We start from the raw sequence: 142343 nt of genomic DNA, 5'->3' as shown, positions 1-142343 counted from the left end.
TTATATATGCATGTATAATTAAAATATTGATTGGATTATTGATAGTAATGTGATATTATGTGGTTATTAGCCGAATAACTCAAAAGCATAAGGTAGAAAGATCAAATTTTACCATGTGTTCCTTATGATATAAAATCATTAAAATTTGGATACAAATAACTGGCAAGGCGGTTAAACTAGTTAATTTATTTGATCAAGCTTAAGAACTTAAAGGAGGGGAATCAAGCAAGGGCAAAGCGAGGAGCATCGAGTAGCCGATTTGGAACCGTTTTATCCAACACAAGGTAAGTCCATAAGCATTTCTAAGGTTGATTAATTTATACATAAATGACTCTAGCGTATCATGAGAGAATTTCTTTTGTTAGGTATTCTTTTAGAGTGATATACATATTTATAATTGTGGCCGTATATGCCAATTGAATTAAGTAAATTGACTTATTATAATGGGTCAACATTGGCACTAAGTGTGCGAATTTGAATGGCACTATGTATGCGGAATTGAATGGCACTATGTGTGCTGATTTGGATGTCAATACATGAGTGAATCTTCAAGGCATTATGTGTGCAGTGTAGCATGGCACTATGTGTGTGAATTTGTTTAGCACTATGTGTGCGAAATCGGTTGATGATATAAGAAGTATAGGGAAATAATAAAGTGCTAGAGCTATTACCTGAAATATCAAAGCTGAGACATGAAACGTATATGCATGGATACATCTAGTTCATCATTGTTTCATACTTTAAAAAAAAAAAGATTTAAACCATTTGGTTGTTTGATAGTCAATCAGATAGCAATATTTGGCTTGTGGTTGGATCGATAATCTAGTTAATTGTAGCATAGATCGGTATGGCTGAAATAGTTGATCTTACATTATTTCTCTTATGATCTCATGTTAATGGTCTGTATTATATTGCTTATGACTTACTGAGTTGAATACTCATTTGGTGTGTTTGCTTGTCTCCTATTTAGATTTCCTTGACCCATTTTGCGTGCTTGGAATCATCGTCGAAGTCATCACACCAGCTTGCAACATTTTGGTACCCTCTTCTTAGTTGATCTAAATGAACATTTCAGCATGTATAGGCTAATATGTATTTTGTTTGAACTTTGATATGTATACTTCCAGCCATGTGAATATGGCTTAAATACTAAGTTTGAATTTGGTTATGTTTAATCATGGTATAAATCATCTTGGTTATAATGTGTAATGCTATTAATGAATTATATATATATCTATACATATGTTTGAGTGTTGAAAATGCTAAGAAATATTGATTATGTGTTTTTGGGGTAGTTCGATTATGACACATTTATATAGGTGATTAATTGAAATTTGGCTATTGTATATGATCTTAGTATTTAAATTGAGATAGCGTAATGGGTCGTCTGGTTATGTCTGAACATAACATAAAATCGTATGATATGGTTGTTATATGATGTAAACTTATGTAATGGTTTTGATTGAACTTGATAATGATTAATTATGTGTTCTGGCTATGTATGAATAAGGATCGTATATGGTAGTATAATGAATTATGCATTATTAAAGATGAACTTAACGGAATGAAGATGATAGAAGAAGATGCATGAAAATTTTACGAATAAGTATTTGGTTCGGTAATATCTCGTAACCCATTCCAGCGATGGAAACGGGTTAGGGGTATTACAGCTTTGGTTGTTGGCAAAGATATGGCAACAGGGAGTTTTTCCAGAACATTTGCTGACATAGATTTGGATGATGGTAACCAAGATTCAGTGTCTATAGATTACGAAAATGAAGAGACTGAAGAGGTAAGAATAAAAGTATCTTCATCTGGTACATGCAAACGTAAAAGAAAAAATGTTCAAGAAAAAAATTGTGGGTGAACAACTTGGCAAAATTGCTAATGCTTCGGAACAATTTACTATGGATAAGACACCACATCTTTACGAAAAAATGATGTCAGTAGAGGTAGAAGGATTTGATGATGACTTCTTGTGTTCTGTGTTTGATTATCTAGTGAGTCATGAATCCGAGGGCAAAGCTTTTTTAGTTAAAAGTAAGAAACATAGAAAAATTTGGCTTCAAAAATTTTCTCAAGGTTGAAGATATTGATACTTTTAATGTAGTGTAATATTATAGTTATACACTTGGACAATGTTGTTGTTATCATGTGGTGTACTACTAATTATGCATTTGGATAATATTATTAATTTCTACTATTAATTGTGGTTTGGAAGCTAATTTATAATTATTCAATCCTTTTTTTTATTTTTTTATAACACAATTACAAATAATTTATTTGACTTTGGTTGTTTTCAACTTATAACTGTTAATATTCTAGTTTAATAATTGAGTATTATTATATATTTAATTTGATTTATTTATTTATAAATAAATCATTGCAATATATGTAAAAATAATTTAAAATATAAATTTATTAATATATATAATAAACTCAACTAAACATTGAAAAGATAATAAATTCTTAAATATATATTTGTTTAATTTAAAACAGCTTTTCTGGAAAATATTTTCAGGAAATCTGCCAAACAACAGAAAACATTTTACACAGATTTATCCAAAAACTAGAAAAATAAATCATTTCCAGAAAAGTAAATCATTTTCCAGAAATCATTTTCCGAAAAATATTTTACTGGTAAACAAACGGAGCCTAAATGGTAAGTTAATTTCCTTGTTATACGAAATTACTAAGTTTAAATGCTTACTCTGTGTTATTTTCTATATTTCACAGTAATTCGGAAGCTAGTCGGAGTAACTTTACATTATCCATCAGCCTTTTCGGTACGATTAGTAAATTTTGGTTATAATGGCATGTATGAGTTAACTTGGCCATTGATGGCATATAAATGTTTTGATGGAACTAGCCATTTGAATAGTTTGTGATGGATAAATTTTAATGTGCATGTAAGTGGTCTTATCATGTTTGATGTGTGTTTGAAATCGTTGAATGATGAAAATCTTATAGGTATATTGATGGTTGGGTTGAATTGGTATATTTGGTAAATTATGCATATATGTATTAGGTCATGTAGGTGAAATTGGTTATTTGTTGATATGAGTTATGTTGTCATTTAAAGAACCTAAGGGCATATTGTTGGTATGTGATAGTATTACATGTTTAAGTATTGATTTTGGCTTGATTTGAATGCCTTGTTATGGCTTGTTGATGTCCAAAAATGTTGATTTAGGTTGATGACAAATTGGGTGGGAAATATGACTAGGAAAATGACCTATTTTTGTCCATAAGGGCAGAGACACAGGCATGTGTCTCAGTAATGTGTGACACACCGCCAAATGACACGACCGTGTGTCCCCTATTACTTAAATTTGCACAAAACAGAATGCTCACACGGCCTAGCACACTGTGTGCGGCTTGGCTGTGTGACCCAAGTCAGAAAGCTTACAAGTTTGGACACGGGTTGGGACACGATCGTGTGTCTGAATTTCGAATGCCCACATGGCCTGAGAAGCGAGAGTGTCTCTTAACCCTGTGAGACATATGGCCTGGCCACACGGGCATGTGTCACCTGCACCTTTGAAAATTTTTGATGTTTTCTAAAAAATTCTTTGAGTAACCGATTTAGTCCCGACTTATTTCCAATGTGTATTTTGAGCTTCGAGGGCTCGCATAGGGGACAATATAATTGATTTTGATTGGTTTCTGATATGTATGCTAGATGGTATAAAATGTCTATTAATTAATCTGTGAATTCTGGTAATGCTCCGTAATCTTGTTTCAGTGTTAGATACGGGTTAAAAGTGTTACATTAATAGTGAGTTTCCTACATTTCATTGTTAAATATATCAATGACAAGTATCAAACCCCTTTACCCATAAGTATATATAAAAGCTAGGGCTTGAGGAAAATGGGTAACCTTATTGGTGTACTGTACAGCTAAGCATCAACCAATGAAAACCCAACAACTGTAAAACTCTAATTAAATTATAACTAAATTCATTAAAGCCCACTCAAGTAAGTTTTTAATGTTATATATATATATCTTAATTTGAAATATAATATAGTAAAAGTAATAAAGTTAATTCTACTATCATCTTTATTTTAAATTAGTATTTAAACTTTAAAATGTTTTAATTATATATTTAAAATTTCAATGTTATATCAATTAAGTCTTATTATTAAAACCATTAAATAACATGTCAATTTTTATGTGCCAATTTAAATGAAATTTTTAAAGAAAAATAGAATGTTATAGCATAAGCTTTAAAAGTTAAAACTAAAAATAAAGTAAAACCGAATAAATGGGAATGGAAGATAAAATTTTTGTAAAATCTTCAAAAACCTCAAAATCAAGACTTTTAAAACATTCATTTTTGCAATTTTCATTTTAAACTATGTCACATGAGATTTAACATATGGTTTAATGATTAAATTAATGACTTTAGTAATGAAAGGACCTTATTGATATAACGTCAATAGTTTGAGAATATAATTAGAATGTTTTAAAGTTCGAGGTCAATTTAGAATTAAGGTTATAATTTGAGATGTATTACGCAATTAACTCAAAGTAATAATTACTTCTCTATCTATAAAAAAAACCTCATTATCACTCGTCCCTCCTACACTTTTGAAGTTAAAACATATTTTAGAAAATACTCATGGGAAAGTAATTTTGAAAAGTTTGATAATGTTGGCTATTGCTGTCAAAAAATATTTTTGAAAAAAAAAAGTAAAAAATATGTTGAACTTCTTCAACGAGAATAAGAAAGTAATTTCAAATAAAAGCACTTTAATAAAGAGTCAAAAACTAAAAATATTGGCCTTTTGATTTAACTTAAAATTCAATAAAAGTATCATGATGACCTCTATATTATAAGTTAGATTGTACTTTACCCCATTTACCTAAAAAAAGGGTAAATTCGTCCCTAACTGGTAGATTGTAACACCCCAAAAATTTCTATAGTAAAATATTATCCTTAATACAGTAAAATAAGGAAATAAAGTGACAAGAAGAGGGAAATTGAGTTATGTCACTGGGAAGTATATTATGACATATTGATTCAAGAAAGGACTAAATTGTAAAAGTGAGAAAAGTTTTATGGCCTAAGAGTAAATACTTAAAATTTGAGGGATTAAAGTGTAAATATAAAAAATTTTAAGGACTAATAGTGAAAATATTTTAAGGATGGAATGATTTAGAAACCAAGGAAAATTGATGAATAAGGACCAAATTGAATAGGTGAAGAATTATGAGGGACTAAATTGTAATTTTACCCAATTAAGTGATGACTCAAGAATGAAATTTTAAAAGATCACAAAGGGCAAAATGGTCAATTTGAAGAGAGAGAAATCTAGAAAGTAATGATGATGTTGGTGATATTTTATAGTTTTTTAATTAGATAATTATTATTTATTTAATATTTTAATAAGATATTTATTATTATTTTATTATTTTATTTAGTATATATATGTGTGTGTGTGTGTGTGTGTGTGTATGAAAAGAAAAAGAAGGAGGGAACAACACCATCATTTTCATGCATCCCACGTTAGAAAGAAAAGAGAAGAGTAAACTTTCCTTTCTTTACAATTTAGTCATTCAACCAAAAATTCACCCTTTTTACCTAAAAATCAAAAGAACTTTCATAGCTATCAAGAGAGAAAAATGTTAAGGAGAATGAGGGGAGTTGGAATATCAAGTTGGATTCAAGAAATAGAAGTTGGAGGAGAGAGAAAAATCAAGTTAAAGATTAAAATCAATGGGACAAGGTAAGAATTTTAATATTTCAACATATTTTAAGTAGAGTTTCTCATGTAAGGTAATATCAAAAGCATGAAAATGATGTTAAGGTAGAGTTTTCTTATATAAGGATCCATGTTCTTGATATATTAGTGAAGGGAAATGAGAGAAAACAATGGGAAATATGGTAGAGAATGGAAATAAGAGTGTTATAAACTTGGTAATCAATATGTTGCACTAAAGTAGTTTTAGACAGCAGCAATAGGCTAACTTTGAAAAATCACCAAAAATGGTAGAAATTGAATTAGAAGCTGAGTGAGATATGAGATTAAATCTTATTGAGTCTATTTTCATATAAAAGAGATGAAGAAATTAAAAGAATTCTGTATTCCGAGATATTTATATTTTTGTGAGACTGGTTTAGAATAATTTCGAGATCCCCTGTTTTGACTTGGAAAAATCATTAAAAATTATACAAAAATAATTTTGGGATACAATTTATATGGTTAGATTCCTTAATGAGTCTATTTTTATAAGAAAGAAATGATAACATCATTTGAATTCTGTTTAAAGATATAATTAAACTTTAGTTAAGAGTGGTCAGAACTATCAAATAGCAAAACAGGGGAGAATTTAATGAATAAACTGTACTAATTGGCTAAACCAAAAATTCTGAAAATTTTATGGTAAGAATAAATTTGAGTATAGTTTCAGGTAAAATTAACAGATCTTAATTTGGAGTTCTTTAGCTCAAGATATAAATAATTTAGTGACTATGACTCAAATGGGCAGCTTTGAATATACATATAAGTAAATAGTGAAATTATAGATAATGTTACTTCTAAGATTATTATATAAATTAAGGAGGTGGAATGGAGAGGAGGAGGAGGAAAATATGTATGAATGTTCAACTAGCATAGCTAATTTGCATGTTTTAAGCTCAGGGACTAAATTGAATAAAAGTAAAACTTTATGGGCAAATTTGTAAAAAGTTAGAAATGACCAATTTACATGAAGTGGATTATTTTATTATTTAAAAATTTAAAATTGAATAAAATTATTAATTTAGTTCAAGATCGAGGAAAAAACATGTTTTAATGATTAAATTGAAAAGTGTTGTAATTATGAAAAAATTTCTGATATTTTATAGAATACATGGGTTGTTATCAATTTGTATGAGAATAACGGCTGGAAATAAGGATTAAGTTGTAAGAATTTTATTTTTAAATGCATGAAATATCGATATAATGAATTACCTGATTTATGTTTATGAAGAAATGGCCAGAGAATGATATTTATCATGATATTTCAATATGTAATTATCTTTGATACGTTGATACAAGGAAATTAAGTATATTGAGACGAGTAATAAATTCAAGTAAAACATGTCGAGAAAAATAAGTATGTTTAAAGGACAATATAATTATTTTTAATTGGTTCCAGATATGAACATTAGATGAAATAAATATCTAATAAATAAATCGGTAACTCCGGTAATGCTCCGTAACTCTATTCCGGTGACAGATTTGGGTTAGGGGTGTTACATAGATCAAAGAGCAAACTGTTCCTTTCTGATAAAACTTACATCCATTTTCACTGCTAAAAATTGAATAAATCAGATAAAATACAATCCGACTCTTTGTACAAAGACTTTCATAGTACTTTTACCGTTAATATCCAAGTTTAAAAACACAATTTTACTTGAAAAGCTCGATGTTTATAATTAGTTTTGATTTGATATCATATTTAGATTAAAATACTATTTACAACCTCAATGAATTATCTTCAATCTTATAAATTACTATTCTTTTCTTTTAGTCTTATGAATAACATTTGCAGGCCTCCTATTTAAGTTTTTCCGGCACTTAACATATTAATTAAGGGTGTTCATTATATTCTTCAAATTGTGGAACCATACGTTATGTCTGTATGATAATTTAATTAGATACGTATGTAAGTTTACGATTCTATTGTATTTAAAAAGTTTTTTATATTTAATTTTTAATTTTTATTTATTTTAAGATTTTATTATGAATATGACTTTCACAATTAATAAGTTATTTTTTCTTTATAATATTAATAAGTTGATTTTCTACGTGAACAAAAAAAAGAAAAGGGCTAATTTTCTACGTATAAATGATAATGATTAATATATTAAAAATAATGACAAAAGAAACCAATGGTTTTATATAATTTCTTGTAACAAGGATTTTATATTTAATGTATTAATTATTCTATATGATAACTGAACTATATTAAGATAATCTTTTTCAATAATCATATTAAAATACATTAATAAAATAATTTAAAAAATCATTAAAAATAAGTATAACTATAATATTTTCTAACATATTGTAGGTTATGATTTATTATGTGTAATTGGGATGAGCAAAACTCAATTCGATTCGATTTTTTTTTAAAAATTGAGTTATTCGAGTTTACTTGAATATATAGTTCAAATTTCGAGTTCGAGTTGAATTTTACAATTTAAATAACTTGAATAATTCAAATAACTTGAATAATAGTTTGGTGTAAATACTTATTTAGTCGGTGTCAATTTTGAAATATTTACAAAAAAAATTTCAAAATAATTTTCAAAAAATTCAAAATATTTATAAAAATTTCAAAATTTATATCCTTTTTCAAAAAAAATTAAAAATTTAAAAAAATCTAAAGAATATACCAATAAGGTTTTTATTTTTATTATTTTGTTTTGAAAAAAATTTCAAATATATATGATTTCAAATTTTTGTGCTCTAACGAGAAATTAATTATACTGTAATAATATTTTAACTAATATTTTAATTTTTTCATTAAACTCGAACAATTTCACTCGGTTCTATTCGATTTAACTTAACTTGAATTTTATTTCACTCGACTTGATTCAAAAAAAATTCAAATCGGGTTAGGATGATCAAATAGGATTTTTTAACTCGATTATCTTGAAAATTTTCCACTTGATTCGAATGAACGCTCATCCCTACGTACAATTAGTGGATTAACATGGAATTGGTTAAATTATAACGAGATTTTAATTTGACATGTTTAATTTTTTTAATTTAACTCGAACAATTTCATTCAATTCGACTTGACATGACTCGATTCGAAAACTTTTTAAATTGAATTAGGATGATGAAATAGGATCTACAAACTCAATTAATTCGAAAAATTTTCACTAAATTTAATCCAACATTCACCTCAACATATAATTAGTGGATATTAGTTTTTTTAGTGGTGGAGATGAACAAATCCAAATGTGGTAAAATTAACTAATACATTTTTTTAGAAAAATCAAACATATTTGAGTTGAAATAATAAGAAGATATCCAACTTTACTTCAAGGCTTCAACTTGTTAGATTCTTCTTGGGTAGCTCCCACGTAATCACTTTATTTTTCAACCAGTGGTAACAGTCCACATCAGCTGGCCCTCGTGCCCCCTCCTCCTTTGATGCTATACAAAAATATAATAAAAGAATAACTAATGGACATTAAGTTTTTTTCTTTAATTTTCTTCTCTCTTTTTTTTTCATCCTAAAATTTCGATGTTCTTGGGTCCTTTGGGTCAAACTCGACGTCTCAACTCTCCTTGATCTTTCTCCCGTCTCGTCTCCTTTTATATAAAGCTCATGTGTATATATAGATAGATAGATATCGAGTTTTAGCAAAAGCGGTCTCTCTTTCTATATATTTGTGCATGGATATGGGAGAGATTGATAGATAGATGGATAGATGGATGGATTAACAGTCGTTGTTTGCGGGAGTAGCATCATCAAGATTCACATGCAACTGCACGGTGGCGATGATAATAATACTAACTCTTTTTCCTCTTTCTCCTTTCTTCCCTCCCTGTCCTAAATTTTATTGCCAAACATCTTTGAAAGTGAGAATCTTGATGATGCTGCATCGGCAATAAACGACTATTCAAAACAAGAAAAAAAAAATATACGAGTCTTTCGAGATATCTCAGTTGCAAATGTACAGTTTTGCACTTGTCAACAAAAAGAAGTTGATTCTTTCTTTGCAACTTCCCCCATCTTCTATTGTTTTCTGTTGTTGTCAGGTGGGTTTAGTATTTTTCTTTTTATACCAGTCTTGATTTCACGGGCTAATCTTTAAGTACTAATGAAGGGTTTCTCCATTAAATGGATTTGATGCTTTTATTACACGGCCTTTTTCTTTTTATTTTTTTCGCTTTGCGGGGTATGTTAAGCCTAACGAATAGTGAATACTAGGGTGTTTCTAAAGGACTTTGACTTGTAGATCTATGATTATTCTTCTGAGCCAAATAAACTGCTACAGTGGAAATGGGTACCTTTTCATGGAGAACAGACTTTGCCCTGCAACTCAAAAAGATGGGAGCCTTGAAATAAGAAGCTCTTTAAGAGAATATGTCAAAAAGGTGAACTTTTATCATTGATCCATTTCTTTTCCTCTCTTGTTTTATCTTCTATTAGAAGAAATTAGATCCATTCCTATACTCTGCAGATCTTTGATTTTGATTATCTCATACTCAAGTTATTTGCAGATATACAGGCAAAGGAACAATCTTTCTGGTCTAATGAGCTTCGATGAAAGCTAAACAAACTAGGGAATGGTCGGCTCCAGGAGTGGTTCAAGCAGAAACTGTGGAAAGAAGGGTTAGAGAAATGAGGTAATACTAGATTTGTTTGTTTATGGGATTTGATGATATCAGCTAAATAGCTTACTGCAAAAATTTTGGTTCTTCCCACCACCTTTGTCTTCACTAGGGAAAAAGATTCAAAAGAAATTTGATTACATACTTTATAAAAACAAAACATTGTGGACATTCTTCCAAATGGATTATAACTGTAGAATCAGTAGATCGTTGAAAAATGGAACTGCTGTCCGGAACTTCATATGTGGAGGAGAGATGATGGTGGGAACATGTCACATTGCCATTGCCATTGCCATTGTTTTGAGTTTGATGGGCTTTTGCATTGATCAGCCATCTCCCTTTGTTGGTGGACCATCCACGAGAGGCGCATCTTTGCAACTTGGACCCTGAAACATGTTCTCTCTTTCTCTCTCAGACTATCCAGCCCCACCTATACGTCATCCCTTTCAATAAAACACGTAACACACTAACTTGCTTCATAAAAGTCTCTAAATTTGCTTCTTCAGTCATGAAAGAGATAATTCAGTGTGTATAAAATTATGGATATCCGTGTGCCTCTATCACTTTCCAAGCTTTGGTAATCATATATATGTATATGTTAAAGGTATATGCCCATAGTTTCTCTCAGCTTAGTTCCTTACTGCTGCATTAATTCTAAGCCAAAACTGACACGAAAAGTTTGGCCCACTAATTATCAACTCTAACAAATATATACCATATAACCTTATTATAAGTTACTAATTCTGGGAAATCCTTTTTTTACAGTCTGTTCTACTTTAAAGAGAAATAAAGCGTTAAGCGAAGAAAGTAACAGTACTACGTCGTTAGCATGCGTAGTGGAATCAACTTTCCTTTTGCATGTTGTAATTTCAATGTTTCCATCTGTTAGAAATGGGATTCTTCTCTAGATTTGGCTTATAGGTCTTATGAAGCTCTTAATTTTACTTTGGTTCGAAAAGCATTTAGAATTTATATATATTATATGTTAAACAAGTTCTTAGAGTGAGTTTCTTAGAAGAAAAAAATATTTCAGGGTTTTCTGTGTAGCAAGTACTACATATGGAAATTTGTAATGAGTGGGCATTGGAACTTGGGCCTTTAGCTTTGTTTTCTTCTCCGATCTTTATTTTGATCCGTTTAGTTCTCTCCCGTGAGTGTGTGTAGTCATCCACTCATCATTATACCTTGGATTATATCAGTCTCTCCTATCTTTATGGCAGTTATTTGAACATTATATACTTACACGGTTTCTTATCGACTTCTGTTTATTCATTTATGACAGTCAAATCAACAACTTAAATGTTCTTATATTTCATGTTCAGAAGTTGATTAACAAGCTAGCTTATAAAATATACTTTGTGCTATCTTTTCAGTTTGACATTTGGGATATTATACTTGATTAGTTGTGAAAGAATATTTCTCCCACAAACTTCAATCGTTAGTTCCTTCATATTTGCTTAGAATGCTTTTTACAAAACTCACTGAATAATTTTAAACCTAATAAACTTGAAATCATGCTTATTTCTGACTTTTATAATAGTTAGCTGGTAAATATCGTATATTCTTCCTTAAAAGCATTGCAAATGCTTGTTTGAGAGAAATTATTCTGAAATTCTTGTTTATCAACTTTGACTAGTACTCATATGAAACATTACCCTTACCATCTGCTTTAATCTTAATAATCATCAGAATTACAGATGCTCATGGATTAGAAAATTGAAGTCTCATCTTATCATTAGTTAATGGTGGCCCCATTTTAATTTTTCTCTGGTTCTCCAAAAGAAAGACAAGGATGCATTGATATCGTACAATGGCTGCAGCTAGTACACATATGCAGTAACAGGATATATCTGCTAAAACAAGAAGCCAGTTATAAGACTGGAATATTTTCAAGCTTAGCCTAAAGCATTAGCTTATGATATTGTGGTTTTTATCATACTTGTTACTCTATTTGATATCTTCTCTTATTTCTCACCGCCTTATATGTTGGTTCACAAACTGTAAGCTTAGTAATACTCCAGTCCAAAATGACTTAATATTTTCCCCTTTCAGCAAACATTGTTGACTCTGAAATACAACAATTTATCTAATCAAATTACAACCCAATTTTCCCCTTGTCTACTGTAACATGTTTTAGTACACGTGTATGATAGTTTTGTTGTTCCAATAGGGTTGGAAGCGTGTAAATTATTGTACTAAAAAATCACACAAAGTTCAATTCCCAGGGAAGAGAGGTGGATCACAAGGATCTCTTAAATACCAAGTCTTTCCTTAGTCAGAATATTCCTTCTAACGTAATTTAATAGCACAATTAAATACTACTATTATACCCTCAAATATTGAAAGAAAAATAGGACAAAAAAGAACATAAGAGTTTTAACGAGGTTCAGTAAATTATACCTACGTCCTCGGGCACTAACACCAGATGATAACTTTACTATCTCCAAAATATTACAAACAAATAGAATTCCTTAAGAATTCTCAAATGGGAGAAGAGAGAAAACTAAGAGAGAAAGATTGGTTGGGATGGTTGAAATGAAAAATGAAAAGGCCTATTTATAGTTGAAGTTCAGGGACTAACTTGCAAATGGCCTAAAAAATTAGGGACAAAAATTGCAATTATCCCATTCAACTTTTCAACATTCGGTGCAACTTGCTCAACCTTTTTAACAAGTTGCTTCCTACCTTTGTTGACCTTTCAACAATGTCCACCTTGAAGATTTGATTAGGATAATCACATCTTCACACACTTCCTTCAACTCCCCAAATTCGATAAAGTTATCTTTTGTAGTGCCTCTAAATGCGCTCTCGAGCGCCATACACCTGTAGGTGCTCAAATTCTCAGGATGTTAATCAAGTTCAAACAATGATTAAACTTGATTGTTGTTACCACTTTGGTCATCATATCTGCGGGATTATCTGCTGTCGGAATCTTCTGAAGTAGAATTTTTCCTTTTTCAAAGACTTCCCGCACAAAGTGATATCTTACGTCGATATGCTTGGTTCTTGAATGATAGACTTGATTTTTCGCTAAATGAATAGCACTCTGACTGTCACAATATAGACTAATGTGACTTTGAACAACTCCCAAGTCTTTCAATAATCCATTAAGCCAAATAGCCTCCTTAACAGCTTCTGTAACTGCCATATATTCTGCCTCTGTAGTAGGCACAGCTACTGTAGACTGTAAGGTAGACTTCCAACTCACTGGGGCTTTCGCAAGAGTAAACAGATACCCCGTAGTTGAACGACGTTTATCTAAATCACTAGCAAAGTCGGAATCAACATATCCAACTACAAACTGACCAAGTGCTTCATCCTGTTCAAAAATTAAACCAACATCTACGGTTTTTCGAAGATACCGTAGAATCCATTTCACAGCTTGCCAATGTCCTTTTCCAGGATCATGCATATACCTGCTCACAACTCCAACAGCTTGTGAAATGTCAGGCCTCGTACACACCATCGCATACATCAAACTCCCAACTGCATTAGCATATGGGACTTTCGCCATATATTCTCTTTCATCTTCAGTCTTCGGAGATAATTGAGCACTAAGTTTCAAATGAGAAGCAAGTGGGGTACTTACATGTTTTGTGTTTTCATTTACACCAAAACATTGTAATACCTTTTTCAGATATTGCTTCTGATTTAAACAGAGCTTGCCTCTCGGTCTATCTCTACTTATCTCCATGCCGAGAATCTTCTTGGCCTCACCTAGATCTTTCATCTCGAACTCTTGATTCAACTGAGCCTTCAGCTTATCTATCTCATTTTGGCTCTTCGAAGCGATTAACATATCATCAACATACAAGAGTAGATAAATGAAAGATCCGTCATGCAGCTTCTGCAAATATACACAATTGTCATATTTGCTTCTTGTGTACTTCTGCCTTCTCATAAAGCTATCAAATCGCTTGTACCACTGCCTCGGGGATTGCTTCAATCCATATAGCGATTTGTTCAGCTTACAAACCCAATTTCTACCACCAGCATCTGTGTATCCTTTGGGCTGAGTCATATAGATCACCTCTTCTAACTCACCATGCAAGAAAGCCGTCTTAACATCAAGTTGAGCTAGCTCCAAATTTAACTGTGCTACCAAGGCCAACAAAATTCTAATGGAGGAATGCTTCACAACAGGGGAAAATACATCATTGTAGTCAATTCCCTCCTTCTGAGCGTAGCCTTTAGCTACCAATCTTGCCTTGTAGCGAATATCCTTCTTGCTAGGAGATCCATCTTTCTTTGCGAATACCCACTTGCATCCGATTGCCCTTTTACCTTTCGGTAATTGCGCCAATTCCCGAGTATTATTCTTCAGGAGAGACTGCATTTCTTCATCCATGACGCTTTTCCATTTATCACTTTCTAAGCTTTGCATTGCTTCTTGATAAGTGATAGGAATATCATCAACAACGGGAAGGGCGTAGGCCACCATATCAGTAAATCGAGCAGGTTTACGAATTTCTCTCCGTGGCCTTGCAACTGCAACTGGTTCTGGTGTACTTAGTGGTTCTTGGGTCAGAACCTCTTCAACCTCTAATTCCTCCATTGTGACTGGAGAATTAGACTTATTAACTGAGCAAATCCCCATCTGCTCAAACTCCACCTGTTTTGGAGTACACTCCACCTGCTGTGGAGTATTGCTCGTCTGAATATCTTTATCTGCTACCTTTTTCAATGTGGCAGATTCATCAAAGGTAACATCTCTGCTACAGATCATTTTCTTTGTGCTTAAGCACCAAAGACGAAATCCCTTCACTCCAGAAGTGATTCCCATAAAGAGAGCTTTCTTTGCCCTCGGATCTAACTTTGACTCCTTCACATGGTAATATGCAGTGGATCCAAACACATGTAAGGAATCATAATCTGTAGCCGGTTTTCCAGACCATACCTCCATAGGAGTTTTTCTTTCTAATGCAGATGATGGAAAACGATTAACAAGATGGCCAGCGTATGCCACAGCCTCAGCCCAAAATTGCTTGCCCAACCCAGCATTGGACAACATACATCGAACTTTCTCCAGCAATGTTCGATTCATACGCTCTGCCAATCCATTCTGCTGTGGTGTATCCCTAACTGTGAAGTGTCGAACAATATCATACTCTTGGCACACATCGAAGAACGGATCACTTTTATATTCCCCTCCATTGTCCGTCCTAAGCCGCTTGATTTTCTTGCCAGTCTGGTTTTCGATCATAGTTTTCCATTTAAGAAAAACTCTAAGCACTTCATCCTTAGTTCTCATGGTATACACCCAAACTCTTTTGGAAAAGTCATCAACAAAAGTAACAAAGTAGTGTTTTCCTAACAATGAAGGTGTCTTGGAAGGCCCCCACACATCTGAGTGAATATATTCCAAAATACCTTTTGTATTATGGATAGCAGTACCGAATTTCACTCTCTTTTGCTTTCCCAGAACACAATGCTCGCAAAATTTTAATTTGTAAGCCTTTGCACCTTTCAACAATCCTTGCTTTGCCAGAATTTGCAAGGATTTTTCGCTGGCATGTCCCAACTTCATATGCCACAACTGCATTGAGTCCAATTCTTTGTTACCGGAAGCTGTAGCGACTGCTCCAATAACTGTACTACCTTGGTAGTAATACAAGTTATTTTTCCTGATGCCCTTCAATATCACAAGTGCGCCAGATGTCACTTTCAAAATCCCATCTCTCATAGTAACAACTGAACCATTGGATTCCAAGGCTCCCAATGAGATGAGATTTTTCTTCAAACTGGGCACGTACCGAACATCAGTCAGAACTCTGGTTGATCCATCTTGATTCTTTAATTGGATTGAACCTATCCCAACAGTTTTACAGGCATTGTCATTGCCCATATAAACAACTCCTCCATTTAGTTCTACTAAATTAGAGAACCACTCCCGGTTAGGGGACATATGATAGGTACAACCCGAATCCAATATCCACTCATCTGAATGGAACGACGATGATGATGCAACCAGTGATAGTTCAGAGTCACTAGTATCATGCTTAGCAACACAAGCATCTACAGCAGCTTTTCCCTTATTCTTCAGCTTTGGACAATTTTTCTTCCAGTGGCCTTTCTCATGACAAAAAGCACATTCATCTTTCCCGAGTCTGGACTTTGACTTTGATCTCCCCTTTTGAGTTTTCTTCCGAGTGTATGAACGACCTCGGACTACTAAAGCTTCTGTATCTCTGATTGAGTTTTTCTGTTTGTCCTTCTTTCTCTGTTCATAACTGTATAAGGCCGCACAGACTTCGCTCAGAGATATATCACTCCTGCCATGAAGTAGAGTAGTTTCTAGGAACTCAAACTCCTTAGGAAGTGACCCCAACAGCATCAAAGCCAAATTTTCATCTTTGAATGTCTCATCCATATTCAGCAAATCAGTGACTAACTGATTAAATTTGGTGATGTGATCATTCATTGTGGTACTTGGGACGTATGTGAAGCGAAACAGTCTTTTCTTCAAGTGGAGCTTATTTTGACTGTTTTTCTTCAAAAATTTTTCTTCAAGTGCCACCCACAACTTATTTGCAGAAGTCTCCTTTGAAAAAGCATACCTCTGCTCTCGAGAAAGGCATGATCGAATTGTGCCACATGCCAACCGATTGATCGCCTTCCAATCTTTCTCCTGTACATCATCTGGTTTCTCTTCATCAATGGCAATGTCTAGACCCTGCTGAAAAAGGGCATCTAGAACCTCACTTTGTCACATACCAAAATGGCCCGTGCCATCAAAGATCTCCACGGCCAATCTTGCATTTGCAATTGTCGGTCTTGTCCACATGGACGATGTTGAAGCTCCTACACCGACCGTTTTCTCCATAATCTTTCAATATACCTAATGAAATCTTTTCTGATGTGGAAGATCAGTTTAAACTGCAACCACAGAGCATACTACGATTAACTTTCGGCTCTTGATACCACTTGTTGTTCCAATAGGGTCGGAAGCGTGTAAATTATTGTACTAAAAAATCACACAAAGTTCAATTCCCAGGGAAGAGAGGTGGATCACAAGGATCTCTTAAATACCAAGTCTTTCCTTAGTCAGAATATTCCTTCTAACGTAATTTAATAGCACAATTAAATACTACTATTATACCCTCAAATATTGAAAGAAAAATAGGACAAAAAAGAACATAAGAGTTTTAACGAGGTTCGGTAAATTATACCTACGTCCTCGGGCACTAACACCAGATGATAACTTTACTATCTTCAAAATATTACAAACAAATAGAATTCCTTAAGAATTCTCAAATGGGAGAAGAGAGAAAACTAAGAGAGAAAGATTGGTTGGGATGGTTGAAATGAAAAATGAAAAGGCCTATTTATAGTTGAAGTTCAGGGACTAACTTGCAAATGGCCTAAAAAATTAGGGACCAAAATTGCAATTATCCCATTCATCTTTTCAACATTCGGGGCAACTTGCTCAACCTTTTTAACAAGTTGCTTCCTACCTTTGTTGACCTTTCAACAAGTTTTACTTTGTATTGTCATCTCTTGCAGTGTTAATTGTGTATATATAAATGAGTTGGCATCCTAAAGTCTAAGATTGTGCTCAATCAATAAACTTGTTCGTTCTTATACTTGTATCTCTCATCTATCGGTCATTTTTTGAGACATGACCGAGTATATATCGATATGATTCATTCTTCTTTCAGTTTTTTTTAATGCACATCTGAAAATCTAAAGTACTGGTTATAATCAAGCACTACATATGCCTAGGGCATCTTAGCTATAGGAAACCATGTCTAATAAAAACATCAGTACTGCAGCTGTGATGGAAGAAAGACATCTAATTGTAGGATTCACCAGCTGAGACTCAGAGATAAATTAGTATTTTGTCAACAAAATATTTCGCAGTAATGATTTCTATAAGTGGTCCTACTACTTTTTAAAACATATTCTTGTGGTGAGATTCCATGTCATGTCGTGTTATAGGCTGTCTGCTGGTACACTTGGATTATGATGATTTTCAGTTCTTTTGCAGAACTAATGCTGTAATGTTAGTTATGCTGCGATCTAGTTAAGTTGTCATTTAGATGTTTTTTCATCAAATTATTTTTGTTAGTTTTTTATTGTTTTCCGAGGTTGGGAACGGGGTTAAGCAAAAACTCACTTATGTATGATTTCTCTATGACTCCATCTTTTCCATGGCTATGTATGATTTCTCTATGATTCCATCTTTTCCATGGCAAATCAATTAAAAGAGAGGCAATGCTTGGTTGGAGGTACTGGATTTGACATCTTCACTGTTTCTCAAACTTTTTCAAATGCTGGATGGGTCATAGAGAATAGAACTGATTTGCTGATGCTTTAGCAAAAGGTGGAGTGGATGGCTCCAATATCTTCATGTTCTTGTTGCTGTGTTTATGCTGGTTGGATGATATTGCTTTGCTGGTTGCGCTGCCGTTCCAGCTTTCGGGGTTGTTTGACTTGTCTTCGTCTTCGGTGGACTATTTTGTTGTTGATGATGTTATTCACAGGACTGTAGGGCCTGCTTGCGTGGTAATGTTGTTTGCTGTAATACCTTTTTACCTTCAATATATCAATAAAATTTTCGAGCAAATATATATGTCGACAATTGATCTTGGTCTTAGGCAAAATACAAGATAACTGTGAATTCTCTCTGATATTTGTATTCTTCTTCTGGAAATTAGAGGTAGTGCACATTAGTTACTGATAGCGAAAGTTGAAGTGCATGTGGTACAGTGTGAATATCAAAAGAAGAATTCAGATATTTGAGATGCTAGCTGTTGCTTGAACGAATGATAGGTGATGGTTGGTTTCCAACTCATCTCGCTGCTGCGCACATACAACTAAACAACACATGGAAAATACACATATGGGGAAAAGAAATTTGATGAAGTAATACTTTAAAAAAAAAAAGGCTTTTCCTTCTTAGTTTACAAGTATTGATGAAATTATGTCTATATGCTTCGGCACCCCATGAAGGAAAAATGATATTGATATATTATCGTATAGGTTTTCGTCTTAGACTGGTTCATGCCATGCGTGATGCATGTGCGTGCGTATGAAAAATGGGATTAGCCATTTCGAGCAAGCTGGTCCCCTGCAAAATTTTGTCAAATGGTGATAGATTGTTTGTTGAATGGGCTCCAAAAGCCAGAATGGTCCCTAAATTGTTGTGATTATGGTCCATCTGATCAGTGGGCGTGCACGTGGCAGGCATGCAAGTGAAGGACCAGCAGATGGGTCTATGGAATGAGATCTTTCACTGAAAAAAAAAATAGGGCAGCCGTGCCCATAATAATGTAATGAAGCTGAAAGGGTGCAGTAATTCATGCAACGTTGTTGTTATGAAGACGCTAGTGGGTCAAAAACTCAAAACTGTTATTAGGGCAGATGTGTATGGAGTATTCCTCGGTGGAGATGGAGGATTAAACTTTTGCATGTTAGAGAAGTGGCAGGCGCAATTGAATTTGATAGCAAAAATGCATTGAGAATAAAGCAGGATAAGGTTGAGTGGGGCAAAGCTAATCTGTTCGTCCCCCATATCCCTAAACATCTTCTAGTGGCTTTGAATGGCAATTCAGTAGAAGCGACCTACCAAAGGTAGACTTACTGCTTGATGTTTGAGAGCAGATGGTCTTGTGCTTACTGTCAACCACTCACCCACTGTGCTCACAATTTAATTCCTTCAAATCGATAAATTAATTTATTGGATATGAGATTTCAGTTTTGAATTTTCAAATCAAGTAAATAGACCGTAAATCATTCTCACTATAAAATTAAAATTTCTTTATTAACTCATAAATTAGAGAGTAATGCTTTTTTCATATTGACACTAATACTTATATTAATTGATTACTTAAAAATAATTAAAAATTAATTTAAAAAGCCTATAAATCTAAAATTTAAAACCAAATAATTGATATTAAAACCGATTATTTTCAATAAAGAAAATATTTTTAAATCTTACAAAAAAAAGAGATAATTTTTGTGCAGAACCACATTCTAGTTTAATATAAACTTTATTATATGTGCAGTGCAATACATTTTGGACCAAGCGATTAATGAGTTGAATCGAATTCAACGATTAAATTAAATACATTAATAAAAAAATTAAAATCAATTTAACTGTGAAGTTGGTTTATACTATGTTTTTTATTCAATTGATCTAAAAATTTTCTTGAATTAATACCTATCGATTAGATCTAATTCAGATAAAATTTATAAACTATAATTAAAATAATAATTTTTTATTCTATAAATAAATAAAAATTAAAAAGCAAGCAAAACAAAAAGGGAAGTCCCTTCAACATGAAACCAACAGATTAGGCCCAGTTTTAGATTCAGTCACAGCCCGAGAAGGAACGTGGTGAAGCAGAACCGAAATCCAAGACTGAGAGGACACCTGAATTCAAATTTACAGTAATATGTTTTAGAGAAGAGATTGAAATGCTGAATACAAACATATAAATAGTTGAGAATGATTCATCCTTAATGGATTTTAAGAATTTAAATAAACAATTTATCCCTCAAATTCAGAGAAGGAAATTGTGCTTTTTTTCTTCTAAATCAATAATTTATTTATAAATATTTAAAAGTATAATTTAGATGAATATTTATGTAAGACTCTTGAGAGGTGATTTGTGAAAAAAGAAAAGGAGGATTGATTTAGAGGTATAGGCAGTCCAGTTGGGTCCCCAACTCCAAATGACTCTCCAAAACTTTCTCAACACCCTCAAAACTGTTAAGAAATCCTCGGCTTCAACCCTTCCCCCCAAACACTTTCAACACCTTCCCGACTTAATCTCCCACTTCCTAAAACCTTCCACCCCCCTCGATGCCTCTGCTCTCCCCTCTCTCACCCCCACCACTTTTCGTGATATCCTCTCTAACCCAGATCTCAAAGCCTCCAAGTGCTTTCGTTTCTTCAACTTTGTTGCCAATAACCAATCTTTGCTTTCCTTCAAACCCCATCTTCAGGATCACTTGACCCTTATTTCAGGGCTCCTGAAAGCCAGGCTGTTTGCCGATGCTGAAGCCATGTTGAAAACTCTGTCTGTTGATGAAAATCTCAGGTACCCTTTTCTTGTTATAGCTTCCGCTGTTGAGAATTGCTGTTTTGAGTCTAAAGTTACCACAAAGTTGTTTAATTTCATGCTTAAAGTTTACTCTGATAATGGGAATTTTAGTGAGGCATCCAAGACATTTGATTATATGAAGGATAATGGGATTAAGATCAATGAGAGAACTTGTACTGTTCATTTAAATACTCTTAAGAAAGCGGATGAATTGGGGTTGGTTTTAGATTTCTTTGGTCAAATGGTACAATCAGGTCTTGAAATTTCTGTTTATTCATTGACATGTGTGATTGATGGAATGTGTAGAAATGGGGATATAAAGAAAGCTAGAGAGATAATGCAGGAGATGTCTGGCAGAGGGATTAAACCTAATGTAATAACTTTTAATATATTGATAGATTCGTGTATAAAAAGATGGGACTTTGAGGAGTTGGATTTGGTGTTAGGTTTGATGAGAAAAGGGGGAGTAGGATTTAATGTGGAGACATATAAATTTCTGATTGATGGGTATTCAAGCTATGGGAAAATTGAAGCAGCTGAAAGGTTGGTTATGGAGATGCATGATAAGGGCTTGAGAGTTGATACTTTTTTGTATAATTTGATGATAAATGGGTATTGTAAATTAGGAGCGATAGAGAGTGTGTTATTGTTGTTAGGCAGAATGAGGGATAGAGGTGTAAAGCCAAATGCTGATACATATTGCCCTATAATAAATTGGTACTCTAAGGTTGGAGGAATGGAAGTGGCAATGAAGTATGTGAAGGAGATGCAAAAGATGGGATTTGAGTTGGACAAGGTTATGTATGACATGTTGATTGATAGATTTTGCCAGAATGGAATGGCTGATGAAGCTTTTGAGTTGCGAATCGATATGGAGAGGAAAGGATTTCAAGCTGATATAGCTGTATTTAATCAGATGGGGGAATTATTATGTGAAACTTATCAGACTGAGAAAGCAAAGATGCTTATGAACATAATGATTAAAAGGGGTATATGCCCGAAGATGGTAAGCTTCACATCTGCAATCAGCTAATATTGCAGGAGTGGGGATGCTGCGTCATGAGACGCATAATGTTACTCAGTGACTTGGAACTTATTTGATTTGGTTGAGCATTTTTGTATCAGATGCATCTAAGTGCTCCAACGCCAATATATACAATGTTAACGTAGGATTCGTGTCTTGAATTGACATCCTAGATGATGTAGTTCTCCTGCCTAATTATTTATGCAATAAGATTTGTATTCCAATTTCCTCCTAGACAATTAGCATTTCCACTTGTAAAGAATTATTGCTTTTTTCCTGCATGTTTTCTCTCTTCTTTCTTGTTGTCCACCAAGGTTTAGTGAAAAACTGGAAGGAAAAGTGAAAAGAAAATAAAATTTGAGTGTGTTTGGTATTCAAGAAAATAAAAGAGTTGACTATTTTTCATTTTAATACATAATAACAAATTATAAGAGGAGAGAAATTGAGAGATGTAAGTTCAAATTTATGCAAATTTTAGTATGTTTTATTTATTTTTCTTTCATTTTTTTTCAACTCTACTGAGTAATGAACAGACAATTTTTCTTTTTTCTTAGATTTTACATTTTTCCTACCTAGAACGTCAATGAAAAAAAATGTATATATAGTGTTTTTTATCTCTATATTTTTTTGTTCGCTTTTAACATGACAGAATGGTTAGAGCACATATCCATGAAGGTGTTAAAGAGACTCATACCGTCACTATCTCTTTTTTCTATGAGCTTAATTTGATTTCCATGATAGCTTCATCACTGGTTCTTATTTCAATAACCTGGTCACCGCTTATTGTCCCTTGGTCAAACTCAATTTCAATGTGGGGTTTCTGTGAACATTGAACCAAGCAAGTGCAGGAGTGATTAGCAGAAATCATGAGAAACAAATAATGGCAGCATGCGTTTATAACAACAAAAACGTACTTGACGTTTTTGTAGTAAATGCAATGGCATGTAATTAGGCTTTACTATTTGCGTCAGATCGAAATTGAAAGAGATTCTCTCTCAATAATTAAAAAGCTCAGCACATAAGAAAGGCATTGATCTTTAATCAATGCCCATATTGAAGATGGAAAGTTCTAATCGAACATTTCAGATAGTGTAGGCTCATTCATGCTCATAGATTAGGTTATAGAGTTGCTCATTTATTGACAAAAGAGGGTTTAAAATGAACAATACGGAAGAAGCTCCACCAATGGTGCTACTCTGAAACATGAATGGAGAATAGTTTTATTTGCTCCATTTATATACATGTGGAAATCTTCCGTCATCACTGCGTTGTGAGGATTTAGGTGCGATGAACTAGTTGGGTTTGGTTTTTTCTTGATTTTGGTTTGTCTTTTTTGTGTTGTTTCAAACTATTTTATTTTGCTTTGTCTTTGTGTTTCTTTTTATATGTGTTTTAAATTTTCAAACTATGTTATTTATGTTATCTTTGTTTCTTTTAAATAAGATTATGGCGTATTTGAATATTTCTTCCTATTTCATAGTTATACCTGTTGGCATTCCACATAATGATTTTTTTTTTTTGGCGGGGGGGCTGGCGAGCGATTAAATGGTTATTGGAATCCTCGCCTTCTACTTTTCTTGGGAGAACAAATTATCTTTTCCAGATTGCATACACTTGCTTATTAAGTCCCTGAATTGCTCAGGCCAACAAAAGCATTAGAGTTACATAAAAACTTCTGTGCACAAGGCATCTATCAACAAAAAATTAAAGCATCATTGCCCTTTCCCAACATGAGAGTAAATTAAATGACCCCGTAAATTACACAAAGCCAGGAACAGATTAGTTAGAAAACTAAAATGCGATGAACAAAATTTGTTCCGCTAAATCTAAGGAGCCCCAGAAAGAATGGGATCACTGATTATGGATCCATTATTTTTCCCCAAGGGCGGACTGCCGAGGGAGAGTTTTGTTGTCTGCACATTAGCTAATGACAATCCCCTCTCATCCTTCCCCATAACACCGAAGGGTGGTAATAGCAGAGTGGCTCAGACAACTGCTCTCCTCCGCTTTTAAGGTAGGCATTCAAATTGTTGTTATATTGATCCTCTCTTGTGTGGATTGCTTGGTCCCACACATCCTGCATTGCCAGGTCATCATACTCTTCATCCGACTTTGTTGACCCTTCATCAACAGAACCTACCTATACAACAGAAATCAATAAAATTATTAGTAGCATTCATTCCCAATCTTAAAGCTGTAGGAACTTAATGCCATTTCAATCATTCAACTTTCACAAAATGTATGTCATAAAACAACATATATAACGAACTAATAATAACTCCTCTAGGTATAATTGCGTAGCTTGTAAATTCTCTCCAAAACCAATGTCATAATGATATACATTTTTCATCTCTTGGACAATCTAACACAATTTCATTGTCATACCTCTTCAAGGTCTTGTTTGTCACCGTCATCACTAAAATCCTCATCACTGTCCACCTCAGGTGGATCGTCAACTTCTTCATCACTGCCGAACACTGAGTTTTCCTCCATTAGCTGTCAGACAAATAGAATCAATAGACTGAGCCTAATATAATAAAGCAATACTAATTAAGACTAGTAGCATTAAAAGTAAATTCAGTTTTTTTTTGTTCATCTCATTTGACATTTGCACATCAAAGATAACTACAAGCGTTGATAAAGAAATTTCTAAAAGGAAAAGAAAAAAACTGTAAGATACTACCTCCTTTGAAGGACCATCAGACATTCTTGGTGAGCTGCAGCAGGAAGATTGGTATCTACTGCCATTATCAGTCCCATCAAATCTCGACTCATCTACACTTCCAGCATGACTTGTGCCTCCATCACTAGGCCAGGCACTAATTCCATAGTGGCCAAATTGAAGATTAACAGGTTCAGCCTTGCCGATTGTTAAAGGTCCATACAAGGGCATGCCACTCAAACCCTCAGTTCCGTGGCCAGAGATGGGCCTCCCATTACTATCAATGGATTCAACTGACCAAGCCTTCGCCACAGATCCATCTTTGTTAAGAAGAGCCATTAGTTGCCTAGAAGAACCACTCCTGTGGATCAATTGAAACATACCCTTGGAGCTCAGTGAATTGGCAGCACACTGATTCCGGTATTCCTCATCAATGACAGCGACTGTATTTGTTATAGGATCATACAGTGTCTCCCCAGCTTCGCGCCTACGGAGGCAACTGAAAACTGTTGCATGTATGGCTGCCACACTTTTGTCAACATTTGTGTTGTTTATTTTGGGGACAAAATGCTTGTCAGCTCGTTTACATAGATAATCTTGTATTGTCCTGATATTCCTTATATACTTCACATACTTATTTTTAGCAGGGTCCAATGTCATGTACTTCGCACGAACTGCAAATCTTTCTAAGTGTTTGTCTTCATTTGTAATGTATATCATGAATGGTATGATTGAGGGGTGTTTCTTCATAAGCCCCATCTGCACATGAAGATAAAGAATAAATATAAAAAATAAAACAGGCAATGAGATCCGATGGCAGGGAAACAACCAAATGTCTACTTACAACAAAATTAAGGCTTAGGTGAACACCCTCGACTACTACAGACTCTTTCCTCTCTTCCCATGCAGTAATTAGTCTGTCTAGACTGTCAATAACCATCTCACTTTGTGCCTTGAATCCTTCGACTGCCATCTGTCTGGGACCGATCAATTCAGTACCAGTAGAACTACTCTCCACTGGCCGGGCATCAGACTTGCCAGCTGAAGTACGATCAGCCAGCTCACTCTTTGACAGTGACTGAGAAATGCCAGCCAACTTTTTTGCTCTTTTTTTAGCCTTAGCTTCTGTAACAGCCACAGGATCCAAGCACTCCCCAGCATGGTAGGTTGAAGCCCAGAGTAAAGGATTTTCCTTCTCATTTACAAAACTCCGCATCATGTGACGAATAGAGTCTGTTGAAATCACAGTTGTAATTCCCAACCTACTACCCTGCATATCATTATCAAAAGCAGAAAGATTAGCGATGTAAGAGAATATAGTTAGAGAGCCACTAGCACCACACAAATTGTAGATATGTAAAATAAAGATACCAGCAAAGCAGACAAAGTAGATTTGCCACAACCACTAGTGCCACACAACAGCACAGTAACAGATTCCTTCTTCTCTCGGATTCTGCAATGAAGACCAAATACAATTGTAATGGGAGACAATACACCTTACATTAAAATTTTACTTGGTGCTTGTGATAATAAAGAAAATCATGCTTGAATAGTCTATCTATTGAAATATATTCTAGGAATGTTTTGTCATGTCAAATAAGACACAATAAAAAAGTGTGAATTACAAATCTCCATGCTATCACAACACAATCACCTCTAGAAATTTGCAAGAGAAGAGGAAATTTAAGCGAATTGGGGCATATTCCCCATGCAAGAAATGAATTTATGACATATTATAGCAATTTCTTATTGCAAGTATAAGTGGTCATACAATACCTGCATGCCAGAACCAAGTCAGCCCTCTGGTTAGGACCAACATACTTGTATTCAGCCAGAGCATCACAGACAACATCTAAGAAAGCTTCTCTTTTAACAACTACAGATGTACGTCTTTTGTACAGCTCAAATGGTATACCCTTATTTCTATCATCTTCGTTTGAAGCTAAACGGCTGCCTGCCTCTGCTCTTTGGAAGTCATTAAAGTTAGAATAGGCATCTTCCTTTTCAGAGCTCCATCTCAAACCATCAGAATTCAATGTCTCACTTCCCTGTTGAAGAAGTGAACTGTAAGAAGCTTCACTTCTTACCAACTCAAAAACCCGGCGGCTAATCTGGTAAGAAATACAGAGAATGCATTCAGCAAGAGGATCCACTCTCCATAACAACTAAGGAACAAGAGAAAAAAACGCTTATGTCAAACTAGAAAATTAAATGCGAAACGACATATCTCAACAACTCCAGCGTAAAAGCAGACAAGAATTCTGATTGAGGAAATGACCAAGCCTCAATCTCAACATGCATACATACATAAAGCAACTGATTCTAGTCTCAACCTCTCACTGACGATGATACGGAAGATTTCTATCTCTCAATTGGAAGCAGAAAGCAATTTACAAATAGAAAATTAAACAGCTAACATGAATATTATTAGGCAATAAAATCACTAGGGCCCACATCATGACATGGTAGAAAAAGATCCAGAACCCGGCGACGACAGCTAAATGGAAACAGATCAGAACTAATTCCGTCATAATTGATTTCGTTCATTTGCAGAAGTCCCAAAAAATTTTCCAGAAATAAATAGGAACATCTCGTTTTTAAAGGTAGAATGAGAAGTTATATTCAGTCGAAATTCTATGACAACGACAGAAAGATGATTCTTTGACAAACTGAAGCAAAAATAAAATAAAATCGCTGCTACTATCAAATTCTTAAAATATGACAGTTTTGACTCGGCATTAAAACTAAAAAGCATATAAAATTGAAAAGGAATTTTATGAACACGTTATCAGAAATACAGATCTAACAACTCAGCATCCACATTTTAATTTTATAATTTCATAAGTATAGTTTAAGAATCGATCAAAAAGGAAGAAAAAAAGTTTTATCAAACGAAAAAACCATAATTCGCTGAAATTAAAAAAAAAAAAACCTTGAAGGCATGACGAGCTTTGCAGCCCATGAGTTGGAGGGTGCTTTGAAGAACAGGACGCGTGTATCGGAACGACGACGTCTCCTTGTCCCTCTTCTCACCTTCGTCGACCACCACTATATACAACACCTTCGCTAACTCTCCCATCTTTTGTATCTCTGCGCACCAAAATGAAAAAGAAAACAATAAGTCAAATCAGAACGTCAAAGTTGTGAAATAACGCAATGTAGGATAATAGATGAAGAGCAGTAGAGAAATCTAACCTGAAATTATATACAGCGAAATCACCTGAAAAAAAAAACAAGAAACAGTTTCCCGAATGGGGAAGAGAGAAGAAAAAAAGGGGGACTTTTAGGGTTTATTTTGTCTATGAATCATGAAATACGAGAAAAGCCAATCTGAAGTAGAAGCGAAGAAAATCAGAGGGAAATTATGGGTAGCAATGTGTTGATGGAGTCATCACTATGCCACGAATCACGCGAGCCTTCCACGAGTCCCTTATTTCCTTTTACTTCTTTCCTTGTTTTCAATGCAAAACCCGATCGGAGGAACGAAAAAGACTGATATCACCTTCTGTGGGAGAAGGAATTACTTTTGGTTTTGAGGGAAGCAAGCATCGGGAAGAAGAGTATTTATAATATGTAAACTGAAAACGGGTATGAGTGCGGGCCCTTCCTCTCTATTGGCACGTGTAAGATGAGCGGCAATTGAAGAAAATTCTAAATAGTATAGGGCGTAAAGACGAAAATCTTCGCTCTCCTCGTCTGACTTCAAGTAATTCTTCAATATATTTTTTGCTTCACAACCATTTTTTAATTTCACAATCATCTAAAAAATTTTAAAATGAATGTTAAATTTTCCGATTTTAAATTCAAATATAAGATAAAAAGTTAAAATACTAAAAGTAGAGAAATTGACCACTGTTCATCTAATTCACCCAGCTGCTAAGGAAATAGCCCATAAATATACTAATAAAATGCAATTACATTTACATACTTGTTTTTCTTTTTTAAATTTACATGATTCACTTTAACGGCCCAAAATTAAGTGAATTAATTTTGCTTTCTCTTTTTAAATTAGTTTAAAACATCAAGTGAGATTCTTTACTTTTTTTTTTTTTTTCATAGAATCGAGTCTAAGTTCAATCCAAGGCAGCATTGAGATTGATAATGTAAAGTGGTGGAATAAAATAGCCTTGTATATCTTAAATAAACTATAATATTACAAAGTATTTTGTTGTTCTCTTATTTCGAAAAAGAACCAAAAAAACAAATGTTAAAGATTTAACTCATCCACTTACCGTCTATAATTTGTTTGCCACTTTAATCAATATTTTATTATACATTTTGATACATTATTTGTATATGTATTGACAGGGGCATAGTTAGAGATTGGTAGGGACTCCGATCACCTCTAAAATGATTTTTTTTTTATTTCATTCCTTTAAATTAGTAAAGTTAAAATTATATTTTTTTCTCCTAAAAATGTTAGATTTTTTTATTTAATCCTTTAAAATTTATAAAGATGTAAGTTATTAAAATGGTGAAATTGTATTTTTATTATCGTAAAAATTACAATATAATCTTAGCCCCTTGAAAAAAAAATTTGACTTCGCCTTTATGTATTGATAAAATCGTTAATAAAGTTGGTGTCAAAAATTAACTCAATACCAAGTCAATAGAAATGATAATAACATGGTAAATAATTGAGATGCATTTAATATTATTAATCAAGGAGGAGACAAGTAGGGGTTGTCACTTTAAAATGGAAAATTTATGTTTTAACCCTTTTAAAATTTAAATTAATTTTTATTTTAATTCGGTACATATTGCTTATAAATTATTATTAGATTCAAATATTATGTTTCAATATATTGTATAATATCTTTAAATGCATACATATTTATTAAACATATAATTTTCACATGATAAAATTTATAGTTAACTAAATTACAAACCAAATATCCAAGTCATAAAAGTGATGGTAATAGGTTCGGTTCTCGTATCGATCTTATATTAACATTAATTGGCAGGGTATTAAAGATGTTAGTTCAAGACATTTGATTTTTAGTAATAAAATTGTTGGAACATGGAAAATACACTTTCTCCTTTTATTGTTATTGAAGTTATAAGGCCAGTATTTTATTTGGTGAAAATTGTTAAGATATTTTCAGTGGAGTTTTATTTGCATGAAGTTTAGAATAGGTGTAATGCAAAATATATATGATATTGTTCAAAACAAGATTGAGTAGCAAAACAATCCCCTTTTATTGTAATTTTTGAAACATAGCCAATGGTGAATCCATGATGATTAATGTGTTTGAAGAATTATCAACCATTGAGAAATTGACCAAAATCGTGAAAATATTACCAAAACAGTATTGGATTGTGTTACGTGGCTCTGGGCAAACTGGCCATGAAGAGGAAAACCAGTCAAACCAAAACAATTGATGAAGTATCTAAACCCACTTCCTTACCCTTTAAGGTTTAATGAAAATAAATTAACTTTTAAAGTTTCTTTTTTTAATTTGTTTAAAGCTGCTTTTTAATGAATTTTATTAATTACTTATTATTCTTCAATTTTTTGTATTCAATCCTTTTCAATTTAAAAAATAATATTTTAATTATTATTAAATTAATTTATAAGCTACATATCATGTTCTAATTTAATCATATGTTCAATATAATATATTTTTCAATTAGTATATATAAAATTTTTGTTCAAGTTACAAATACAACCATATTGCAATTACAACAAGTACATGCACATAATTATATAACTAAAATTAATCGATCAAACCAATAACTATAATACATTCAAACTCAATTATGGTAAGAGATAAACAAGAATAAATATACACTAGTATCCTAAATATGATTTACAAACAGACGGACTATAATCTAAGATCATAGAGTTTTCAAAGTTTTAGTCTTGCCATTAAATTTCACTCACAAAATAAACATTAAAAGATGGATTTATTTTTATTTATATAGTGCAATTAAAGTTGTCTCAAGAGATGTTGCTGTCGAGTGATCAAAGACAATTAGGGGAGGTAGATTCTTGAATTTAACAAAAGGTTGGGTCAATGCTCTGTTTTCAATGCTGAACTTTGGGGTATTCTACATGGTCTGCTTCTTTTACAAAATAGGCGTGATGATAAAGTGTTGATCAAAACGAATAGCATGTAGGTTCTTTAGGCCATTCAGGAAACTTTAACATCGACATCTACCTAAGCTCTTATCAAACGTATTCATTAGCTGTTGTAGGAAGTTAGTCAATAGGAACTTGAGTATATTCCTAAAGAAGATAACTCAAAAGCTGACTCAGTCACCAAGATAGCGTTCGAAAAGAATGAAAGCTTATAGCTATTTACAGAAAATCCATTAAATTTTACTAGATAATTGTACTTAACTTATCTAGTTTTTTATCAAAAAAAAAATCATTGGTTGTAAGTTTATTTAAAAAAATGTTGTTAATCATAATTATATTTTATTTTTGCCTTCTAATCTATTTTTTGTTTATTTTTTAATATTTTTATGCAAAATATATGTTAACTATTTAAATTTAAATTTAATTATATATATTAATTTTGAGACATTCTTTTTTTCTTTATTCCTTTACATAAAAATACATCTCAATATTAATATATAATTGAATCAAATATTTAGTTGAAAATAAAAATATTTTTATGAAAAAACCATATATTTAATTAATTAAAACAGAAAATACATAGATAGATAATATGCTCATAATTATCTTTTTTATTTATTTGAAGTTCCATGGTTGGTTTTGTAAAATTCGAGTAAAATGGCCACAACAAGTTCCCCCACTTGGCTTAATCAACTTATCTTCAACAATAATCAAAAGAAAACCTATCTTAAACAAAACTATCTAATATTTATAAAATAATCCAATGCTCATCTATATTAATATCGCATAAGCTCTTAAAATACTCGTTAACGTTATAATTACAACAATTGGATATTGTTATCAGTCATGGACAATGACCAGGCACCTTGTCGTTGTGCTTTGAGTTGTCAATCTGTGCTTTTTCATATTATAATGCCAACTTTGGTGCGACATAACTTGGAAAGTGTAAAACACGGTTTGAACACGCCCACGGTCTAACGCAGTAGGGGAGAATTTCAAGGCTACCTCATTGCTCTTGGCTTTACCTTAACGACTTTAACTAATCCCACTTTATAAATAAACAAGCTACGTTATCAACCGCCCATCGATATGACCTGTCTTAATATTAAAGTCCACTTGAGAGAGTTAAACTGGATTTCCTTTTTCTTAACGGAGAATTCAAGTTGGTAAACGCTTCAGTCCTTTAAAATAGAAAATTATTATTTTATTTTTTAAAAAAATTTAAAAATTTAATTTAATAAAAATAAATTATACCTTAACCTCTTTTAAAATTATAAAAATTTAATTTAATCCTTTAAAAATTATAAATTATAAATTATTTAAAATTAAATTTCCATTTTACCCCTGAAAAATTTTCGGAATTCACACTGCCCTAACTCTCAACAAAAATATATATTAATTTGCAGTTCTCTACGTCTGACTCTGCAGATGATTCAATAGGATAGGGCGATGGAGTTTATGGATTTTGTCGCCTTAAGTTATGCAACATTCCTAGCTCCCACGTTGAGTAGTAGACTTTATAAGCTGTTCGAGATAGTGGATGGTTGGTATCCTTTGATTTCCTATTAACTTCCCAATATATATATTATCAATGTACTGACAATACCACATAATTAAAATTAAAATTAATTTTTGAATTTTTTTCATTGACAGCGAATGGTGTTGTAAATAATATTTATATAGATATTATATTATATATTATATATTATATAAAGTATTTTTAAATAAAATATATATTATTAAAGTTTTATGTTATTTATAATATATATACAACAATCACACATATATATATACAATGGAAAAGAAAGAAAAAATATGATATAAAATTAAATAGAAGTGTTTTTATTTCAATGGACACAACTATTCATAGAAAAGCTTGTCATTTTTAAAGGAAACGTTGTGTCATTTCAAAAAAATACGTAGATACCTCGTAGTACTTTATATATATACACAATAATCAAAATTGAAAGAATTTTAACTTCGATTTTCATTGACAATTCTTTGTTACGATGATGGTTTAAAATGAGGTATTGATAGAAAACTAGTAGATTTTTGTTCCCTTTTATGATGAAAGTATTTGGTAAGTTCCTTTATTATAAAGATTAGTTATATTATTAAATAGGTAAATTTTGTATTTGTCCAAGTAACAAGAAGTAAATAAGGTTAAATTTAACATTATTGTTTAAATATATCATTCATTATTAAATAAAATTAATATTTTATATTTTATAATTGTATAAATAATTTTTTTTGGAGTTGAATTACAAATAGAAAATATATTTCATATAAATTTTTAAATAATAAATGTTAACTTTTTTTAAATTTAAATAAAATCATTTAATAGTAGAGAGACTGATTTGAACAAGCCCTAAAGTGACCTCACATATACTTTTACCTCAAAATATTTGAAATTTTAATAATTACAAATGTAATTTGCTATACTTCAATTTGGTTATAATGTCCAAATTGATACTCAAATTTATCTTTTATCAAACATTTAAGTCTATTTTTCTAACACCATTAAAATAAAATGATTTAAACCAATCAGATTGTTATACATACCAAACATGCTAAGTTAAATAATAATAAAAAGTATATACAATCTGTTTTTATATAGAAATAATTAAAATGTGAAAAATTAAAAAAGATATAAAAATATAAAATGAAAAAGAAATATTTAACAGTTTGAATGTTAGTCAAAGCCTTTCAAAATTCAGTAAATTTTTTTATAATTTTTTGAAATTTATATATTTTTATTTTTATTTTTTTATTTTTTTAAGTTTCAATAAATATTTACATTTTTTGAATTTTTTAAAATTTAAATTCAACTGATGATATGTAATGTATGGCGCGAGTAAGGGCTAGTTTGGCAATGCTTTTGCAAAGTGCTTTTAAAAAGTGCTGTGAAAAAGTGCTTTTGAAAAATTTGGTTTAAAATTTGAGTGTTTAGCATTGCTGTTAAAAAGTACTTTTAAGAAATAAAATGTCTATTTTAGACATGTTATTATCAAGTAATAAATATACATTTAAATAATATTTAAATTAGTTAATATTATTATATTTTAGTAAGAATATAAAAAAATTATTATAACTTCTTGTTAATATTTTAATATAAAATATAAATTTTAAATATTTTTAAGCAATAAATATTAATTATTTATAAAATTTAATTAGAATATATAAACTATATTTTAAATATTTAAATATAACTATTAAATATTTGCAATTAGTATTTTAAAAAATATTTTTTTTATTTTTAATTAATGATTTTAACACATTTGTAATTAAGTACCAAGAAAAAAAGGGAAAGTACTATGTTATTAGAGGGGTGAAAAAGTAATTAAGCACTAAAAGTGTTTTTGGGAGAGGAAAAGCTAAAAATTTTAGCTTCTCCTTTTTCAGAAGTACTTTTCAAAAGCACTACTGAAAAGTTAAAAATTTCAGTCAAAAGTAACTTGTTTTGCACAGCTTTTATTTCAGAAATACTTTTAGAGTCAGAAGTGCTTTTGAAAAGTAATGTAGAACTAGCCTAAATCAATCGTGATTGATTGGCATCATTTCAACTACATAGAAAGTCAAGTTTAAATAAAAAAATTAAATATCTGTTTAAAAATTGAAACTAAATTTAGGTATGGATAAATATATCTACCCTTTAAAGAAATAAGAAAGGTGGTTAGAATTTCCAAGTGTGAATAGTGCGATTGGCAAAAACCTTTGACGAGGTAGGTAACAGGACGAAACTCCAAATAAACCAAAGGAGGAAAACAGTATGGGTATGGGTGCAGAATCCAATGTGATGGATGAACTTAACTTTTGTCCCCTTCTCCACTGGGAAAATTTTCCAAATATTACAGCGGTGTTGGCGCCCCCATCCATGGGTCTGCGCCAGTGCATTTCATGTGTTTATTTTCATTACAATTTCTTATCAACATATAACATTCAACCAATACTAATGAACGCATGTTTAAAATTGTAATCTGATTTTTGGAGAAAAAAAAAGAGTAATACGTTTAAAAACTCATATTATAAATAAATTGAAATGGATACACATTTATTGTGTTATTGTTGTGGCAAATTACCATTTACCCAGGGGAGATGGATGCCAATAATAATAAAATTGAATGTGGTTTTGAAGAATACGGACATCGTCAATTCGACAGGTCTTGACTTCCAACAATCAAAGAAAAAGTCATATATTCCATACCCAGAACAAGGGGCCTTTCATATTCTATAGAATCAAAGGAAGATATAATAAAGCTTTAAAATGTCTACTAAACATTGTTGTAATTATAGCAAAGCTAAGAAGAAGATGGGAAAGTTGGAAAGATACACGCAAGGTATACATTAAATCTTGAATTTAAATGAAATTTGGTTTTGTTTTTTCATACAATCTATTTATTTAAAAACACGCTTTTATATTTTTATCAGTTTAACAAAAAGTTTTCAATTATGTGATTTTCTTCTTCTCTTCTACCAAGTTTAAAGAGAGAGAATATTTGTGAGTCAAAAATGTATAATACCTCTCTAAATAAGGTATCTATATATTTTTCTTATAATTTTATTTACTTTTTATAAAGCAACAAATAATTTTTATGTTTTGATAAATTTTAAAAAATTGCATATCCAATAATAAAAATAATAAAATTCTAATTTATGATATCATCATTTTTCTTCTCTCAACTTTGATCACATTTAATTTTTATATAAAATTTTAATTAACACGTTATAATTTAATATAATGAATATATGAAAAGAATATATTCTGTTAGATTCTCCATTATACGAAAGTTCACTATCTACAATATATATAATTTTCCTTGGTTGAAAATGGATTGCAAAGAAAGCATCGGTGGTGGAGAGAATCGTTGCTTTAATCTGCGTTTTCAACATTTTAGCAAAAAACATTTAGCTTTTAGCTTGAAGAATATTGAATGAAAAACCTGCACAATATGTTCTAAAAAGAAAAAAAAAATCCATTTACATGCTAGTTGAGACCTATCCAAGGATAGCATCTATACATGCTAGTTGAGACCTATCCAAGGATAGCATCTATACTCTAATTGCTAGTTAAATATATAAACATAAATAAAAATGAACATGAACATGATGCATAAAGAAATATAAGTGAGAGACTTGGTTATTACATTGCTACCAGAATTAGAACATGAAATTCGAAAAGGTAATATAAACAGGGTTCCGAATTAGGCGTGTTTATTCGATTTTGAATAAAAAAAGCAAAAAGTTATTTTGAGCTGTTGGGCAACCAAAATTTAAATTTTCTCGGGAATCAATCACGTCCAAAGGGAATATATACTTTATTACTAGGAGGCTCGCCTATGCACACTTTCCTTTTTCTTTTCTTTTTTTTTTCACACACTAATTTAAATAACCTTCCAATTTGTCATACAAAAAAATTCCTAACCGTTCACCCTTTTTAAGTTTAAATTTTTGCTTCGAGTTATTTGCTTGTTGCAATTTCTCCACCATTTTTTTCATAATTTTATTTTATTTTTAATTTCATTTGTTTTATCCATAATTCGGTGGTTTTATTTTGTCCCTATTTTTTTTACTTCACTTTTGTTTTCTTCAAAAATAGAGGTAATTTTAATTTTTAGTTATATTCTGACGTAAATGTGAGATTTATCAATAAAAGGGTAACATCAACTATATTGAGAACCGATTTTGAAGAGTTTTATTATGATAGATAATAGTGATGGTGATAGATTCAAAGATGATGAGAATGATAGATCATTTGAAACTTGGTCTTTCATGGATCGTTGATGTGGTGGGTTTCTTGGGGCTTTTGACAATTTTTTCTTATTGGATCGATATCAATCATCAAATTGATTTGATGATGCCGAGTCTAAGATGCAAATTTTCCACAATTTAATCAAGTTGATGCATTTTTAATTAGTTTTTTTCTTAAATTAATCCAATATTGCATTTAATTCCATTTGCCTACTTTCTTTTTTAGATTACTTTACTGACATGATATATGTTCATAATAATTTATTTATCGTTTGTATTATATGTCATGTCTTTCTCATGATTCCTATTAGTAACAGTATTTTATTAAAAGAATAACCTTCCAATTAAGAACCGGGACGATATGTGATATAATCTCACAACTAATTTCATTTAACTCCATTTTCTTAAGAAAAGGAGACGAATAGGATTAGGTTAATTTTAACCAAAAGCAATAAAACCTTAAATTTCAAAAATAATGTGTCCAAATTGTTGAAATATTTGAAAAATAAATATTTATTAATTTGGATTTTGTCACTTAATTACACAATTAAAGGAAGCGGGTATTCGGACTCCAGTGTTTAATTTATTAGTCAAAGTTGTTTATCACACTTTCACGATTTAGTATTAAATCTTTGGGTATTACTTGTTAGTGGTGTGTTGTATAAAAAAATAGATATTTGTTTTTTATCAGCTTTTATAAATACTTTTGATATATAATTTTGTCTTGGGATTGAATCAAAAAATAATTTATTGAAAGTGGGTATCTACTTTTATAAATATATTTATTATATACTTTTACTTTATCCCTATGTTGTGGATATACTGTAATCTAATATAGTTATTATTTAAGAGTTTGCTTAAATTAGTGTCACTCATCAACTAAATTCTAATTTAATCGTGAAATTATTGAAATCCTATTGCTTTTATAGAGTAATAGATATTATTTTTCTTTTTTATATTTCATATAAAATCTAAAAATATACATACACAACTAATTGAATACTAAAATTATAATATTAGAACTCACATACCACTAATAGGAGTAAATAATTATCACATATGCACACACCACTAGCATACAATTCAAGTAACTCAATCTTGTGATATGAGTACAGGATGAACATACTTAGCAAACGCTGGTTTCAAATATATATATATTTGAAATCTAATTTTCTTTTTATAATTTTGTATAATCTTTTAAGTTTGTATATATTTTTAAAAATTTGAATTTATTTTAAAAAAATATACAATTATTTAAAAGAAATTCATATGACAAAATGTGATATATTTTAGCCTTAACAATATTACAAGAATTTACCAAAATAATGGAGATGTTACATACGTTAGAGAAAAGTACCAAACCAGAGAAAAATAATAAAGTAACAAATTGAAAGAAAGTGGTTTGTGATTCATGTAGGCCCTTCTTTTCCATTATAAGGGAGAGGAAGTTGAGGCACGTGAATCCGTCTGTCTTGTGGTTGTTGAACTATTAGAATGCATGCTTACTGAAAAATACCACACGCTCTTGAACTCGAACTATCGATGTTGATAATGTGTGAATAAGGCCTATCCCACTTACATTTGCACACATCCCCATTTGTTTCTCAACTTCACGTGTATCCAAATCTAAAAGAAGAGGTTAAGGGTCATTGTCAATCTAGTTTTGAATGTTCAATGTGAAGCATAGTGGAGCAGTTATTACCTACCAGACCTGCTTGTCGTGATAGAAAATGCCCAAACAGAGAGTTTTATAAACGCATTGAATTGGACGGGACCATGGCCAGCCGCACCATAGCTTTCATAAAACACCAATCATGTGATGTCTAATAGATTCTTATCTTCGGACCTCTTGATATCGACTTGCTTTAGAGGATATTCACCACGTGAGACCAACGTTGGAGAAAGTAGCCTACATAGATAAATCGAGCAAATTTTGAAAAAAAAAACACGAAGGAAAAACATAATTGAGACGATGCGTGATTTTCATGAACATTTACCCCTCAAGAAATTAAAATCTTGAATAGTTGGAGATATGATGTTATTATTGATGGTTATCATGTACCATCAATTAATGTCTGAAAAAAAGTTTGACGTGCACTTGTAAATTACTGAGAATTCTGCTCGAGTCAGAGACGTTTTTAATTACCCTACATCTAAAATGCTTTTAAGGGTCCAACAAAATTGAGTGGCCCTACCCTAAGTTGACTTGCTCATCATGTCTGGTAGAACTGATCAATGGTCCACCACTAGGAAATAAGGGGTGAAAGTAGAAGCTTACTTACCACTGGATTGAAAAAAAAAAAAACATAGGAAACGGATTGTAGCTTCCTATAACTTTGCTGCTAACCAAATACTTTTACGGAGTTCTCAGTGTCTTTAGGTTCTACCACCAAAGTACAAGTAGCTTTCATGTTGCAACGTTTGTTAACTTGAAAATGATGCAGGCAAGCAAACCTAATCATACTCTTTCATTTCCTAGGAAAACTTCTAAAGCAAAATCAGTGGTTGAGTTGTATGTTTGTAAGCATGAATCATAAGCTTTATATTTTCGCAATCCCAAGATAAAGCTGTTTCGTTATTAGTCCATACAAGAGAAAAACAAAAATAAAAGGAAAATTTTCTTACGAGGACAATCTCTATTCATTTGGCATTTTCTTGTGATTCACGGCAAGAATACTGCTCTTCATCTTCAGAAAACCTAATAAGCGCATATATCCTACTCATTATACAGCAAGACCTGATGGAGCAGCAGCTGCGGAAGCCTTTGGCTTAGGCTTCTCAACAACAATGGCCTGAGTGGTAAGGACCATTCCTGCAACTGAAGAAGCATTCTGCAGAGCACATCTTGTTACCTTTGCTGGGTCGATAACTCCAGCCTCCAGCAAGTTCTCAAATTTGTCTGTCATAGCATTGTAACCAACCTCCCATTCACTACTCTTCACCTTCTCCACCACCACCTCACCTTCCATTCCTGCATTTTGAGCTATCAACAAAGCTGGTGCAACCAGAGCCTGCATGCAAGAAAATGAATCGGCATAGTTTTATATTTGGAGCATTAATGTTCATCAGGTTAAAAGCATATGGTATATCACGAGTACCAAGTCTCACTGACTGCAAGTTCGCATTTATCAAACATGGTCCTTAACGGTCACACTAAATAGAATTTTCATTTTGACACCAAAGCTTCAGCAAGTTTACCTTCTGCACAATGTCAGCTCCTAAGCGCTCATCTGCGTCTTCAAGCTTCTCCTTAATTGCAGGAACACAACTTGAGAGATGAACTAATGCAGCACCACCACCAGGCACAATACCTTCCTCTATGGCAGCAAATGTAGCATTCTTTGCATCTTCAATCCGTAGCTTACGATCCTCAAGTTCAGTCTCTGTTGCAGCCCCCACCTTAATGACTGCAACACCACCAGATAGTTTGGCAATCCTTTCTGCCAATTTTTCTGAATCATAGACAGAATCTGTCTGAGCTAGCTCTTTTTTTAGTTGTGCCACCCTAGTTTGTATCTCATCCTTTGAGGCTGCCTCAGCAATTAGTTGAGTCGAATCCTTGGTAATGATCACCTTTCTGGCAATACCAAGCTGCTCAACTGAGGTATTCTCGACGAGCAAACCCAAATCACTAGCTTGGAACTCAGCACCTACAGTTTAGATAATGAAATAAACACCATAAATCATGGCATAATGTTCCATCAGAAAAAAAGGATATTGTAACTAAGATACCAGTCAGAATGGCAATATCTTGAAGGAGAGCTTTTCTCCTTTCACCAAAACCAGGAGCTTTAATGGCTGCAACATTGAGAATGCCACGCAGTTTGTTCACCACAAGTGTGGCCAGAGCCTCTCCACTCACATCCTCAGCAATTATAAGCAAAGGAGATCTTAATTGAGTGGTCTTTTCTAACAGGGGAATGATGTCTTTTATAGCTGAAATCTTTTGATCAGTTACCAACACTCTTGCATTCTCAAACTCACAAACCAATTTCTCCGGGTTTGTTACAAATTGTGGGGAGATGTAACCTCTGTCAATCTGCAAGTCCAAAGAAAAAGAAACAAAGATAATTCGAATAAAACCAGACTTCAACTGCCACCAAAATATCCAGGTTACTTATAGCAAGTGAAAAAGAAATAATATCAGTGGGTTATATATCTAAAACAAGACATACCTCCATTCCTTCCTCAACATCAACTGTGGTCTCAAATGAGGATGATGACTCAATGGACAAAACACCATCAGGTCCAACTTTGTCAATTGCATCAGCAATCATTGTTCCAATAAGGTCATCATTTCCAGAAGAAACAGAAGCCACAGCTGAAAAGCAAAAAGCATAAGTATTGCATTATACAACAAATAATAAAGAGAAACTTGTTCGTTAGTGCCTAGTGGCACATTGTTTTGGTGTGAAAATATGATTTATAATTGTGCAAAATACCTTTGATATCATCACGACCTTTAACAGGCCTGGCCTTCTTTTCAAGTTCTTCCACCAACCTTTGTACAGTTTTATCAATACCCCTCTTTACTGAGACTGGATTAGCACCAGAGGTAACACTCAGAAGTCCTAGTTTGATTATTTCCCGTGCAAGTATGGATGCCGTAGTTGTCCCATCACCAGCAGAGTCATTAGTTTTACTAGCAACCTTCATCCCACAACCAAAGGGCAACAAAAGATGTCAGTTCCAATGACCATTGTCAAGGTGAGATTCAAGACTTGCCAACAAATATAATCACGAGAACACTAAAATGATTATGGGACCTCTCTAATAAGAGCTGCACCAGCATTTTCCATGGCATTAGGAAGCTCAATTGCTCTGGCTATAGTCACTCCATCATTGACTACCTTTGGACTTCCATATTCATCCAAGACAACATTCCTCCCTTTAGAATACCCAAACATATTACAGTTAATACAATTGATACTAGCAATCATTCAAAGATAATACAAAAGCAACTACAAACTTTCTAACTTCTAAGTTGGAGAATAACGCATTAGTTAAAGGCATGTACATGACAAAAAACCACTAAATTGAATTATCAAGACAAGAAAATGAAAGTTGAAACAGAATTGAGGAAGCAATGGACTTGATCTGATGAGAAGGATCAAATCAGCATACCTTCATTAATCAAGAAGTGAGCTATTTATACATCAATGAGCTAAAGTACACATGCACAAAATCCACCAACTGAGTTAGTCATGAATCTAACAAATATGGTAACAACTGATCTCAACTGCTTTGACCACAGTCACTGTTTCTTGACTGATACTCTAACAATACATATATACATGAAACGATTATGAGTCTGAGCTGCACTCTCTAAAACACGCAAATCACAACATTTCTGACATTTTATTCTATTCAAATGTAGGGATAGCAATGGAGGGGGCGGGGCACCACTACCGCTCCACAATTGGCATGCTCTACTTCCCCACCCGCCCCATTCCACTATGGATACATAATCTTGACAATTACTATCATTTCCATGGATGTTTGGATGCATCCAACCCTGCCCCGCCCCACCTCACTCAGCTTCAATTTAATTTTTTCTATTTATCTTTTAGTTTTTCAAAATTTTCAATCATTTAAACTGTAAGTAAATATTTACACATAATTCTTTAAAAAATGATTTTTTTTCTATATTATGTTATTACAATTCAAGGAGGGACGTGCAATTATCATAATCGTTCCATACCCACTATGTAAAAGAAAAAATCCACCCAGCCCCATCCCACATCCACTTTTCAAAAAAAAAAACTATCAGGAACGAATCGGTTCGGAATCCATCGAGCAGCTCGGATTTTGCAATCATATTCGAATGAGCGGATCAGCTTTTTATTCCTTTAGCCAGAAATAGAGTAGACTCGGGATAACATTTTAAAACATTAAAACATAAATAACAAGATTAGTTAAAGAAACAATGAATAATGAACTATGATGGGGAAAAAGAAAGTTACCCCTAGGACCAAGAGTAAGGCCAACAGCATCAGCAAGCTTATCAATGCCAGCTTGCATAGCAGCCCTCGAGCTCTGGTCAAAAGCAATTTCCTTTGCACAAGCTCTTACACCAAATCGGCTATTTCCTTGCCTATAGTTTACTCTTTGGTTCTGGCGCTGATTTCCCCTCCTACCCAGACTCCCCTGCAATCATAAACAACAACCCCATTAGAAACTCTAAAGAACACACATGTTTCATCACTTCTCCAATACCCAGATACAAAAAAAAAAAAGGAGAAGAAAAGTTCCAAAGGCATAAGGTAACACTGCGCCTCTCAGAAACCAGTGTTGTAGCAGTTAACAGTAGGGAAAATGAAATGAAGGAATGAAAGGAAATACCTGTTTTGAGGTGCAAAGAACAGAAGCAGAAGAAAGAGCATTAGCAGAGGCCATTTTCGAAGACCAAAAAAGCTAACTAAGATCACAAAAAAAAAAAGGCGTTACTTTTTCTTGCTAGTTTTGAGAGAAGGAGAATAGGGAGGCAGGTAGGAAATTAATAAGTTGCAAGTACGTAGAGTCTCTTCCGGTAGGGTTTACCTTTCTTTCTTCCTTTTTTTTTTTTAATGAAGAAAGAAATGCTTCTAGAACCTCCTTCCATTTCTTGCCGCTCTCGTCTTTGATTGGGCCACAACGTAGTAGAGCGACCAAACTCATATTTTGAATTTTTTTCTTCAATTCAAAATTTGTTAAGTCTATTTAGTAAAGAATTTCAGTATTTTAATTTAATTAACATTATTAAAATTTTTTGGTTAAATCATTAATCTACCAACAAATTAGAAAAAAACCAAAAATTCAAATTCTTGCTTTCAAAATCAAGGTTTGCAATTTTATTTTAGAAAAGTTAATTTCTTTTGTTTAATTATAAGAAGAAAATATCAAAATCAAGTAGGATTAAATATTTCAAACCACAATACAACCTAATCTCATGACAAAGAAAACCACTGGCAAAACAGTTTTCAGCATCACCATGCAGTTTTTCTTAATACTTAATACTTTTATATTTATTATATTTACTGATACAATTGTTGTATATGAATCTGTTTAGATACCATAAGGTAGAATAAAATTAGTGTTACAAATAAAATTCTAAAATAACAACCCAAAAAATAAAATAAAATAAAATCATCTCCAAACGATATCACCCATATACTTTAGAGCTGGAACACCTCTTATCTCTAAATCAACTAAATCTGCTTCAATTATCCTCAAGTTGGCAAGTTCTGGGTCGTTGCGGATCATGTCAATGGCACGCATTTGGTCCTGTATCATAGCACTCACACACTTAAGCCAAATGCACAGCTCGTACAATATGCAAACAAGGCAGCAATTTTTGGATCATGATTTTCATGGATTACAACTAGTATGCTGAAGAAGAAATTAATTTTACCTTCCTTTTGGTAGTGCAAAACTTGCAACCAGATACGGATGGAGGTAAAATCTGGTTGACAATAAGCCTGTGAACAGGTACACATTCTTTCCTCAATGATGCATGCAGCCTAGATGACTCATTTATTGCCATTACCTACATAAATGAACCAATTAGAGATTCACATACCTCATTTGCATAATTAAAAATTAAACTTCATTCTACTTGGTTTTGTTTGATAAGGCCAGCCCAACATGGAGGTCGTTAAAAGTGTTTTGGAGAATTATGCAAAAAATAATAATGCATTGTTAGTAGTTCTACAGGCAAAATAGTTGCCAAAGAGTCTTGCTAACTATCTTCCAACTCAGCTACAAGTACAGTACATAGTCAACAAGCTAAGCAGATATTTTATTCTAAAAATGGCACGAATATTTGATTGATCAGTACACAGAGAAAGGTAGTCACAACGTTAAAAGTTGCATCGTGTCGACAAGAAAGTGAAATCAAGGTCTTACTGATGGTATGGTTACTATAACAAACTCTGTGGAATTGGAATCTCGGAAAAGGTCTCGCACTTTGGTCATCCTCTCCCTCAGTTGCTGTAGTTTGTCAGGCTACATACTCCAAAAGATAATGGTTAGGACTTAAATACATACCAAAACCTTCCAAGGAGACATTTGTGCTTACCACATCCTGCTGTTCTGCTACTTTCCCAAGAACAGATTTGAAGGCTGAAGCTGCTGAAGCTAACTTCTGCTTGAACTGAGTTTCACAAAATAGATCAGAAGCTGATTATATCTACTAGGTTTCAAGCAAAGTGAACAGATAAGTTGATCTGATCGGTGGGATCCATACAGTAATGACTCGAGAGTAACAGTACTGAAGCTTCCAATTCAAGCATAAGTGTCATTTTATTATACCTTCATAATTTTCCCAATGGATGCATCCAAGAAGTCAGGCAAGGACAAAAGCCGAAGCGTATGGCCCTGTAAAATATTCAATAGAAAATAAAATTATTCACCAACTTCAAAAGCAGTGGAATATGCTAAAAGGTTGAAAGCAATTTAGTGTCCACTGACCGTGGGTGCAGTATCAAACACTATCCGGCTAAACATACTGTACTGTTGTGATTCAACAAATTGCATCACCTACAAAGCAGCTGCAGGGTTAGGATGAAAAAAAGTCCCAAATGAAGGAAAATAACATAAAAAACTAATTAGAAATGGATCAAGGTATATACATGCCTTGGAAATTGCTATAGCTTCATCTAAACCTGGCGGAGGGGTATCCAACAGCTCTCCTAGTTTCAGATCCCCAAACTTCAAAGGAGCAACCAAAAAAATGTCAGGTGCAACAATGAAGGAACAAATCTCAAACAAAATTGAGATACCAGTGGTAGGTTAAAGGTAAAAATTAGGGAGAAAGGATCAGAACTGGGCACAAGGGGATATACATGGGCCAGAATGCTGCCCCGAGGAATAACAAATGTTTCACTATTGTTCATCATCTTAAAATTGGTTTAAAGGAATCAAAAGAGCTTTACTTTTTCTCTTCTTTAATCTACTTCAGGAGCCAAAACAAACTTCACTCCCAGAATCCTGGTTAGAATAGAAAACTATGAGCAAAAATGTTAATTAAATCACCATTATGACACAAGTCCATTTACTTGGAACATTATTTTGTTCGCTAGCCAGTAGCTACTCGAATTATCAAAATCTCATGCAAGACATAAATTAAGTTGTAACATATCCTTCTTCCATTATAATAATGATAAACATAATGACAGTCACAGCTTATAAATGTAATAACGTGCAAGACTTGTATCCACCTGATCAGCAAGCATCCCAAGGCCCATGTTATTCATAAAATCTTTGACGGCACTCCCACCATTCTTTTGACTTGCAGTTCGGAAATCCTCTTTAGCTTTCTCGGGATTTATCTGTCATAATTCTAAGGTTTAAAAATATGCAACAAATAATGAGCTAATGTGAAAAAATTCAACCTAAAACCATATACCTCAAGAGCAAACAAAGGAGAATTCAATCCTTCAATAGGAACAAGATCCCCTCCTGCCAAATCCTTGAGATAATGAAGAAAGCAGATTGTTAAAGAAGGGTCCCATAAACTTCCATTATCGAGCATTTTCTATTTAGAGTTAAAAGAACAGAAGCATATTTACCAGGGCAAAAGAGTCACTTAAGGAGTGAGCAGGATCAGTTGAGATGACAATGGTAGGGTGCCCATGGTCTGCAAATTTTACAGCAAGGGAAGCAGCACAGCTTGTTTTCCCAACACCTCCTTTACCACCTAGGAAGTAATACTTACGCTGTGGTCCAATGACCATCTCATCAAACCTAGCAGCTGGATCAACGATAGTTGCTACAGATCTCACTGCAACCAACAACATATAAACAAATGTCAGCATACTAGTTCTAAGGCAATTTTACTTAAACTTCATTTTGCGTTAAATTTGCAGTGTGATTTGCAAGAATACCAAATAAGCTTAACTAACAAAGAATCCTGCTTGAACTGAAATATCCATTAATGGTCCACACAAGCTAGCGGTATAAGTATATATAGAATTTATCACAGTAAAGATCCCTTGTTTATGCTCTGGAGTAGTAACACAACAAATTTCTAATTGCCCAAGAATGTTTAAAACTATGAATACAGTGAAACTTGGAAGCGTTTCCCATTTCGTCAATAGGGAAAACAACCACTACAATCAATCACCAAGCTGATCACTTATGATCAATTGGGCAAACAAAAAATACAGTAGTATAAATGAGAAGATGGGTTACCTTGGAAAGGTACAGTATTTGGTCTTTTACATGTTAGAACTGAAACAGAAGTCAAACTTGCTGTGATTCTATGACAAGGGATGTTGTTTTGAGGTTTGGGTATGTAATGAGATAGCGTGACGGGAATTAAGATTCCTGGAATACGTGAAATAGAACGAAGACAACGAGATAACATCTTAGAGCTGAATATGGGTACCGCAAAAACCTGGGAAAATATACGAGTTCAATTGGAAGTTTAATTTGACTTCACTTCGCCGTGAGTGTGATGATGCAGAGGAGACAATACCAGGGGCGGCAACAACACGGTAGTAACTTGTAAGGGTTTTATTTGGGTTTAAGGAATCGCCACGCCATTAGACAGAAATCGCCACATGTCGAAAGCGTAAACCCACGTACTTCATTATAAGGCCCTAAATTAGATAAATCTATTCTGGGCCACTAAATGTACTTCTGTGGATTTTTACCATATATAGTGATTTCTATATTTTTAAAAGTTGATGTCATCTAAATTATTTTTCCTTTTATATAAAATTTATAAAGTTTTACATCTTTTAAATTTTACATTTACTTTTTTCTTAAATTAAAATTGACTCTTAAAAAAATTTAAATTTTTCCTTCAATCTTTCAAAAAGTATCAAATTATTATTTTTTAATGAAAATATTAATTAAAATGTTAAATTTTTAAATATTATAATATGCATGAGAATTCACATGTACTTCATTCTCTTTTTTTTTGTACTTTTTTATTTATTTTTATTTTTTTAAATTTTTTATTAAATTTAAATTAATCATTAATACAACATAAAAGACAAATAGTGTCATGTCAATATGAAATTCTTATGGACTATCATGCAGGTTGATAGGCAAACATTGTTAAAAATTTAATGTTTTAATTAATATTTTCATTTAAAATTTTATTTGACTATTTTTAAAAAATTAATTACCAAAATTACCTCAAAAAAATAAAAGCTGATTTAATAAAAAAAATTAAATGTTGAGGGCTAAATTTATTATTATGTTTATATAAAATATATAAAAATCAATTTAAATTTTGATTTGACACTCATTTTATATTTTATATAAAATTTAAAAAAAAATTAAACTAACATGAAAAATAATGGAATTTAAAAGCAAACCATCATAATTATTATAGCTTTAACTTAACCAATTTAGTTAAACTCTCATTTGTTTTTAGAATTAATTGCACTGAACATCCTAAGTTATGACACTCATTTTAAATTGGTTTTTAAATTTTCAAACATTCTAATTACATCATTAAATTGTCAATGTTATATCAATAAAGTTCTTCCATTAATAAAATAATTAATTTAACCATTAAATGAAACGTTAAATCTTATGTGACATAATTTAAATGAATTCTTTTTAAAATAAATGAATATTGTAGAAATGATGTTGTAAAAATAATGGTTTTGAGGTTTTACGAATACAAAAACTATTGTTCACTCTTTTCTTTTTTTTCGGTCTTACTTTATCTTTAGTTTTTAATTTTAAAAGTTATGCAATAATTTTTTATTTTTCTTTAAAATTTTCATTTTAAATTATGTCATATAAGATTTTATGCATCATTAACGGGTAAAGTAACGATTTCAGTAATAGAATGACATGATTAATATAAAATTGATAGTTTGAGATATAATTAGAACATTTAGAATAAGAGTCATAATTTAGAAATGTTAAATACAATTAACTCTTGTTTTTAATAATATATTTTTTATAAATATAATTATTATATAATTTTTTTCACTCACATAATCAATATACAATAATTTAGTATCAAATAATTTTCGTACATAGTTAAAACACCACATTTAAATTACATATAAATAATTGACTAAGTTGACTTAATGAATCAAATTGAGATAAATCTAGTTATGAAATTTTACTTTTAAAGATAATTAATATTATTATATAAATTTTTTTATCTTTTCATATTTTATATAATCTAAAAAAAACATTTGAAAATTCAACACGAGTAATAAATTCATATATTAATAATATCTTACCAGACTATTATTAATTATATATTAAAATAATTTTATAATATATTTTCAATATAAAATATTTTCGTAAACCCAATGTAATAAAATTTAGTAATGTTTAATCCAATATTTAAACAAAGCACGGAATTAATTAAGCTTTTGATAGCTGCAGTTCCACTAATTTGAAAAGATGTAATTCCCATTTAAAGTTGAAACCAAAAGAAAATGAAAATGACAAGAAGAATAACCCCAGTTAAATTAAAAGAAATTAAAATGTATGGTTAGTGATTGTATTTTGATAAAATTTAAGATTTAATTTTTATATTTAAAAAGGTTAGAAATTATTTTGATTTAAAATTTTTAATTTAGTCATTAAAATCATAAATATTTTTGTTAAAATATGTTATTTTGGCATATTGATTATATTGCCTCATCTGATATTTCATATGACTATAGAAAATAAATATATTAAATTGACAAATTATTTTAATAATTTAAATTTTAAGTAATGTTATATTTTAGTTTTATCAAAAAAAAATTATATTCGATATTCTACATAGACCCTAAAAAGGAAAATCACAAATAGAAGGTATGACAACGAAGTTATCCTCGAAAAGACCACGATTGCAAGCTACGTCAAAGCAAGTGAAAAAAAAAAAACCACTTACCGCCATTGTGTGCTTTACAATCTGCACGATGTCCCACTCACAAGTGAGACGGTTAGCCCAATTCCTGAAAGCTCCAGTTCATCTTCACCTCCACAGTTCTTTCCATACTTCTCTTGATTCTATATTTCAAATAATAATACCTCAACACCAACCAGCCACTCTTTCTTTGAGTTTAAGCTTTGGTCTTCCCCCAACCCCCCCTGCCTTCATCAAAACCTGCTCACCCCTTTCTTGTTTGTAATTAATGTTTCGTTTCCACCCATTGGTTGGTCGGGTTGAAAATTGAAGGTATTCATGGCCAGTCAAGCAGACTTGTCTGTTAATAACATGTCCTTGGAGATTGTAAGTTTGGCTTCTTAATTTAACGCCTCTTTCGTTGGTTCGGTATAATACTATTATATCTATGATTCTTGAATGTGGAAATATACACTTTTATTCAACCACTTTATATAACATGTTTTCGTGATCTCCTTCATGTTACGGGGTTTGATTTTTGGCCTTTTTTTTTTTTTTAATTTGTTCATTCATTTTGCCCGCTGCTTCATTTGATTTTACCTTGGAACTCCAGAGGAAAAAGAAGCTCAGTGGACAGCAAAAGAAAGAGGCGCTTGAAAGAGAGGTATGGGAATAAATCATCTCTCATTTTCCTTTTATATATATATATTCTATGATCACCATGCATTTTCAACAATAAAAATGAATCGATATGATTCTGATCCATCATCATCCATGTTTAAAAGACAGACATCCGTTTCCATAAATGTTTCACTTCAACTGTGTGCAATAAATACATCATTATTGATAGCACAACACGTTCATCATTTTCCTTTACTTGATTAATGAATATGAGAGATAGAGAGAGAATCATGGTTTATTAATTTTTCACTTTTAAACAGCCAGTTTTCTCCGGGAACTCCCTATAATGAGTTTCTTCTCAAATACTCAAAGGTATTGCAGGCATTATCATTCCTTTCTCCTAAAAAGCAATATTAGCTTACGGATTTATTTTCAGAATTAGGCATTCACTTAATTAACAAGGTTACACACCAGAATGTGGATATTGAGTACACTTACCAATTTTGCACATGATGCCAAAAATAAATACAGAAAATAATATAATAAACATGATATAATTAATATGAAATATTTAACACCAAGTATTTTCATGTAGTTAAAAGTATGAAATGTATACACGAAAAAGGAAAATGTGAGACACCAGTCACACAACATTATTTGAGTATGCACGGGCAAAACCCATTTGCCAACATCTGGATTGCAATTAGCAAGCACCGGATCAGAGTGGCTTTGTCTCTTGTCGAGAAAGGGCAGTTGTAAGGGAGGATTAACTATTCTATACCCTTTTTTATGCCCTTGCGTATGGCCTATAAATTTTGAAGATATGGTTTTAGACCAGTTTCAGCTGCAGGTAACTTTTATTTAACTATCCAAGAAATGGTAGTTTCAATTACTTTACAGCGCTGCAAATGATTCGATATAGCTAGTTGAGTAATTAGAAGTGCATGGTTGTTAACGCAAATCATGACATGTTATGATTTAAAGATGTATAGAATACTTACCGTTGGTGTCAAGTTTTCTTTCGGTTGGCACATCTAAAATATGAATGAAATGCTAATGTAAATGCTGTTTCTTTTATATTTATAGGTCTCCATGCTTCAGAAAATGCTAAATCAAGAAGAAAAGATGCTTGAGATTCTAACACGAGTACATCATCAAGAGGCCGGCTCTTCCATCTCCATCCCCAATTTCCTCCCTCCAAAGGCAAGGCTGTTCTTTCCCTTTTCCTTGCATGCATGCTTTGAGGGCATATTTGACTTGACTTCTTAAGTTCTCTTCATATCATTAATGTATGGTAGGAAGAAACATTTGACAAAAGAAGCATTTAGTAAACAGCTGAGTGATCAAATCCATTATCCATGTCGTTTAAAATTTTACAGACGAAGGAGCTGTTAGCAGAGCTGGCTATGGTTGAGGGTGAGATAGCTCGTTTAGAAAGCCAAATAAGCCAACTTCAACTTGATCTAAAACAGGAAAAGGAAGCTACCCAGGCAAAACAATGGCAACCTGGGAGTCTAATGTCTTACCTTCAAGGCCATCCATCCACTACATCTAACCCAAACCCCATTAAGCAAGGTGGTCAGGAAAAGGTGGTTTTTGAGACAAAAGCTTTGCATTTCATTAGCAAAGCTATTAAAGGGGATTACACTCTTAGCGACTTCAGTCTGAACGAGAGAATGGACTCAAGATTACTTTCTGAGCAGAAAGAAAACCAGTTCCAGGGAGAGGTTAAATTTCAAGAGAGGGTTCCTAGGAAAAGCAGTTTGTTGAAGGCAGCTTCGCCTTTACGAGACCCTCGGCATCCATCGCCCAAGGTATGGCCCTAGTTATTCTGTTTCCCACAGGTTCCGCTGAACCTGATATGAAGGTTTTTGAATTATATTTTGTTTATACTGAGAATTTTTTTTTTCAATTTCCAGCTAAGGGAACGTATTCCAGAGTCGAACTGGGACCTCCCCCCGAAATCTCTATCGAGTACACTGCTTTCAGAAGAGAGCAGCCAGAATTGGCATCCCAACAAGCTATCTGAGAATATCATGAAATGTTTGAACTTTATTTTTGTCAGGCTACTTAGAACATCAAGAGCAATGGAACTGGAGAAGTCAGGCCCTATTACCAGGTTTATGAGCACACCCTTAAGCTCAAGAAGCTTTAGGGTGGAAAGTACTCTAAATCCAAAGTCAAGCCTTGGGTCACAGAAAGAATCGAGGCAACAAGACCCCTATGGTATCTTCGACATGGAAGAGTCTATTCCAAGGGACATTGGTCCTTACAAGAACCTGGTCATATTCGCATCAAACTCTATGGACCCCAAATGCATTTCAAGTTCTATTCCTTTACTTAAAAAGCTAAGGTCTGCCGCATAATCTGGATACAAGAGTTCTTACAGAAATTACTATAAAAATTTCAGAAGCAACAGAATGAAGAAAGGCAATTTCTGATCCATTTCTCTGTTTTCCATCTTCAGGGTGCTGATGAGCAATCTCCAGAAAGTGGACCTGAGATCGTTGACTTACCAGCAAAAATTAGCATTCTGGATCAACATGTACAATGCCTGCATCATGCATGTATAGTATGGAAAAGAATTTAAATTTCCTTTTGTTTATTTCTCTTGAGTGGGGGTCTTTGCTTGATTTGTGCTTAACCTTACATTAAATGTTGTGATGCTTTCCTTTTATTTAAGCCCCCTCCTTTTGTATCTGTGGATTGACATTACTAGTTACAGGGATATCTCCAATATGGTGTGCCTAATACCCCAGAAAAGTTTTTGACACTGATGAACAAGGTACATTCCTAGTTAGCTTCCTAAGTGCTTCTGCATGAATATCAAATCTTTCGCCAAAATAGAAACATGACAATGAGTTTCAGGCAACTCTCAACGTTGGAGGCAACACAATAAGTGCGCAAGCAATGGAGCACTATATTCTGAGGAAACCAGCATCTTCGAACATGAAAGAGGTACATTTTAACACTGTTCTGCTTCTGCTTGAGAGTTTGTCCAAGTTATACTAAAACCATGATTTCTCTAAGGCTTATCAGAAGGATGGTAAGGATAATCAAGAAGCCATTGTCCGCAAACTTTATGGACTCCAATTGATGGATCCGAATGTCACATTTGCCCTGAGCTGCGGAACTCGGTCTTCTCCTGCAGTAAGTTTGGGTCTTAATTTTGGAACTCTTTCTATGGCAGATGTACCTGATCCAAAGAAACTCTTGAATAAATTTCCGTGGCAGGTGAGAATATACACGGCTGATGGAGTTGCAGCTGAACTGGAGAAATCAAAATTAGAATACTTGCAAGCTTCAATTGCGGTGACCAACACAAAAAAGATTGCACTCCCTGAGCTTCTGCTTCGAAACATGTTTGATTTTTCAGTTGATATGACCTCATTGGTCCAGTGGGTTTGTCAGCAGTTACCCACATCTGGTTCACTAAGGAAATCAATGGTGGACTGCTTCAGGAGCCACAATAGTGGCAAGGTATCCATCACTGTGGAGAAAATACCATATGACTTCGAATTCCAATATCTGTTGGCAATGTAAACAAGATTGTTTTCCAATTTTCCTTTGTTTGTCATGAAAGAAAATATGAAATTAAATAAGAGAAAATGAACAAACAGCTTAAATAATAAGCAAAAAGAGAATCAATTTCTTTACATCTTCCCATACTTGTAGATCCATTTTTCTCTTTAACAAGGCAAATTCGCAGTAACAATTTCTAAGATTGACCTAATTTGCAGTTATGTGCTGCCTACAGGACAATTATTCTGTTTTCCTAATATTAAAATATTGAGATTTCAATTTTCAACCCAACAAGCAAATCAAAATCTGTATCTTCGTTTTCTCCCACTTCTGTCAATATCTAAGGCGAATCATTAACAAAGTCATAATGAATCTTTTCGCACTCTAAATTAAAAAAAAATCATTTTAATTTGGAAAAAAAATCCTTATGCCATTAGAAAAAGAGTATGAACTAAATAAATGAGCCGCCATATACCCAACTCATCTGGGTGCCAAGGAGACCGAAATGCCTGTTGGAACTTTTACATTTTCCAACCAAATCCTCGACTCAAGATAAAGTTTGGATATCTTCCCTGCCACGCGTCCCATATCAGGCCGGTTATCAGGATCCACGTGTACGCAATCCAACGCTAGTTGTATCAACTTCTCCGCCACCTCAACTGGAAACGAATCATTCATCCTCCTATCAACCCACTGCCTCAACCCTTCCCTGCCCTCCGCCGTGGCTGCCATAGCAGTATCTATCACAGATGTCCTTAGAAAATCACCGGTTTCTTTGTCGTATCGGTATTTCAACGGTTCCTCCCCGGATAGTAGCTCCAAAATCACTACTCCGAAGGCGAAAACATCAGATTTCTGTGTCACGCTGCCGCTGGATCTGAATTCTGGCGACATGTAATCTCTCAACCCTTCGAAATGCCTATCTCCACTATCGTATCTCTTCAATTCCCTAAAACTCGCGTTACCTCCTTCGATTTCTGTTTCTCGTTTCGAAGAGCCGGTTTCCAGCGTTTCGATGTCGTCCGTTTCGCGACGAAGCTGTGCCGTTCCAAAATGGCAAATCTTGGCATTGAAAGAAGGCTCTGTGACAATAATGCTACTGCTCTTAATGTGATTGTGAACGATGCTGAGATTTAATCCGGTGTTATTGTGAACATAGTCGAGACCGTGAGCGAGGTCCGTAGCGATTTGCATTCGCGAAATCCACGTCGAGAGAACAGTATAGCTCGGGTTTCTAGGGTTTCTCAAGCACTCAACGAGATTTGATCCTTGTATGAACTCATAAACAAGGTAAATATGATCGCCGGATATGGAAGCGCCGAGGAGTTTGATTATACTCATGTGATTGCTTCTACAAATGATGGACATCCGTTCTTTCAGTTGAGACGTCTGGATTTTACGGCGAAACTTGCGTTGGAAAACGACAGTATCACGGCCCCTGAGGTTGCAGCGCCAGCAAGCAGCGGCAGAGACGGCAGAGGAGGAAGTGGAGGAGTAGCGCTTGGCTAAGAAGTTGTTGGTGGCAGTTCGGATTTCGGTTATGTCGTAGATGTGAGGATTTTCGGAGAGGGATTGGCGGAGGCTTGAAAGAGAAGATTGACATGACAGCGAGGTACCCCACGACGTATCTTTCGTGTAAGATGAAGTGTTAGTGTAAGCTGCGGTGGTGGGATTAGATTCAGAAGTGGAGGGAGATGGGCTCAGGTGACTCGCTGGAGTTCGAGGGGACTGATTCGAGCGAGTTCGTGGAGTTCGGAATGAGGTAGGTTCCGACGTGTTGGCTCCCATATTTGGTTCTGCTTCTAAAGAGAAGAGGACGAAATTGAAATTTCAACAAAGCAAAAAAGGGCTTCGTTTTGGATAATAATAAATGGAAATTTGGTCAAAAGCAAGCATAATGGACTGTGGTTATTTGTGATATCAGCCAGACCAAAAGGCGTGAATGAGGTCGGCCAGCTGCTAACCTGTGCATGTGCAAAAAGCGGATGATAGCTTGTAGATTCTATTCGAATACCTGATCCGATAGCTGATTCAAAAAATAGAGAGTTTAGATAAAAATACTTAGTTTAGAAAATAAGTTTAAATAAAATTTAAGTGACTTTTTATATGAATCAAGTCTTAGATAATAATTTTTTTTTAAACTTGACTCGGATTAAATATATTATGTTATAAAACATAATTATATTAATTATATATATTAAATAATAATTATATATTTATATCAAATTATTAACTTGATAATAATTAAATTATTGCTAAAAACTTAAAAAAGAATTATCCAACTAAATAACTTAACTAAAAATATAAAATTTTAAATATTATATTTAGAACAATAAAATATTTATTATAGTTATTTGTGCATTTTAATATAATAAAATATTTATTATATTTATGGTAGTATTTTTTAAATATAAATTTTTTTAATATGTTAGAAAATATTTATTTTAGTGTTTATTTATTGCATTATATATTTTTTAAAAATTGTTTTTAAATAAAAGTTAATCTAAAAAATCAAATATGGGCGGAGGAGGTTGGGTCCAGTCCAAATTTACCTTTCTTAAATTGAATTGAGTTGAAAACATACTTAAAAAATTAATCTAAATATATTACATGAACTCGACCCATGAACACCTCTGAATTCTACTCCCCATACGAAGGAACATTCCCCCCCCTTTTTCTTTTTTCTATTTCAATAAATATGCCATCTTACAATAAAAGTATCATAGAGGCCCTTATACTAAAAGTTAAATTGCCACATGCTCATTTTATTAAAAAATGGATAAATTAGTCTCTATGCATTAAATTAAAAGATAAATTGGTCTTTTTGCTAAAAAAATCTATTTTTACTATTAAAAATTAGTCACTATAAACCAACATAAGGTACTTGGGCATGTCATATGTTATTATTTGGTTATTTTGTCAGTCATGTTAGTTCTTAGCAGTAGAAATGGATGAATTTTTAAAAAAGACCAGTTTACTCTATAATCTAATGTATAGGAACTAATTTACTTAATTTTCTAATAGAGAATGCAAAATACAATCTAAAATCTAGTACAAAAACTTTTATGATATTTTTACCAGCAATCATCGTCTCATTTAATGTCGCGTTGGTTAGAAAATGCAGTTGGGGCTTTTAGTAAGCGAATTCAAAAGCTTCGAAAATGGCTATTACTATTTCAATATCTTTTTAAGACCATATTAATCAAAGTCTGATATTGTTTAGAAGGAGATTAGTTTCAGCATTTAGAACTTTGTGGTCAGAAAGTAAAGTTGATTTATATATATATTGCAAATGAGGGAAATGGGAATAAGGATGTTAAGAACAAAAGTTTGAATGCATAAAGATTATTTGACGGGTTTCCTGAACAAAAAATTTAAGGCAGTATGTTTATTTGAACCTTAGAATCAACTTGACAATGATTTGGTTAGGTTTATGACCCAACCTTATCTTGTAAAATCACCAGTGTCTTACTTTACATCATTACAATTTTTGTTGCACTAATCACAATCTGAAAAAGGTAGAATCTCCAACTAGACTACAGTTCACTAAATCGGTTTGAATGCGCAAGACAGGAGGCATGAGCTAGAAGCCTAGAAGTGACAAGTTTGACCAAAAGTTTCATCTTGGCGGATGCATTAGATTCATTTATGCGAAGAAACTGTAGCCACCGATGATCCTTTTGACAAATGGGTTGCAACTTGTTTCAGTGTGACAGTTAACTCCCGTGCAGTGCTTTCATAAATGGAGGTCAATAAATGGAGAAAGGCGTTTTTTGTTACATGCGACACGCAGTAGCTGCAATTTTATGCTCTTTGCTTGAGTGGGGACGCTAAACTCTCGCCTTGGAATGTTGGAAAACTATTTTGCAAAAGATAGGCTCTCGATGCCACAACCCAAATCATTTTCAATCTTCCTGAATTTTCAATTAAGTGGGCTTTTCCTACCCATTGCAGGCTCTAACAGTAACGCATCTCTGTTTCTGCTCATACGCTAATCTAATATGTGATCTTCCATAGTTTTTAAACCTTTCATTTTATTCTTATCCCATTAAAATAATACTTGATATTTACACTACAAATATGAGATTCTCCCACACCACCTTTTTTGCAAGACACAAAATAGAACGCAAATCTTCTGCCCTGTCCCTGCCCTTCTATAAAGTCATGTCATGTTGTATTATGCTAATCTAGTAAAGTGAGTTTGGAGAATATGATTCTGCAGCATTTGTTAAGCAATTATTGCTCAAGTTTTATAATTTATAATTGTCTTGTCTATTTAATCTCACCATAAGTAATTATTATGAGTGAATTTTGTCTGATTTTTTATTTATTTGTGCTTTATATTAATTTGATCTTATATTATGACTGTTCAAATATATATTTATAATTGTATTGTACTTTTAATTATAAGAAAACTTACACAAGATACATGAATAAGTGTTACAGAAAACTTTTCACTGGCATAAAACAAGTCACTTTTTTCAGGCTAAAATTAAACCTGAGACCATTGCCCGAGTAACATTCGCAATCCTTGCACTTTTTATCTAATCCCAGAACTGTCCGCACTGCATCAGACCCATCAGCATCAATGTTCTTACAAGATAAGATGGCAGATAAGAATGCTCTTTAGTACATTTTACCGTAGCTATATACTATATAACCATTAATAAGGTTCCCGAGAGAGTAAATTGCCACAACGCCCTGGACGAAAATCGATTTCAATCTCAACAATTGTATTTGAAGAGATATTTCTCCATTTTCGTCATGTTCGTAACAAGGCTAGATCACCTTGGTTTGGGTTGGGTTTTAAGGAATTTTAAGGCACAGACCTGGGCCACACAACTCTTAGCTAGGAAATTAATGCAAACTGTGGTGGTCCTTTTCTATTATTTGTACCAGGTTGTTGACTTGTCTAGTCTTTGCAATTGCCTGTTGTTTTATTTTCAAATGTTGAAGGATGAATTTAACATTGCTTCTAAAAAATATTTTTGAGATAAAAAATATTTTTAAGATAAAAGTATTATTAGATAAGATATATTTTGAAAAAAAAATGTTTTTCAAACCTCAAAAATTAACCCAAAAGTGATTTTAACATAATCATAAAATTTTAACTTCTCCTTAAAATTATATTTTTTTCTTTCAAAAAATGCTTCTTAAAAAAAATGCTAAATTGGTCATTAATTCGTTTAGTAGAACAGTTAGACAGGAAGACAGCTTTCCATTAATTACTTGAATAATTATCACCATGTTCCAAGCATTTATTAGTTTCATTTTTTAAAATTTAATCCCTTTGATTAATTTTACCCTTAATGCCTCAGTTATATGGAGTTCATGCAGGATAAAATTTTTAACGGATTTGGATAATTTCAATTTTTGAACAAATCAATCTTGTTTCAAGGTATTTTTTACATTGATTTTATATACTTTTTCTTTTTTTCTACACGGGAGACTTTTTGTATTCTATATCACTCAATGGTTGATCTGTTGACTTGTAAACTACACTTCGTTTATGGCTTCATGGCTTGGGTTGCCATTGCCCCCTTCGTGCGTGGAATAAAACATTGCGCTGATATTTTCCGTTTTAATGAATGAAGAATTAACATAAAAGAGATGCATTAAGCATATATGCAAATTTTATCATCGTCATTCCTTGATATATTTTTCATTAATCAGATCAAACCGCAAGATTAATGTCCTACAGTTTACAAATCAAGGCCACAAACAAGGACCATATGCCTACCAAATTCTTAGACCTTAATCTAACCCCCTACTTTATTATCATAATAATGGTAGTATTTTAAAAGTTTAAGTTGTTCAAGTTTTCTTAAATCTTATGCCATTGATCAGGTAACATCTTCAATCCCTTTCTCTCTATTGAGCTTCAAAGCGCTCCATACTGCATTAGATCCATCAATAATTTTATTATTACAAGGTCGTTGGTATGCATGTGCTTCATCACAACCATGCATGGAGTCACACTCGTCAACCACCTTAGCTGTAACACTTTTCCCATTGCTCGCCATTATTCTTATCATCTTTCCACACCTAGACCCGCCATCATACCACCCAGTGGAAAGTGCCACTATACGCTCAGAGTTGTCATGGGATTGCTCATCACATTTAGATCGATCTCCTCCATTGCCACCTTGGCTGAAATCATTGATTGTTAATTTAGCTTTCGTTGAGGATTCTGGGGGTGAGCATTTGTAAGTGGTATAAGTTTTAACTTCGCACCGAAGAGGGCATGAGGCTGGCAGTTTCCTCGTAGAGGTGCAGGGCTACTTCTTCGGCGGATATGAGTCCCCACATTGGGATCATCATTGCACTTGCTATTGGTGCAAATGAGCTGACCAGAGCAATCATGTAGGTTTTGACATGGACCATTGCAGCCGGAGAGAGCATTAGAAAGTAAAGGAGATTTTAGAGAAGAGAAAGGAAAGAGAGACTGATAACAAAATGTTTCCCATGCAAATTAGCAAAGCCAAATTGAACTGCTTGTTGGAGATGGTATGAAGAAAACAAATTGGCCATTGGTATATATAGAGGGTTGCGAAGAAAAGATGCTACAGGAGATTTAAATGAAGACCTTTTTTTTAAACTAAACGAAGTCCTTTTTTTCTGCTAAGCACAAATAAGTTTTTTCTTTTTTTTGAGGGGGGGTAATTCAATGTCATTTCACAAATCAACTTGTTTCTATAAAGTTATCTTTAGTCATGTCTAAGGTTACTTACCAACAAGTAGTTTTTTTATTTGGTATAATAACAATAATTTAATCCTCAATTTTTATATTTTTTATATAAAAGTTTTAAAAATCAAAATCATTTAAAGAATAGAAATTTCTATATAAAAATTTTAGAAAAATAAAATCTCAAATATGATGAATCATACTATGTCTAATATGGGTTGACATAGTTCCATTGTTTACGTTAATCTAGGTTAGGGTTTTAACGAAGATTAAGGAATCTTAGGTTTATACAGACTTGATCAGGATTGGGAGGGTGGTGCTATTTTGTGTTTGTTTTTTGGGGATCTAAACGATTTATGATAGGGTTAGGCAGGACCGTGACTTTTTATTAATTATGAAGTTTTTTTTTTAAATTTAATGTTTTACAAATAAATTGGATTAGCATATTTGGAAATTTTATCATCATTGTCTATTGATATATTTTATCGGATCAAAGAGCAAGATTCATGTCGTACGTATGCCATGGCCAAGGACCATATGCCACCCTATTTTTCTCAATCTAACCCCTTAGTTTTTTACCGTAATAATAGTAGTATTTCAAAGTTTACGAAATTCTTCAAGAACATATTTTTAAACCTTAGGCTATGGACCATGTAATATCTACAATTCCCACATCTTTTTTGAGCTCCAAAGTACTTCATACTGCATCAGACGCATCAACAATGTTATTCTTACAAGGAGGTTGGTATGCACGTTCTTCATCACAACTACCCATGGAGTCACATTCGTCATGTAAATAGAGTTACGGAGCATTACTGACGTTACCGATTTATTTATTAGATATTTTATTTCATCTAACGTTCATATTTGAAATCAATTAAAATCAAACATATTGTCCCTTAAATGTACTTATTTTTCTTGACATGTTTTACTTGAATTTATTACTCGGGTTAGGGGCGTTACACGCCAACCACCTTAGCTGTCACACTTTTCCCATTGCTCGCTTTGATCCTTATCATCTTCTCGCACCTTGACCCACCATTGTACCACCCAGTGGAAAGCGCCACTATACACTCAGAGTTGCTATGGTATTGCTCATCACATACAGAAGGACCCCCTCCAAAACCACATTGACTAAAATCATTGTTTGTTAATTTAGCTTTGGTGGAGGATGTGACCGGAGGTGAGCATTTATAAGTAGGATAAATTTGGCCTTGGCATTGAAGAGAACCAGAGGGCTGGTGTAACAGCCCGATTTTGGGCCTAGTCGGAACAGTAGTTTCGGGACCACTATTCCGAGGACAGAGAAAATTATTTTAGTATTATTTTGTGTTATAATATAATTTTATAAGTGCATGTAAATTTTGGTAAGTTAATTTTAGCGATTTCTAGTCCAATTTCGAAAAGGACTAAATCGCGTAAAAGGTAAAAGTTGAGTTTTAATACCTAAAGGTGTTAAATTGCCTTGTATCTTAAATTGGGGGTCTTTAAAGTGAAATTAGGCCATTTAAAGAGTGATGGCCGGCCATGAGACAAGGAATGAAATGGTCAAACATGTTAGGTAAGTGTTGGGTGACTTATTTGACAAATAAGTAATAAAATAAAGAAAAGAAAATATCATCTTTTCTTCATCTTCTCTCCACCGAAAAATGGCAGCAAAGAAAGGGTTTAGGAGCTGGAAACTTTCAGCAAAGAAAATCCCTTTATAGTAAGTGATTTTAATGCTTTTTCTTGATGATTTTTACATTTTTAGAACCTCTAAAGCATGAGCTTTCATATGATGGGTCTATTTTGCAAAATGATGAAGAGTCTAGGGTTTTGCCATGTGAGTAAATGTGTTGTTTGCTGTGTTTTTATGGAAGATTATGAGTCCTAGTTGTCTAATAATCAACTTTTGTGAAAGAAATTGCATGAAAACACCTTAAAAAGGGCTAGATTGCTAAGTTGTAAAATGAGTTGTAAATGTGTGAAATAGTTGAAATTATGAGTTTCTATAGTTATGAAAATGGTTCATCTAGACTCAAGGAGTAAAGAAATGTGATAAAAATTATTTTACGAGCCTAGGGGTAATTTGGTAATTTTGGCAAAATATAGGGGCAAAATTGTAAAAATTGCCCAAGTGTGTCAATGGACTAATTTGATCAGTACATTGTTTTAATAAGTTGAATGTGATATTTTAGATGATGAAAATCGAGATTTGGACCTAGAACGGAAAGAAATCGATTAAAGGATAATTACGTCTTTTTTTTCACCTTTGTGGTATCGAGGTAAGTTCATGTGTAAATAATGTAGCATAATTGTTATTTTTAAGTTATTTATGTTAAATATATGATATGCTGATTTTTATCATGAAATATATGCTTTGTGGTTATTTTCGAATAAAATGCAAGTTATGTGTATTATCTGTTAAATATAAAGTGCTACCGAGTATTGGTTTCGGTATTTTACGGAAGATGGCAAGGATATGTGTTCGAGGAAAATCCTGTTTGAACCTTAGGAATAGATTAGGATACAAGTGACATGTCACTAGGATGGTTGAGCATCTGAACTCGTTGAGTTGAGTCCGAGTTCACTTATGGATGTGAATGTTCGAACTCGTTGAGTTGAGTCCGAGTTCTTGAGATGTAACTAGGCATCCGAGCTCGTTGAGTTGAGTCCGAGTTCACTTATGGATGCGAATGCCCGAGCTCGTTGAGTTGAGTCCGAGTTCACTTATGGGCGGGTTACATGGTAGCTTGGCTACATATGTGACACTTATGTGCAAACTTTCCATGTATTCGAATTATATTCCGATGTGTTCAACGGGTGAAATTCTACTCAAATGGAGGAATACTCGAGATGAAAGGGACGTATTGGTAAATGTTGTGAAATGGATACTTTAAACAGGTATGTACTTAACGCTCGGGTTGAAAACTCGACATAACAACAATATGGTAAGATGGTAAATGAAAATGTGATATGAATGTCTCAGTGATGATTATACAAACGATGTTATATTAATTTTGTGAACAATGATCATGAATGAGTAATTTAGCCTTGACAGATTTGAGTTACTGCAGTAGTGTAACTTTGAAAATACACTAAAAATAGTGGAAAATGAGTTAGAGGCAGAATAAAATATGGGATTAAAGCTTAATGAGTCTATTTTCACATGAAAGAAATAGAGGAAGAAAAAAAATTCCATATTGTGTGATATTTGAATTCTTGTGAAACAGGATCTGAATGAATTCGAGATCCCCTATTCTGAATTTAGAAATTCACCAAAAATTGTACAAAAATTATTAAGAGTCATACCTTACATTCATAGATTCCTTATTTAGTCTATTTTTAGGGGAAATAAACGGCATGGTCGTTGGAATTTTGTACAGGGAGAAATTCGGTTTGTAGTGCACAGGGGTCAGAGTGGTCATACCCTGAAATAGGGGAGACTTTAACTAATAAACTGTACTAATTGGCCCAACCAAAAATTCTAGAAAAATATTATTAAGTAGAAATATGAGTCTAGTTTCAAAAGAAATAGACGAGAACATTATTCGAGTCTTGTACTATGAGATAATTGAACTTTAGTACAGAAGGGTCAGAACTGTCAGACAGTGAATCAGGGGTATATTTGAGGAATAAACTGTACTATTTGGCTTAACCAAAAATTCTGGAAATTTTATGGAAGAAAGGAAAACAAGTCTAGTTTCAGGGAAAATTAACGGAACTTAATTCGGAGTTTCGTAGCTCCAGATATAAAGAATTTAGTGATCGTTGCTCAGAAAGACAGCTTGTAGTGAACTTGAGAATATGTTGTAAACATTGATAAAACAAATTAATGAGTTGCTTATTGTTTTCATATGAACTTACTAAGCAAAAGCTTACCCCCCTCTTCTTTCCCATGTTTTCTAGAGTTTCCAGGTTAGCTCGGGTTGGAAGCCGTCAGAGATATTATCACACTGTCAAGCTAACGCTATTGGTGTAGTGATTTCAAGTACTTTGAGCCTATGGCATGTATAGGAGTTTAAATATTAGAGTAAGTGATATGGCTTTAACCATATGTGTTGGCCTATTTTGATTATGGGATTGTAAATCTAATTTAATTATGCATGCATGTGCTATGGTATTATGTGATGAGTTTATAATGATTATAGTATGAATGTGGTAAAGATGTGAGTAAAATCTATGATATCTATTGCATGTGAAATTGCCATAATCATGACATGTTAGGAATGTTTAAGTACCTAATTTTGCCACGTTGTATGTTATTGTATAAGTATGCGTGTACCTATTGTGAGTGTAACAAAATGGCTTGGAAAATAGCCTTGTATTTGTCCAGGTTTTTGGACACGGGTTTGGGACACGGGCGTGTGCTCTATATGTAACGACCCAAAATCCGTGGGCACCAGAAAAGTGTGTTAGCGAGCCTCCGTCTTAGTGAAATAAGTTCGAAAATAATTATTAAAAATATTTATGAGTCTAGTAGTGTGTTTAATTAGGTTTTAATTAAGTAAATTTAGCTTAATTTAGAGTAATTAGTAAAAAGGATTAAATTGAATAAGGGTAAAAGTTTAATTATAGATTAAAAAAATTAAAAGGACTTGAGAGGAAATTAAACCATTTCCTATAGCTGAGGCTGTTTAACGTGGAAAATATCAAAGATTTTATTGATTAAAAAAATATATATTTATTTAATAATTAAGTATATTATATTATATTATATTATATTATATTATATTATATAAAAGAAACAAATAAGGCCGATTTAGCCCAATTTAGCCCGAGAATCGGCTAAACCTGATAGCTCTGATACCAACAATTGTAACACCCCCTAACCCCAAACCGTTGCCGGAACGAGGTTATGAGGCATTACCGGACATATCAGACAACTTACGAATAATTTACAATTAATATAACTTTCATAGTATAATATAATAATTAAGTCCCTATCTTAAACTCTCGATGTTCAAACACGTATTAAAAGTAGAACGGGACTTGTTCGAGTATTCCAATTTTTTTTATGTAAAAAGTTCGGCAGTATTTCTACTTATTTTTACCTAAACCTCCTGCAAATTCAAACCAAAACAACCAACACCAATATTTCACATTCATATACTAATATTTATATTATTAACAAAATTTTAATTTAATAACTATCATAGCATCATTCAAAATTGATTAAAAACTTCATTCATTTAACAACTTAATGTTCATGTATCAAAATATCATGTACTTTCCGTACCATTTCATTTAACCATCTAAATTTTATAATTCATCCTTCACTACCCAAAGTAATATACATATTCAAGTGACTAAATAACACCTATGTACATGCCACCTTTACCCAAAAGAAAAATATATATCACCAAGTTTGTGTTGGAGTCGGGATTGTTCTGGATGCTGAGTCGGGACACTTGACTTCTACTAACCTGCGCACGGAAACAACCGTACGCTGAGTATGGATATACTCAGTGGTATTACTATAATCCAAGACTATTTAACATTAATAAATTACAAACATCAATTATTTACCCTATTAACAAATAATCTCATTTTCAAAATTTCATTTCAATTATTTACCCTATTAACAAAGCTCGGACTATGACAGATACGCGGATTTCCACCCAAACACACCAGAATATCCAACCCAAACACACCCGGAATATTGTAAATCCTCCATAACACACTGGTATAATATATCCTCCCAAACACACCAATAAGGCATTAAATGCCTATTCGGATAAACCGAAGTATATAATAACAGAAACATCTTCTCGGCCGAACTACAATCTCTTCATCACATCACAAATCCAATGGCATGCCATTTGTATCGAATCTAGTCCGACGAGTTAATAGGGTATTATTTTACTTTTTCTAATTTCAATTTCACATACTTACCTCAAGTCTTATTTACCATACATTACAATTAAAATTTCAGCAATCAATAATAATTAAAATTCGAATTATAGTAATACACACCGTAATTCTCCCGTTTTAGTCCTCGGTGACTTTCTCCTTTCCTTTCGATGCTGATGCTTCAGGTTCTTTGTTGGCTACGAAAATAATAATTTATAATCATCAATACAACATGATTCAATTTAATTCATGAGCCTAAACATGCAAATTTAACCATTTTTAATGTATATATATAATTTCACCATTAAGCTATCTACTTGAGTCATTGTTAGTAAATTATTTATATCTTGAGCTACGAAACTCCAAATTAATATCCGTAAATTTTCCTTAAAACTAGACTCATATATCTTCTAACCATAAAATTTCCAGAATTTTTGGTCTAGCCATTTAGTACAGTTTATTCGTTAAATACTCCCCTGTTATTTCATTTGACAGTTCTGACCTCTCTCTACTAAAAATAAATTATCTCGTTGTACAGAACTCGAATAAGGTTCTTGTTTATTTATTTTGAAACTAGATTCATTAAGGAGTTCACATATATAAATTACACTCCATAATAATTTTTGTACAATTTTTAATGATTTTCCAAAGTTAAAACAGGGCATCTCGAAATCACCCCGAACCAGTATTACAAAATTTCAAATATCTCTTGATTCATCAATTAATTGCTTACACTGTTTCTACTATAAGAAACTAGACTCAATAAGCTTTAATTCCATATTTTTTTCATCCTCTAGTTCAATTTATAAAATTTTTAGTGAATTTGCAAAGTCAGACCATTGCTACTTCCCAAAACTATTTTGATGTAAAATGTTAATAACCAAATTTATAACACCAATTCACACCTTATTCCTATTCAAATTTCATTTAAACTCAAATTTAACTATTAAATTTTCAACATATTTTCTTAATTCCGAATTTTCCTCAATTTAGTCCCTAAAACACAAAACTTATAGCTTACTTTGCAATTCAATCCTTATATCTATTCTAACTTGAATTTCATTCAATTAAACCCCTATTTCATCATTTTATTCAACATGAACTTTGTTTAAAAACCTAAGAACTTCCAAACTTACAACTTAATTTCATCAAAAACTTGTTTTAAGACTTCTAAAATATCAAAATTATGAGAAAATGACTTGATTGAGCTTACCAATTAACTCTAAGCTTCATAAACCCTATTTCCCCTTTTCTTTCTTCTTTCTCCCCTGTTTCTTCTCTGTTTTCGTTTTCATTTCCTTTTCTTTTAACTTATTTGTTTCTTTTATATAATATAATATAATATAATATAATATACTTAATTATTAAATAAATATATATTTTTTAATCAATAAAATCTTTGATATTTTCCACGTTAATTTAATTTCCTCTTAAGTCTTTCTAATTTTTTTAATCTATAATAAAATTTTTACCCTTATTCAATTTAATCTTTTTTACTAATTACTCTAAATTAAGCTAAATTTACTTAATTAAAACCTAATTAAACACACTACTAGACTCATAAATATTTTTAATAATTATTTTCGAACTTATTTCACTAAGACGGAGGCCCGATAACACACTTTTCTGGTGCCCACGGATTTTGGGTCGTTACACTATACCCACACGGGCGTATAAAGCCTTGATGCAAGATATTTTCTAAGTTTTTCATGAGTTCTCGATTGGGTCCCGAACCACTCCAGATGTATGTTTTGGGCCTCGTAAGCCCGTATATGGAACAGATTGTATGTGAAAATAAAAGTTTTTAATTATTTGAGATTTCATGGCCCTGTTTAGTATGGAAGTGTTAGTAAAAGTCAGGTAGCACCTAGAACCCCGTCCTGGCGTCGGATGCAGGCGAGGGGTGTTATAGCTGGCAGTTCCTAGTCGAAGGTGAGGGGCTACTTCCTCGACAGATATGAGTCCCCACATCAGGGTCATCATTGCATTTGCCGTTGATGCAAATGAGCTGACCAGAGCAATTGTTCAAGTCTCGACATGGACCATTGCAATCGGAGATAGCATTAGAAAATAAGGGAGAATAAATTATTAAAAAAAAACAGAAAGAGAGGCTAAACATAAAATGTTTTCCATGTAAATTAAGAAAGCTAAATAGGTTATTGTTGATTTACATGGAAGACAAATTAGTCAATTTTGTGTTATATAGAGGGTTTGGAATAAAAGGATTTGAACAAACTACTTTGAAACAGAGAAAAAAAATTCAAGTTGGACAAAATTAAAATGGTTGTCTCACGCCTAATTCTTCAAGTCTCCCCACTCTGAAGTGAACTTGGGATGCTAGATGTTGCCGCAAACCGCGTAATTTTATATCATTAATTGCCTTGTTTAGACTGAATTTTCATTCAATTCCATCTAAAAGGCTCAAGCATTAGGCCATTATTTGTGATAAATGTAAGACTGTTTGGCAGCCGAAATCTTTGACCAAGGCCTTTTTGATGAAATTATCTAATCTATTCTATCGTAGGCTAAAATTTAGGCTGAATAGGGAATGGGTGATTTATGATGGATAAAATAAGAACAAACTTCTTTCTCATGTAGGGCCAAGAAACTTTTCAAACCTAGGCAGAACTGAAACAGCCCAAACCCAATTGGATTATAGATAATAAATGGACTTAGATTTACTTTTTGGATCCTAATAAACCCATCATGTGTAAGCAAATAAAATCGAGAGGAATAAAAGTAATTATCCAAAATTTCAACCATGAATTTGGTACTAATCAGAATTATGATTTCAACTCAGGTCTTTTGCTGCTACTAATTTTATTTTGTTACAACCAGCTTTTAGTGTCACACGTATTTTGATGTGTTTAAGTTTAGTAGTTAATACAAAAGATTATTATTTACAAAATAATTAATAAACACAATTAAAAAAATCAATTATTTTTATAATTTAAATATTATAGTAACAGAATTACTCCTAATTGTTAATTAAAATATTTCTATAGTACAATTATATTTTGAAAGGATGTAAGTTCAAGCACGTTAAAGTGTGTTTATCTTCCTATTTAAAGGTTTTAGAGGAGTTATGGATAGTTTTAAGTATTGTATAAAAAAAAATTATACAATACCATTTTATTACATATCATAAATTTATACTTCTTGTTCATCAATTTCATTTTTCTTTCCTTTCTTTTCGGTGAATTACAATAACAGGGCAAAACCTGAACAACAAGCGTGACTAGTGTAACTCGAACCCAAGTTACACTTGATTTGGTGCAATTAATACACATGGAACTTTGATTGTGGTTCGAATGCATACACGAAACTTTAATTTTGATTCAATTGTACACATTTAAATAAATACATCAAATATTTTTATATAAGTTATATATATAATTATTTATATTGTAATATGTATGCTTAGAAATGGTGCCATAATGTTATTGTGTTAGTAATTTGTAAAAAATTGAATTAAATTAACATTTCATGTTTATAATTGCACAAAATAAAAGTTCATGTATAAGTTCACACATTAAACTAAAGTTTATGTGTAGTTTTAAAATTTAAGCCTTATATTATATCGGTTCCTTCAAAAAATGATATATTATATTGAATGAGATAAATGCATTATCTATAAAGTTTAACACACTAAATATAAAGTTATTATATAAATAAAATTTGATATTTAAAACTATAACAATATCATTTTTCTTACTTACAGGTAAATGAAACCAACATTTTATATATAAAGTAATTTAATATCAATTTTACCCTTTTATGTGTTATGAACTTATGATATAAATTTATTTAAAGTATTTTCATAAAATAAAAAATCTTAGTTATAAATATGATATATCAATAATACAATGAACAATAAAAAGCATATCGATTAATTCAAAAGTTTCTCTATATATAGAAAAAAATTTGCCCTTCAGAAAAATGTCTCTAAATTTTAGTGCATTTTTTAGTATTGCAACTTGAAATTAGGTAAAACAACATAAAGTGACACGCATTGATTATGATCATAATACAAACATAATATTTTAATTAAATTTCAAGCAGGATGAAATATTATTTAATATTATTTATTCATTGCTTTCCAACACATTTAAATGCGCAAGATTCATTTATGAAATGTTAAAATCAAACTTACAAATGATGATTAAAATTCTATTAATCAATAATGGAGACAAAAGTAATGGATGGGAGGTTGATGAATTTTACAGTCATCTATTAACATTGGAACTACAAACATGAGATTCCTCCTGGGGTTAAAACCAATAGGTTTTATAATATTTAAATTAAACTAATGAACCCGTTTAATGATAATTACTGGTCGTCTCCAATCCTTCACTGCTTATTCTATATGTAGTGTTATATATATATATATATAATAACAATTATTACTTGGCTTCGTTACCTTCTACTCCTATTCTTTTTGTTTCTCCCGTTAGGTGCACATATCATAATTCTGGGGCAAAACCTTATAGCCAATGGAAACTATCATCACATCCTATTTCACTTCACGCTTGCCAGCCAGTCAGCCCAACCCCCTTAGCTTTGCCCCCACAGCCAGCACCTCATTATTTTGTCATTCCATTAATAAGAAAAAAAGGGGATTAGGGTGGGGCCATAGCCCACCCTTTCCCTTCATTTGGAGCGTGCAAATGCAAATTTCTTCATTATATATTTGATTCTACATCTTGTTCCCCACGCAGACCAGGATGGGATAGGACCTGTATTTTCATCCTCTTTCTCTCTTTAACTGCCAAATGTGTGCCTCATTCCTCCCCAAACCCACACTTTCACTATATCCCTCTTGGATTTTATATCATCACTTTGCTGAATTTAGTATGTGGTTGTCCATTTTTAATTTGTTAGGCATTTTTTAGGGACTTTTTTTCATTTCCTTTTTGTGATTCTCTCATATCAATATCATCAAGCACATGAATGGTCAATCTGACTTGTGACCTCTTAATGCCCTATAATTGCAATTATAGGGCATTAAGAGGTCACGGCATAGAATATTCTACTTCTTTTAAAACTAAAACCAGCAATTTAACTTCCTATAGTAACCCAGGTGGGTGCAGAAATTGAATTATGCTATAATTAAAATTTAGAATCAATCATTGAAAAAAAGAAATTTCAAGTTGACATATCTTTGTGGTTACAAAGTTAACAGATTTCTATCATGTGATTATGGAATCAAATCTTTTTTCCTTTCACGGGGAAACCAGTAAAAAAGTCGAAAGCACAGTGACAAAATGCTTGAATCAGAATAGTATTTGATTCCCCAAACCATACAATGAAATGAAATAACTATCATCATGATCAGCTTAGATGCTCCTCAAGGACAATTATGATTATTCAAGGTAATTTTTTCATCACTGTTCATAGATAAATTAACTATTATTGATCTGTACCAAGAAAAGGGGAACACTAAACATTCCTTTTTCTGATGATAAAAAGATAAACTATGATTGATCTCTAAAATCAACATATTACTCCTTTGGACTAATGTACAAAACCTAAAATGATGACTGAAAAGTAGCGCCACCCCCCCCCCCCAAAAAAAAAAGAAAAAGCCAGCGTTAAAAATTGAATCTGAACTCTCCTAATTTCATGGTACTTATGCTATTTAATTAATTTTTACATATTTTTCATTGTTCTGAACATTGAAATAAATCATATACTTAGACCTCATCATTTTCTTCGTTGCATCCCTGCAATTAGTATTGTCTCTTGCGACTGAGCAACTGCACTGAATTTTCAGCCATATTGGACAATGAATCTTCATATCAAGTTAAAAAAAGAAAAGAAAAGAAAAGAAATAGGTTATCGGGCCAGCAATTGAATTAGATATATGGTTGAATGATTTACACAGAGGAGGCACATGATCACACAGGGGCAACACAGTGGTAGTTGAGTAGTTTCCATGAAAGGCAGAGAGTCGCACGTAGAGGGCAGTTGAGTCAATTGAAAGCAGTCCGAGAAAATAGTGGGCAACTGAGTTTTACTGAGGAACAAGAGAGAAGGGGCAGGGCAGCTACGTTATTATTCCCCCACAAAGATAAAAACAAAGCTGTAGGGCATCAAATGATGTGACCGCCATAAATGAAGAGGGGACAACCCTTACAACAACAAAAAAAAAGCAACAAGGAAAAGAAACCTAGGGACCCTAAAAACCAGTTTCTGTGCACTGACCACCTAGGTCAGGCTGATGTCAAACTTCAAGGGCTATCGTCAAGCTGCCGATTGTTCCTTTCGCACTTGCTTTTTCTCTATCCTTGTATTATCATTTTGATATATATTTCATTCACTAAAAAACTTAAGATATTTATGGAGAATCGAGCCGTAACTCGGGCTTCGCAGTCGCCGGAGTACTGTTTGGTTCCAATATGTATATATGGTCGAAAACTTGGAAACAAAAACATGACAATTGTTTCTAAATGAGAAAGATTTTATGTAACCCAACTGTTTATACATCATATGATAAACCATAATATAAAGTGTCCCTGTTCTGCTGAGAGTGTCTAAATACCAGACAGAAATGGCAGAAGATTTGATTGGGATTTTTAATTATAAATCAAATCACAGATATATTTCCTTCAATGTCGTAAGTTTTTCTTCTTGTATTTTCTTTTCTTTTTATGATTTAACTCTTTCTCCCTTTTGTGTTTTTCATTATTTGAATCAGTTGCAAGTCGATAGGTATATTCCATATTTGAGTAAATACATTATATATCACTTCATGAACACCAATGCAGCAATGTTTGCAGTTTAGATTACATGACGTGAAATCTTAGGCTTACTTTGTCCAATTGTATACATATATTTTAATATGAATAAATTTATTAGTGGTAAATTCTTATTCGTAAAAATTGTTTTTCTTGAGGGTTCCACACGAAATGACGGTTCTATCCTTGGGATGTTAATTTGTGAAGCAGTCTTTTAAAAAGGTGTTGCTACTAAATTAAATAAATAATTTAGACCCAAAATGGGCAACCCTATTAATCTCTTTGATTTTGATTAGACCGTTACCCAGAGAAAAGCTATGGGCCGTAAACTTCAATCAACAATGGCATCACGACCGTCCACTGATATCTCTCAATATCGGCATTAAAATCAGATGGCTGATATGGCTTCTATAATCTGGTTAGAATGCTGACGCATGTGCAACAGAGAGAGTAGACTGAAAGGGGCTTAATATTGCCGTACTAGGAGGGGCAGTGATTTAGGGGTTGGCTTTTTTTCCTCCCTTTAACTACTGACTGCTTTTATCGGTAATCGGTAAGAGGGAAGAGTTTATAAGCAAAAGATATGTGTAGTGGTCGGCATCGAAAGCGGGAGGGGAGAGGGAAAAAGGGCGGACAGTGGCGGCAGTTCCTAGGAGAAGCACCGGTTGCTGATATCATCTCCAGTATTCCGTACAGATAATTGAACTCTATTCAATGAATTCCTATCCAATCAATGGCTTCTTTTCCGACTATTTTGTTTATTTTTTAATGGAGCTCGAGATAAAATCTAAGACTAATGTTCTGTGAAGGTTATGAAATTAAATTTAATAAAAATATTTATTTTAAATATATATAAAATAGATGTATTAGTATCCATTTTGTTAATTTTTGGGTAAAACATGACTGTTTTACGTACGTGTCACGAATAAATTTACATAAATGCTCATAACTTAATGTTAGATGTTCCTCGAGGTAGGGTAAGTGTCTTCATAAATATAGATTTTTGTTCTTGAATCTTTTAAAGAAAGAAAATTTTCTTATTTATGTATCAATTTTTATGCTTTACCATGCATGGATCACGATGAATGGGAGATTTCAACTTAAAATGCCACTACGTTTTGAATGAGAAAAAAAAGCCTAATAGGAAAAAATGATAACCTTCAGAATATCAGACCTTTCAGTGAGTATGTTGAATGTTTAATTCTAACAAAATTTCATATGTATATGTAACCTAATTTTTAAGTGTGGAAAGTAAGAGTTCAATATGGGCTATTTTAAAATATGAATTCATTGAAAAGAAGTCTACAAATGGTCTAGTCCATTTATGAGGAGGAAAGTGTGGTTTGTGCTTTTATTCTAGTTTAGTGGCTGTCATTGACTCAATACAGACACAACCATTGGTGGTTAAGTTTGCTATATATAGAAATTTGTATACACACTGTGAAGAGCTTTTTACCGGTTCATATAATCCATGGTGATTACAGTTCAGTGTTTATAACAAAAAAAAAAAACAATGGGCAGGAAGACGACTTGCAACTGCAGGGGTGGGGTATTTTTAATGTGTTTTATGTATCTTTTCACTAAATCAAAAATTTTTTGGTAAAAAAGAAAAAGTTGTAAAAGGTTGCATGCATTATTGAAGGTGAGATCTGACTCTTGAAACAATGATTTGATTGGTAATTAAACTGATTAAGTCAAGGCTGTTCCTTCTAAACCCGCCCCCACGTATTTAGCTTTAAGCTGGGAAAATTAGGTTCAAAGGGACCCTGTGGGGGGACATACAATTTATCACCTTCACCTTTCTCTGTTAAATCTAACCTTCCCTTATAAACCCTAAAAAGCATGCTTAAAACTACCCATGTTCACCATTCTCTTGCTGTAATACTCTCCAAACTTTGAGAAATTTTCGTTTCATATTTGAGATCTATCTTTGTACAGCTACTCAAAAAGATATTTTATAAGAGGTAACCTAATTTTTTTATGAGCAGAATCAAAAATTTTATATAGTTTATATTTTAATACTTTCAAGTTAGGGGAGCTGTTGGTTCTTTTTCTTGGTTGGTGAAGCTTGAGTTAAACCTTTTTTTTTTTAAGTTGAACCTACAGAATCATGACATATTGAAACCTTTAACAATATGAATTAATATTTCATTATTTTTATATAAACAAACATTATTATTAGTGTTTTTTAAACTTTTGTTATTGTCCCACATGAGACAGTTCCTTCCTACCAAAAAAAAATCATACAGAACTGAAATATGCCATGTAGGAAGCTTCTCTTGATCTTATTTTATCAAAGCTAAGTTTTATAAGTTGGGTGTTTTAAGTAGCTTGAAAGTTGAAATTGACAGGAGGCTAGGGTTCTGGGTTCGTCAACTTTGAAATTTTAGGGTTTCCAGTGAGGTTGACGTGAAGCTTATGATTGCTATAAACATGTACTTTTGGGGTGTAAGCTTTAGCTGGTTTTGTAAAAAAAGCATACATAGCTTGCTTTGATTACTGTGCTTCTCCGTAAGTCTCCGATCTAGTCTCTGAGTTCTCTTTGTTTGTGTTTTATTTAGTTATTTAAGTTTTTACTTTGTCTTTTTCTCCTATTTCGGGATGGCTAAGTTTTTTTTAGTTGCTTCATGTGAAGCAATGAAACAATTAAGCATTGGCTTCTTTAATTCTGAAGATTGCTTTCAAAAAGCATAATCAACCCAAGAAATGTAAATATCTTAAAATCTGAGGAATTGTAGAGAAGTTAAGTAAATTTGATAGCTAATCCATAGATTTCGCTTTCAATGCCTTTTGTTGTTACTATTTATTTTCTGGCTTCGTCAGTAAAACTTTGTATGCACTGTTTTTACAACTTCAAATGAATTTCTGTTCATGTTGCGGGTACTTCTATTCGAGCATCCAAGCTTTCTCTCTCTCTCTCTCTCCCCCCTATAGCGTCGAGGGCTAGCTTAGTTTTTTGTCTGAAATGTGTGGCCTTCTGCTTTGACAATTATTTGTACGTATAAAAAATCTGTCATTCTTTCGCAGGTCATTGATCTTGAAATGGAATATTATTAAGCTCGATGAATTGCGTTGTTTTTCTCCTGAAAGCTAGCGTTGCCCAAGTTAATTTCTAGGGTAGGCAAATCCTTGAAAAGGCCTCATCTACTTGTCTGATGATTTGAGAGATGCTTACTGTGTGCTCCTTGCTATCTTAGTTAAATCAAAGGAGCAACTGTTATCTTCGTTATGGATATGAGTAAGTTCAGACCTGAATCGCATGTAGCCCAGCAACGCCTACGAGATAAGTTGAGGGTTCAGCAAAGCTCCAAACTGGTTCAGCAATTGGAGGACTTTCCTAACAATTTGGAAGACGGGTGTTCCTCAGTTCTTCCGGCCCTAAACCCAGGTCTTGCTCATGTTCGAAATGATAATTTGTTATACGATCCAGATGTTTTCTCTTCAGACATCATCCATGTCTCATCAAACTCTTCTGTTTTACCTTCGCAAAGAGATACAATGCTACATCAGGAAATGCAAACAGCTCCAGAAAACAGGCAATTGCTTGCCGAGGAGTCCTCGTTTCCCGGTATGTCACAATCAAATTTATCTAAATTCGATGGTTCATCTAAGGTCTCCGGTGATCCACATGATTGTGGTAATTGGAGGGGTGTTGATTCACAGCATAATTGTGATTGGATGGTGGGTTATGCAAGTGGATTAGCTGTTAGGGAGAGTAATCAGGACCATAGGTTTGTTGGGGAAGTCATGTCAAATAATGCAACGATTCTCAACAGTGCGTACCAAGATGTTCAGTCTACTCACCCCAATCCAGGGAGTGAAATTTATAGTCTGGAGAGGAATTTGCATTTTGTGTCTCCTTCACTTTATCAGAATTCTCTACAGGATGTTGTCACTACAGCTCAGGGACTTGAGGTTGGTTCTCATGAACCTCAAAATGTTAGAGAGGCTGCCAAAGGTTCAAGGACTGATTACTGCGGGAATGAAGCAAACCCTTTGCATTTTGGTAACGCCGGTACTTGGATGAATACGCCACTGGGGGAGCATTCTCAACAATGGGGTGCTGAGTTGGGGTTTTTGGCTAGTAAGAGTAGCGTCGAACTAGGTGCCGCTGCGAGTGATGCAACTACTCACGGGCTATCGCTTTCTCTTTCATCGCACCCCACACCAAAAATTTGTGGTGCAGATCCAGTTCAATTCACGGGGAATCAGTATGGTTCTGATGGCTTTCTCTCTAAGCCTGGTGAATTCAAGGAACTTCGAGATTCTAAAACTTCAAATATGGGTCATTTCTTTTCGATGCAAAAATCATCTTCAACATGTAAGGCTGACGGAAAGTCCCTTCAGGATGCGGGTGGAACTTCAGCTTACGTTCATCGTCAAACGATTCCCCTTGGCCCTTTTACTGGATATGCAACTATTCTTAAGAATTCAAGATTCCTGAAGCCCGCACAAGAACTTTTGGATGAATTCTGCCATATATCCAACTCAAAGCCTGTTAAAGTTTGTGACACATCCGAGGGGATCCCCGGCGAAGTCAGTGCTTGCAAGGAAAGTAATTCAGGGGCTTCCGCTACTTTTTACAGTTCTAATGAATCTTGTAAGCACGAGTACCAACAAAAGAAGGCAAAGCTTGTATACATGCATGAGGAGGTTGGTAATTGTCTCTCTTTTTCCATTTCTAAGTAATTTGTATTGCAGTTAATTTTATGTGCATTTTAATGAATGTTAATTAGGGATGCTATGACTTAGGTTTATTATACGCAATTTAACTTAAAGCTTTGGAGATTGGAACAAAATTGAAAGATAGAAAAATTAAAAGAAAAGATGAGTCATTTTCTTTCCATTTTTTTTATAGAGTTTGAAAATAAGAAGAAAGAAAATGGAATTTTTATGAAGTTGCATAATGTTGAGCTAACTTATCTCTCTTATTATTTTATCATCATTTTAATTTGAAATGTATAATTTTATAATAGATTTCTTTTCCTTTACATTTTGTTTTTACTCTCTTACTATATTCTTCCATTTTTCCTCCAACATAAGGTAAGGTGTTTATTTGTATTGATTACAATGCCTATATACATACAGCTGAAAATTCATGTGGAAGGTGAAAAACTTTAAATGTTTAATGATGTCACCGGCCAATTGAAATGATAGAGGTAAATCATCACAACTAAATGATTTTACTTTAGTAAAACTTTAAACTCAATACCTTCAAAAATGAAAAAAGAAACTTTAAACTTAATGATGTAGTAAATGAAATCATAACTCATGTTTCGAGATTGGTATGGTGGAGATCATAGAGAGAGTTTTGTAGGGTGCCATAATTGGGTGAACCGTTAACTTCTTACCTATGAATGGGTCTTTAAAATAACCACATTAGTCATTTCCCACAATATTTATTTGTCTAATCCGCAATTATCTTTTCAATTTGTTGTGGACAAGTTATGATGTCCTTTTGTTGGTGTAGTGCTGTCCCACTAGCAATTAATATTGTTGATTATGAACCTTTAGCTCTCCCATATTTGTTTTATCTCTAATTTCCTCTGCTATGAAGTTTGAATTTCTGTTGTTCCATGATATCTATTTTCTTCCATTTCTCTTGTGTGGCGTTTGTTTGTCTAACTACAAGTCCTGTCAAAAACCTTGTCAAAACATATTGCATTTTTTTCCAAGCTTGTTTGAAATGAATGTTTTTTTATAATTATATTTGATTCACATTTCGCTAAGATTTGATCACAAAGTTTTGTCCACTAATAAAGCAAGTAGGGTCTTGGGATTTGTATAAATCTCATATAGCTAGGCAATGTCTTTTCAAACACGTATAGGGCTGTGCATAGCTTGTTGCCTTTTCAGTGAAGTTGCTGATATTGCATGTAGTTTGACCCCTACCCCCAAGCACTGTAGTTGCCTCTTCTACTTGCTAAGGATTTGTATTCGTGCAAGTCTACGCAATTATCACTTAGAGATAGTATTTAGTTTTGCTTGTTTTGGAAAATATGTCCCTAAGCATGGTTAGATACGTATTTTGTATTTTGATGGGATATGATATATAAAATGCTTGTTTGCTTATACTTCGTGTAAATGTCTGTAAAAAGAAAATGCATCATGAATTTGGAAGTTGAATTGACTCATTATTCTTTCTTTCTCACTCCCTCTATATATGGAAAGGTAAATCTTATCGATATGAGAACAAAATACGTGCAGATACATGTATATACAAATAAAGTGGCTAGGCGAGTATCGGTGTTGTCCAATAAGGTGTTTGTCAAGATTGGTGTTATTTTGTTTTAGGCGAGTATTGGTCCTTGTATTTGAAGATCTTTAGGTATATACCTATCCTCTACTTTTGTAACCCCACTTCTGGACTGTCAGAGTAAATAAATTGTATTGTATCCTCTTTGCGATATAACTTCAATTAATTAGAAGCAAGTTCAGAATGCAAACACGGTACAGACCCAGAACTTGATATAGGAAAGCCTTCGTGTAATGTCTAATTATTTAAGGATTCCCCTTGGCCCTTTGCAATATATATATATTTTTTGTTTGTTTCTTGATTGACGAATGTCGCCTGGTAATGAGTATCAGACTTTTTTTGGATTTGGTGCCAAAAGTATGTAAATAATTCATGCTTCTGATGTTTGCCCGCATAAACTAGTAATACTTGTGCAATGTAATGCTAACTGATATTTGGGAAGTGAAATGGTCAAAGCTACATGCTACTCCTTTACATAGTTTTACTTCTGCTGTCTGGTGCATAAATGTTATGTTCTTTTCTTCTCCATTTTGGTGATTTGCTTGTTAGGTTTTTCTAATGCAATCTCAAATGCTGCTACTTTTATCAAAAAAGTTCACCTTTTGTGCTTATATTTTTTAAGGGTGTTTTCTAGCTTGCTATTAGTTTTTTTCCCTATCTGGTAAGAAATTAAGTTCATGCAAATTAGAGTTGATGATATGTGCAAATTATCTAACCTCTAGTCCGCACTAGAACAGTGAAGAGGATTGGTGTAGCTTCTGCTGTTAGTTGTTGGCATAGTGCCGCTGTTTTCTTAAATTTCTTGTGTCAGGCTGCTATACAAGGGTTGGAATTTGAAACAATAAAAGTAGTCCGCATTGAATAACTTAACAGTTTTTTTTTTTCCCAAAGAATAACTTTAAAGTTGGAGTTAGCCGCAGGCAAGGACAGACAATGAATGCGGGAGCCTATGCTTTCATTTACCGTCCAATAAATTCCAAGGATGTTTGTCCTAATTTAGGAACGACAGTTAATTGTTGGATGTCAATACAATAATCATCTTGCCATTTCAAATCAAGTTACATTTCAGTTAACAGTGCAGACCACTCTTTCAAAGCTACTTTATTAAAAAGTTTCAGCACCAATAGGTTGTTCTCTTGCTTTGCCCGAGGGTCCCAATCATAGGTCTAAACAATAAGTTGCGCAGTTGCCGAAACACTCATGTTTTGTATCTTTGTTACTATTGATTTACCTAATTTGGCGAAGCTGCATGATCAGATAATGAAGACTACAGTAATGTTGCTGTTCTCCAATAACTCCCACCATGTTTTCCTTGTTCTGAATTATTATTGTTATTGGTCTTACTCCAAAAAGCATCAGTTTTCATCATGGTAAATTAAAATTTGTGAATAATCTTCTTAATTATCAGAAAGTTGCCTATGTGTGTTGTATTTTTTGTTGATGGGTGATATTATTTTAAGTCCAAACTGAGGAATGACTTGTCTGGGTCTTGCCATGGAAAGGTTTGCAGAAGATACAAGCTATACCATCAGCAGATGCAAATGGTGGTTTCTTCATTTGAGTCGGTAGCTGGACTTGGAGCTGCGATTCCCTACGTTCCCTTGGCTCTCAAGACACTGGCTAGGGACTTTCGGTGCCTACGGAATGCTATACTAGACCAGATTAAGCACGTATCTAGAGCTCTTGGGGAGGACTTACTGTCCCCAACTACCGGTACTAGCGGCAGTAAAGGTGATATAAATATGTCTAGGCTAAAGTGTTTTGGTCAGAAATCTGGTGGGGTTAACATGGGCTTCCTTGAACCCCAACAACATAGCTGGAGGCCCCAGAGAGGCCTACCAGAACGTTCGGTGGCTATTCTTAGAGCTTGGCTCTTTGAGCATTTTCTTCATCCGTAAGTCTCCTGGCCTTCTTTCTAATTTTGTTTCCTTTCATTAAATGTGTAATCTGATGTGATTTTTCCTGTATAGGTACCCGACAGACACGGATAAGCACATGTTGGCCACTCAAACTGGTCTCTCTCGAAATCAGGTGAGCTATCTCTATCTAATTCTTTGATTGTTGTCTAATTATTTAGATCAACACTGTTTATGTGATTCGACTCGAATGTAGTACAGTTAATGCCTTGATTGAAGCATGTTTCCTTAAATTTGCAATTAATATATCTTGCAAATATCAAGTTTATGTGATCATTTTTTATTTGTTAACGTAGGTGTCTAACTGGTTCATAAATGCACGTGTTCGGGTTTGGAAACCGATGGTGGAAGAAATACATATGCTTGAAAGCAAATGCTTGGCAGAAGGCAACCAAAACTCGAGCAAAAGTGAGGGAAAGTCTACTAGTGAAGGACGTATTAGTTGGCCTAACGATGGCCAATCTATCAACAGGTCATGTGTAAATGCATTGTCTGACAAGCAATTGGCCTGCGCTGATATGCTGGTAGCTGATGCACATGATTTGGAACACTGGAATCATGAGAAACGTTCAAGCATGGATTTTCATATCCCAACCAGTATGGAGGGTTCGTTGATGGGATTTGCACCCTACCAGCAAAGCAGGCTTGAGAATGGGGGGCTTGGAGCCGTCTCACTGACCTTAGGACTTATGCATGGTGTAGAAAGTGCACAGCAGCAGCAGCGACAACAGCAACAACAATATCAACAGCAAGAGCATCATTCGAGGCGGCAATTTGGAGGTCATTTGATTCATGACTTTGCCGGTTGAGATTATATTGATTTTATTGAAGTTGAAATGAGCATGTGATGAGGTAGCTGTTCTTTGTGACAATGTTTTAGACGAAAAATCCTGCCATGCGGGTCACCTTAACAGATTTTCTTTGTCACGTTCAATGTCGAATTAAAGTGATGGCACAACTCCATCGTTACTGCTTGGTATTGACATGGCAAGAGTAATTGGGAATAAACGTATGGTGGTGATTTTTTGTGAGATTCTGTTTGGATTTGTGTTGGTAGGATTTAGTTATAGCACAAATGTATAGAATTTTAATTTCCAGGGTCATATGGTTTCGACTTCTCTGATTCGTCATCAATAAGTTGCACTCTAGAAATTATGATTTTACTGGCAATCAACTTGGACTTGTTTTTTGCCTGGTAAACCAGACGCCCTGAAAAGAACTGTTGCTAACAAAAGTGACCTGAAATTCGATTTTTGAGCCGGAACTGTGGTTTAATTTTTGGGTGAAGAAATTGTGGTTTTCGCTGCATGTAAACTTGTAAAAGGTGTGGGAAATTGCCTTTGATATATACATATATATAAATCAGTTATATTTAGACAACATTTTGAGGGCGGGGGGATTTTCTTAGGCTTTTAGACCAGCTGATATTTAGGCTTCTTGTTGCTGCTTGATATTATGGGCCTTACAAAATGGCTTGTAATTGAAGCAATCTTGTGGAAAACCTATCCAATCACAAATGGCAGATCATCGAAGTTATGAGGCCCAAGCATGAAAGCGGCCCAAGCAAACCCGTCTTTCTCCGACCCTCTTTCGGTAGTTGATGTAAATTTGGTCTTGTCATGCAAATTGCAATGCAGTGCAGCAAGCCATGCATGCAAGCAATATTTAGCAAATTCTACTTACTATAACATCTCGTGTATAATAGCAAAAGAGAACAATAGTACAAAGCTACAAAGAGAAGCTAATTAGATCACACACACATATATAGAGAAAACCTAATTAAGCATGTAACAGCGTCGTAGTATCATTGTCGATAATTATTCCATATAACATGACCATATAGGCGTAGCAATACTGATCTAATTATTTGAACCGCTTCCATCTCCAGTACCACCACCGGGGAAATCCTGCCTAGGCCTAAAATGATGGTTGTTTGTACTGCTCGATGGATAGCTGGCTCTGTCACTCCCACTATCATCAAGCAGCTGACGGCCATGGACACTGATTTGTTCATGCTTGAGCCCATCAACTTCTACTTTTATAACTTTTCTATTTGTTGCCAAGCAGCAATTCCCCGTCATCAAAATTACTAAAGCAAGTGCCATAAGTTTCATTCTTGCCATTGCTGTTTTCCTGCCTACAAATTAAATTCAACTGAGATATCCAAATCCGCTATATATATATATATCAAAATTAGAAATGTTTTAATGAGAGCGATTAATTTAGATAGACGATTACTTACCCAAGTAGAGAAAATGAAAGAAGAATTTAGTTGATCAGCTTGGGGAGAGCCTGGAGGCGGGGAGAAGAGCTAAGCTTTATATATGGAGACAAGGTAGGTTCATGTCATTGATTTTTGAGAGAATTAATATAAATTTGGTGATGGGATGTCCACCAGATGAGGCAACATTAAGTGGGATGACCCTATTGTCTCATTCTAGTTTTTAGAAAAATGGCTGAAAATGATGAGATTGAAAGAAACTTTTTGTCCACATTGGCACTAGCCATAAATAGGAAAATTCCACATTAGGAGTGGATTTATTTGGTTGCAAAAAGTCAATGAAGCACGATAAGCAGTGGGTGTTCTATTGCCCGCTGAATGGTGATGTCAAATTTAGCATAGCGACCTAAAAAACAGTAACCCTGAAGTTTCTTGAAGCTTGAAAAAGTTGAGCCTAGGTCTAATTCGGGAGAGAAGCTTGGATTAAACTTGATAATTAGTCGGATTCAAAACCATCTATTATTTACATATCTGAGTATCAATCTGACCATCAGGCAGCCTTACGTGCGACATATATATATAATATACAGCTTTCCTCATCATCAATATTGCCTGTAACTACAATCTTCTCTTATTTCCAGGCTTCATCTGAGAAATTACATGAGCGAGTTTTATGTATCACCCAGATAAAATAGTAGGGTTCGACATCCATTCCCCAAATTAAATTAAAAGAAAAAAAAATGTTATCTGCAAATTGTGCTGAAGTTCAGTGCTCATTGCAAGCATGGCGGGATCATATCATAAGTTAGTTCTCGAAGTTTTCATTTTATTAATATCATCCACAACTGATATATTAAAGAAAATTATCACTTTAAAGTCATAAAAGATCATTCTATAAAGTGAAATGGGCTGAATTATTGCAGCCAATTGCAATGCTGTAGTTACTTTAATCAATGACCTTTAAAAAATTTGGAAGATTTGATACTGTTGACTTAAAATTTAAAAAAAAAAAAAAAAGACAGCGCAAAAACAAACAAAACATTCTCAGCTCTCCATCATTCTATTGTCATTATACTTTTTATCTTTCAATTGGGGACATCTGAGGAAGTAAGAATCTATATTTCATGATTTGCACCAATAGGAGAAAACTGCATAATCAAGAGGCAAGAAAGATTAGCTTGTTTTCTGTGGTGTGTGGAGGTATGTGGTTCTGACACGTGGCCGGATCCGCTAAGCAGCACCTTTTCCACTTAACTTGTGTATTGGTCGAGTTGATATTACCTAGTTGCCCTTAGCTGGCCATGGATGCATCATCAAATCCAAGGGTCGGCAAATGGCAATTCCAGTAATTAATTAAAGTGAACTACTGTTATATCACTCCTGTAATAATGATCGACAATGTTGATTCTATCCTCGGGCAATTATTATACCGCTACTCTTACCACTAGTAGGCTAATTAGATTGCCTTTATTTATTGTGATGCAGCTCCCAATAAGATTGTTCCCAAAACCATGTACCCTCGATTTCGTGTTCCAGGGAATAATAATGTATCCATTGAATTTCTTGGGACTGGATCGATTTTGATTTTTGTTGATCAGAATGGATTACTTTTTCTCCAATGTCGATATGCACTAGCAAGAATGACTCTGGTAATGTAGTAGTAGTTCAATCACCAAATTTAACTTTGCCTTTGAATTTTTTTTAAAGTTAATAAATAATACTAAATACATCATTTTTACTGTTAAGTGTTTTCTTCTCAAACAAACGCAAACCATTAAAGCTCAAAATTAATCATTTATCCTTATTTAACGGTACTTTTAATTCTCATGACTATACTGGACACCACTTTCCCCTCTTCAAAGGTGTATGGGTCTATCTTTTTTAAGTAAAAAAATACGTTTAACCATTTTTTATTTTTTTTCATTTCTTTCAACATATTTGGGTTTGTATTTGTTTAGTAGTAGACTGTATGTAATATAAAAACAATGAAAAAGAAGATGAGGTGAATAATGAAAAAATGTGATATGGAGAATTAATCAATTTATTTGATTATGAAATAGAATTAGTAAAGATGTCATAGCTTATAGTGTAATGAATTCATTTTAAACTATAAATATTAAAGAGCATTTGATTTATTGAATTTTAGATTACAATCCCTGATAATATTATGGGAATATAAGATTATGGATGGAATGTGAGATAATCTTGTTTGGTTCATTTGGTTATAATGTAATATTCAAGTACTATGGTGATAGAATATAAGATTACCTAAAAGTAATTTTTACTATATTGTTATTGTTATAAAAATATGGACTCATTAACCAAATAATTAAGCTAAAGAATAAGTTAGTCTACCAAATTTCTAACCTTTCTATAATCTTAATAGTTGAAAAAATAACTAAAATCCTATAAATAAGAAAATAACTTGATTGAAAGTTATGAACTTAGTAAAATCTTCTATCGAAAAAGATGTTTATGATTAGATGAGTGGATTGAGGATCAAGATCTAGGCCTAGCCCAAACTTTTTGGCCGAACTCAGCTGGAGGGGCAATGCAGGCTCTAACTCGCCTGCGCCAATCGTGTATTGGTATTAAATAGAGGGAGATCAGACCATATTTTTGGGTCTAACACGATTTACATAACCCATACTTTAAACCCAAGAATTATCTCAATACATGGCATCTTTTTTTTTAATAGTGGTTAATTTCAATTTTGGTCCTTCTATTATGCCTACATTTGTGATTTAATATTTATACTCTAATTTCTAACGTAATTTGATTTCTATATTTTTATAAGGTTATTAATTAGCCGAAATAGTTGATATCATTAACTTTTCAACTAAAATATTATGTGGTTATATATAATTTGTAAGCAAAATTTCAAATATGAAAAGTAAAGGGATTCCATTTTTTAAATTAAAAATAGGACTAAATTTTAATTGTATGAAGTGTATAGAGAATTGTTCCAATCGGACTGGATCCAATCGGATGATTGGAACATTTGGATTGAGAACCCATCAGGGTGTCGATCTGAAGAGGCATCAATCTGACTGACTCGTGAACTAGTACGAACCGTTTGAATCAGGGCAAAAACCAATTGAATCGAGTTTTTTTTGTGAAATTTAATGAATTATTTAATTGAACCAATGAACCGGTGGTTGATTGATATGTTAGTCCAATTCTGAAAACCTTGCTTAGTGTACTCTATAATTTGATGCAAACAAATAATCAACTCAGCGTGAAGTGTTACATAATAGAAGGGCTTTTATTATAATAATAATATATTTATATAAACGAGAATGTCAAGACTTTAAGGCTTTGTTAGAGTGACAAGAAAATTGAAAAGATGAAAAATTAAAGTAGTATAGGGGCCAAAAATGCGATTTTGGAATCTCATTTTCGTAAACCGAGCCCGTAAAGATAAAATAGGAAGATGAACGAAGTTCATATGAAAATATATTGATGATCGTTCAAGTAATTTAACCGAGAAAATCATTAATTAAAGCTCAATGACTAAATTGTAAAAGTCTAATCACTATTAAGTTTTAATTTAGTAAATGCTTGAGGGCTTAATTAAAAATTATTCAAAGGGCCAAAATGGTTATTAAACTATTTTTCTTTTATGAGCTAATGGGAAATGATTATGAAAGTCAATTAGTGGATGTAATTGCAATTAAGAAATATAAAGATGATTAATTAAAGAATAAACTATGATTAATTAAGTTAATCAATTCTATTAATTATAATGTAAATAGAAAAATTAGTGGAATGAAATATGAAAATATATCATTTTCTTCCTTCCAACTATCCAAGCTAAAGAAGAAAAATGTCTCTGTTTCGATTTTAGGTTCAACATTAGCTAAGGTAAATGACCAATTTCTTTGAAATTTGTATAGATTCTTGATCATGGAAGTTTGATTTAGCTAATCCATGTATCAATTTCTTGAATTGTTAAGTTTTTAACAAGTAACCATTAGAATGAAATTGAAGAGATTATTAGATAGTGAACTTAAATTATGTTAAGGATTAAGTTAAACTTGTCGAAAGATTTTGAGAAATTAGAGATTAAATTGAATAAATTAAAAATTATCATGAAATAATAGTATAGAAATCAAATTTTAATCTAATGTTAGATATGGATAAATGTGTGTATCCCAAGTATAGGGGCTAAAATGAATAAAATGTAAAATATGTGATTATGTGTTGAATACGATTTGAACATGAACTAATATCGATTTTATGATTGAATTATCGGACGTAGCTAAATATGACATTAGGTCGTCTCGAGAGAAAGGAAAAACGAGAGTTGTAAACGGTTAACGAAAAATTTTGATATGTATTTTTATGATTCGAGTTCAATACATTAACACATATACATATGTATACATACATATATGATTGTTGCAAAACTACCTACCAAGGTAAGCGTATTAGTAATGCATGTCTCGGTTTATACATAATGATCTCAAGTGTCAAGAATTGAATTGAATATAGTTAAAAACGAGCATAATATGAAGTATGTTGTGTGATTATGGTGTGTATTGATTCATTGGTTACCCTATTAAGTGTCTCAGGCAGAGTTGGGTATAGTTGGTATACCATAGGGTCAACGGTATAATGATTAGAAGTCATAATTGTTGGGTAATCCAAGATGACATAAAAGTACAAATCGAGTTTTAATTGTACGAGAATGTATATTGAAGATACGAGAAGTGCTTCACAAGAATCACATCAACTCTCAAAGTTTCAAAATCTTTTGATATATGATTTTGGGCTTTAGAGATGATATGTACTTAGGTTGGTAATGTAAATATGACCTTTAAATGTATATTAGAAATGTTATAAAGCAAATGTATGAATGTGATTTCAAAAGATAATTGTGCTTAAATGTAACATCTCTTGCTCGGATCTGTTATTGGATCGAGTGAGAGGTGTTGCATATTGTCTCTAAATTACACATAAGTAACTTTTTCTAACATCTCATCTTTAGAAAAGAGAGTCAACGACTCTAAAATATTTGTGTGTTAATTTTGACTGTCAAAATTACAATATTTGAAGGTTTTAATATATCAATGAATTTAAATACATTTCCACATTTAATTTTATTATTAATGATCTGACAGATTTTAATTTATTAAATTTGATATCAATGTTTTACCGTTGTAACACAATCATCATACAAGAACTCAATATTACATGATAGAAGATGTCTATATATAAAAGTCAAAAGTATGAGGAAGGCAATGTTGTAATTTTCAACCTAATATTTTATTTTTCTTTTACTGTCTCAGCAATTGTTTGGTTAAGGCGGTTGTTGAAGACAACTAGTTAATTTTTTTAAAATTATTTTTAACCAGTCATGTTTTTTTTTTAATATAAACTTGCGACATTGTCACCATTATAATCCAAAAAAAAAAGAAGTAGCTTTTGGTAGTTGTAGTTTCTTTGCTGGAAACTTGGAATATTATATATGAATGAAAGGATTTGAGGCAGACTTAGTCGACGACTAGAAAGATAAACTTATTTCTTGTTTAGAGAGAGAAAAAGTGGAGTAATTATTTCAGAAACTTTGAAGGTTAATGCTCCAACCCCAATGTTTGAAACGTGTGCAATGACTGGATTAACGTCAAAGGCGAATCCCATTTTGCTTTCGAACCTGATGTCATGTACCTGCACTCACAAGAAGAATTCATTAATGAGGTATTTAAATATTAACACATTTTCCCTTGTTCTCGTCAACTATAACATAATCACCACTTTATTTTCAAATAAATCCGGCATTCGCTAAAAGATTTCAGGAACCGCTAAATTTAAGGGTTTTGAATCCACCATTTTTGTCATAAACAATCGGATTTGTTCATCATTTTGACAATAACTGTCAATTTGTTTTCCAAGTTTCGTGGTTAATCATGGTTATGTTTGATTTTTTTTATATTTAATTTGTTCAATTAATAAACATTAATTTTTTTAAAGGAAAAATGATATGAAATGGAGAAGTCACGTCATTTTATATCTCTTACTCATTATTTAATGCTATTTTAATTTTTTTTCATATCATTAACATATTATCTTGATAATTTTACCTTTCTTAACCTTTAAATATGAAGACAATATGCTTCCTCCTATATTGACAACAATACTCTGATGTCAGTTAAACTAAGACTGAATCGATATTTATGTAACTTATCTCAATAAGCTATTTTATTATAATTACATATATATTTTATGCAAAATTACAATGTTTTTTTTTATTATTTAATGCTGATGTATACAACACACCGTATTTGAATTCGTACAATGGGGGAAAACTAGTTGATATTGAAAAAAAGCAGAATTTTAGGATTATTCTTGAGGATATGACAATTAATATTCCTATATTTACCAAGAATTATCCCATTCTTCACCACGATTCATTCAAATTGTTATAATCAGGTATTGATTTATTAATAGGTAAATAATTTGCAGCATCCGGTGTTGAAAGAGCTATATTTGACCCAAAATATTGGTATAAGATGCATTGCAAACGTAAATAAAATGCTTCACAAGGACTAAATATATAAAACACGTGATTTTTTTTTTACTTTTTAAAAAAAAAAAAATTACTTGCAGCTTACCAGATATTACTTGATTTTAAAATCAAATATTCAAATATCTATGTTAGACTTTAAAACTAAATACAACGAATCCGTCTTTTATACATGGATGTAATATTTCTCCATGTCTAATATAATAATTGATAGAAGGTGAATGTTTCTAATCTATATTATGGTATACAATTAGATTAAATAAATGCGATAATTGCAGAAGGTAATGACTTTAGCAATCAAAAAGATCCAGAGATGAGAAATAATGTTGTTTGAAATTAAATTCAAATTTTTATATCTGATGATATTTTGGTTAGTCGGAAATTCGCATTAAAAACAGCACTTTACTTTGCCAATTGGCAGCTCCTACTTCTTTTTTGACCCATAAAGTTATTACAATTAAAAAAAAAGTATATTAATATTTGAAAATTAAAATATATTTGAATTCAAACCATAATAAATTCTGATAAAATCTACTCATAATAAAATTTAAATAAAAAATAATCTAAAAGAAAAATTGATATATAATATTTGTATAGGATGAAACTTCCACCTCAACGCAAATCAAAAGTTTTGCTTAAATTTTGTACTTGTTAGCCTCTTAATTTTGTACATCATTTAATTTTAAACGACCAAGAAATGAACTAGAATGGTCTGAAAATGGAAATATGCCTACTTTTATGGATTAAAAAACCCATGGGTTCAATCGTCACCCAACACGTCAACCGAAAGATATAATATTTTTTTTAAGACAAAACAGAAGAAAAAGGCAGGTACTACGCAAAGAGCCAAAGACCAACTGAGTTTACTTCAAAATTGAATTCCATTTTTTAGTATGACTGTCTAATGCCCTGCTATCAGCTTGTTGATTTCTTGTGTTCATACGGCACAATTCTAGAAAGAAATTAAACCCCCAAGAAACCCCCTTTTTTCAACATTTTCAAACGATATGAAGTACAACTCAACCTATATAAATCAGTCTCCCCACTTTCATTCTTTAACCACAAATAATTTCTCTTGGACATTGTAAGCTACGTACCTTCACAAAGATGGTAAAGCTACCAACCCAGTTCTTGGTTTGCAGTTTCTTCATTCTTCTTGCCTTGCATTCGTTCTCGGTAAGATCCCAGGAAGTCGGTATGTGAGGCAACTTTGGCTTTTGGTTTCCGATTCCCATATTTACATCAGAAACCAGACTAACTTTTCATTTGAACTCTTGTTGTTGTTGCAGAGGATGAAAGTGAATTTGATTATGGAGCAAATAGTACAAAAGGGCCAGCAAGATGGGGAGAGATTCATGCAGAATGGGGTGCTTGTAGCAATGGGACCATGCAATCTCCCATTGATATGTCCAATGAAAGAGTTAACATTGTTTCCCATTTAGGGAGGCTTAAGAAAAGCTACAAGCCCAGCAATGCCACTTTACGAAACAGGGGCCATGATATGATGGTAATTGAACTCTCAAAATTTTCAACTACTCCCTTTCTCTTCCCATAGTCGTTGTTTAATCAGATGCTGTTAAAAGGGTATTGTTCACTTTTCATATTTAATCATTGTTAAGTATGACTTGAAAAAAGTTGTATTAGGCGAGATGTTGATGTTATATGGTGCAAAATCTGCCTATTTTTTCCGTCATTTACAGCTATAGATCATATTACTAAATTATCAAAGTTTTCCAATGATCTGAACCCAATTTGTGTATTCAGTTGAGATGGGAAGATGAAGCAGGAGCTATAGAGATAAACGGTACGGAGTATGTACTCCACCAGTGCCATTGGCACTCACCTTCCGAGCACACTATCAACGGAAGGAGGTAATAATGCAGACGAGGATCAAGTTACACTTTTTTTTTGGGGGGGGGGGGATGTACGTTAAGCTAAGAACATAATTATGCATGTTGTGCATCGATCCCTTATCTATAATGAGAAAACTGTATTTTTGTCTTGATGATATATGATATAGGCATTAATTATAAAATTTTCAGGTATGATTTAGAGCTACACATGGTTCATGAAAGTGCAGATGGCAAGGTTGCTGTAATAGGTATCATGTACAAGATTGGAAGACCAGATTCTTTCCTATCATCGGTAAGTTGAAACGAAAAGGAGTTTTGGTGCTTTGATATCTGAACTTCTTTTTTCCTAATTTAATCTAATATTGTAAGACTAATTGCTTATGGACTTGTGGATTACCAGCTGATGGATCATTTAGAAGCCATTACTGATATCACAGACGGAGAGAGAGCGGTGGGGGTGATCGATCCAAGGCACATTAAATTTGGCAGTAGAAAATATTACAGATACATTGGCTCTCTTACTGTTCCTCCTTGTACTGAAAATGTGGTGTGGAGCATTGTCAGAAAGGTTTGTTCGATTAACCTGCTCTCTACGTGATTTTTCTTAATTTAAATATGACGTGTGTAGATATACGTTATAAATTGGCTAATGTTCGTTAATTAACCATCCTTTATCAGGTGAGGACTGTAACCAGGGAGCAAGTGAGGTTACTTCGTGTGGCTGTTCATGATGTGAGTTTATTTCCATTTAATCTACTTAAATTTTCCAGATAAATTATCAGAACAGAAATTTTATATGATCTCACGTATGATCAATCTTCATTTTGCAGGATTCGGATACGAATGCAAGACCACTTCAGTCAATAAATAATCGATCTATTCAACTTTATAGACCAGATGATAAAGAAGAGAATTAAAAGATGAATCATGTATTAAACAAACATAGGTGCATGTCACCATTTGATTATTTTGAGGAACTATGCAGATTATATACTGACGGATTAATAAGCTTAGGCCGAGGTACTATATATTGTATTCATACTCTTCAATTTATATTATTTTTCCTATTTGCTATTGATTTTAACTTTTATATTTTTAGTAAGAGGTAAAAGTATAAAATTATGTTAAATATAATTAAATTGATAGATTTTATAATAATGTTAGTTAAGTTGAGATATATTAAATTAATATATTATTATTTAAATCCTAACAAGTTAGTATCATGAGTTAATCGCGCATTAACTTAATTAGAAAAGTTACGAAAATATTCCTCTATAATTAAAATATGTTATATTATTTAAGGGTTGTTTAGACCTTTTTTTTTTCAAAAAGCTAATAAAAAATTTGCATGTGGTATTACATCGATAAAATATTAATTTTACCACTAAACTAACCTCTATTCTATTATATACATACATTTTAAATGTATTATGCATACTTAATTGTCTCCGTTAATTCTATATTCTTACTATTATTAAACTCCTAACTGAGTTGATGTCACAAGTCAATCGGGCATCAACTTGATTAGGAAAATTACAAAAATATCTTTTTATAATTAAAATAAGTTATATTATTTCGGGTACTATAATTTTTTTATTTAAAAACTAATAAAAATTTGCATCGGTGAGATTTGAACCCATGCTATTTACATCAATAAAACACTAATTTTACCACTAAATCAAAACTCTATTTTATTTTTAAAAAATTATATTTTCCCTAAACCCTATAAAGATTTGAACCCATGACATTTGCATTGATAATAAAATTTTAATTTTACTACTCAACCACTGTTTTATTTTGAAATGTTTTGTACATTTTAATTTTATTATGCACACTTTATTAACTCCATTAATTGTATGTACCGATAATATTGTTTTATTGAGTTTATGCTATAAGTGAAATTGACATTAACTCAAGATTAACGACTACATCATGATAAAAATTTATAGTATATTTAGTATTCTTAATATGATATATTTACATAGTTAAATTTCATGTTATTCACAATTTAATCTTTTTTTTATATTAATATCGTATATATTTTATGTGTTATTATTAATTAGATTCAAACCATATGTTTCATTTTTATTGTATGTTATTTTTAAACTAGCATGTGTGTTCTAAGTACATAGTTTCCACGTGTGATATAATTTTTAGTATGGTTAATATATTTTCTAAATTTAATAAATATAAAATGTTAATGTTAATATATTTTAAAATAATTTTAATAGTGCTCCCAAACACTAAATGATCAGATTGAGATTTAATGGTAAAAAAACTTTGAAACAAAACTAAAAAAATGGTATGAAATTGATGAAGCCAAAGTGATGATTGAAACAAAAAGACAAAATTTAATTTAAAAAAGTCCAAGTCTATAACAAGAAAGCAGGTTCCTTAAGTCCCAAGTAGAACTTTCCATAATCAGATTTCCCCTCCATTTTAATTTGTGTTTTCTCAACCTAAGTAGAATCATCAATTATTAATTTATTATAATACAATATCTCAAAACCCCAAAACTATTATAATAAAAATCAAACAATCTGGAATAACTGACATAATAAAAATTATTATTAAAGTATTAAGACTTTAATTAAGATTTGACTAACACATACCTCTGGAAATAAAATTATTATCTAAATCAAGCATAGTATATGAAGAAATTAAAATAAAAATAATGTGTTTGTTTCGTGAAAAACAATTTATAAAAAATGTTTTTTTATGTGTGTTTTGTTTCATGAAAACAACTTATCTTTTTTTTTAAAGTATATGTGAAATGAATAATTTTATTTTTATGTAGAAATTAATTTGAAATTAGCTTAATATTATTATATTAATAATATTAAATATTAATATCACATATTATAATGTTTAATAATATTAAACATACATGTTTAATTATTTATATTTAATAATAGTACAAATTATTAATATAAATTATTTAATAATACAGTTTTATTTTAACAATAATAATTTTTAAGTTTAAAGTTTAAATATTATTGAAAAAAATTATATTAATATTTTAACAATAAATATATATTACAATTTATAAATAATTAATAATAATTAGGCCAAATAAAATTCATGTATGAAATTAAACATTGAACTAAAATTTATGTGTAATTTTGATATTTATTTAAATAAATAAGACTTCAAGTCTAAACTTAAAATAGTTTTAAAAAATTAAATTCAAAGTAATATATAAAGATTTCAGGATAATATTGAACCTAAAATTAGGTTAAATTTATACTGATTTAATTAAACGTTTGAAATGGAAGCCATTAAAATCATTACACATGTAAAAAAAATTGAAATTTCAAAAACAAAATTAACTTAATTTTTTATAAAAAGAATTAACTTACACTATCTAACCTTAATACACACATGAAAAGAAACATGAATTTGTGTCAAAAAATATGGCATGCACGTAACATTAAAATGACTATTAAAATTAATTTTTTTGTAAATTTTTAATGGAAAATCATAAACATTATTTTTTTACGATAATACCCACATATATGTGATATACCACACACGTATATATTTATTTTAAAAGGAACTATTTAAATACAAATTTAGCATTTATTCTCTAGAAGACTCTTAGGCTAAAATCTATAAGATGAATCATAAATATTAACCGTCACACCAATGATTTTCAATAAAATAAAACTATTATTTAAAAAGAAATTTGTTACAATGTATTTTTCGTTAATTGACTTTTGGTTTTATATAGAAATCAAAATATGACGGATAATATTAAACTTAAGTTACTGTTATAAAATTATTTTCATATATTTGGTTTTTCAATACAATCATTTTAACCGTACATCAAATTTTCAAAAACCTTTTCAATTTTCTTATTATACTAAAATTAATTTGAGTTTAGATTGATTATTTATTTATGTTAAATTATGGAGTATAAATTTAAAGGTTAAATATATTTTATGTCTACTTTTATTTAAAAAATTTTAGACCCTTTACTTTTTTAGATTCAAATATTTAAGTTCAATCATTACCATTATTTTTTTTAATTCATTGGTGGGGTATTTTGAAATTAAAAAAAAATCACTTGATAATCATGAACATAAAAACAACATTGAAAATGTTTTTAGATTTTTTTCTTAAAAAATTCATTCAAACTCATAATGCTAAATTTTTTTTTGTTGGAATAGTGTTCGTAAAAAAAATGGCATCAACGTTTTGATTAAAATAGTTAACAATATAACTTTACATACACAAAAAGTAAAATTTAAAAACCCTAGCCAAGAGTGCTTTGCTTAGTATCCTAGAGAGAACAGATTTCTGTGGCTTAGGATGGAGGAGAGTGGTGGCGCAGAGGGTTTTAAAGGAGACGAGATCTCCCCGCTGGCTAAGGAATTAATCCAAGTACCAGTCAAAAGTTCAATGGTGGTACCAAGTGAAAAACCTACCTATTGTGCACAAAATGGACGAAGAAATTCTATAATCTAGATAGTTTTCGGGCACAGATGAAAAGTATTTAGAAGACAAAAAAGAAGTTCGAAATTAAATTGGAAGGGCAGAATCTATTTTTGACCATGATTGAAAATGAAGAAGATTTGGAATTAATTATGGAGGGGCAGCCATGGCTATTCCGAAAAAATTTAGTAATTCTTGATCGGTTGAATAGATCGATAGAAAAAAGTCAAATCTGACTTAACTTATCCCTTTTTTGGATTAAGACTAGACCATGTTCTCCAGAATTTGATAAAAAAAGATTTGATGCATACTGTAGAGGTTACTTTTGGAGCCATCTTCAGATCCGAAATAAATGGAGAATTCTGTCGACTGAGAGTCAAGCTAGATGTACAAAAACCCTTGCGAAAGGGTATTTTCGTCTCAACAGAAAATCAAAATAAGTTCTGGACTCCTTTTAAATATGAAAAATTACCTACATTCTGTTTCGGTTGTGGAAGGATTGGGCATGGGCTCATGGATTGCCAAGAGTTTTCACCTGAAGAAAGAAACAAAATCAGAATTGATCCTCCGTTTTCATTAGCTTTGAAAGCAGAATTAAAATTAATTGGAAGAGAGAGTCGTGTTTAATGCCAGTTCAAAAAAGATGCAACCCCAATGTTTATACGTAGGAAATACTGAGATTTTTCCTGAATTAAATTTACAAGTGGAGGAAAATAATATTCTGTCCCAAGCTAATTCACAAAACACTGAGAAAGAGCTAGCGTTGAAGTTACAGGAGGATAAAATAGATGCTAAAGAAAAAGTGATTGGGGCAATTAAAAACTCTACAGGAATTCTGAAATCAACAAAGAAAGTGAGTTGGAAACGAATCGAGATAGAAAGAGGGGTGGATGCTTATAATAGCGAAAGTATATTGAGGAAAAGGAAAGCGAAAGAGGTTGCTTTTGAAGGAGATGATCTAGAACTATCTCGTTAAGATGAAACAAAAAGAATGAAGTATGATTGTAACGGCCTAATTTTCAGTGGTGTCGGGAATGGTGATTTGAGATCACTAAATTCGACAAATAAGATTGAACAAGATAGTAATTTAATATTTATGGGTCAAGTAAGAATTTAGAAGAATTTGTGAAATGGTGAAATTAGTGAATTAAAAGAATTTATTAGGTCAAACGGGTCAAAAATGAGGTATCGAGACCTCAAAGTTTAAAATCGAGCTATAAATATTTTTATAAATATTTATGGAGTGTCATTGAGTTAGTATTAAAGTTTCGTTAGAAAATTTTAACGTTTGGATGGCTAATTAATTAAAAAGGACTAAATTGAAAATAGCGCAAAATTTGTTAAATTGTGAGTAAATAGCTTAAGTATTTAAAAATATGGATTTAAAGAGCAATTAGACCCAAAAGTTAATGGCTGGACGGTTTGGGTATGAAATAAGCAAGAAAACAATGTGAACAAGAGGCAAAATTGGAAATAGCATAAAAGTTAATAGTTAAATAATGATGTAATTGAAAAATCTAGACATTTCTTCATATTTTCTCAGCCAAAACGCCATAGAAGGTCTGGAGAAAGCTGGTTTTTCATTTTTTACATCATTTGAGTTTAATTCTTACTTTTCTTGATAATTTTTATGTTTTTATGACTTTTACAATTAGGTCCACTTGTAGAATTCATTAGTTTTTGATTTTATGGGTGAAATTGGAAGTTACCCTGGATGGATAAGGGAATTTTATGATTAATTATTATGAAATTTAAGTTCTAATTTCATATTAAGGTGGTTTTATTAAGTGATTTTGATAAGAAATGATATTTAGGACCTAATTGTGAAAAAGTTGTGAATTGAAGGTTTCTGTTGAAATTAAGAATATAAAAGGTTTTGAAATAGTTTATAATGATAAAATAAAGTGTTAATTGAGAAAAATTAGTTCAATTGATGGGTGAATTGAGCAGGGACTAAATTATGAAAACTATAAATTTTGGGGTAAAAGTGGTATTTCGAAATTTGAACAGCATAAATTGTGAAGTGAAATAGAATTGAAATGGATGCTAATGAAGGAATTATTTTATAATTATAGATTAAGAAAACGAACTGAATCGTGGAAAGGAGAAAATTCAAGAATAGTCCCTGAATTTCTACGACTTTTGCAAATTAGTCCAGGTAAGTTCATATGGCAAAGTTCAATGTTTTGATATGAAAATCTTATGATTGTTAAAGTATTTTATTGTTGATGAATATTATCAATTTGCATTAACTAATGAATAATGTGTAACTAAAAGTACAAATTAGTAGGAACAATGGATTTGAGTGCTTCTATTCTGTGACCCTGATGAATTGACGAAAAATATGTGATAAGTGTGCCCATTTAAGACCGTAGCTGGGCTATAGCATCGGTGCAATGTGATAATGTGACTCCGTATAAGACCATAGCTGCGCTATGGCATCGATATAATGTGATAATGTGATTCCGTATAAAACCATGTCTGGGATATGGCTTTGGTATGATATGTGAACCGTGTAAGACCATGGCAAGGCTATGGCTTCGGTGTGTGATGCGTAACAATGTGAAAGTCCATAGTTTACTATGGCAATGTGATATTGAAGCACTCAATTCCCTTATTGTTCCTTAATTTGACAATGAAGTAAATGAGAAATGGGCCTAAGGGAGTTAAATTGTGAGTAGCCATATGGAAATTATTCCAATGAGTTATTAATGAAATTGTGATTTGGAGGATGAAATAGTTAAACTAATAGATATATGATTGTGTATGATATTTGATATGATTTGTGTTTATATGCCTATGAGCTTACTAAGCTTCAATAAGCTTACTTGTGTGTGTTTAATATTTTTATGTAGATTGACTTGAAGTGAAGTGGGTAGATCGAATCAACACAACAGGGCACACTATTCAGATCAATTCTGGTAGTTTTTGTTTTATGTTTAAAGATTTATATGGCATGTATAGAGTTTGAATGAATTGAAGTAAAGATATTATGAACTAGTTAGCAATATTTGTACTAAAACAGTTTTTGGTAAGTAGCAGTAGTTTGACTTTGAAAATTCACCATAAATTGTGGAAATTGAGTTAAGGGCTGGGAAGAAAATGAGATTAAAGCCTAATGAGTCTAGTTTCATATAGAGGAAACGGTGCATGCAATTGGATTTTATGTTATGAGATATTTAAATTGTGGTGAGACAGAATCTGAATGACTTCGAGTTCCCCTGTTCTGATTTTAGAAAATCATTAAAAATTGCACAAAAATAATTATGAGACATACTGTATATGTATGGATTCCTCATTGGGTCTATTTTTAAGAGAAAAAAACGGCATGGTTATTTGAATTTTGTACAGAGAGAAATTTGGTTCGTAGTGCACAGAGGTCAAAGTAGTCAAACCCTGAAATAGAGGAAAATTTAACTAATAAACTGTACTAATTGGACCAACCAAAAATTATAAAAAAAAAATTGGTAAGAAGATATATGAGTATAAATTCAGGGAAAATTTACGGATTTGGGTTTCGAGTTTTATAACTCGAGATATGAATTATTTAGCAACTATGACGCAGTTGGACAGCTTGTCTAAAAAGTATGATATAAATTATCTAAATTTGGTTAAGTGCTCAAATAAGTTTAGTAGTGCCTTGTGCTCGACTCCGGCAACGGTCTCGGGTAAGGGGCGTTACAATGATGGCAAAGAAAACCAAACTACAAACGATACAATTTTGTCGGATGAATATTTCTCCCAGAGTTATGATTTTCACCAATATAGATCGACGGCTACCAAGAGGCATGCTGACCAGGCACAATGAAAACCATATGCTGGAATATCCGTGGATTGGGGAATCCACGGGCAACACGAAGGCTTCGGTATTTGCTGAAGCAACATAAGCCCCAGATGGTTTTCTTTATGGAGATCAAAATTGATGGAAGGCGTATGGAAAAAATTCGAAGGAGATATGGTTTTGAGAATGGAATTGATGTAGGAGCAGAAGGTTCTAAAGGGGGAATTTGTATGGCGTGGAAAACAAGAATTACTGTAGCTCTTAAAATTTTTTCAAGAAATCATATTGATGTGTTGGTAAAGGAAGAAAATGTCAATGAAGAGTGGAGATTTACTGGATTCTATGGTTCGCCTTATGTTCAAGATAAGAACGCCTCATGGAATCTATTAAGGCAATTGGGTAAAAAACAAAATCATCCTTGACTAGTTTGTGGTGATTTAAATGAAATAATGTATTCTTTTGAAAAAAATGGTGGTCAATCGAGGGAAGAAAAAAGCATGGAAGCTTTTCGCGAAGTTCTTAATGAATGTCAATTAATGGACATAGGGTACATGGGGGTTTGGTTCACATGGGAGCGTGGAAACTTGTTGGAAACAAATATTAAAGAGAGACTTGATAGAGGTGTGGAAAATGAGAAATGGATGCAACTTTTTCCAAATAGAACTATTCATCATTTAACACATACGATTTCAGATCATTGCCCCTTACTTATAAGTACTAATAGTGAGAAAAGCAATAATGGAAGTCAAAGTTTCAAATTCGAGGCATGGTGGATTATGGAGGAATCTTTCGAACAAGAGATTAGAAGAGCGTGGGAGTCTTCGGATGGATCTATAGGCGAAAAGCTAGATAGAATACAATTTAGCCTAGCGAGGTGGGCGAATGTAATAAAGAAAAAACGAGTTGGTTTAAAGAATAGGCTTACAAAGGACCTTGAAGAATTAATGGCAAGCGACAGAAATGATACCACTATGGAAAAGCTAATCGATACTAGGATCCAACTCAATATGAAGATTGATAAAGATGAAATGTATTAGGAACAAAGGGCACGAGCTAACTGGCTTCAATTAGGGGATAAGAACACAACCTTTTTCATAAGTATTCGTCATTATGTAAACAAATAAACACTATTAATAGATTGGAAGATGATGGAGGACAGGAAATCACTGATGAATTGGCAATTAATGAAACTGCTTCAAATTATTTCAAAAATCTATTCACATCGAAAGGTGTGGGCAATTTATCCCATATACTAGAAGGAATAAATACTAGTATTTCAGCTGATATAAATGCAATGTTGCTTGCACCATTTACAGCAGAAGAGGTTTTTTCAGCTCTAAAATAAATGGGGCCCACTAAAGCGCCATGATGGTTTTCCAGCACTATTTTTTCAAAAATTCTGGCACATTGTAAGTTGATGTTGAGAAATTTTGTTTTTGGAAGTCCTGAATAAGAAAAAACATTTTGATTTGGTTAATATTACCGATATTGTGCTTATCCCAAAACTACCAAAACCTACAAGTCTAGCTAATTTCAGACCTATCAACCTATGCATAGTTCTATACAAAATTGTGGCAAAAACAATTGCTAATCGTTTTCAAGGGGTCATTGGAAGAAGCATAGACAGGGCCCAAAGTGCTTTTGTTCCAAGAAGACTTATTACAGATAACGTGTTAATAGCTTATGAACTCATCCACACATTGCGAAAGAAACAGATAGGGAAAAATGGCTTATGGCAGTTAAACTTGATATGAGCAAAGCTTATGACAGAGTTGAATGGGTTTTTCTAAAGGATGTTATGCTGAGAATGGGATAGGCAAAGGAATGGGTGTCATTGATTATGAAGTGTATCTCCATAGCCTCCTACAAAGCCAACATCAATGAAAGAAGAGGAATTGTTCTTAAACCCACCCAAGGGCTTCGTCAAGGCGATCCACTTAGCCCTTTTCTGTTTCTAATTTGCAGTGAGGGACTTTCGTCTTTAGTAAGAATGGCGACAACTGATGGTTTACTAAGAAGAGTAAGAGCAAGTCGAAAAGGGCCAACAATTTCCACCTACTGTTTGTAGATGATAGTATAATGTTTGGCCAAGCGACAAATAGAGGAGCACGAATCTTAAAAGGTATCTTGAAATAGTACGAACAGTGTTCAAGACAGTGTATGAATTTCAGTAAGTCAACAATTTTCTACAACTCAAATACAACGGAAAGAGACAAAGCGGAGGTATCAACAGTATTAGGGGTGAGATGCTCCACAAATCTGGAAAAATATCTTGGACTCCCTAATGTGGTAGGCAGACGAAAGAAAGAAGCTTTTCAAAATATAAAGGATAAAATTAAATTAAAAATCAATGGTTGGAGCACAAGATTATTGTCACAATGAGGTAAGGAGGTTTTTATCAAGTCAGTGCTTCAAGCAATTCCAGCATATGCTATGTCATGTTTTCTCTTACCAAAATCTTTTTGTGAAGAGTTGAAAAATATTTTTGCAAAATTCTGGTGGCAAAAAGGGAAAGGTAGAAAAGGGATACATTGGTGTCAATGGAAATATATGTGCCGATCAAAAGAAGAAGGGGGTCTGGGGTTCAAGAATATGTTGCAATTTAATATCTCATTATTAGCCAAGCAAGGATGGATTATTAATAATCAAGATTCACTGGTTACACAAGTTTTTAATACAAAATATTTTTCGAATGAGCACTTTTTAAATTCTCGATTGGGAAAAACTAGCTCCTACATCTGGAAAAGCATATGGGCAGCAAGGGGAATTTTAGGAAAAGGTATGTGCTGAGGGTTGGTACAGGTTCAAATATTTCCATTAATGATGATGCGTGTATTCCAGACGCTATTAATTTTAAAGTATCTTCGGTTGTTAATACTATGCAAGATGCAAAAGTTAATGAGTTAATCGACAGTAATGCGCGAATATGGAACAGAGAACTCATCAACAATACCTTTTCAACGGTCGATGCTGAAAAAATTCTTCGGATACCTTTAGCATGCACACCTCATGACGATCTGTTTGTGTGGGGAGGTGATTATTCGGGGGAATTCTCGGTACGCAGCGCGTATAAACTATTACAAATTTTTGATGAATTTCCTAGAGCTTATGCTTTACAAACCAACTATGGGGATTTTTACAAAAAATTATGGCGACTAAATTTACTGACCAAAATAAAGATTGCAATATGGAGAATTGCCTGGAACTATCTGCCTACGAAGGTGAATATGCAACATCGGAAACTAATTAGTAACACAGACTGTCCCCGATGTGGAGAAAGGAATGAAACAACCGATCATATCTTCAGAATGTGCCCTGTCACAATGGAAGTTTGGGCACTATTAAACTTCAGAATATTCTCAAGAATCCAGACATGGATTTTATACAATGGATTACCTGGACCTCTGGTTAGCTTAATACGTACCAAAACAGACTCTTCTGTTGTGGCCTTCGGGCTATCTGGGGTGAAAAAAACAAAAGAGTACATGAGAAAAAAACCAGCACAGGGCAAGAAACAGTGAATTTCATCAATAACTACCTTGCTGAACTTTATGGTCTTGAAAAGGCAAAGTCAGTAAGAGAATAGGAACATAAAAGATGGACTCAGCCACCTAGCGAGTTCGTCAAAATTAATTTTGATGGTGCCTATGATTCGACTCATCAACAATCTGCCTCAGGAGTTGTAGCTAGAAACATTGAAGGAATCGTTTTACTCACCTGCTCAGACATTCATCACGATGTAACGTCAGCCTATGTTGCTGAAGCAATCGCGTGTCGAAAAGCTGTTCAAATAGGAGTAGAACAAGAATGGCCGATGATTATCATAGAAGGAGATTCCCTCACAACAATAAAGAAATGTTTGTCAGAAAATCAAGATCGATCATGTATTGGAGCATATATTCACGATATCAAGCAGATACTAAACAGATCTAGGAGTGTCATGTTCAAGTTTACACCAAGATCGAAAAACGCTCTCGCGCATATAGTGGCAACAGAATCGTTAAAAAGGAAAGAAGAGTTATACCTAGAAATGACGGTCCCAGAATATGCTGAGAAACAACAACAAATCAACCAGAGAAAGGAACCAGACTGAGGAGGAAATGAAAAAGAAATACATAAGAGGAAAGCAAATGAGCAGTGGCATCAGTTTTGAAGAACACCTTTCCATAAAACTGAACCGTCAAAAGCAAAGAAAAGTAAGTAGATTTTCAGATGAATAGACAAGGTTCGGCTGTCTTTGACTGGGCATTAATTAGAAGCAATAATGAGGAACTCTCTAGACTCTTAGGACAATATCTAGTTTTTTAAATCTTCAGCTCCATTGCATTGGGCCAATATTAAATTGATTAAGTTTGGAAAATTGTCTTTTTCTTTATTAGGATCTTGTTTGTATTTCAATTCACATCAATAAAACCCAGTTTGAAGTTTCAAAAAAAATAGTTAATAATATTAAATAATTAGACTAATTAATGAAATTATAAAAGTAGAAAGATCAAATTATGTCACAAATAAGGTATGTAGATTAAATCCCAAATTTCAGCATAATGTAAGGGCTAAAACTGAAATTTTATCATTGTCTTACAATATATATTAACAAAAAAAAAGCAAAGCAAAGCAAACCTAAAAGGAATAAAAAGCCATGTACCCGTCTCTAAAATTTTTAGGCATTCAAATTGTATATAACCATGTAATATTTTAATTGAAAAATTAATGATATTAACTATTCAGACTGATTAATAACGTTATAGAACTACAGTGACCAAATTAAATTAGAAATTAAAGTTTAGTAGTTAAATCTCAAATTTAGGCATAATAGAAGGACCAAAATTGAAATTTAATCATTTTTCTAAAACTGCAAAAAGAGAACTGTAAGCACCGGCAAAAATCTAAAAAAAATGAAGTCAGTCTCTAAAATTTTTAGGGTATTCAAATTATATATAATCACAATACGTTTTAACCAAAAAATTAACTATATTAACTAGTTAAACTAATTAATAATATTATAAAAATATAAAGACTAAATTATATTAAAAATTAAAGTGTATATATATTAAACATGAATTTTAAATATATTAGAGTGAGTATAACTGAAAATTAATTATTTTTATAAAATAAAAAAAGATATTAGAGGGACCAAATGTAAAATTTAATCAATTCTTTTAATTATATATTTGTATTGGGTTAATTATATATTTGTATTAAATTATGAAGTGAAATTTTAAAAAAGTTAAAATATATTCTAATCGTACTTTTATTTTTAAAGATTTAGACTCTCTAGTTTTTCAATTTTAAAGTTTAGGTTTAATTGTTGTCACTGTTAAAATTCTTCTATTAAATTTATTCGTGTGATTTTTTAAAAGAGGTTGATTATTTATTTGTATCAATTTATGGAGTAAAATTTTGAAGGTTAAAATATGATTTAAGACCTTATATACTTTATGCATTTGAAATTTAGTCTCCTTATATTGTTCTTCACAAATTTAGTTCATCTACTTTTCAACATTAAAAATTCAAATTCAATTGTTACTACCATTAAAATTCTTCAGTTAAATTCAATAGTGTCACATTTTAAAATTTAAAAAAAATCACTCAATAGTGATGTAATATAAAATTTATGTTGAAAATGCTTATGTGAATTTTTTTTTCTTCTTAAAAACACAATTTCGAACTCGTCATGATAGAATATTTTTTGTTGGAATAGTGTTCTTAAAAAAAAGACTACAGCAGTGTAACTGAAATAGTTAAAAATATTAACTATTTAGACTAATTAATGACATTATAAAAATAGAAGGGCTAAATTATGTCAAAATTTAAAGTATATGGATTTAATCCAAGTTTTAGCATAGTAAGGGGCCAAAATTAAAAAATTACCATTGTCTCATAATGTGAAAAAAAAAAATAAAGTAATCCCAAAAGATGTGTATGTACCTAAGACCCTTAAAATATTCAAATTACATAATCATGTATTATTTTAAAATAAATTTTAATTATATTAACTGCTTAGATTAACTAGTAATATTATAAAAATTATAGGACCGAGTTATATTAGAAATTAAAGTATAGTGATTAAATTTTAAATTTAAATATAATAAAAAACTAAAATTAAACTATTTTTGTAAAATGAAGAACAAAAGAGCATGGGTGTAGGAGGAAGGTTGTTTCCACCATCCTTTATATATATATATATATATATATAGTTATATTGATGTTGAAATTTCATTTAGAATCTCATTCCATTGACTTAGACAAATTTATAGATAATTAAAAGAAGCAAATAATTGTTATTTAATGCTAAACAGCGAAAAATAGTTATCGTGATTTTGATGTATATTATTTTAATTGCATATTTAATATCTTTTTAAATATGAAAAGAGTTATGATAAGAAGTAAACTCCAAACCCTAAATAAATTAAATTGATATAACATAAAAATTAAATTAGCCTAATAATATATTAGTTATATAAATATAATGAGTTAATAAGAAAATGTATTCATAATGATATATAAAACATTATCGATAGAGGCATATACATCAACATATAAACAGTGGCGCGCCCGGGGTCAGTAGGGGCTTAATAATGATAAAATAATATTTTTACTTTTAAAAAATATAAAAAAATAATTTAATTTTTTAATAATTATAAAAATATAAACTACTAAAAAAATAAAATTATATTTTAACTATCATAAAAATATAAAATTTAATTTTAACCTTAAAATATTTTTCCTCGCTCTGCCACTACATATAAACATTATCCAATATCATTAAAACATATTGCTATCGAAAGAGCCAAACTAAGTTGTTTGTCAATACTTTTGGGCAGAGTCAGAATTTGAGCTTCAAGCAGCCACAACTTTCAACCCCATGGCCAACAACAACACAAAACACATTTAAGTTATCATTCCATCCATTAACTATACCCCAAGCTAGCAAATTTCCTCTTTTTTTTTAAAAAGAATTATCATTAATAATAAAATGATGAGTTAAATAAAACAAGTGGCAATATTCGATTATGTAAATAACATAAATTCTCAACTATGAAATAAAAAATTATAAAGATTATAGAGAAAATTGTCTTTTCATTATTCTTCTATGAAATTTATTTGTTGAACATTTATAATTCATTTTTTATATTTAATTGTAAAGTTATTTTATTTTTAATTTCATTTGGTTTTTATAAATTATGTTTTGTTTGAATTTTAAGTAATAAATTAATAAATAATTTAATTTTAAAAACAGATAAACATGGAGTTTCTTTTTCAATTAGATCCTCACTAGTATGGGCACAGAGTAGAAAAATCAACAAATATTTGGATCGTAAATGAAAACAATGTTCAATTTTTTGCCATATCGTTTATTTGTTAAAGAAATGAATAGGAATTTCATACTCGTTTATTAAATGAATCAATCATAAATAAGAAATTTTTAATTAATTTGTATTTATGAATTAGTTTTTTATTTCATGTAATACACGAGTTAGTTATATATATTAATTCTCAAAAAAATACAATACATTAAATTTATTTTAAAATTTTAAAAAATATATATTTTCACAAATAATATGAAATAATATAGTATAAATATTGTATATTGTTCAATCCACCAGTTGATTGAATCAATGAAATCTTCTTGATAAATTTTCATAATGTTCTAGTTCATTTCAAGCTCTTTAACAATTTTTTTCATTAACTTTAAGTTGCTTGTGTATAATGTCTTGTAGATCTCAACCTAGTCACGTAGTTGTTCAATCACTTTCTTGTTGAATTCATTACTCAAATCCTTGGTGGAAGATTCCCGTCCATGACCTTACTCAAAAAAAATTAGAGAATAAATAATGTTAAAATTAATTATATAAAATAGAGTTAAAAGATATGAAGTAAGATAAGATAATCTTTTAAAAATAATATTTGAATCGGATTAATATTATAAATAAAAATATTTAGACTATTATAATTCTTTATTGCATTTCATTATCTCTACTCAAATCCTATTTATAAGCCTTTATACATGCATAAAATGGAAGAAGAGTGAATTGAATACTTAATTTTATTTAATATAAATTATTCCTTAATTGTTTTGGTTTTATTTCCCATAAAATTTACCTTAATTTTCGTAATCAGATATTAAGGATTTTGTATTACCTTTTTCACATTTGCATTTAAAAGTAAATATTTTTTTAGGGTAATTGATATGTATTTTTAATGTATTTATTATTGTATATGACATTATATGTTTATGAATATATTTATTTAATATTTATGAATTAATTCAAACAAATGAACACGTATTTTAAAAAATTAATAAATAAGTATAAATTAAAAAATTAAGTAAATAAACATTAGATAAAATTTTATTCCTTAAAAAAAAACTGTGATGTGACATCCTTAAATTTCATCCCTTTGACTTCTTTAATTAATATATTTGTTTATTTGATATCTCAACAAAAATTATAATGTAGATAAAGTGTATCTAATAATAATTTTTTTAATAATCTCATTATATCTTTTCTTTTTTAATACAATATTTAGAACTATATAGGAGGATATGTGTTGAAGCACACTCAAATACATATTTTTCCGACAACAATATTTATACCAATTGAATTAAGACTCAATCGATATTTAATAATAATGAATTTCTAGCCTATGTATTTCGCCTAAAATAAACATCTGACGTATTTGTAGATAAGTCAGCAGTGGAGAAACCTTAAAATACTTGTATTGTTCTATTTCCTAATTCTAATAATTCTGCACAATAAATTATATATGGTAAGGTCTCTTTCCACCGTTGCTTCCTTCATACCATCATTCCTGCATTGACTTTATAGCTTTATGATATTTTAGAGCACCTTTCTATATTTAAGAATTTAGATTATTTACTTTTCATATTTTTAAATTTGAATTTAATTATTAACACTATGATTTTTTTTAATTTATTGGTGTAATGTTTTAAAAAAAATATTTACTTAATAGTTATGTAATTAAAAAATTAACATTATATTCTAAAAAATTTATATTGTAATAAACTTAAATTGAACAAAATAATTTTAATGGTATTAATAATTGAACTTTTATTTTTAAATTAGAAAAGTAATATGACTAGATTCCTTAAAATAAAAATAAGAAGATTAAATTTTAAACATATATATGAAAAGTACAAGAACTTGAAGTATATTTTTATATTTTAGAAGATACTATTTACATAAAAAGGTGGGATGTTGAAAAAAAGAAAAAGAAAAAAGTGGGATTGTGATGGTATATTTAGTTAATCATTATAATATTGGGAAAATAATTATTGAACAATGTTATTTAAGTGTCAAATAGTAGCTTTAATTTATTTCAAACAAGTAAGATATTATTAGATTGCAGTGCACTCACAATATGAGTAAAAAATAAGTTTATGTAACAATTATATAAATTAAGCTTTGGTTGAAACAATAATGTATAAATATTAAAAGGTTATAGAAGTTTAGGTTTAAATATTATTTTGTGTGTATATTTTCTGTTTTTCTATTTGAAAGATATACAAAATAAAAAATCCTCATAATAATATAATTTTTTTGAAAGGATTCAAAATAATACAAATTACTGTGTAAAATAAGAGTACTTTTATTATTACGTACCCAACTAAATTTGATACTCGAGTGACTTGTGATATCAACTTAGTTAAATACTTAATGTATAAATAAAATATGGCCGGTTAAATAATGTTATCGATATTTGATATTTTGGTCACTCTTTCGCTAAATTATTAATGGACTGCTGATGTGGTCTTTTTCATTGACATAATAATAAATTTAACTCTCCAATATTTATATATTCTATTAAATTAGTCATAATTTTTAGATTAAAATAAAAAAATATTTAAAATTTCCTTTTCCATAAAAATACATAAATTATGCTGTAAGAATTTTAACCACAATAAAATATTAACATGCGGTAGGGGTACTTTTATTTTAATTTTTTAGATTTGTTATAAAATATATAAATTTAAGAATTAAATTTGTTAAATTTTTTAGAATTAAAATAAAATTTATAAAATATATAAATGTTGGAAGGTAAAATTTGTTATTATGTGAATAGAAAAAATCACTAATTTTTTAAATTTCTTAATATTTAAGGAATAAGCGAAAATATAAAATTTCATACTTGACGTGTCTTTATGAAGATATATTTAAAAATTAAATATATATATATATAGGTAATGTTTTTACTCTGTTCTTGACACTTTCAACTTACCAAATAATAATCATTTTTAAGGAACACTTATGTTAGACATCAAAAAATAAATGTGCGGAATTTGTCTTTTATACATCGATGCATAGTTTCTAATCTATTTTATTGTATCCAATTAGATTAAATAAATGCATAATTAATTATCAGTATAATAATTTATTTGATTGTTCAGTTTTATAATAATATTATTTTAGTATTTTATTTAATTTTTTATTTATTTTAATTATTAAATTTGTATTTGTTGTTATATTATTTTAAAATAGACGAAAAATTAATGTTTTTTAACATTGCTGACATGGCATACATGTGGATTGTCACATGGATGACACATCAACATTTACTTAAAATTTTAAAAATGTTAAAGAAATATTTTTTATAATTTATAACTATTTTATAATTTTAATTTTTTTTATTTTAAAATATTTTTATAACTTTTTTGAATTTTTTAAAATTTAAAAATTTTATTAAATGCTGATATGTCATTCGTGTATGTTATATCAACAAAGTTAAAAAATATTAATTTTAATAAAAAAATACAAAAAAAACTAAAATAGATGAAAAATTAAATAAAAATTTAAAATAATTTAGATGTTAGGAGAGAGGGGGAGAGATACCGTATGCGATAGCGGTAGTTGATAATCACTTTGGTTATAAAATATTACAAAGATGTAAATGTTAAAATCAAGAATTGGTAACATCTTTTTTTTTGGAATCCAAGACTTGTTAATACTTTAAAAAAAATTACTGTTACTACATGTGTCTGTCGTATTAATTATAGTGTAATTTAAGTATCGGAGTCGGGAATTGGCGTGCTTTACTAGTACGATTAAAAAGTAGTAATTATTATTAAAAAAGAAGAAGCAAATATTATACTTGCACTTAAAATATGACTCGAAAATCAAAATATAATTGTAACAAGTTTCATGTAGGATGAAATTTAAATCTAAATTAATCCCCCCAAACGATATGAATTAACTTCAGCCTTTATAAAGCAGTCTCCCCCCCCCCCGCCCTTTATTCTTTAACCACAAATAATTTCTCTTGGGTGATGGAAAAGCTACCAACCCAGTTCTTGGTTTGCTGTTTCTTCATTCTTCTTGCCTTGCATTCATTCTCGGTAAGATCTCAAGAAATCGGTACGTGAGGCTGCTTTGGCGTTTCGTTTCTGATTCCCACATTTACATCAGAACCAGACTTAAGTTTTCATTTGAACTCTTGTTGTTGTTGCAGAGGATGAAAGCGAGTTTGATTATGGAGCAAATAGTACAAAAGGGCCAGCAAGATGGGGAGAGATTCATGCAGAATGGGGTGCTTTTAGCAATGGGACCATGCAATCTCCCATTGATATGTCCAATGAAAGAGTTAACATTGTTTCCCATTTAGGGAGGCTTAAGAAAAGCTACAAGCCCAGCAATGCCACTTTACGAAACAGGGGCCATGATATGATGGTAATTGAACTCTCAAATTTTTCAACTACTCCCTTTCTCTTCCCACATTCGTTGTTTAATCAGATGTTAAAAGGATATGGTTCACTTCTCATATTTAATCATTGTTAAGTATGACTTGAAAGAAGTTGTATTAGGTGAGATGTTGATGTTTCATGGTGCAAAATCTGCCTATTTTCTGTGTCATTTACAGCTAAAGATCATATTACTAAATTATCGAAGTTTTCCAATGATCTGAACCCAATTTGTGTATGCAGTTGAGATGGGAAGATGAAGCAGGAGCTATAGAGATAAAGGGTAGAGAGTATGTACTCCACCAGTGCCATTGGCACTCACCTTCAGAGCACACTATCAACGGAAGGAGGTACTAATACAGACGAGGATCAAATTACACTTTTTTTGGGGGAGGATGTACATTAAGCTAAGAACATAATCATGCATGTTGTGCATCGATCCCATATCTATAATGAGAAAACTGTATTTTTGTCTTGATGATATATGATATAGGCATTAATTATAATATTTTCAGGTATGATTTAGAGCTACACATGGTTCATGAAAGTGCAGATGGCAAGGTTGCTGTAATAGGTATCATGTACAAGATTGGAAGACCAGATTCTTTCCTATCATCGGTAAGTTGAAACGAAAAGGAGTTTTGGTGCTTTGATATCTGAACTTCTTTTTTCCTAATTTAATCTAATATTGTAAGACTAATTGCTTATGGACTTGTGGATTACCAGTTGATGGATCATTTAGAAGCCATTACTGATATAACAGACGGAGAGAGAGCGGTGGGGGTGATCGATCCAAGGCACATTAAATTTGGCAGTAGAAAATATTACAGATACGTCGGCTCCCTTACAATTCCTCCATGTACTGAAAATGTGGTGTGGAGCATTGTCAGAAAGGTTTGTTCGATTAACCTGCTCTCTACGTGATCTTTCTTAATTTAAATATGAAGTGTGTAGCTATACGTTATAACTTGGCTAATGCTCATTAATTAACCATTCTTTATCAGGTGAGGACTGTAACCAGGGAGCAAGTGAGATTTCTTCGTGTGGCTGTTCATGATGTGAGTTTATTTCCATTTAATCTACTTGAATTTCCCAGATAAATTGTCAGAACAAATTTTATATGATCTGCATCAATAATATTTATCGTGAAGCCGGTTTTGATGTATACAATCTTGGTTTTGCAGGAGTCGGATAGTAATGCAAGACCGCTTCAATCAATAAATAAACGATCAATTCAACTCTTTAGACCAGACGATAAGGTTGAGAATTAAAAGATCAATCTTATATTAAACAAACATATGTGCATATCACCGTTTGATGATTTTGAGGAACTATGCAGATTATATGTGGGGTAAATAATCTGAGTTTCCCAACTCTTTTTTCAAAAGATTTTTATTTCTTCTTTATTTATTGTTTTCTGTATTTCTTATTATTGTAACTTGTAAGGTAATTAATAATCATTTACGGTAACTGTATGTTCACGATAATTCTTCTTCTATGACTCTACATCTACAAGATATATGCTTCCTGCTGAGGACAGTAACCAAGGTCAAAAGTACAAAGTGTTGAAATAATTTTAGGAATGCATATACATATATATAAGATTTCTAGATGTAAATGTAATAAAAGAATCTTAGCTAAAATAGAAAGATGCTCAACATTTCAGGAATTCATTCGCCAATTAAGCTTTTTGGGGGAAAATTTTAATTATCCCATATACAAGCTACCATCAAGAAGACTAGTCAAAATTAAATTCCTGGTAGAAAATATAATTTTTCTGATGTTTTCTACCATATTTGCTTACAAATTATTACACCATTCTTCCAAGAACTTTGAGGATATCATCCATGGATGGCCTTCTGAGAGGGTCATCCTCTATGCAAGCCTTGGCTAAAACTGCTAAACATAAAGCTTCAGCTATCAGATATTCATTTTTCAGACTTGGATCGATGAAACTCCTCAATTGCTCAAAACAACCTTCTTCATTTGCTCCCCCTCCCAAAAATCGAATTGAATCTTTAAGGAAAGTTCCTTGAGCGGCCTCTTTCCCTGAGATGAGCTCAAGCAAAACAACCCCAAATGCAAAAACATCCACTTTCACTGATGCTGCTTCATTCATGGGATTCTGTGGTGCTACCAACCCATTGACAGTAACAACCTTGTCATTCATTGTCGATGCGCTGACAGCAAGAGTCGATCCGATCTTTGCTAGCTTTGCCCTCCATTTCGATGTCACGTAAATATTCCTGCTATTTACACTCATATGAGCGTACGAAGGGAAAATACAGTAATGTAAGTAATTCAAAATGGTTGCTACATCAAAAGCTATTTGAGTCCTTCGACGCCAGCTGAGACGATTAGCCTGATTCGACAAACAGTTCCTTAAGCAGCCATTGGTAGGGAGTTCAAAAATCAGATATGACCAGGCTAAGTCATTTTCACCATAACAAACACCATGGAGGCTCACAATATTAACGTGATTTATCTTAGAATGCATATCTATAACCTGGCGGGTGTCTTCACATCTCATCTGCTTGATCATTACACTTTCATTGTCAATCAATCCCTTGTAGACTTGCTCTCCAATCTTATTGGTATCTTCATTGAAGTCATTTGTAGCTCTTTTTATATCTTCTATGCCATACTTGTACAAAGAAAATTTAATCCCGGCTAGAAGATCAGGTGATAAACAAGAATTTGTAGAGCTTCTACCAGTTTGTCCGGATCGAGGAGAGCTTCGGGCTGTTGAGCAAGAGAGTACAGAGTTTCTATCTGTAAAAGACTGTAGTCTCTCTCCCTTCCATTTCTTTACGGCCTTCACATAAAACCCACAAGCAAGCAATGCTACAACAATCAGGAAAAACCCAACAACTGATCCTGCAATATACAATTTCCTCAATTTTGTATTCTTTGTTTTTTCAACTGTGATGGTGGGAAGAAAACCTGGAGTTGGAGGTGGAGAATCTGGTACGTTGAGGTTTATTACAGGATCTGATTTCAAAGGAACTAAAACAGTTGTGTTGGGATAAACAGTCGACTTGGGTTCCAAATGGTTAGCGGCCAATAAATCTTCAGGAGCGATGCTAAACTTCATGCTTAATGGGGTTATTCCATCTCCTTCCAGGATAGGGTATGTGACAAGATATTTCACTCCATTAAAACGAGCAAAACCACCAGGACAGGCACATCTCAAAGGAACATCAAGCTTAACACCAGTCTCAACATCAGTCCCTTGAGATGGGTTTTCCTGGAGCAGCGTTAAGGATTTCAATAACCCTTCGAAAACTCCACAAGCAATCTCTGGAAATGAAGTTCTTTCAGAGACTATGTAGCTTAAACTAGCCTGAAAGTATTCTCCAGAACACGAACAGTTTATAGGGACAAGAACTTCTCTACCTCGTTTCAGAGTTTCTAAAGGCGAAGCTATGTTGTTCAAGTCTAGCAACTCGTCAGATTCGACCTGAAACAAGGCAGAGATATTCAGCAGGTTCTGGTGTCCGAAATGTTGGTTGGCCCTGTAAACTAAGAATGTTCTGCATGGCTGTTGGGCAGAATCGCAGCTGTACCTTGAACCTTGATTACTGGTATCGGAAGAACAATCAGATGGGTCATAAAACTGTTGAGCAGAGCTTGAACTGGCAGCAACCCAGATGAGAAACAAGGCATAAATCATTCTTGCGGGTAAAAAATATGTGACATTTCCGTCAGGTGTTCAAAGCAACAAGGAAAACCAGACCTAACCTCAATATACTCGAAAAAAGACACTTCAAATGATTGAAGCAAAGACAATGGTGATCAAGGAATAGTTACTTTATTTTATCGCGTAGGGTGTTGTCAAAATCAATGGTTTTACATAAAACCAAACTTAAAAAGAAAAACCCAGGGACTAAATTTCGAATCAGAATCAGCTGCCGGCCTAAGAACTAGTGGCCAACTGCATGTTCATTGAAAAATATGATTCAATAACAAATTTTGGAAGTTTTCTTCTTGTCATTTATTGATCATCCATCCAAATTTGTTTTTCTTTAGGAAAAAGCTCAGCCGCTTTGCTTTTTAAGTAGATCATTATTTTCACCGACCTGCAGTTAATTCCTCTTCAAACTTCACCATTTCTTGTTTAAAATAATGGTACCCGGTTGGGACTTTGCATCTTCAATATTTTGACTCAAAAGTATACAAGGGTTTGACCAGTTTCTAAAACATGTTCAAAATATCTTAGAAATTTTCTTTTAAAAGTTACAGCAGCTTTTAAGTATATGTTATTGGGATAATATCACATTTAGTGCTTGTATTTTTATAAAAATATCTAATGTGATATTTGTACGGTATTTAAATTATTGGTATATGTTTTTGTTATGGTACATGTACCTTCATAAAATATCCGATTTAATATTGTACTTTAAAAATATCTAATATAATACTTAAATCATCAATATATATTTTACTATATGATACTTATATTGCAATAAACAATAAAAATATACCAGTTAAAATTTATTTCAAAAACAATTGAAAGAAATTATAAAGCACAAACAAACAATTGATGGTCTTTTCTCTTAAATGGTTGAGGTAAAATCTTGAAATATGAAGCCAATATTGAGATTAATTTAAGCACCAATTTCGTTGGTTTTTCAGACTCATAAATTCTTTTGCTTTTTCCTGCAAAGATAATTGCTTTTCGTTCGATTATGGGTTTTACGGGAAAGTAATGGAGACGTGGTAATATGTAAATTCACTTATTATAAAATAATGATTTAATTATTTGATGTTGTTCCTTGTTTGGTTATTCAAATATTTAAAATTTTCTTTTTCGTTATCTATAGTTAAAAGGATATATAACTTTACAACTTTTAAGATTAATATAATAATTACTTTAACCTTCGATATTTACATAATGAGTTAATTTAGTATTGATTCCAAAACAATTAATCCTTCACATTTACACATTATGCAAGTTTGTCTTTTTTTTTTTTGCAGTGTTAATTTATTTTTGTGATATTGAGGGTTAATTTTAAATGAATGAGAAAAGAATAAAATTATTATATTGAATTTTTTTGTGCTTCTATTTTTTGTGTATATCTGATTAAATTTAGTAGATAAGTTTATTTTTTAAAACTTTTTAGGTGAAAAGATTACAGAAAAAAATGAAAAAAAAAATAATTTACACTATGTGTAAACATTAGGGGTTAAATTGTAATGACTCAAAATTTACGGGCATCAGAAAAGTACATTATCGAGCCTCCGTCTTAATAAACCAAATTCGTAAATAATTCTTAAAAATATGTATGAGTCTAGTAGTGTGTTTAATTAGACTTTAGTTAGGTGAATTTAGCTTAATTAGGAGAAATTAAGAAAAAAAGACTAAATTGAATAAAAGGTAAAAGTTTAATTATAGATTAAAATAAAATAAAGGGGATTAAATAGGAAATTTTGCCTATTTCATTAGGCGAGGAGGCAAATGGTTGATTTTTCTTAGATATATAAATATTATTATAAAAATATTATTAAATAAATTAAAATAGTGACAAATGTATGGTAATGATAATAAACATGTGTAAAATACATGAAAATACACTTGTAATATATTTGTATATTTTCTTAAATAATAAGTAAAAGATGTTTATTAATTATTATTATATTATGAAATAAAATAAATGAATATAAGTGTAAAGTGATGATAAAATACAAGTGTGTTAATTAAAATATGTACATTTGTAATATATATTTAATTTACTTATTATTTAAGTAATAGATATTTGTTATAATTATATATTATATTATTATTAAATTAATAAACAAATATAATATAAAGAAAGTAAAAAATAACTAAAAGGGCAATTAAACTAAAAGCATAAGTTCAGGCGGTTAATCCTTAAAATTTTGAGATTTTTAAATTTAATATATATTATATTATTAAATAATAAATATGTTTATTATGTATTATTATATATTATATATTATATTATTATTATATTTTATATATATAGTAAAGTAAAGAAAGCAAAGAAATTAAAACAACATAATAGTAGGGACGAAATAGAGTGAAAGAAAAAGAAAAAGAAAGAATTTAGGGTTTTCAAGGTTCAAATTTAAATTGGTAAGTCAATTTAAGTTATTTTCTTGTAATTTTTGAGTTTTTATGAACCTAGAACAAAATATTATTCAGTATATGCTGAAAATGTTGGAAGTTATTAGATTTTTAGACATTAATTTTGCTAGATAAAAGTGTGAATTAGAGATTGAATTAATAAAATTTCTAATTAGAATTGGGAGATGTATTAAATTGTAAAATAAGTTATAAATTTTATATAATAGGGACTAAATTGAAAGAATTTTGAAATTAGGAATTTATGAAAGTTTAGTTGAAATTTGAGTAGAAATGAGGTATGAATTGAGATGGAAAAATAAATGAATTTAGTTAGGGATTAAATTGAAATTGAGATGAAAGTAGAATAGAAATTCAAGTATTAGATGAAAAATTAATATTTTATTAATGATTATGAAATTTATCTTAATTTTTCATAGCCAATATCGCACCCGAGGCATCCGCGAAGAAATGAAAAGAAAAAGTGGACAAGGAGTAAAAACGAGAAATCACAGTTTGTATTACTATAATTCAAATCTATTTATTATTAATTGTTATATTTTAATTAAAATGCATGGTGAGTAAAATTAGGTAAGCAATTGAAATGATAATATTGATTTGAATGAAATTGATTAAAAATTGTTTATAGCTATTAAAATTGAATGTGAACAAATTGGAAATTAAAAGTGATTTGAATTAAGTAATTGAATTATAAATTATGTGAATATTTGAAAGTATATTGATTGGAAACTAAAAATGATTTGAATTGAATGAAGACAATATGTGAGTATTTGAAAAGTAATTAGTAATTTGAATTTGATTGGAATATGAATTGAATAAAAGTGAATTAAATTATGAATATGTGAATTGTGTATTGATTGAAAAGTGGTTTTAATTGAATCCAAGTATTATTATATCTGAATATCTTTAAATATGTATCGGTATTGAATTGTATATTGATTAAAAAGTGGAAAGTGAATTTGAAATAGAAAAATAATTTGAATACCCTATTAACTAGTCAGACAGAGTCGGATATAGTTAACATGTCATACGATTGGAAGAGTATGGGAATTTATCGGCTTTACCGATCAGGCACTATATGTGCCATATTAAGTACCATGTGTGTTGTTTCAGGCACTTTATTTGTCGTATACTGCTTCTGATATATTGATCAGGTAATGAGTATTGTTTTAGGCACAATGTGCCGTACTGGTGTGTTTGGTTGGAATCCGTGTATCTGCCAATGTCCGGGTTTATTAATAGGGTGAATAACTGAAATAAGAAAATTAAATAAATTTGATTGATCGTACTATTAAAAATATGAGAAAAGAAATTATGAGTTGAATTATGAATCGAATTGAGACGTGAGATTTGAAGCATGAACTTAAGGTTCATGAATTTGTTAAAATATCGAAATAAGAAGTGAAAATAGAGTGAATTGGAAATAATGAAATAGTGTATGAGTTAATTGAATATGATCATATGAATTTATTATAATTATTTTTATTGAAAAATATTGGTTTAAATAATTATTGAAAGGCTAATGTTGTACGGTTTTAGATATGAAATAGAATAAGTTATTGAATTGAGATATATAAATGAAATATATGAAATAATGATTTTATGAAATGATTATTGATGAAATGCATGAAATGACTATTGATATAGTAAGAAGATATATAAATTAAAAATGAAGAAAAGCTATTTAAGATACATATTACTAAGAAAATTTAAAGTTTTAAATACATGAAATGATTTATTGAAAGTAAAATAGTGGTAAGATTAATTGTGCATATTTATTGTTTTTACTTTAAGTATTTGAATTATAGTAATACCACTGGATGTATATTCAACGTACAGTTTGTTTTCGCATGCATATTAGAATCAGAAATTTTGAAGAGTTGTATTTGAGATTACGAGCCTTCATCTTATCACATCTTCAAGCAACAAGAGGGTACGTTTTAAAATTTTGAATAGGATGCCATATATTTAGGAAAAATCAAGTAGGTTCCAAGTAGTAGTAGTAAGGACTAAATTATAAATTATTTAAATTTATTATTTGTCTGTTTTTATGTTTTAATATATTAGTGATTAGCTATGAATTACTTTGGCACCAAATGTAATATTCCTATATCAGGTTCCTTGAGTCGAACACAGTATAGGGGTGTTACATAATTTTTTTTAGAATTAAGACTAAATTGACACAATATATACATATTGAGTCTTAAAATTATTATTATGCTAATTTTAAAATTGTCATGTCATCTTTACGCCAACTATTTAATGATCAGTGACCAAAAAAATATTTACTGATAATCGAGTGTTTAAAAGTACTATTTACCCTATATAAAACAAATTGTATGCTCATAAAATAAGTATTTAATATAGAATAATCTAAAAAAAATTATCAAGTAAGTAAGATGTTTTAAAAAATTAGGTTTTTAGATTATTATAATTTATTAATCAATGACATTATTGCCACAATCGTAAAATAAAATTTGGTATAAAACTTAATAAATTATAAATCAGGATTTATCATGTCAGACTATTAGTAATAAAATTAAATGTGGAAGCGTACCTGAATTTATGATTTATTGAAATCTTTGGATCCTCTGGTTTTGATATTCAAAATTAGCATACAAGTAATTCAGAGAATGTGACTCTTTTTTTAAGATGAAAAGTTAGAAAAGTTAGTATATGCAATTTGCAGACTATAACCCTAATATATAACTTTTACACATTAACTCTAATTTCTAATTAAACTGTCATTAATTAGAAATTAGTTATTAGAGTATCTACGCATATTTAGCATATACTTTATTTAATAACTAAAACCCAATAAACCTTAATCAAATCAAATCACTTTAATAACTAAAACCCAATAAACCTTAATCAAATTAAATCACTCTTAATTTAGGTTAATCTTTTATGATAATAAATAATAACATGCAATTATGCTTATTATATATGTAATGTCTATATTTTTCCAACAACAATAATAAATAGTCAAATGATTTGACCCGTCAAGATAGAAAATTTTAATTTCAATATCTTTAATACAATAATAAGTTTGCATATTGATCTCTCAAGATGACAAATTTTTAGTGTGATATCTTTAAAAATTTTGAAACAATAAGATCATACAATAATAAAATTATATTTTAACTCCTATTAAAATTTTGTCATGGTCAACAAGTTTGCTTAAATATATATTAGTTATTAATAGTAGAAAAACAATTTAATATAAAAGAAAAATATTTAATATATTATTAGTAGAGTTTTTATTTTTAGAAAAGTATAATTAGAAGGATGACAAGTGCCCTATAAAATATAATATAATACTAAAAATATATATATAAAAAAATACATGATACTTTTTTAAGCATATTTGTAAAATTAAAAAAGAAAGTACATTATTAATGTACCAAATAATAACTCATAAAAGTAAAATCATGACAAATTTAAGATTCTATTTTTTTTTAGCAAAATATCCTATTAGGTTTAGTATAGTTTAAATGTTTTAAAGGTCCATGTACTCTTTTAAATTTTAAAATTTAGTTCTTATATTTTAATTTTAAGATATTGAGTCTCTATACTTTATTTAATTTAAAAATTTTGGTCCCTCCGTCTAATTTTGTTGTTAAAATTAATAGCATTAAAAGTAAAATAACTTTTTTAACCTTGTATATTTTAAATAAAAACATAAAAATTATAATTTTTAAATAAAAATCTATGAAATAAACTCTTTAATTTTCAAAAAATAAAAAATATTTTTTTTTCCAAAATCCATTGTCATCTTTCATTGTGTGTAGACACCAAAATAGAATTTTAAGTAAAATGTTAATCATCATTGAAGACTTTGAAATTCAAAAAATTATCAAATTCATCAATAAGTTCCATGATAATCCTTATTGGGTTGTGATTCATAAGTTATTGACATCTCGGCCGATAGTCAACTAGCCCTTTCATGTATTTCATCCCTTGTTTGTATTTTAATTTAATGTTGATGAATCTCAATTTCCTTAACAGTCCACTTTTAGAACTTAATAAGAATATGCCATTTCAAAAAATTATGAAGATGTTTAAGAAGTTTAAGTTGGAGATAGAACCTTCTAATGAATTCAAGTGCTGTGGGCAAGTTGTGACATAAATTGGCTTCGTCTTCCCACCATGATATACTAGCTAGTTATTGATTCAATCAGTCTGATTTAGATAACAGTAAATTTTGAAACTTTTATATTTTTAAAATTGAATTTTATAAAAAGAAAATTTAAGAAGTTTTTAATTTTTCATAAAATTTTATTTTTAAATTATTATGTTTTTATTTAAAATATATAAATTTTAAATTAAAAAGATTATGTACTTTTAAAAGGTAAGGATCAAATTGACAAAAGAACAATAAATATTGAAGGCTAAAAAGTTATTTCACCTTTGACAGCATTAACTTTAATAAAAACATTGGACAGAAGGATCAAGGCTTTTAAATAAAAAATATATAATTTTAATGTATTAAAATTAAAATATAAAGATTAAATTTTAAATTTTAAAAGAATACCAAGACCTCGAGCATATTAAAACCATTTTGCATTTACGTGGGTGTTATCTACGTTTATTTTGACTTGCCAGTTTGATAAAGAATGCGCTAGACCCTTTTTTTCAAAAATTAAAAAAAAAAGCATGTGATAGACCTTTTTGATCACTAAAATTTTAATTTTATTAGTAATAAAAATTATTTAAATTACAAGTAAGAATTTTAATTTTATAAAAAATATTGCTAAATATATAAATTTTATAATTAACAAAAAAGTTGAAGTTTGTATTAATTATTTTATTATTTAGATGTTAATTTTTATTAACCTTAAAAGTAAATAAATTTATTTCATATAATATTTTTGGATAAATTTTCATATAAGAAATTAAAACTTCCATTGCATTTTTATTTATCTCGCTGCATTTGATTTCACATTAATATTAAAAATAATAAGTTTCATACTATTTTGATATGATTTATACACAAAACAAATTTTATATGTTAGCCATTTTCAAAAAAAAAAAAAACAAACAAAATTTCTATGTTAATATAGAATTCGTCATTATCAATTTTAAGCATATAAATAATATATTAATAAATATTAATTTAATTATCACAATGTTTCATAAAAATAGTTTTTAGAAAATAAATTAATTTTTTTGAGAAAGTGATATTTTTTTATATTTTTTCGTTTTATAATAAAATTTCTTAAAATTATTTTTTAAAAATCGTTTTTAGTGAAACAAACGCAACATAAATATATAATTAAACAAACGCTAAGTAAGATTTAAAAAAATATTTATATTTATATAGTTAAAATATTCATATTTGATACTATAAAACATTTATTGTTAAATATTTATAAATTCTAATATAATTTATTAGGAAAAAAATTATTATAAATAAAATATTATTTTTAAAATTTATTAAAATAAATTATTTAATATTAATAAAAATAATAAAATAGGTATGTTTAATAATAATGAGTAGGTTCAATCAACTTTATATAAATAAATTATAAATAATTTTAAATATAAAATAGTTAATTAATTTTTCACTTAATCAAATTATATTTTACGAAACAAATAGGTAAAAAATAATTTCCGTAAATTTATTTTTTTCATGAAATAAACTCACGCCATCGTTGTCTAATGTGGCAATTATAAGAATTAAAATTTGTTCAGTGTCATATGTCTTCCGAATGTGAGTATACTTCCTTAAAGGATTAAACTTCCCAGGAGAACCCTTGTTCCAGAATCTGCAAAAACCTCAAGTGCCTGCCTTCTTTCTCATTCGTTTTGTCGGAGAAACAAATTAGTTTAACTTGCTAATCAAGACTGCCTGGATGGAAAACCTAACCAAACAATAAACCAAGAAAGAAAAAAGAAAATTCTAGAGGAAACTTTTTCGTCATTGGATTCGCATGCAGGTAAGTCCGTACTTCTCTAATTTGGAAAATCACAATCGCGTTAATTTTTTTTCTGGGTCAAGTTTTTCAGGGTTTTACTTTGAACTGGGTGCGATTAGATTGGAATAACTAAATTTGTGTATAATTGCTGGTGATTTTGTTTATTTAGTGTATTGGTGGCTTGGGTTAGGTTTTTACTTTTAAAGGTACAAACTGTGACATTGTTCTTATTCATATGTTCGTCCGAGTTTATGCAGATTTTATGTTATATTAATATATTATCGACTATCAAGTTTATTTTGTGAGCAGATTGACTTTTGATGTGAAATAATTGTGAATTTCTGCTTCATTCAATATACATTGTTGTTTTTAAGATCATCTTTTTATTTGCATTGAAGGTATGGCGAATGGCACTAGGTTGTCTAGTAGGAAAGCTAAGGATGATGGAGATGGTACTAGATCGTCTGATAGGAAAGCTAAGGATGACGAAGATGGTATTAGATCGCCTAGTAGGAAAGCTGAGGATGATGGAGGTGGTACCAGATCCTCTAGTAGGAAAGCTAAGAATGATGGAGATGGTACCAGATCATCTAGTAGGAAGGCTAAGGATGATGGAGATGGTACTAGATCTTCTAGTAGGAAAGCTAAGGATGATGGAGATAATGATTTAAAAGGAAGTCAAAATAGAGGTAAAAAGTCAGTGAATTTAGGTGCTGCTACAGCAGAAGCATCTGGTGTTAGGAGGTCACCTAGGGAAACCATATCTAAGAAAAACATGACTCCACCAAGTTCTTCTGGTACACGGAAGTCGGAACGTCTTGAGAAGCAGACTGCAAATTTGAATTCAACGACTTCTTCAGGTAAGAGGAAATCTGAGCGAATTGAGAAGAAAAAGAAGAAGAAGAATGCGAGTCCTTTGAGGAGATCTGACAGGGTTAAGATGCCCTCCTCATCTGCTTCTTCAGGTTCAAAGAGGTCTGATAAGAGCCTGGATCTGTTGAATACGAAAAGGAAGAAGGAGAAAAAAAAGAAGAGCGTGAAACAATTAACAGGAACTGTAGAAGATAACAAAATTGAGCGAGAAGTTGAGCAAGCCAATGAGAAACAGAAGAAAAGAATGGATGCTCGTGCCTACAAAGCATTGTTCAGGAAACAACCCAAGAAAGCTGATGAAACAGGTAACGGAATTCGTTTTATCATTCTTTTTATTATAAAGGAGTAATATAAATGGGACCATGCGCTGTGCTTTTTGTGATTTGCTCTGTAAATGAAGTTTTCTTCTGTTGCTTGTATGTTTATTTAAGATATTCCTGTTTTGTTCTTTTTGACTTGGTTTTTGTTTGATTAAATATATCATTCTTAGTTATTTGTGCTTCTTTTTATAGATCGTAACGAAGATCTGAATGGAACTAATAGTGGAAGGAGGGAGGAGGACATTTTAGAAGAATTCATTGAGAGAAGTCATGAAAGGACTGAGGTGACAAGTACAAGTCAACCTGCGGAGGAAGCACTTAAAGGAAAGAATGAGCATAACTTGTTTCTCACTAGCGAAAAGGATAGCTGCAAGGATATCTCTTCAAATGGGGGTGATCTACAAATTCCTAAGAATGGTTTGATAACAGAAGAAATGAATGATAATGCTGAAAAGGCTGCCCAGGATAATCTGCAAAGTCCTCATTTTGCAAAATCCATTATGCCAGGAGGGGTCCTTGGTTGTGATATCAGTGTGGAGATGGTCATGCCTTCTGAAAACAAATGTCATGATATAGACATTGATTCTGTTGCTTCTTCAAAAATCTCAAGTAATAATATTGCTACCTGCACTGCTCCTGGACCTTCACAATCGTCTGGTTGCAAAAGAAAAGATTGCAGTGAGACTTGTGGAATGAGTTCTAAAAGGCAAAGGTACTGATTTATTATTAGTTTGATGATAATTCAACATGTTTTTCATTGAGTTCATCGAACTTAAATGATTAATGATAATTTGCTTGCTATTATTGTATATTAGTATGTACATTCCTAGTTCAATTTGATTTGATGTCATTCATATGCATATACCGTTTAGCCATGTACACATGTAAATTATTTTTTTACTTCCATCATGCTTTTGGTATTGGCTACTGTATATGTAGGTACAGCTTTTGTTGGTAAGTAATTATGTTATTCCTATACAAATATCATAATTGTACACATCTCTAAGTGCTTTGAGCATCCATCTTCTGCAGTTGTTTGGAGATTTGTTCAATCTCCTAACCATATCCCTACTAAATTTAAATCATTTACCCGGGTTAGATGATGATTGGCAAGTTATCATTAGAATATCACCCAGATGAGTAATTTTGATAAAGTGCCTCCTGAAGAACTACATCACATACAATCTATATGATACAAAATTGTCCAAATTAGTTGAAATGTACTTTTTTGCTCCCCTACATATATCTGAAACTGCCATAAATTGTTATGCGTTTCTTTTTCTTTTTCTTTTCTTAGATCATCTTATCATTGCAAAATAGTACAACCAAGATCTGCATGGATGCTGAGTTTGTATAGTGATTTGTGCTTTTTTGCCAATGGTGCCTTTTGTACATTTCTTTTAACTTTTCCAGGGGGAGTCCTGCCATGTTAGAATTTTTCTAGTTGATTGAGAATGCTAGATTGGTTAATACATTGGTTGAGGACCTTTGAGGTAGAACTGCCTTAAATTTTCTGAACTTTGAGATAAATACTAAATAGGATGTTTTGCTATACATATTTGGGAGCATATAAGCTTGACTTTAAGGTTATGGGGATGCTTATTTCTAAGCAAGAGGGAAAGGAATTGGAACTTTTCCAGGTTTAATCTGTAAGATCTGGGGATTATTTGGGTTAGGAACATGATGCATATAAATGCTCAGTTCAGGGGCTGTTGGTGTTTTTGACTGGTCCATATCACACCAATATAAAAGTGCTCGACTGCTTGATGAATTTTGATTCCAATTGGTTGGGATCTATTCCGTTTGTTAGTTTGTTTTTGTGTTTTTTTTTAAGGATGGGATTTATGTAAAACAAAAGCAGAAGTTGAAGGGCTTGATAGAGCTGGACAAATTTCTTGTTCTGTATCTATGCTTGCATGATAAAAAAGAGAGTAGATACAACAGATTCTGTTGTATCTTGCAATGATCTTAGAATTTGAATGGATATCATGACTCACTTTGAGAAGTTTTAATGACTTCTGGTGAATGATTTGTATGGTACCTGCTTCTGTTTTAGACTTTTAGTGCTAATTTTGTAATGTTCCTTGTAACTAATTAGACAAATTAATTAAAAAAAAAAAATTTACCACACCTACAACCAATCATCCATGGATTGAGGTACTGGCAATTCAATTTTTTGAATTTGGAAAAAGTATACCTGGTCACTTGATTATCAAATAGTTGCAGTTGTAAATTAAATGTCTCTTTCAATGCTGCCCATGCTTATTGTTAACAAATAAAAGAACTCATAATAATGCTGAAGCCTTTTTTATGAGCACTTAGCTTACATTTCCAACATTTGGGGAATGCCTTTATAATCCCAGTATTTGGCCACATAAAGTATTAGAAAAATATATCTCCATGTTTTGCAGGGTTGACTGCAATTCGACAAAGCAGGAGATTTGCTCGTCTAATATTAAGGTTAGTTTTTGTCTCTGACCTTTCTTGTCTTTGAGTGTCTGGATTCACACACCTGTTTTAGAAACTCGTTTTCCTTTTTATATATGTTTGTATAAGGATGGCTTTGCGCATTAGAAACCAAGTAGGATTAACATTTTACTCTTCTAGTTAGCTAGTACTAAATATAAAGAAAAGGAAGCTTATAACTGAAATAAGTATTGTCTTGGTTGTACTAATTGGGAGAGCCTTGACTTTTCTTTACGACATCTATATCTTTTCCAAAAATGTCTTGATTGGAGAGTACTTGAGCGGGTTTTCAGTCTTTTTTTTATTCTCAATTATGACATAGAGCCAAGTTCACACTTTTTTTCTTCTTCCATTGATTAATTGATATATTGTCAACTGGAGAGTTACCTAAGCTAACTTAAATGGAGAGAATTTTCAGGTTGATTGATTAAAGTGGTATATATGGTTATCTGAGTTTGTCTCGGTGTTTGATTTATCTTTCATAAATGTAAAGCTGGATGTCTAATAATTGAAGTTAAAGAAATTAGAAACTAGCCATCTGATTATTAACTTATAAATGATCGATTTAGGAAGGTTTACTGTAAACTTTCTTGGCTGATCTTTTGGACATATTCTCCTTCTTTACCTGTCTGCCTCCCTTCTCCCCCCATCCCTACCCACATGTCTCTCTCATACTACTTGTCCATCTCTGCGCCAAGGAATAAGGATCTAGTTTTCTACTAAGGTCTCATGAATTTTATTGCCATTGTTACTATGTTTTTATCTAATATTAAATGTTTATACTTGCTGCCATTGACCTTGTCATAACTGTTTCCTTTGTGTTGCTGCATTGCATTAGGATAGAGAGAAACTTGATGTTGGTATGAGCACAGGATATGTTGAAAAGCCCTGTAACTATATACAGCAACATATGTCCTCTGCAGATCTTCAAACAGGCCGTGATCGAAATGCTTGCATCATATGCAGTCTTGATGGAAAGCTCTTGTGGGTAACTCTTTTCTATTGCTTTATCTATATTGTAATTTTATATAGTTGATAGGTGAACTTGTTAATGAGCAATCATTGGCAGAGTGTGTTGTTTTGTTCTGTATTAGATGCTTTTATTTGTAGCATATTTGGATTCGATATGCTTCTAAATCTTTTGAGTTGCTCTTATTGATATATCTTCTTGTCCATCCTTGCTATAGAGGATTCATACCGTTCATTAAATTTGTCACTACCGACTTTATGTTTAAAAGAATTTCACTCAATTAGATAAGAGACATTGGAAAGTTGCGGGTTTTTTATTGTCTTCAGTGTGTCTTCATATGTTGGACCACCCTTTGTGAGTATTTTAGATGTATTTTGTTATCTAACACTCTGCCATCCTATTTTAGATGTTGTTGTGGAAAAGGGTGCCAAAGAAGCTACCATCTTTCGTGTCTTGAACCTCCCCTTGAGGAGTTTCCTCTTGGAGCTTGGTACTGTCTAGCATGTGTGAGGAAAAAATTAGAATCAGGGATTTATTCAGTTTCGGAGGGAATAGAAGCAATTTGGGATTCTAGAGAACTGGAGGCTTCAGAGGATGGTATGGGCTCAATGAATAGTCAGCTTATTTCCATGACTTGTTTTTCTTTGCTGACATATTTCTATAAATTGTGCCATAGTTGTTTACTGACTGCTCTTGTGAATTATATTGCTAAAGATCTTAGCATGCTATAAGTAGTTAATTTGTTTGATTGCTATACCTTGTATTACTAACATGTAGGATGAAGGAGTAATTGCTGATAATAATTTCCCTCCATTTGGTATTGGGTTATAGGATTGCAAAGACAGAAGCAATATTTTGTGAAATATGAAGGTCTTGCTCACATTCATAATTGTTGGCTATCAGAGGATCAGGTGTTGCTTGAAGCTCCATCACTCGTTGCAAAATATAACCAGAGAAACCAGGTTTGCAGTTATTGAATATGATTATTTCAACCTGTCATATTCCTTTGGTAGAGTATCATTACATAAAAGATTACTTGAAATGCACTTAGTCATTCAGATGGGCTATGTTGTTCAGGGTTCTGTTTGGAAGCAACAGTGGGTGGTTCCACATCGTTTGCTACAGAAAAGATTGTTGATGTTTCCCAGGGAGTGTGATGAGCATCATAATAAAGAGCACAATGGTGATAAGTTAAACTGTCATGTTGAATGGCTTGTGAAATGGTGTGGTCTTGGTTATGAACATGCTTCATGGGAGTTCGAGAATGCTTCCTTTTTCAGTTGTCCAGGAGGTCAGAACCTTATACAAGAATATGAAACTCGCAAGAAGGCCCAGAAAGCTTCTAAACTTGATAAGGTGCCTTAAGAAAACTGTGGAATATGTTGAATTTTACCAGACTCAGTCCTGCATATACAGTTGGTAAATTATTGTAGTGAAGACTGAAGAGTCATCTGTCATGGAAGATTGATATAACCTATTTGTTAACTATTTTCATGCTTGAACTAGTGAACAAATAACTTAGGATTCACGCCATTTTTTTCTGTAGTGAAATAAGTATGTTGCAGGCAACTCAATGGTGGTAGTCCTCTCTAAAGACATATCATACTTTTATTTAAATAGTTTGTTTCTAACCAACTAGGAACATGTGCAGGAAAGAGCAGTTGCATCCCTAAAAATTTCTCAATTACCAGCTGCAGCTTCATCTGGACTGGATGCTAATCTTGATCCTGTTAGCAAACTATGCAACTATTGGCGTAGGGGCCAGAATGCTATTATTTTTGATGACCAGGTATGTCTGAAACTATTTTTTTATTTAGGTTTGTAGTGCGTCTGTAAATAAGGTTATGCATTTGGAGTTAAATCGTGATAGTTACCTGGACCCATCGATATGTTGCTTGAAAATCTTATTTGTGCTTGGTAATATGGCCAAAAAATGGTCTCTGCTTATCTAGGCACTCGCTCATTAACTTTATAAAATTTCTGACGTAGCATATCAATTAAAAAAATATGAAAAATGCACCCTATAATGCTCTACATTTATGTATTCATGTACATGTATGCATGTGCAGTTATTAGGTTATCATGTCATAATCTGACATGTTACATTTTGCCAATGCAAAATCCTACCTGCTAACACAGTTGCATGCATGTACACAAACTTGGAAATAAAAAGATATAATACCTCACAAGATCAATATTACACCGTATACATGTATATGTGTTCATATAAGTGCTTTCATATATCATCATGGTCTATTATAAGAAGTTTGCACGTTTACATAAACATTAGCAAAATAATGTTCTATATTAGGCTTTTCCTTGATGCACAAGTCAAATAATGCCTGTTATCTTCAAAATACTATTTATTGGTTTTAAAAGATAACAGACATCAACTATTTGATGTCTATGGTTGCTCAGACCTTCATATTGATTATCTCTTTGGTATAAATCCATGATGGTTGTAAACTTCATATTTTCATCTTTAGTGGTTCTGAATTATCCCTAATTTTTGCAGGAAAGAATATCAAATGTTATTTCTTCCATTCTAGCTTTTCCGTGTGATATCTCTAGTCCTTTTCTCATTATCTCTACCCCTGCTTCGCAATATTCATGGGATGAGGAGTTCTTGCATTTAGCACCATCTGCTGATATTGTGGTTTACAGTGGCAGTAAAGAAGTTCGGAATAGTATTAGGAATCTGGAGTTTTATGATGAAGGAGGTTGTATAATGTTTCAAGTACTTATAACCTCACCAGAAGTTATCAGTGAGGTATTTCCCTGCTTCTGTGATAAATAAAGTTTTTGAAGTTTGTTGCATGTGTTTAACTTCGACAAGTTTTGCAAGGATCAAACAATGTATCCTTGTGTGTGAGGGTTTGTACTGCCTGTGCATCTTGTTTTAGGTTATGGGTTTACTTGAATTTTAGTTTTCCTATTATCAATTAGGGAAAAAAAAACTGTTACAATTTTTATTTCTTCGACTTGGTTTTGGCTGTTAATTTTAATGTGCTTTTGCAGGACTTGAGCTTGCTTTGTTGTATAGGATGGGAGGCAATAATAGTGGATGAGTGCCAACGTCCAAGAATTGCTTCTTGTTTTGAACAAATTAAGATTTTAACTTCCAGTAAGAGGCTTCTAATAATCAGCAGTCAACTGAAGGTTTGACATTTCTACATTTTCGCTTATTGTTGCTGTTATATTCTTATGCAGGTTGATTTATATATGCTACATGGTTTCTGCAGGATAATGTGGCTGAGTACCTTAATCTTTTTTCTTTGCTTGATTCTCAAAGTGGTTCAAATGGTAGTAAGAGCTTGCTAACGGATTCAAGTGCTGATATTGACACTTTGAAGGAGAGATTGGCAAAATATGTTGCTTATGAGCGCAAGCTAGAATCATCTAGGTTTCTAGAGTACTGGGTTCCTGTGCTCTTATCCCATGTGCAGCTAGAGAAGTATTGTTTTACTCTACTTTCAAATTCTCTCTCTCTTTGTTCCCCTTCAAAGAGTGATCCTGTTGGAGTTCTCCGTAACATTCTTATCTCGAACCGAAAGGTTGAGTTACTTAACTTTTTGCTTCATTCACATGATTCTGTGAGATTTGGGCTCATTTTCTTAATTTATACCTTCAATATCAAGTCATCTAATTAAAGTATTCATGTTGCCTTCCTGACATTTTGTGTTTGCCTGCTGTATGGACTTTGGAAACTAGGACTAGGTTATGTTCCAACTATAATCTTAGAAATTTTGGACGCTGTTATACTAAGGTTTTCCATTTGGAGTTATTAATCTGATGATGCTTTTGGAAAATCTCGAAATGCAATTCAATTTATTTATATTTTGGACTGCCATGGTTTGTGACAGCTAAAACCTAGGATCTTTACCCTATACTCACCCCAGTCTTACCACTTGAATTCTGTTGTTTGAAATTATTTTATTTATTTTGGATGTCCAAAAGCATAAAATACTACTTGGTTTGTCTTTTATCGTACTGTCAAATTAGATAATTTTTTCATTGAACTTTTTTAATGATACATTAGACTGAGGATAAGTTGTATAGAAATTACCACTATGACATCATATTATGGGTTGATATCTTCCTTCCATGGTAATTCTTGACAGTGTTGTGATCATCCGTATACTGTGGATCAATACCTTCAATTGTTGCTCACTAAAGACCTCCAAGAGGTTGAGTTTTTGGATGTTGGCATAAAAGCGAGTGGCAAATTACAACTTCTTGATGCAATGCTTTGGGAGATCAAAAAACAAGAGTTAAAAGTGCTTATTCTTTTCCAGGTACATTTTCATCACAATTGGTTTTTAACCAATTGTATTTAGTTATATTATGTATGCTGTAGATAGATTATTGATATTCTATAGCTTATGATGATAAAGTGATTAATGTACACGAAAAGCTTGTAAATATTTCTGACCGGGACCTTTATCACCATTTATGAGTTTGCAAAAAGCAGATGACTTAAATACCCTGGGTTCTATATGTTCAAGTTCTATATCTGCCACACTATTTTGTAGCTTTGACAGGTGGCAGTAAGGGAAAAAAGGATCTGATACTTGTCGAACACGTAAAAATAATGTGAAGTTTCGTACCTTTTTATCTTGTTTTTGGAGCAGCTTCTTGCTCCAAGAAGCTGAAGTGGCCAACAAGGTCTTGAGCATGAAATTTTAGATTTTGCAGAAGTTAAATATGAGCTTCTAGAGGCTATAAAGTTAAAGAGATCAATTTGACAATAAAGCAAAGCTGCAATGAAAAACTTATTGACAAATTTTGTCAGAATTTTAATGAACAAGTTATATTTTTAGTGATTTTAGATAAATTCTAGTATAACAGCTCTTGGAATAGTTGTATTTTCAGCTGCATTTTCTGATGATACTGCAGCTGGCCGAACTATATATGTGGACAAATTAGAAATTCTCTTGCAGGAACAGATTTAGGCTATTTTATGTTTCTCATGTAGATTGTTTGATTGACAGTACATTGGAGGCTCTGGAAGGGATTTAATGGGAGATATTTTGGATGACTTTCTGCGCCAAAGATTTGGTATAGATTCTTATGAACGTGTTGATGGTGGTGTCACCCCTTCAAAGAAGCAATCTGCTTTGAACAGATTCAATAATGAGAAGCAGAGATTTGTCTTTCTATTAGAAACCCGTGCTTGTCTTTCCAGCATCAAGTTATCTACAGTTGGTACTGTCATAATATTTGGAAGTGACTGGAGTCCAATGAATGATCTAAGAGCCCTGCAGAGAATAACACTTGATTCTCAGCTCGAACAAATAAAAGTATTTCGCTTATATTCATCATTTACCGTGGAGGAAAAACTTTTGATGCTTTCAAAACAAGATAAGACAATTGATAGCAACATAGAGTACATACACCCCAGTAGTAGTCATATGCTGCTTAAATGGGGGGCTTCATACCTGTTTAGTCAGTTGGATAAGTTTCATGGTATTACAATACCGGATGCAAGTATCTTGTCAGAGCAATCACATTTAAAATATGTGATTCAAGAATTTTTTACCATACTGCACCAAACTGGGATTGATGATGATGCAAGCAAGTTGTCCCTAATTTTACAAGCCAAACAAAATCAAGGAACGTATAGGACAGAAATGCCATTGTTTGGTGAGCAGAAAATTCAAGTGATGAATGAAGATCCACCTCACACATTTTGGACAAAGCTTTTTGATGGAAAGAGTCCAAGGTGGAAGTATTGTACTTCTTCATCTCAGAGGAATCGGAAAAGGGTTAATTATTTTGATAATTTGCAAAAAGAACCTGAGGCTGAAAGTGCTGAAGTTGCAAAGAGGCGCAAGAAGGTTGTAAGTGATGGCAATGATCATCCCTCTCCAAAAGCTGTGTTGCAAGAGGGGAAATTGGCTGCTGGGTACAGGAAAGGTAATGGGCAATGCAAATGCAATGAAGTGCAGTATTGCTAGAAGAGAATTCTCCTTAACAAATACTCTTTCCAATTCTCTCTTTTACTTTTTGCAGGAAGCTCAGGAACCCTACCATATGATTTTACTCCTTTGAGTAGATCAATAGCTTCTGGGAGTGATACAATTCACGCAACCTCTAACTCACTTCATCTAGACAATAATGTCTCAAAATACCAGCTCTAAAATGGTTGAATGGGAGAGAAGAAAACAGCGTGACTCACAGAAGAATCTCCATGTTCTTTTGAAGCCACAAATAGCCAAACTCTGTGAAGTCCTTCATCTCACAGTATGTACCTTATTTACCACTGGAAGGATTAAATTTAAATAGGTTTGAAACTTGCTGTTAGTTTTTTACCTTGTCAGCCTATTTTGTTTACTGGAATGAAAATAAACCAAAGGAAAGGGTTTTGGCAGGAGGGGGATACTTAACTTCCTTAGAGTTTTCAGAATATGTTTTTGCTGAGATCGAGTTCCCTCTCAGTACCGAAAGTAGAACAAGAATAGGCAGCAAAAATCTGGTTATAAATATAGTCCTAATAAATACTCTCTATCTTGAACTGCAGTTATTATTGTCTATTATTTTCTTACAAAACATTCCTGGCTGAGTAAAATGGATCATTCATGTTTTAATTTATTCATTTGTCTTAATGTGATTAAAAATGGAAAAAGTTCTTCAACGGGGTTTTGCAATACAGAAAAGTTTAGCATCATGTTTTGTGCATAAGTTACCCTGTTTGTCAATTTCCCATGGAGATATGGTGAAAAAAAGGATCTTTGTCTATTTTCTAATACAAGGAGCTAGTAATTATAGATATTTTATTTGTATTTACTCTAACAGTGGCCTGCACTTCTCTTTATCTGCCGTGGTTTTACATCAATGCCTTACTATTATGTGAATGCAGTATTTATAGCAGCCTGCTTTATGGTACATTTTATTTGTGTTGCAGGAGGATGTTAAGGCTATGGTTGAAAGGTTTCTTGAATATGTTATGAATAATCATCTGGTCAATAAGGAACCAGCAACCATTTTACAGGCATTTCAAATTTCTCTGGTTAGAGACTTATTATCATGTATTCTTAAATTCATACTGCAACTGTCGATAATGGTGTCTTTTATATGCTTGATTGAATGTTTTAGGCAGTCCTGTGTGCACTAGAGGATCATGTTTTGCTTTTATTTATGCTTGTCTGTTTCTTCAAGTTTCATGTACTTTGACTTCTATGTTCACTCATAGTTTTAATAGAAAGCTTCCACAGAATTTGCAATTGTACCTTTTTCTACAAGTTTTGTGCAATTTGACCTCAAATTTGTCCACTCATCTTTCTCATAGACAGCTTTTGTAGAATTTGCAATTGTGTCTTTGTACTGCAAGTGCTGTACATACAGAAACCCTTGCTTAGGACTCAGAATTTGCATCTTTCAGGCCTAGATTTTTATGAAAATTGAGCTATTTTTCCTTGTTTTGGTAATATTTTTGAATCTGTTTTCGATTTTGTGGCGATTGTCCTGGTGGAATTCCTAATTGATGAGTTTGTAATTGGTGTAGTTAATCTGTGAAAATGTTTTTATTTTGTAATATTCTGTGAAAAAAATTTGCTGTTTAATCTTGATGTGAAATGGTGCTAACACAATAAAGTAGATGAAACTTCTATCATACCTTTGAGAAAGTCGTTTTCTTAATTAGAGCTAGCACTCAAAATGTTCTACCAAGTTTTTGCTATTGAATTCTAGTGATCAACTCAAAAAAGTAAGACAGAATATAATTTTGTTGGAATGAGTTGATACATTGAGCTTCAATCTTGAGAACTATTTTAGATTTATATCAAGTATTTCATTTGTAGGCAAGTGAAAGTTAAGTTGAGGCAGAATTACTAATATATAGAGAGAGAGGGAGAGAGGGAGGTAAGAACTACATAGGTTGTGTATTTCTTTGGTCTAAAAAATAATCAAATGAGCTGGTATGTCTGTAACTCTTTTTTCCTTCCCATCATCCTTTGATATAAACCACCTTGTCTAATATATTATTTATATGTGCTTATGTATGTCCCTCTATGAGTTCACTTTGATGCATACAAATATTCATTGAACATTGAGCGCCTATTGGGGTTATGTACTGCTGCTGCATTTTTGTGTAATATGCTATTAGATATTCTAGATTTCCAAAACCTTTTCTGTTGCATGGTGCTTATACGTAAAGCATGCATTAATGGTATTCTGGTTTTTTAACATCTCATGCTTCTGGTCTCTGTCTATTCAGTGTTGGAGTGCTGCTTCTTTGTTGAAGCAGAAACTTGATCACAAAGAATCACTTGCACTTGCAAAGCAGCATCTAGGTTTTACTTGCAAGAAAGAAGAGGCCGACTATGTTTATTCAATGTTGCGGTGTTTGAAGAGAATGTTTCTATACCGTACAGGGTATTTGAAGGTCCCAAGCTCTCCTAAAGCTTCTGGATTACCAGGTAAATCTGTTGGAAGAGATTATTCCAGTGCAGCTTCTTACCAGCATAAAATAAAAGCAGAGACTGAAGATTTGTCGGATTTTCGAGAAGGTTCTGATATACAGGCCATTTCAGAGTCTAGACTTGCCCCAGAAATTCAATTGGCACAGAGAGATCTTCTGAAAAGCATAAAAGAAATTGAGAAAAAGTGTGATAAGCAGATTGGAAAACTAATTGAGAAACATAAGCAGGAAGTGGAACAATTTAACCAGAAGTATGAAGACGAAAAGGCACAACTGGAAAATAAGAAAAGGACAGAAGCTGCGGTTATCCGTTTGCATAGTAATGTCTCAATGAGGTCTGATAAGCTCAAGAATTTGGACACTGAATATGCAAGGAAGTTTGATGAACTCGAACAGCAGATGGATTTACATCTCAAGAATCTTGAGGCACTGCAGGTGGCAGCAAGAAGCAATTTTCTAGAAAGAAAGACTCGTTGGGTAGAATCAGTTAAGTCCTGGGCTAGGGTTGAGTTAGTGAAGCCACCTGTAAGTCTGGCGAATCTTTCTGAAGGAAGGAGTTCTGCAGGCATTATTCATTCTGCTTCTGGAAGTGAGGTAAGACCATCGAAAATTGATCACATTGTGAATGACGAAGTTATGGCATACAGTGATCCCATCAACGAGGCTAGACCCTTCAAGGACAATTCTGAGGTAGCATCAGTTGAGAATCTTGGTTTCTGGGAAGGACAGGAGAACGTTGCCTCGTTGCGGGCACCATCATCTCAAAACTATTTTGATATAAATTCATTAAGAAAGGTTGATGGGGAGAACACCTTGAGAGAATCAGGAACTATCATTTCTAGTGAAGGTCAACAGAACTTTGTCTCATTTGAAGCGTCTCCATCTGCTGAAATTCCCGAGGAATCCAATTTAAGGGAAACTGATGTGCAAGTTCCCTCAAGAGAAATTGTTGTTGTCAATTCCGGTGAAGGTCAGGAGAACCTTGTCTCAACAGAAGCACTTTCATATGAAGAAACTAGTGATGGAGCTGTATTAAGCAATTTTGATGGTGAGGTTCATTTGAGAGTACCTGAGATTGTCTGTTCTGGTGAAGGTTACGAGAATTTACCATCGGTGGTTGTCTCTTCAGCTGAAGAAGTTCCTGGTGGAACCACGTTAAACATGGCTGAGGGGGAGCTTCCCATTAGTAGACCTGAAGCTATCGGTTCTACTGAAGGTCAGGAGAATATCATGTCTGCTAACTGTTCATTTGAGAAACAGATTCCTGGTGGAGCCACGTTGAATGTGCCAGATGGAGAAATTCCAAGGAGCACAGCTATGATTGCAACTTCTTGTGATGGTATGGATATTATTGTCTGCACGAATTCCTCTACATCTAAAGAACAAATACCTGATACAGCTGCATGTTCTATGCCCACTAAAGAGGTCTCTTTGGTGGAACCTGAAACTGTTCCTAGTGAAGTCCTCGAGGGAATCAGTGTTCAAAGAGAGAATGAGGGAACAAGTCCCATCGAAAATGACCAGCTGGATGGCATACAATGCACAATGAACAGCGAAGCTGAATTCCGAGAAACATCTCTGGGGGATCTATCTTCAATGCAGCCCGTGCCTACCTCGGACCAAGGTGGTCTGCAGCCACCTGATCTGGTATGTAAGATTTTTATTTGTACCTTTTATTATATTAAGGTTCTGAGTACAGATTCTTTTGGACTATTCTATTGGGCTTTTTCTATTGAAAGCTTCACACTGTAAAAGTATAGCAAAATAGTAACAATAAGGTAGATATCTGCATTGTTATTATGGCTGCCCTACATTGTAGTTTTATTTAACCTATACTTGTGGTAAGGAGACTATTTTTGAGATTTGGAGAGATTATATCTATACTTGTGGTAAGGAGACTATTTTGAGATTTGGAGAGATTATACTTTCAATACCTAGCTATGGCGAGCTGCCAATATAGTGACAATTTCTTATTTGGGCAGGTATCCCCAAATGTGGGTCCTCTTCCATATGCTTCCTCTGAAGCGCAAGCAAGATGCATGTCAAACAATGAAATGCGAAATGCTTCAGAGTTAGCTGAAACTTCACCATTTAATGGCACCATTGCTGCAACCTGCAATATGTCCAATCCTGACACCACAGGTGTGGAGCTTAGAGAGCAAATGCAGCAGCTGAGATCCTCTGAATCAACTTCCAACCTCTCTCATCCCGATCTACCTTCTGTTACTGCAGTTGAACATCAATTAAACAATGAAGGCCAAACTGCCAACCAGAGTTCTCAGGCTCCAACTCAACCGGTGGCAAACCATATTGAGCTCTCCAACCAAGATGTCTTGCAGCCTCTGCATTCACCCATTGATGGTGCTGTTGACAGGCTTGTGAGACAAGCTTCAGAAACGAGGACAGCTTCAGTCCCTTTTGTTTCTAATGGCCTTCCCTTGCAGACTGCACCTGCTGTATCATCTCGGATGCATCCAACTTTTTGTCATGACCCACTTCAAAATGAAATGGAAAGAATACTGAAAGAAAAAGATCAAACCGCTAAGGTTCATGAAGACATGGTTAGTTCCTGTTTGCTTATCTACTAACAGTGATATGTAGCTTACTCTCCGCTGAGAACTTCCTCTCTTTTGAGCAGAAGCTGCAGCTGAAATTGGAGTGTGAGAAGGAGATTAAGGAGGTTATCGTTCAGATTCGTCAAAAGTATGAAGCTAAACTTAAAGAGAAAGAAGCAGAATTTCATCTGCATAGAGCGGAGCTCAGTGAAACTTACAACAAAGTTCTCTTGCATAAGATCTTGGCGGAGGCTTTCAGGTCTAAATGTATGGATAATAGGGCATTTGGTTCAGCAGGAACAAATAAAGGTGAATATTACAGTTACTCGGTTGCTTTGATTACCACTACTTGTTATATTGCAAGTTTAAAGAGAGTGCCTGTTAACTCTCTCTGCGTGAGTTCTGGCATATAGGCTAATGTCCACAAGTGCAAGAAATGATTGCTAAAAAGTTAACCAAAGATACAAATACATATGCCTTATATGCATGCATGGATAAAATTTGCCTTTCTGTAATGTTTACCATTCAAATTGGGACTAAATAGTTTCTTTTTTTTCCCCCTTGGCAGAGGCAAATTCTAATTTCATGCCGCAGCAGGTTCAACTTTCATCGCAACAGATGGTGGAACAGCCTCCTGCTGCTTCTGGTCTCCCTTCAACTGGCTCAGCTTCTAGTATGCGAACTGTTTCACCCGCTGTAGTTAATGCACAAATATTGCAGCGTTCTACTGCTTCAGGGATCCCTTCAACTGGCTCAGCTTCTAGTATGCGAACTGTTTCACCCGCTGTAGTTAATGCACAAATATTGCAGCGTTCTACTGCTTCAGGGATCCCTTCAACTGGCTCAGCTTCTACTATGCAAACTGTTTCACCTGCTGTAGTCAATGCACAAACATTGCAGCGTTCTACTGCTTCAGGGATTCCTTCAACTGGCTCAGCTTCTACCATGCAAACTGTTTCACCTGCTGTAGTCAATGCACAAACCTTGCAGCGTTCTACTACTTCAGGGATCCCTTCAACTGGCTCAGCTTCTACTGTGCAAACTGTTTCACCTGTTGTAGTCAATGCACAAACTTTGCAGCGTTCTACTACTTCAGGGATACCTTCAACTAGCTCAACTTCTACTGTGCAAACTGTTTCACTTGCTGCAGCCAATGCACAAACCTTGCAGCCTTCCACTGCTTCAGGGATCCCTCCAACTGGCTCAGCTTCTAGTATGCAAACTGTTTCACCTGCTGTAGTCAATGCACAAACCTTGCAGCCTTCCACTGCTTCAGGGATCCCTTCAACTGGCTCAGCTACTAGCATGCAAACTGTTTCTCCTGCTCTAGTCAATGCGCAAACCATGGGTCCACATTTGCAGGTTGTTAAGTCTTCGGCATTATTCTCAGGCACTCCAACTAGATCTCCCCATATCAGCAACATCTCTTCTACAGGAAACCTTAAAATAGGCACTGAGATTCGTGCTCCTGCCCCACATTTACAGCCATTTAGGCCTTCATCATCCATTTCCCCAAGCAGTCTCCCATTGCATTCTCATGTTAACCACCTTGCACGTAGGCAGGCATCAATTACCAGCCAATCTGGTAGGATCCAACATGAAGTTGTTGGAGGGTTGGCAGCTCCACCAAGTTCTTTCTTACCTGGTGGCAATGCAAATCCACCAGGTTTTTTGCTGCCAGATGTTAGTTCAAGGTCGGAAATTCAGATGCCAAGTAGTCGGTCTAACTCAGCACAGCAAGGCGGAGGAGCAACTGATGTTGTTTGTTTATCAGATGAAGACTAACCATAACCAGTAAAGGTAATTTTGTATAACATAGATGCAGTTATATGCAATGCCTGATCCATTTTGAGTCAAGAGTGGTAGTTGAAGGTCAGAAATTGAAGTGGGAATTTATGGTGAATAGTTATTCAATTTGTAATATATACATATTCTTTTAGTTACTGTTATTTGTTAATAAGTAAATAGTTTGAAATTTGCGTGAGTGAGAGAGCGGTGTCTGCTAATTACTCTCGGGGGCTCAGACGAATTTCTTAAATCAGTTATATTCCTTCGTCTTTGCTGGATTACTGGTTTTATAGCATTTTCGGCTTATTTGGGCAAGACTAGGCTAGGCTAGGCTGTTTATTTTATATAAAAATATATAATATTTGATCTATTGAAAATATACATACATATATGTTAATGTCAAAGACGAACGTTGTATTTAAAATAAGATGCAATCTTGATAAAAGTGGGCTTAAAAACTTGAGACCTTCAAATCAGGAATTTGACAAGCAACTGAAGAAAATAAAAGTTCTAAACATCATCATAATAGACAAATAAAATTAAAAATCGTTTGGTTTTGTAGCCGTAGTCTGCAGTTCTATGACTTGCTTCGTATAATATTTGTGTTATTCCAAACTCGTATCCAATTTAGAAGCATTTTTTTTCCATTCCAAAACACCTAATCCACTAACTTTACAAAAATAATAATAATAATTTTTCATTATTTTTTTAAAAGTAAATTCATTAATTCATTCAATTGAATCATACAATTGAATCATACAATTGTAGAAAAAAAATAACAAACACTCATTATAGATAGTCAAGGACAAGTTCCACCAACACAATAAAGGCTTTAGTCTCATCATCAATAAAACATCATGACACGTTAACAATTGGCTTTGTCACAACGCAAGCATAACATATCTAGACTGATTGCAAACACTTAATACAATAAAAAAGTCAGCCTAGATGGTTCAAAGCGGAGAGCAAAAATATACAAAAGAGTTTAGCATTCACCAAATTAGAGAGAACGACAACAAAACGATTCCTAAAATCACTTGTCAAGCTAAGGTTACATGCATAATCAAACTAAAAAACGTGCTACAAGGTAGACAAAAACCGTGCTACAAGAGTAAACAAAAATTCTAAATCTAAAAATTTATTAAACAATG

The 142343-nt window shown here is 32.2% G+C and overlaps 13 protein-coding genes, 4 long non-coding RNA genes and 2 pseudogenes across 30 annotated transcripts in view; 10 read left to right on the top strand and 9 right to left on the bottom strand.

The window, feature by feature from the left end:
* Positions 1–1517, top strand: part of LOC107958557 (uncharacterized) — an 8627-nt gene extending 7110 nt beyond the window's left edge. The window contains exons 4-5 of the long non-coding RNA XR_005927045.1: positions 199–284; positions 971–1517. This is a non-coding gene — a long non-coding RNA (uncharacterized lncRNA). The remainder of the gene's footprint in view (positions 1–198; positions 285–970) is intronic.
* A 7680-nt stretch (positions 1518–9197) lies between these two features.
* Positions 9198–11340, top strand: LOC107958558 (uncharacterized). The gene is made up of 2 exons (XR_001700646.2): positions 9198–10101; positions 10228–11340. It is a non-coding gene; the product is annotated as an uncharacterized lncRNA (long non-coding RNA).
* Positions 11341–21015: 9675 nt separating this feature from the next.
* On the top strand, positions 21016–22419 carry LOC107960772 (pentatricopeptide repeat-containing protein At2g28050). The gene has a single exon (XM_016897054.1). It carries the CDS (start codon positions 21016–21018, stop codon positions 22417–22419), a length of 1404 nt encoding a protein of 467 aa, XP_016752543.1.
* A 1586-nt stretch (positions 22420–24005) lies between these two features.
* LOC107958559 (P-loop NTPase domain-containing protein LPA1 homolog 1) lies at positions 24006–28612 on the bottom strand. The gene is made up of 8 exons (XM_016894369.2): positions 28268–28612; positions 28005–28162; positions 26849–27183; positions 26444–26525; positions 25917–26342; positions 25094–25831; positions 24796–24906; positions 24006–24550 (listed from the first exon to the last, which is right to left on the bottom strand). Exons 2-8 carry the CDS (start codon positions 28149–28151, stop codon positions 24335–24337), a joined length of 2055 nt encoding a protein of 684 aa, XP_016749858.2. The 5' UTR covers positions 28152–28162; positions 28268–28612; the 3' UTR covers positions 24006–24334.
* Positions 28613–38134: 9522 nt separating this feature from the next.
* On the bottom strand, positions 38135–43492 carry LOC107958560 (ruBisCO large subunit-binding protein subunit alpha). 4 transcript variants are annotated; one of them, XR_005927044.1, is made up of 11 exons: positions 43245–43489; positions 42866–43049; positions 41669–41790; positions 41345–41552; positions 41078–41223; positions 40635–40941; positions 40101–40552; positions 39528–39913; positions 39185–39389; positions 38609–38811; positions 38135–38528 (listed from the first exon to the last, which is right to left on the bottom strand). XR_005927044.1 is itself a non-coding variant. In XM_016894370.2 (8 exons), the coding sequence occupies exons 1-8, from the start codon at positions 43296–43298 to the stop codon at positions 39626–39628; spliced, it is 1761 nt and encodes a 586-aa protein (XP_016749859.2). In that variant the 5' UTR covers positions 43299–43492; the 3' UTR covers positions 39424–39625. The 4 variants fall into 4 exon arrangements, 1 of the variants encoding a protein (XP_016749859.2); XR_001700647.2 differs by lacking the exon at positions 39185–39389 and having other exon boundaries at positions 38605–38811; XR_001700648.2 differs by lacking the exon at positions 39185–39389.
* Positions 43493–43801: 309 nt separating this feature from the next.
* Positions 43802–47417, bottom strand: LOC107958561 (ATPase GET3B). The gene is made up of 11 exons (XM_016894371.2): positions 47073–47417; positions 46451–46662; positions 46288–46350; positions 46100–46210; positions 45516–45590; positions 45351–45419; positions 45192–45257; positions 44959–45033; positions 44787–44885; positions 44293–44427; positions 43802–44165 (listed from the first exon to the last, which is right to left on the bottom strand). Exons 1-11 carry the CDS (start codon positions 47245–47247, stop codon positions 44028–44030), a joined length of 1218 nt encoding a protein of 405 aa, XP_016749860.1. The 5' UTR covers positions 47248–47417; the 3' UTR covers positions 43802–44027.
* Positions 47418–49785: 2368 nt separating this feature from the next.
* LOC107958562 (uncharacterized) lies at positions 49786–53972 on the top strand. Of its 4 annotated transcripts, XM_041113282.1 has the most exons (11): positions 50023–50082; positions 50309–50359; positions 50637–50688; positions 51403–51519; positions 51696–52130; positions 52236–52669; positions 52784–52883; positions 53042–53101; positions 53185–53274; positions 53347–53466; positions 53551–53972. In XM_041113282.1, the coding sequence occupies exons 4-11, from the start codon at positions 51409–51411 to the stop codon at positions 53857–53859; spliced, it is 1659 nt and encodes a 552-aa protein (XP_040969216.1). In that variant the 5' UTR covers positions 50023–50082; positions 50309–50359; positions 50637–50688; positions 51403–51408; the 3' UTR covers positions 53860–53972. The 4 variants fall into 4 exon arrangements, with proteins under 4 accessions (XP_016749862.1, XP_016749861.1, XP_040969216.1 ...); XM_016894373.2 differs by lacking the exon at positions 50637–50688 and having other exon boundaries at positions 49786–50082; positions 53356–53466; XM_016894372.2 differs by lacking the exon at positions 50637–50688 and having other exon boundaries at positions 49787–50082.
* A 255-nt stretch (positions 53973–54227) lies between these two features.
* LOC107958564 (protein LYK5) lies at positions 54228–55626 on the bottom strand. Its single transcript, XM_016894374.2, has one exon. The coding sequence runs from the start codon at positions 55624–55626 to the stop codon at positions 54319–54321; it is 1308 nt and encodes a 435-aa protein (XP_016749863.2). The 3' UTR covers positions 54228–54318.
* A 4055-nt stretch (positions 55627–59681) lies between these two features.
* On the bottom strand, positions 59682–60305 carry LOC107960774 (kiwellin-like; annotated as a pseudogene).
* Positions 60306–61160: 855 nt separating this feature from the next.
* LOC107960775 (kiwellin-like) lies at positions 61161–68477 on the bottom strand (annotated as a pseudogene).
* A 6393-nt stretch (positions 68478–74870) lies between these two features.
* LOC107958565 (BEL1-like homeodomain protein 2) lies at positions 74871–82467 on the top strand. 3 transcript variants are annotated; one of them, XM_041113279.1, is made up of 6 exons: positions 74871–75059; positions 76123–76212; positions 76293–77748; positions 80854–81245; positions 81322–81382; positions 81564–82467. In XM_041113279.1, exons 3-6 carry the CDS (start codon positions 76324–76326, stop codon positions 82074–82076), a joined length of 2391 nt encoding a protein of 796 aa, XP_040969213.1. In that variant the 5' UTR covers positions 74871–75059; positions 76123–76212; positions 76293–76323; the 3' UTR covers positions 82077–82467. The 3 variants fall into 3 exon arrangements, with proteins under 3 accessions (XP_040969213.1, XP_016749864.2, XP_040969214.1); XM_041113280.1 differs by lacking the exon at positions 74871–75059 and adding an exon at positions 75302–75606; XM_016894375.2 differs by having other exon boundaries at positions 74872–75059; positions 76123–77748.
* A 479-nt stretch (positions 82468–82946) lies between these two features.
* On the bottom strand, positions 82947–83638 carry LOC107958566 (uncharacterized). The gene is made up of 2 exons (XR_001700650.2): positions 83510–83638; positions 82947–83404 (listed from the first exon to the last, which is right to left on the bottom strand). It is a non-coding gene; the product is annotated as an uncharacterized lncRNA (long non-coding RNA).
* Positions 83639–91059: 7421 nt separating this feature from the next.
* On the top strand, positions 91060–92945 carry LOC107961326 (alpha carbonic anhydrase 7). The gene is made up of 7 exons (XM_041113278.1): positions 91060–91209; positions 91304–91521; positions 91779–91885; positions 92057–92159; positions 92268–92435; positions 92546–92599; positions 92698–92945. Exons 1-7 carry the CDS (start codon positions 91122–91124, stop codon positions 92782–92784), a joined length of 825 nt encoding a protein of 274 aa, XP_040969212.1. The 5' UTR covers positions 91060–91121; the 3' UTR covers positions 92785–92945.
* A 3873-nt stretch (positions 92946–96818) lies between these two features.
* On the bottom strand, positions 96819–104355 carry LOC107958567 (uncharacterized). Of its 5 annotated transcripts, XR_005927043.1 has the most exons (5): positions 104107–104347; positions 103800–103920; positions 103479–103541; positions 103036–103397; positions 101257–101527 (listed from the first exon to the last, which is right to left on the bottom strand). It is a non-coding gene; the product is annotated as an uncharacterized lncRNA (long non-coding RNA). The 5 variants fall into 5 exon arrangements; XR_001700654.2 differs by lacking the exon at positions 101257–101527 and adding an exon at positions 96819–96836 and having other exon boundaries at positions 103800–104355; XR_001700653.2 differs by lacking the exon at positions 101257–101527 and adding an exon at positions 102216–102363 and having other exon boundaries at positions 103800–104355.
* Positions 104356–111347: 6992 nt separating this feature from the next.
* LOC107961328 (alpha carbonic anhydrase 7) lies at positions 111348–113318 on the top strand. Its single transcript, XM_016897489.2, has 7 exons — positions 111348–111454; positions 111549–111766; positions 112021–112127; positions 112293–112395; positions 112504–112671; positions 112782–112835; positions 112962–113318. The coding sequence occupies exons 1-7, from the start codon at positions 111367–111369 to the stop codon at positions 113046–113048; spliced, it is 825 nt and encodes a 274-aa protein (XP_016752978.2). The 5' UTR covers positions 111348–111366; the 3' UTR covers positions 113049–113318.
* A 152-nt stretch (positions 113319–113470) lies between these two features.
* On the bottom strand, positions 113471–115668 carry LOC107961329 (lysM domain receptor-like kinase 4). The gene has a single exon (XM_016897490.2). The coding sequence runs from the start codon at positions 115448–115450 to the stop codon at positions 113588–113590; it is 1863 nt and encodes a 620-aa protein (XP_016752979.2). The 5' UTR covers positions 115451–115668; the 3' UTR covers positions 113471–113587.
* Positions 115669–123570: 7902 nt separating this feature from the next.
* Positions 123571–134673, top strand: LOC107960776 (protein CHROMATIN REMODELING 4). 2 transcript variants are annotated; one of them, XM_016897055.2, is made up of 16 exons: positions 123571–123822; positions 124200–124661; positions 124767–124979; positions 125187–125706; positions 127406–127454; positions 128299–128444; positions 128837–129027; positions 129262–129392; positions 129508–129786; positions 130082–130219; positions 130946–131200; positions 131449–131589; positions 131673–131984; positions 132552–132725; positions 133422–134346; positions 134443–134585. In XM_016897055.2, exons 2-16 carry the CDS (start codon positions 124202–124204, stop codon positions 134568–134570), a joined length of 4062 nt encoding a protein of 1353 aa, XP_016752544.2. In that variant the 5' UTR covers positions 123571–123822; positions 124200–124201; the 3' UTR covers positions 134571–134585. The 2 variants fall into 2 exon arrangements, with proteins under 2 accessions (XP_016752544.2, XP_040969211.1); XM_041113277.1 differs by having other exon boundaries at positions 124200–124979; positions 134443–134673.
* Positions 134572–139817, top strand: LOC121228850 (helicase protein MOM1). The gene is made up of 6 exons (XM_041111856.1): positions 134572–134673; positions 135335–135439; positions 135526–135594; positions 136646–138496; positions 138832–139410; positions 139488–139817. Exons 1-6 carry the CDS (start codon positions 134572–134574, stop codon positions 139815–139817), a joined length of 3036 nt encoding a protein of 1011 aa, XP_040967790.1.
* Positions 139818–139989: 172 nt separating this feature from the next.
* Positions 139990–141189, top strand: LOC107960777 (endochitinase A-like). Its single transcript, XM_016897057.1, has one exon. The coding sequence runs from the start codon at positions 139990–139992 to the stop codon at positions 141187–141189; it is 1200 nt and encodes a 399-aa protein (XP_016752546.1).
* The last annotated feature ends 1154 nt before the right edge of the window (positions 141190–142343 follow it).

The sequence above is a fragment of the Gossypium hirsutum genome, chromosome A05 (genome assembly GCF_007990345.1).
Source record: "Gossypium hirsutum isolate 1008001.06 chromosome A05, Gossypium_hirsutum_v2.1, whole genome shotgun sequence".
Taxonomy (NCBI): Eukaryota; Viridiplantae; Streptophyta; class Magnoliopsida; order Malvales; family Malvaceae; genus Gossypium; species Gossypium hirsutum.
The sequence above is the reverse complement of the archived record's forward strand: the minus strand, read 5'-3'. Positions and strand labels throughout refer to the sequence as shown.

Bases quoted from the DNA above. Each gene is read 5' to 3' on its own strand.
- LOC107960772 (XM_016897054.1), top strand. From the start codon at position 21,016: ATGACTCTCCAAAACTTTCTCAACACCCTCAAAACTGTTAAGAAATCC.
- LOC107958559 (XM_016894369.2), bottom strand. From the start codon at position 28,151: ATGGGAGAGTTAGCGAAGGTGTTGTATATAGTGGTGGTCGACGAAGGT. The intron at 26,526-26,848 runs GTATTGTATGAC...TCTTCATTGCAG, and splicing joins GACTTGGTTCTGGCATGCAG to AATCCGAGAGAAGAAGGAAT. The intron at 26,343-26,443 runs GTATCTTTATTT...AATGATATGCAG, and splicing joins CTACTTTGTCTGCTTTGCTG to GGTAGTAGGTTGGGAATTAC.
- LOC107958560 (XM_016894370.2), bottom strand. From the start codon at position 43,298: ATGGCCTCTGCTAATGCTCTTTCTTCTGCTTCTGTTCTTTGCACCTCA. The intron at 41,791-42,865 runs GTAACTTTCTTT...GGTATTCTAAAG, and splicing joins CCTTACTCTTGGTCCTAGGG to GGAGGAATGTTGTCTTGGAT. The intron at 39,914-40,100 runs GTAAACTTGCTG...TCTTGCATGCAG, and splicing joins GAGCTGACATTGTGCAGAAG to GCTCTGGTTGCACCAGCTTT.
- LOC107958561 (XM_016894371.2), bottom strand. From the start codon at position 47,247: ATGTTATCTCGTTGTCTTCGTTCTATTTCACGTATTCCAGGAATCTTA. The intron at 46,351-46,450 runs GTAAATATGCTT...CATTATCTCAAG, and splicing joins TAAGTGACTCTTTTGCCCTG to GATTTGGCAGGAGGGGATCT. The intron at 45,258-45,350 runs GTCAGTGGACAC...AATATTTTACAG, and splicing joins TGTTTGATACTGCACCCACG to GGCCATACGCTTCGGCTTTT.
- LOC107958562 (XM_016894372.2), top strand. From the start codon at position 50,035: ATGGCCAGTCAAGCAGACTTGTCTGTTAATAACATGTCCTTGGAGATT. The intron at 50,083-50,308 runs GTAAGTTTGGCT...TTGGAACTCCAG, and splicing joins ATAACATGTCCTTGGAGATT to AGGAAAAAGAAGCTCAGTGG. The intron at 52,670-52,783 runs GTCTGCCGCATA...TTCCATCTTCAG, and splicing joins CCTTTACTTAAAAAGCTAAG to GGTGCTGATGAGCAATCTCC.
- LOC107958564 (XM_016894374.2), bottom strand. From the start codon at position 55,626: ATGGGAGCCAACACGTCGGAACCTACCTCATTCCGAACTCCACGAACT.
- LOC107958565 (XM_041113279.1), top strand. From the start codon at position 76,324: ATGGATATGAGTAAGTTCAGACCTGAATCGCATGTAGCCCAGCAACGC. The intron at 81,246-81,321 runs GTAAGTCTCCTG...TTTCCTGTATAG, and splicing joins TTTGAGCATTTTCTTCATCC to GTACCCGACAGACACGGATA. The intron at 81,383-81,563 runs GTGAGCTATCTC...TTGTTAACGTAG, and splicing joins CTGGTCTCTCTCGAAATCAG to GTGTCTAACTGGTTCATAAA.
- LOC107961326 (XM_041113278.1), top strand. From the start codon at position 91,122: ATGGTAAAGCTACCAACCCAGTTCTTGGTTTGCAGTTTCTTCATTCTT. The intron at 91,886-92,056 runs GTAATAATGCAG...TAAAATTTTCAG, and splicing joins CACACTATCAACGGAAGGAG to GTATGATTTAGAGCTACACA. The intron at 92,600-92,697 runs GTGAGTTTATTT...TTCATTTTGCAG, and splicing joins TTCGTGTGGCTGTTCATGAT to GATTCGGATACGAATGCAAG.
- LOC107961328 (XM_016897489.2), top strand. From the start codon at position 111,367: ATGGAAAAGCTACCAACCCAGTTCTTGGTTTGCTGTTTCTTCATTCTT. The intron at 111,455-111,548 runs GTACGTGAGGCT...TTGTTGTTGCAG, and splicing joins GGTAAGATCTCAAGAAATCG to AGGATGAAAGCGAGTTTGAT. The intron at 112,672-112,781 runs GTTTGTTCGATT...ATTCTTTATCAG, and splicing joins TGTGGAGCATTGTCAGAAAG to GTGAGGACTGTAACCAGGGA.
- LOC107961329 (XM_016897490.2), bottom strand. From the start codon at position 115,450: ATGATTTATGCCTTGTTTCTCATCTGGGTTGCTGCCAGTTCAAGCTCT.
- LOC107960776 (XM_041113277.1), top strand. From the start codon at position 124,202: ATGGCGAATGGCACTAGGTTGTCTAGTAGGAAAGCTAAGGATGATGGA. The intron at 124,980-125,186 runs GTAACGGAATTC...TTCTTTTTATAG, and splicing joins CAAGAAAGCTGATGAAACAG to ATCGTAACGAAGATCTGAAT. The intron at 131,201-131,448 runs GTATTTCCCTGC...GTGCTTTTGCAG, and splicing joins CACCAGAAGTTATCAGTGAG to GACTTGAGCTTGCTTTGTTG.
- LOC121228850 (XM_041111856.1), top strand. From the start codon at position 134,572: ATGGTTGAATGGGAGAGAAGAAAACAGCGTGACTCACAGAAGAATCTC. The intron at 134,674-135,334 runs GTATGTACCTTA...TTTGTGTTGCAG, and splicing joins GTGAAGTCCTTCATCTCACA to GAGGATGTTAAGGCTATGGT. The intron at 135,595-136,645 runs GTACTTTGACTT...CTGTCTATTCAG, and splicing joins TCTGTTTCTTCAAGTTTCAT to TGTTGGAGTGCTGCTTCTTT.
- LOC107960777 (XM_016897057.1), top strand. From the start codon at position 139,990: ATGCCGCAGCAGGTTCAACTTTCATCGCAACAGATGGTGGAACAGCCT.